This window comes from Protopterus annectens, chromosome 4.part0, assembly GCF_019279795.1.
Source record: "Protopterus annectens isolate FY-2018-M chromosome 4.part0, PAN1.0, whole genome shotgun sequence".
Lineage (NCBI taxonomy): Eukaryota > Metazoa > Chordata > Ceratodontiformes > Protopteridae > Protopterus > Protopterus annectens.
The window spans coordinates 147282907-147427085 of NC_056733.1; positions in this window are offsets into that span (position 1 = coordinate 147282907).

Below are 144179 nucleotides of genomic sequence, written 5' to 3' on the forward strand. Positions count from 1 at the left end.
TCATGTGACAGTGGCCATCTATAGTACGGCCATTGTAATCGAAACTGCTTGTCAGCATTCTTACTGTTACTGTTTACTGTATAAATAAATGCTGCTAACTGACCATGAGAGACTTCTGACAGAATTTTATGCTAAAGTGCATGATACATATAAAGTAGTCAGATAGCTATCTATTTGGGTTTTTATGGACAAATAGATACATCTTTCACTCCAACAGCTTCAAGTCATATGTCTAAACTTCCATCACATGTATCATTCTGGTATCCCTCATCTGGATTCCTTCCAACTTGATGTCCCTTTCATTATATGACCTCTAGAACTGCACATTGTATTCAAAGTGTGGCCTAATGAATGATGCAAAGGAGGTGAATCATTATCGCTTTCATTCTTGAGTCGAGCAGACACCCCAGAACTCTGTTAGCTGTTGACACTGTTCTCTTTTCTGTTCATGGTGTACCAGTCCAGGTGTGATTAACACATTAAACCAGTAGTAGCACTGACTGAGATGTTTTAATCATGCCTAAAGTACTAGTTGTGTGGGCATCCTTGTCCCATTCAGGCTGATAGCTTCTGAGAGGCAGAACACATACAAACACTTGTTCCACTCTAATGTAATGATTGACACTGAATTTATACTCAGTACCACTGATCATGCTGCATTGTAATCATGCTGTAGCACTATTTGTGTCATCTACCTTATCTCATTAAGCTGAGAGCACTTGAAAGACAGGCCTCACACACAGCACCTTGTTCATCTGTAAATTAACCGCTGTACTGAAGTTGCAGTATTCTGTGCATAAATGAGCATATTAAATAATAGAAAATAACTTCAGCTGTATAAGAAATGCAAAAAGTTGCAGTTCTACTTTGCTATAAATACTTTCTCACATTTATCTGTTCTTTTTAGTCTCAGTGCTAGGCAACTGCCATCCAGTTTGCTGGCAGTCAGGAATATGGCACCCAACTGCATGACTGCTGGTAGGCATTAATCAATTACCACTACCAGATTCTCTTCTTGTTCCAGTGCCATTGTTTACTCTCCCCATGGCTTTTACTTCATAACAGCATTGATGAAGCCCAAGAGCAGTGCTTTGGATTTGATTGTCCTGAACCTCCACTGACCCATTTTCTATCCACTTTCCTCTCTAATTCCATCCTTAGACCCTTCTACCATATCCTCCATGTTGAACCTGTCTTTATGTCATCAGGGAAGATAATTATACCATTCTCTATTCACTGAGATATTCCAAACTTAAATACAATGAAGCGTGCTGGACAAAGGAAAGAGTGCCCCTGTGATACTCCACTAATCACTTCCTTAATTCCTTACAATATCCCATTTACCACAAACCCCTATGTCCCATTGTTCAATCATGCACTTCTCTATTTTCTCAGTCTTGGTCCCACACCAAACCCATGCAGTTTTCTTTTCACATTACAATGTGGAAATATGTCACATTCACAAATGACTACCTTGAATACAAGGCTCTTCAGTGGCAACTGCGAACAAATGCCACTATCTACCCTGGGTTAAATGAGAATATATCAATAAGTCCTGTCTTAAGACTAAAAGCAGCCTTAGTTTTATAAGTATTTCATGTTTTTAACAATTTGGCATGGTGAAATTAATGTTTGTATGTATGTGGAAAGTTTGGGACATAGCCCTTTAAGATGTTCATTTTTTAACTGTTTAACATTAAAAGCATGCTGGGTATAAAAGATGGAGCTATGTGTGTTTTCAGTATTCTGATGAAGTTCTTTTACTAAGCACGAAAGCGCTAAATAAACAGATTTTCTACAAAGTGGTCAGCTGCCTCCTTTTATCCTGGTGGTATTCTTTACAAGTTTGTGGTTCCTGTTTTTATTAATTATTCTTAAGCAGTCATAGTTTTTAAATGTATTCCTGTGAAAATGTGTCAGATGACTTAAACATCAGTTGACTTTAAATTAAATAATTGTTACATTTAGAAACAGAAAACCTGCACATTGCTAAGCTTCGCTTAAACATGCATTTGTGAATTTGCACAATGCTAAGCAATGCAACATTATTTTGAAAGTTACAGTATAATGTGCAAGCAAGGGTGAGAATGCAGTCTCTACAGGCCAATAGCCAGGAATTTCACATCATTCTTTGAAGTCTTACCGTATCTGTGGATATGCAGTATGGCTGCTGCTGTAGGTGAGGGAGTGTGCTTTTGTGTGTAAAAGTGGGGAGTGCAGGAGTCCAGAGTTTTTGTTGGACTCCTGTTTAAGCATTATGGACCTTGGCTGTTGCAGGGTGACTATCAGGGTTCAGAGTGTAAGTCTGAGACCTGGGATTATTAGGCCAGAGACCTGACCAGTGCTACTGGTATCCCCTGCACTGGTGCGCAATATTGTCACCACTACGATGACCTGAGGCATAGGAAGAGGGGAATCTTGGACACCTGAGACCAAAAATCTAGGGATGGCCACACCCGATAGATATGTAAGTATGTTTTCCAGTAATTTATGAATATGCAAGTTGAATCTGTGCAACACTGGTATGGATAATGGTTTGCTTGTTTTACCACAGCTACAGAAGAGAGGGCTCACAATGTCCAGTCCCATGCAAGGTGCATGGTCAGGATAAGGCAATCATGTGATAATAAGGAAAATCATCAAAGTAGTAACCTAATGCATAACTTAATAATACAATAAAGTAAATACATATGTTGCAGTCTTAACAGTCAGGTATGACATACCTGGGACATCTTACATCTTTATTAATGTATCACTGCCCACCTGAAATGATAAAGCAAGTTAAAGCAAGTAAGCATGCAGTACTGTATAGCATAACTTCTGACTATCAGTTAATGCTGGGGTCTACCCAGATTAAGAGTCACTGTTCTGGTCTGCTTATTGTCTGAAATATGCTGTAGGTTGCACTCAATAAATTAACAGGGTATATGGGTTAGTTAACAGAAGTCCTAATCAGCTATCCATGGTTTACATGCCAGAGTTGAAGCAACATTAATCAATACATTTTAAAAGGTGATGGTGCTTTGATAAGTAAAGCTTTCAAATAAAGTGCTCACTATTCCTGTATTCATTAAATGTGTGTTCTAATCTGGCACCAGTCAACTGTTAGATGTGACTGAATAAAGAATGCTGCAACAAATGTCTGAAATAAATGTACTGCAATACACACAGTAAGGTTCAAGCCTGTGTTATGCTCATTTTGTCTGAAATAATTCTCTATATTCTGCTCATTAAATGAACATGTTATATGGGTAAGTTAACTGAGGTCCAGGACAGCTATCCATGTGTCTAAATGTCAGAGTTTAAGCAACATTATCAATACAGTTTAAAAAGAGATGTTGCTTTGATAACTAACCTTTTCAAAAAAGTGTTCACTATTCCTGTATTCATGGCATGTGTGTTCTAATCTGACACCAGTCACCTGTTAAATGGAAATTAATAAAAAATGCAGCAACAAATGTCTGAAATAAATGTAGTGCAATGAAGTGCAGCAGTGCAGAAATGGAGATAGATGTCATAGTGTGTAATACTCAAAAACCCGGACTGGAATGCAGCTAGGTGTGGGATGCAATCGGTTTATAATTAGCGAAACCTCCCACTGGGCATGCTCATAGACTTAGTTAAGCCGAGCGCAAATTTGTTGCTCCTCACACAATGTCTTTTAATGGGTCTACTTCTTTTGACCTAACTGCCATTTGCCTGACACCCATTTGCCTGAGACCAAATGACTGAAATTTCATTTGCCTGACACTTCATTTGCCCGACACTTCATTTGACTGACAAGTATTATTAGCAAGAAAATGGAATATGCCCCCTTTCCCACTGTAGTGCGACCCTGGTGTTAGAATATATAGTTAGGGGTGTGGGGCACAGCCCCCACGGGGTGGTGGAAGCCCCCCACTTACTTTTCTTTTACTAAGCAATATTACATCAAAAGTTAACAATATCATATGAAATGAAGTGGGGGGCTTCGTCCCCCACACCCCCATTGCGGGGGGCTGTGCCCCCACACCCCCCTAACTATATATTCTAACTCCAGGGTCGCACTACAGTGGGGAAGGGGGCATATTCCATTTTCTTGCTAATAATACTTGTCAGTCAAATGAAGTGTTGGGCAAATGAAGTGTCAGGCAAATGAAATTTCAGTCAAATGGGGTCAGGCAAATGAGTGTCAGGCAAATGAATGTTAGGTCAAAAGAAGTAGACCCCTTTTAACACATGTATATATATATATATATATATATATATATATATATATATATATATATATGGATCTACCTGACAACATCGACAGTGCGTAACACCGACAACGACATCACCAACAACACATAATCGACTGTTCACAAACACGACACCTCATACACTCAACACATCATAACAACAACCAACAAACAAAACAAATCCCCTGTCCAAAACCCACACACACAACACAAGCACACCAAAATCCTAACAAACAAACACTAAACCTTACATACACAACTATCTACAACCCTAACCGAAACCCTAACCCTAAGGTCCGTCACTATCGCACACTCACCTAACCCGCGCCCTAACACTAACTCACTTAATCCACCCCATCCCTACAGAACATCAACATCGCACACTTACCTTACTTGCACCCTAACGTCCGTCACTACCGCATACTTACACATCCTTTCCCCATCTCAGTGTTCTCCATGTCGATGTTTTCATCCATCGGTCTTCTGACTTGTCGATCTTCTGGCGTCAGTGATTTCGTTGTCAGTCTTCTCATCTGTCGACGTTCTCAGGTAGACCCATATATTTATATATATATATATATATATATATATATATATATATATATATATACATATATATATATATATATATATATATATATATATATATATATATATACATCTATCTATAGATACATGGATGTGTGTATATATATATATATATATATATATATATATATATATATATATATATATATATATATATATATAGATGGGAGTGCTACAAAATCCTGAAACCAAGCAAAGGTACATACAGAAACAAATAAAAGCAAACCATATTACTCTTCTCCAAGTATAAGCAGGGGGGCAAGCCACCCAGAAACCCCCATGTGTGAGGCTGCTACCCCCACACCCCCTGCTAATTAAATATATCAACTCCGAGATTGCACTTAGTGTAGTGAAGAACAATCTCAGAGATGATGTATTTAAGCAGCAGGGGATTTGGAGGGCACAACCCCCTCATGGGGGTGCAGGGGGGCTTGCCGCCCTGCTGATAGTTGAAGGGTGGTAATATGTTTCTGTATGTATTTACGCTGGAATATAGTAAGTGTTGGTATCCTGTGTGTTTTTAGTGTTATGAGATTCAGTATTTTGAGTTTTCAGTATTTTGAACTTTGAAGATTTTGGTCTCAGGATTTTAGATTTCAGGATTTTGTAGTGCTCTTGTTTTATATATATATATATATATATATATATATATATATATATATATATATATATATCTATATATATATATAGAGATATATATGTGTGTGTGTGTGTGTGTGTGTGTGTGTGTGTGTGTGTGTGTGTGTGTGTGTGTGCCATCTAGATATATGGGGAGAGACAGAGAGGTATGTGTGCATGCATATATCGAGATATATATATATATATATATATATATTATATCTACATCTGTATCTCTGTACACACACACACACACACACACACACACACACACACACACACACACACACACACATATATATATATATATATATATATAACTATGTCTGTATATATATATATATATATATCTATGTCTATACATATATATATATATATATATCTATGTCTATACACATATATATATATATATATATATATATATATATATACATCCATGTATCTATAGAAATATATATATATCTATATATATCTATATATATATATATATATATATATTTATATATATATATATATATATGTTAAAAGACATTTTGTGACGAGCAAGAAAGTTGTGCTCGGCTTAACTAAGTCTATGAGCATGCCCAGTGGGAGGTTTGGCTAATTATAAACCGATTCCATCCCACACCTAGCTGTATTCCAGTCCGGGTTTTTGAGTATTACACACTATGACATCTATCTCCGTTTCTGCACTGCTACACTTCATTTACATTGGCTAAGATTTTCTAAGGTTGTCTTATGTAACTGATATGTGACAGAGGTTAAAATAGTACAGCACACACAGACTGACAGTCTGTAGATTTCAAATTATTAATACAACACATCCATCAAAAGTGGACACTTAAGGTTAGAACCATGAACACCATCACACAAGGTGATTGCCTTAGTTCTTTAAGTCACAGAAGCTGCTTGACATACAGGGGGTTATTCATCATACAATCACCTGCATAAATATGGACATTGGTTGTTCCTCCATTACCAAAGACATACAATGTAAGATCGATTTCTAAATTACTGTTCTAAGACTGAGTATAATGCTCATATTCTATTGATGAGTTACTGTTACAGCAGTTACAAGGGAACACTGCAGTGTTGCAGGTGGGGGAACAATACCACATGTTCTGCTGGGATACATTTTAGTCTGACTGTCATTTAATCCCACAGTCGAACATCTCTCTTCAATGATGTAGCAGGAATCTGTTGCAGTAGCTGTATGAATATTCCATGCATGAGGCCTAGTGAATAGAAATGGAAACATGGTAATGGAATGGGTATCTGTAGTCGTGTATGTTATTTTTGTCCAACTAGTCCACTATAGTTACTTGCATAATGTACTTAGTCCATACATACACTGATATATCATAATAATCCACTAGACTACTGTGTAGATTATGGATTTACCCTGCAAATGCAGCAGTTGACACAACTGTAGTTTAGGGCTGCCTCTGTCTGATGCAAGCAGTACACAGCCAATACATGGATAGGTACAGGATGTGTGAGTTGCCTGGCATCAGTTTTAATATCTGTATCTGAGTGGGAGTAAGGTGTTATTCCCTAGGTCCCTGCTTGCACGTGAATGTGCTATACAATATCTCTTAGCCAAAGCCAGGGCATACTGAGCATGCCTGTGTCTGCGTCAGTGGCGGCTGGTGACTTCAAATCACAGGGGGGCTGCAGGAGACAGCTGAATGGGTGGGGTCAAGGGGGAGGGGTGTGGTCAACCATAAAGGGGAGGAGCTATGCACAAAACCACAAAAAACTAACTTTAATTAAATACGCTGCCCTGGGTGGCAAACCATCATTATGAAAGTCCAATCAAGACAAAAATAAGTGTAGAAGAATAAAAATATTTCAATGCATTGGCTGCATGACAGCTTACTTAATATCTAGATGGAAACAAAAGATTGTGAGGCATGAAAAAATAAATTACTTTTTAAATACATTACTGGAATGCCAGTCAAGTAACATGCTGAAAATATAAATCTATCTGATGCCCCCACTTGTAAAAATGTTTCTTATCCAAAAAAGACCTGCTGCCTGACAACTTGTTTCATGGGGAAAACATGATAAAAGTAAAAAATGAACAGCAAGCAAGAAACAAGCTCAAGATACATTGCTTAAAAGATTACTGTACAGGTTATGGACCACACATGATTGGCATTCTGTTTAGTTTACGGGTAAAGTCTGTAGAGATGACAGGAAGTCTCCAACAAGTGTAATGAGCTTTTTAAAATAATGGAATCCTGTCCTTTAATACCCAAGGCTTATACATTATCTAGTCAAGTATTCTCTGCATGGCAACAACAGAAAGGCTTTCAATGTTGGCAATTCTTTAACAGTATGCTTATTAAAGCTTACTTGCATCTTACGATGTCAGACAAGCTTACCTTATGGTCATTAAAGCATTGCTACTTAAACACAGAGCAACAGGCACTGAGTAATAAGCATAAATCAACAGTACAAAAATATGACAGAAACCAGACCATTCTGCAAAATCAAGGACAGATGAAAAGCCACTGTAGTACTTATGCAGTGTGTCCTCCCCATCCAAGGTAGATACAACTATTCCTTGCCTTGCTTGGACACATCCAGAGTCACTACATGGGGGAGTGGGGTGCAACAAGCATGTCACAATTTGAAATCTTTCTGGCTGACTGTAATGGCCCTGACACATTTCATTTGTCATACCTCTCAACCTCAAGAGCAAGAAATCTGGACAAAGCCATACACAGAAGTGGGACAAAGGCCCAACAATAAGGACAATTTTTAAATATTGCTCTAATAAACTTAGAAAGATAATAGAATAGGTCTTGCATTAGTATGAATTTTCTGAAGGGTATAAAATCTGAAACTCAAATGTCTGTCATTTTCTAACTTCAGTCTTTAGTGATTTGTCACTAATTTGCCAAAAAACACAATTTTATGAAAATGGACCAAAAATGTGATGCAAAAATATAAAATAGACACACAATACAGCTGCTACCTGTCAAAGAAGGGACACTTTAATATTAGTACTGCTACCTTGAGCAGCTGACAAAATGAAAGAATCTACATGCATTTCAAGTAATCGATAACTTTGATTATTACAGTTATTTCTTAATTGTAAACCCTCCATGTTTTCTTCCAAAATTGCTATATTGCGGAGGGATTATTAGGGGGAAGAGCAACATTTTGAGCCAAAAATTGGGGACAGTTGAGAGGTTGGCTATGCCTAATTCTATAAAGCAATTTATTTGCACGTACCTCTCAACCTGTTAATGCAGTAAATCTGAACAAGGCCAAATATATTGGGGGCACATATAAACAGTACTAAAATTGCTCTTGTATAAATTGAGACAGTTGATAGAACAGCTCTTACTTTAACATGCATTTTTCTGAAGGTTATGAAGTCTGAAACTTTATTTAGTGACTTCTGGCAAATCATTTAGAATTAAAACTACAAATTTTATGAACAAACTAAAAATAAGAAGCAAAAATCTATTCATTCTTTGAAAATCTGGACAGTTTGGAGGTATAGTTCAGCTGGGCCTGTCTGAGTTTGCTGCCCTTCCCCCCCTGACAAAATAATGGTTGAATGGAGCCTCTGCAGCCATTCCAATGAACCATTACTTGGCTATTTCACTCCATTTACCATAAACACTAATGTGCATACTGCTTTACTTCTATGATAAGTTGGACTTCATTTTGAAAGTTTTATTTTGTATTTTACAGCACAAACACCAAGTCATCTGTTAAACAAAGCAATGCAGTCTCACAATGAAAACTTAGCATTAAAACTTCTCTGCCCTTGAAACTCACATTCATTGAAACAGCATTGAAACCCACATTCAAAGAAAATACACTTTGACAGTGGCAGATAAAGATTAATTTTGGGCTGTTTTCGAATCATAGGCCCCTTGCATATGAAACGTACATGTGCTCTTTGATACACCTTCCTCATTGTACTAAAATTATATTCCTTGTACAATACAGTACAGTTGTTAGAGGGTGTTTTAAATTTGTTTTGAACATTTTTCCAGTAAGCAATGAAACAAACCATATGCACCCATAATGGCAAAACTGCCCAGTTGAGAACATTTATCATAAAAAAAGTCTACTCAGACTTCCACAGTCCACCATTATTAGTAAATATACACAATTCTACAGTCCACCATTATTAGTAAATATGCACAATTCTACAGTCCACCATTATTAGTAAATATGCACAATTCCACAGTCCACCATTATTAGTAAATATGCACAATTCTACAGTCCACCATTATCAGTAAATATGCACAATTCTACAGTCCACCTTTATCAGTAAATATGCACAATTCTACAGTCCATTATCAGTAAATATGCACAATCTCTGAAGTAAGTCATCTAAATAATTCCACATTAAAGAAATATGTAACTAATGAAGCGGTTGCTGCTAGCAATCACCTTTATATTTCATGGTTTCATCGAAAAATAAAGTGTCTGTTGCCCCTCAGGAATAAATTGCCTATATTACATTAAAAATGATAAGCTAGTAATAATATTGCAAGAGGAAATGGATGGCAAACTGATAACGAACTCATAGTTAGTATCTTCACCAAGGAGAACATTCTGAGTATGGCAGCATCCACCCCTTGTGGGAGTAGAACCCACAGCCTTCTGCATCAAAAGCAAGTACACAACCTGTTGTGCTATAGTATTAACTAGGCATAGCAGTAAACTTATATTCCCCTGCAGCTCTCAGCTCCTTGTAAAATCTACTCAATACTCAACTGCATGGGGGGGGGGGGTCAAAAGCCCAAAAACCAGGGACACATTAAACATTGCTTGTATAATCTTGGAAAGTTGCGTGTTGCCACCATATATTTTACTGCCAAGGTCCCTGAGCAAAAAACAGTCAGAGTAACATACCACTACGCCGCATCAGCTGCTTTGGAAAAGAGAGGAAAACTGAAACTTAAATGGCTATCATTTAGTGAATTCAGTTCTCACCATAGCTGTCAACCTCTTAGTACAAAACACCTGGACAAACCCAGTAATGAGGGAATACAGCCCTCAAACATATTCAGTGAATTCAGTTCTTGCCATAGCTGTCAACCTTAGCACAAAAACCTGGACAAAGCCAATAATGGGGGAATAAAGTCCCAAAAATAGGGACAAATTTAAAATATTCATCTTATAAACTTAGAAAATTGCTAGAAAAAAAGGTTGTGCTACTATGTATAATGAAGAACATGAAGTTTGAAATTCAAATGCCGGTCAATTTTACTGCGGACAGAACAAAACCAATTTTCAGCAGAGACGCAGGGATTAATACTGCAGACACGTCTTTGTAAAATGGCAGGGCACCAGAGCAAATCCACACAAAAACAGGGAGGAGATGCAGACTCCACACAGAAGCCACCCCAACCAAGAATCAAACCAGAAAACCTATAGCTGTGAGGCAACAATACTACCATTGCACCATCAATTATGCAAGGAATTAAACATTCAGAAACCTGAAGTCTGAAATTCAAATGCCTGTCAATTTTATTTAACATTTGTTAATCAGGACAGTCTGACTTGGAACAAAACAATTTTCAGCAGAGGCCCAGGAAGAAATAATGCAGACAGGTCTTTGTAACATGGGAGGACACAAAAGCAAACCCACACAAACACAGGGAGAAGATACAGACCCCACAAAGAAGGAACCCCAGCCAAGAATCAAACCTGAGAACCTGCAGCAGTGAGGCAACAATGCTACTACTACACCATAAAATATCAAGCATTAAAACATTTACAAACCACAGATATTATGAGGAACAGATCAGATCAAATATGAGGCAAAAATCTGCAATTTTTTTACAAATGGTGGTGGGTAGGGAACTCAAGTCTTTAACACCTGCATACAGGGTACAGGGTTCAAGCCTGAGGTATTCCCTACCACACCACCATGAGCACCTGGGGCATTTTCTCACACACACACACACACACACACACACACACACACACACACACACACACACACACACACACACGCACACACCAGGCCATTCATTCAAATATTCATTCACACACTTCCTTACTAAACAGTACACACACACACCAGGCCATTCATTCAAATATTCATTCACACACTTCCCTACTAAACAGTACACACACACACCAGGCCATTCATTCAAATATTCATTCACACACTTCCCTACTAAACAGTACACACACACACCAGGCCATTCATTCAAATATTCATTCACACACTTCCCTACTAAACAGTACACACACACACCAGGCCATTCATTCAAATATTCATTCACACACTTCCCTACTAAACAGTACACACACACACCAGGCCATTCATTCAAATATTCATTCACACACTTCCCTACTAAACAGTACACACACACACCAGGCCATTCATTCAAATATTCATTCACACACTTCCCTACTAAACAGTACACACACACACACACCAGGCCATTCATTCAAATATTCATTCACACACTTCCCTACTAAACAGTACACACACACATCAGGCCATTCATTCAAATATTCATTCACACACTTCCCTACTAAACAGTGCACACACACACCAGGCCATTCATTCAAATATTCATTCACACACGTCCCTACTAAACAGTGCACACACACACCAGGCCATTCATTCAAATATTCATTCACACACTTCCCTACTAAACAGTGCACACACACACCAGGCCATTCATTCAAATATTCATTCACACACTTCCCTACTAAACAGTGCACACACACACCAGGCCATTCATTCAAATATTCATTCACACACTTCCCTACTAAACAGTGCACACACACACCAGGCCATTCATTCAAATATTCATTCACACACTTCCCTACTAAACAGTACACACACACACCAGGCCATTCATTCAAATATTCATTCACACACTTCCCTACTAAACTGTGCACACACACACACCAGACCATTCATTCAAATATTCATTCACACACTTCCCTACTAAACAGTGCACACACACACACCAGGCCATTCATTCAAATATTCATTCACACACTTCCCTACTAAACAGTGCACACACACACACCAGGCCATTCATTCAAATATTCATTCACACACTTCCCTACTAAACAGTAAACACACACACCAGGCCATTCAAATATTCATTCACACACTTCCCTAGTAAACACACACACCAGGCCATTCAAATATTCATTCACACACTTCCCTACCATTCTAGACTAAAATAAATAACACACTTACCTGTCCTTGCTGCCCATTCCCCATAACGTTAATCCAAATGCCCGTGCAATACTCCATAGTCCTGCGAGATTCCCGCGATCCAAACCCTACTCCATAGTCCCGACGCTGACTGCTGCTGTTGCAGTCCGGTCCCGACGCATTTTCCCAGCGAGTCTGTGCACTTTAAAAGTGCACAGACGTCTCCTATGTTCCCCTACCTGGATTGCCGGACTGCCGCGAACATGCGCAGTAGACTCGCAGTAGTCTGGACTACTGCGCATGCACAGAGTCCGCGAATTTTAAAAATATTTTTTTTCTTTTTTTCTTTCATTTTTTTCTTTCTTTTTTTTTTGGTTGAGGGGGCTGCAGTCCAGCAGCCCGATAGCATGGGCTGCCCCTGGTCTGCGTACAAGGACATCGGCATGGGGTAAGCCCAAACACATCCTCTATGATGTTCCTTATTTGTGAATGTGCCTCATTATGGTTTTCTTCCATGGGTATGTGTGCATTTCTGATGGGTGTTATCATCCACGATTCCAAGGTGTAGCCAGCATCCTACAGTAAATGGCCCTGTGGGATGCCCCGCATAGCAAACATCTAGTACGGCTGTAATGCGTGCCAGATATGGGAGTTGTGATAACTGCCAGGGTTGCCAGCATACACATTCAGGATAATCTTCTGGGCATTGCACACGACCTGGCAGTTGATGGAGTGATACCCCTTGTGGTTAATGTAGATTGTACCCTGCTCACTGGGTGGTGCCTTGATGTGTACATGTGTAAAGTAGAAGTGTCGCATATTGCTGCCCTCGCCTCAGTGGTAAGGGGAAAAGATATATGGTCACTGTCATGTGGAAGCATAGCATCGAGGAATTGGTGGAGTATCCTGGATGCCCCCATCATGTCCCCTGTTGGTCTTTGAAAAGTACCTGTAGCTAGTATACTAAGGGCTGCACATACCTTTGTTTCCAATGGGATGCATTTCCCTCTGTTAGCTCTGCCTCTGAGTTAAGGGCAGCAGAGTTCACTGAGTTTTTGTAATATGCCCCTGTCCACCATGTAGCGCTGTACAATCTCCAGCTCATGTAGCTCCTGGAAGGATACCCTGGGCCTGAACACTTTTCTCCTTCTTGGCTTAGCCCTATTGTCATCAGCAATAGCAGCACTGGCTTCAGCATCTAGCACATACAGATGTAGCAGACCTGTAGCAGCCCCTAACAATTTTCCAGTTAAAATTCCCAAGTCTCTACTCCAATGATCCTGAGTATTGAGGGAAAATCAGAATGTAGGGTGTATGCATACTTTATACAGTTCTGATTTACGTCCAACATGTGGAATTGGCTAATTATGATGCAGTACACTTGACCAGGATATAAATGACTTAATTTAAGGGCATCAGTGTGGCTCTATGCACCGTGGCATGCTGCATACCTTAGACAAAATTCATAAATTTTATTTAAGCTATCCAGTTTTAAATGATTGTTGCCTCCATCATCTCTGTCATGTGGGTAGTCATTAAGTTATGTGGCACACCATGCAAACACACATGATGAGAAGAAAAAAATCCAAAAAATAATAAGACATACCCTCCTCATGTCATCCACATTCTCTGGGAATATCAACGTCATGTAGGAGACTACACAAAGTAGATACGTGGACATGGTTGTTCCTTTTAGCAATTCAGGAAATCCACCTCATTTGCATACATTGCCATACTGACAGCCTATAAACTACATGGTTCATAGCCCTTTGAGCTGGGTAACAACACATATGCACTGTTGTATGGACCTGATGCAGGGTCCTACACTACATTGGTGAAAACCATATTAGAAATGTTATTTTTTTTTTTATTTCTGTTAAGCATGTTTGCACACTGTGATGCATAGAGTAAACATGCTGAAATTATTAAAAACAATATTATTAATTTTACATACTCCCTTTTTCAGACATCCACAATGCACATTTTGCCCATATATGTATGTGATCTGACATTTTCTGGGGAGTTATATCCATATTTGTGGACTTTTACATCCTTTTCTGTCTGTTTAGACTCCTGTACGCAGAAAAATTCTGCATACACTACGGACACTGGCACAGAGTCTACATGGATTGCTTTCTGCTTAGTTGGATCACTCCACCTGGGTCACTTGCATAAGATTCAACTGCTTATGAGGTGATTTGCATTCCACTGAATGTTTCTGTTTGCCAGTGCTTGCGCACAGATAAACGATGCTTACTGAATCTAAAATTGTTCACTCATGTAAACATCATGCTGCAATGCATACACCAAAAAAAAAAAAATTGTGTAGGCTTTACTGAATCCCCCCTCTGTTTATATTATTATTTTATATTTCATAGTTTATACTTTAAAGCAAGTTATTACATTTTTCTTTTTAGTTTGGCTACATCCTTAATATTATTTTTTTAATGGCTGGCTGTCTCATTTCAATATTTCCTATTAATTAATTTACTATAAGTTTGTTAAATGTAATTGATAAGTATTCGCTTTAGGTTTTCTGAGTGGATGACTGGGTTCTAAGACCATTTTAGTCACAATTAAATATCTGTTTGCCATTTCAGTAGTTGCATTTAATATTTTACTGTAGTTTTTATTCTTTTATTTTTTTGGACTGATTTTCAACTTATTGAGGGTTTATTTAGCCAGATGCTTTTATGTCCACAGGTATTTTTATGGGCTCCTTATTGAAATGACAGAACTCCAAATGTGGAGTGATGACACTAAAAAAAAGACCACAAATGCAGTGGAAGAGCGAATCTCAAACATAACTCTTATATTTACTCAGAAACTGCCATACGTCAGAAAAAGGGAATATCCCAAGAAATGGAAATCTAAGACTTAATATATGTAAGTCTATTTTTTTGGCCATTCACCATCCGTGTTTTGGGATTCGCTCTAATAGGCCAAATGGTTACCTTTTTTATGTGTGTTTTCTATACTATGTGTGGAAAATGTGTAGTCTATGTTATATTTTGAGAGTTTATATGTGTGTGTGTGTGTGTGTGTGTGTGTGTGTGTGTGTGTTTATGTTTGCCTGCAGTTTGTATGTGAATTTGTTTAGTAGCAGAAATGTATTATGATTACAAGGATTCTGTTAGGGTTAGGGTTGTTACCTATCCATATTTTTCTGGACTATTCAGAAATCAAATCAATTCTCCAGTAGTTTGGAAAACACTGTACAGACTCTGGTATTCTGCTTCAAAAAAGGAAACAGTCTATTACAGTTTGTTAAACTGGCTGATTTACTTTGCTTTTTTTACAAAAATGCATAGTAAATTGGCTGAAAGCAGGCATCAGGAACGGAAAAAGGGGACGCTTCTATTAACTGATGTCATAGTGACATCACAAAATGGTTGGAACATGCATGGGAGAGGGGGCGGGAGTGAGCAGGCTTATTGCTGATGCAAGGAGTGCAGCCTTACTCCGGTTTTAGCCACAGCGAAAGGTGGTAACCCTAATTATGGTCAATGACAGACCAAAGATGCATATAAACTGCTGATAATGCGCAAGGGAGATTCTAAAAGTAGAGGTATTTTTGTTGTTGTTGTTGTCATTAACTATGCTGGGTACCCCACAGATAAATGTTATCCTACCTTTTCTTTGTTGGCTACCATTAGGCTAATCATATACTCAGATATTTGTGTATCTCTATATCAGTTGCATAAATGAAGATTGAAAGGTAAATTTTATACATGGTATACTTTTCCAACAAATGTCAATATTTTACTGAATTGTAGAAACATGCATCTTTTAAATAAAGAGTTACAATAAAATCTTACAAGACATAAACATGTTTTAGAGCAGTTTGCAAGAGTGTCATGTATCTAAATGTGAGAGACTACGCAAATCCATACTCTGTTTACAATATGCAGTGGCACTAATGCAAGCATAGTTTACAGCAATTTAAAATATTGCTTATTTCATTAACTTGAATTGTTATGTATCTTCTTAGTATTGTGACATCAAAGGTGGTTTAAATAATAAGCAGGAGAGTATGAGTGCATAAGTGTGAAAACGTCTTTTATTGCTTCTAATGTTATATTAAAGGACAACAATGGGATTCTGTTATTAAATGCTCAACTTCTCTGTCTTTTTTCTCCCTATTTACTGTCCCTGCTATGAATAAACAACAATACAGCATTTAAAATATTTTAAATTGACTGTTTCTCTCTGCTACAATAGTACCTTATTGTACTGTGTTGGATCACTTTCAAAAAACTTTTGTCCCGCCCTGGAAAAGTCTCCAATTCACTGATATCATCAAGGCCACTGGGTACAGGTAGTTTTCTGTCAATTTTCCTCCCCAAACTGACATCACCACTACCGTCCTAAAAATCCACCCATGCTGTGATGTCACAGCTCCCTGGTCCTTCCCCTACCCATACAGAAAGTAAAGGCTAGAACAAGGAAACAGTACATGAGTCAAGTCTCCTGCTGTGAGCTGTCAATCACAGGAGGTAGCAACTCAAATTACCCTTAGGACTTTGACAGCTAGGGAAGTTAGGTGTGAAGGGGGAAGGGAGATGAGTCAAAATAGTACAAATTCAGGCTTCACAAAACACTGCAGTTTAGCCATTCTAAAAAGAAGTAGCACTAAAAAGCACTTTGAAAGTCTGTTCTGTGGCATTGGTACTGTTTACATTTTAAGTAGTCACATGAAATGTTACTTAAAACTGACTGAAAGACAGCAGTGTATGTATGTAAAATCAGTGCAGTGACATGAGCTTTAGGAAGAAAGAGGCCTGCGTGAAGTAATTTTTTATAGACAAGCACTGCTTTATAGGATACCTAGGGGCAGACTAAAAAAACAGAATTACTTCAAGATGCCAGACCCCATGTGCCCAGACTCAGAAATTATGTAGAAAAATATTTAAAAACTTGTAAATAGTCCCAGAGTGGTGTTAAAACATAGGAAACACCAAACCATGATGAAATAAACATGTTTTTTTTAGTCTGTGGGTGTGGTTCTCCTTTAAACTTCTGTCTGATTACATAGCTCATTACAAGGAAGTCACACATTTGCTATAGTCTTTCAACTGCTACATTGCCCTTAACTCATTAAAGCTCAGTGACACCTCCAGGTATTTTTCTAGTTACATCTTACAAAATACCTGTAGGTATCTAATATTGCCTACTCATATATGCATTAATAATTCCAAAATGATGTTGCATACTAATTAGTGAAACATTTCATCTTAAAGGTCACATGATGGACAAAACAACTGCATTAATACTTGGCCTCTGTCTAGTGTGAGTAAAAATATATTAATTCTTGTTCATATAATATTTCTTTCAATTGTCATAAATCTCATAGTTCTCTAAATATCGCAACAACCAAGTGACAAATACAGTTCTGTTTAGCCTCATATGAAAGCTCTCAACAGGATGAACAAAATGCTGCTGACAGTGTGTGTAACTTGAATGTCTGCTAACATATTATAAGTTACTTAAAAAATATTACAGACTTAATAGTTACTCAGGAGAATTCAATAAACCATTTTTACAGTGTGCGCGTCACAACACAATAGGTGCACTGGAGAAGCAAGTTTCAGATTCAGTAAACTCAATGTAGGGTCACACTTGATTAAAGTGTAGCTATCATTCTAAGTCTTTTGGATTGAGCACTTGGGCTTCAGACCAGTTGTTTTACATTAGGAAGGTTTGTGGCAAGCACTGTGGTGGCAGGACAGGTAGCTTTCATCCTTCTAAGTTGGGAACTGCTGATTGAGAGCCCAGTGTCCAAGTGTATTAGTTCTGGTTTAGGCACTTGGGCTTCAGGCCAGTTATTTTACATTAAGAAGGTTCGTGGTCTGCACTCTTGTGGGAGAAGAGGCTGGACTCTGCCCTTCTGAGCAGTGAATTTCTGGTTAAAGGTTTATAGTGCCTGAATATTTGAACTGTATCTTACTGAAATTGGTACGCCTTGTTTGCTGTAGCATAGACTAGATCCAGGCCTGCTGAATCTAGCTTTGTTTATATGCTTGTTGTTTGTTTGCTTGTTATTTCTCTGGAACGCTAATTCCACCTAATACTCGGCTTCTCAGCGCTTCTGTGAATCACTAGTGATATCTGCATTGCTTACTGTACTTATTTCCCTGTTTCACTTGAAAGAAAGCTACTGTTTGTCGTTTTTGCATTTAGTTACTTGTAACACATTGCACTCAAGTTACCTGGCACTTGCTCACTAAAGCAATTATATAAGTCAGCACTAAAAATTAAAAGCACTACACCCTCACTCCGCACTGGCCCTTGTTTTCAATTATTAAGGAATTCCCAATATTATTCTAGCATGTCCAAAGGTCAGTTGTCAATCTCGTCTCCGGTCCAGCTGGTGAATCTGGAAATTTTGAGGCAATGTTATAACTGCCCCATGTACACAGACAACCCTCTCCTCCTCCCACATAACACAAATACTTGCGAGAGATGCAGCTATTTAGCCAAACTGGAGGCTGAGCTCTCTCAACTCAGGACTGGCAAGACCAGACAGGAGGAGAAGGCAACTACACACACCACAAAACCAGCCTCACATAATGCTACCACACCACTGAATCCAGCTATCAACATACATCAGTTAATAAGGCCCAGAATCAGTAGATTTATTGAGTCACAAAAAACTGTAACCCTGTACAGATGTTCACTTTGTGTAGGGATCTACACAGTGTTTATGTTTCCAATGGATGTCAACAGTAAGTGATGACATCAGGGGGTTATGTCAGCTTCCATTTTTTTATAATATGTTTGTGCATTGTTGCACATAAGTGCACCAATGGGAAATAGACCAATAAAAGGTTTATTTAACTATTAAAGGTCTGGGGTTTGTGTATAGGATATGTTCACATGTAATATACCATGTTTTTGCACTATCAGGAAAAGTGAGATTAAAGTTATACATTTTTTTTCTTATTTTTAACCTTATTTATGTGACTGAGTGGAGCTGAGTAAAGGTGTGCATAGTTTACTACTGAGCACTCAAGCAGGTGTTTTAAATCATGTTAATTGCAGTGTAAGCAGGTGAATTGCATCTTAAGTAGCTAATCCCACATGGTGGACTTATTCAACAAATGTATAAAGTGTCCCTGTGGGCTGCATTCTTATTTTCCCTTGATATTTCAATACCATTTGAGTAGAGACTTGGAAATTTAACTGAGATAATGCTAGGGGTTGCTGCAGCTATTCTACATCTGTATGTGCTAGATGCTGAAGTCAATGATGATTGTGATGCTGACAATAGGCCTAGGCTGAGAAGGAGAAGAGTGTTTAGGCCCAGGGTAACCTTCCAGGTGCTACATGACATGCAGATTGTAGAGCACTATAGGGTTGACAGGGACATATTATAAGAAGTCTGTGAGCTCTGTCACCCTCAACTCATAGCCAGAGCCAACTGTGGGGAACCCATCCCAGTGGAAACTAAGGTATGTGTAGCCCTTAGAATATTTACTACAGGTACTTTCCAAAGACCAACTGGTGACATGATGGGTGTGTCACTGGCCTCAACATCCAGGATACTCCACCAGTTCCTGGATAATATGCTCACATATGCCAGAGAGCACATACCTTTTCCCCCATCTGCTAAAGAGAGGGACAGCAATATGCAACCATTCTACCATGTAGTGCACTACCATGAAGTAGTGGGTGTCATAGATTGCATTCATGTACACAAGGCACCACCCAGTGAGCAGGGTAAAATCTACATTAACCACAATACCACTCCATCAACTGCTAAGTCATGTGCAATGCCCAGGGCATTATCTTGAATGTGTGTGCTGGCAACCCTGACAGTTATCACAACTCCCTTATCTGGCACACATCACAGCTGTACTAGATGTTTGCTTGGGAGGACATCCCACAGGCCCATTTACTGGGAGATGCTGGCTATGACTTGCAACCATGGATGATGGCACACATCAGAAATGCACACACATCCAGAGATGAATGACATAATGAGGCATATGCACAAACTAGACATCACAGAGAGTGTGCTTGTGCTTCTGAAGTCACAGTTCCAGTGCCTAAATATATCTGGTGGAGTCTTGCAGTATAATCCAAGCACATGTACACAGATATTCACAGTACGGGCTATGCTCCACAATCTGATCCCGCAGAAGCAGCTGCAGTGGGATCAGCAATTAAAGAGACACACGTCCCCCACTAATGCCTAGGTCACCATAGTCACAGTTACAGGAGGACTTAGATGAGGAACTCCAGCTGCTGTTCCTGAAGGCAGATATAGGTGTGCTTGGTATGCCTTGCTTGCTATGAGACAACACATAGCACATTCACTGACCACTTAGGGATCTAGGGACTAATACCTTTCGCCTACTCACATGCATATATTAAAATTAATACCAGGCAACTGACACAACCTGCACCTCTCCATGTATTGGCTTTGTACTGTTTGCATCAGACAGAGTCAGCCCTGAACTAAAGCTGTGTCAACTTCTGCATTTGCAAGGTAAGTCATTAACCTACACTGTATTCTTGAAAAGTGTTATGACATATCCTTGTATCTATGAACTTGGTGCAGTATGCAAATAAACATTGGTGTATTTCAACAGAAATTAAATTAACATGTGACTGCAGACACTTATTTTACTAATATGTTTCCATTTGTAATTAAGCCTTTGCATGAAACATTCATACAGTCCTACCACAGTTAAGGTACATCATTAAGAGAAAGTTAGAAAGTGAGCATTACAGTTTCTGACTTCAAACTAGTTTACACCTAACAGTAACCTGAAACACTTCCGACCCCTATAAAGGACAACCCTTGTAATTTGGTCTACAGTAACCCCATATGTTACCAAAACCTCAGTATTCATTTTAGCCACAGGGTTTATGCACTTCACAATTTAAGGAAAATTTTAAAAGAATTACACTGTTCCCATGTTAGGTAAATATATAAAACTATAAAAACATGGGGACAAAAGCCACAGATGTGCATATTTTAGCCATGGTGAGACAGGCTGTGTAACTACTAAATGCTCTGTGTCCAAATATAAACAGAAAGACTGAACAATATAAGCAGGTTTGATAGCAGTGTACATTTTAAGGCAAGTTGGTGTGATAAAGACTTCAAGGCTCTCTGCAAGTGGCTTCGTAACCCAAAGGACCACAGCCATCTTCTATGCTGAACCTCCATTGCTGTTGGTTTCAATCCTGATATAAAAAAATTTTCCAGTATACTAGGAAAGGTAGTCTGCTTGGACCTTTGAGTACAAACTCATACAATAAGATGGCTATTAATTCCACATTTGTCCAAAAGGCATTAAAATATATTATTATAAAAATTAGATAGTTCACAAAATCAACTTTCAGAAACATTTAAAGAGATAAATTTGTCAAACTGACAACAATTCAAAGATACTTTTCTTATTTAGGTAACCTGGGGAAATCCCAGATTGGCAGGGAAATTTGTGGGATATAGTACATATTACATAACCCGAAGGCTCAGATGGCAGCAATGTCTCAAACTTCACCTTACCAAACAAGAAACTACCCAGGAAATGTCATCCCAGCACTTAGAGCGAAGCATTGAATTTGCATTAAACCTATAAACACAGATCAATGGTCTGATGGTTCCAAATTCCCGTCCTTTGTCTAACCTAAGGGCTACATGTGGAAACATTGCAAATGTAATCTAGCTACCAGGATACGTGCCCAAGGATCCACTTGGTCCCACTCCACAAAGGCGGTGCCTCTACGGACTCTGGTATCATAAGCTTAACAAGTCTAGTCTGGTAAAGCTATGGAGAGGATCATAATGTGAGCTCATAAACAAAGATATAGGGGACTTGGTAGACATTGGACCTGACCCAGTTTGGCTTGCCTCAAGGGCAGATCATGCCTTTTGAACTTGGTCGACTTCTTCAAAACAGTCACCTGCTGGCCATTGATGAGGGAAAGGCAGTCCATACAGCCTACCTTGACCTTGGAAGCCACACAATACCCCACTGTATTGTAGAAAACTTACTAGCCAGCTTAAAATGTAAACCCATATGTCACAAGATGGCTGCAACTGGCTTAAGGAGTTGAACCCACAGTGGTTAGAGTTGTTGGCGCCATGTCAGACTCCAAGCCGGGTCACAAGTGGTGTCCCACAGGGCTCGAAAAATGTCCGGTCTCCTTATTGTCTTCGGCAGCATCTACTTCAGTAAGCACAGGCAACATGGAGGACTTTGTTGACAAAGTTTGCAGATGACTGCAAACTGCGCCTATAGTGGAAAGTGCATCGACACAGATATCCTTCAGAAGGGACTCACGAAACAGATAGCTGGTGCCAGAGCCATGGCCCAGTTAAATGCCAAAAATGTATAGTCATACTCCTTCGGGAAAAACAAGGTAACCCCAAGCTACCATAGGTGGCAATCCACTAAGCACAGAAGAGGTTATCAGGACCCAAAATCTGGGGACCCAGGTTGACAGTGGCCTTTCTTTGACACTCACGTTGCTAAAGTGGTTAGAAAGACCTTTCATTGCCCACCTGATCATGAAGGCGATCAACATCCAGATCTAGTGAGGTCATTGTTCCCTCTGTACTCTTCACTTATCAAACCAATGATCGAAAGGCTAAATGCCCCCATTCGGGATGTATCTCACCCCGACATCTGCAGCAATTAGAGAACCCAAAAGTTCCCTCACCAAAAGGATAAAGGGACTCCAAAATCTGGTCAGTATGCTGCCAGGACAAGAAGAAACTCCAGCTCTATTCAATCGCATACCGCCTGCTCAGAGGTGACATGTGCCTGACATACAAGGCCATGTCCAACCCGAATTAATGGACATGCTCCACCTCAAAAATCCAAATCAACAAACCACTAGAGCAAGCAACTTAAACCTTAGCACGGATATAAATAGGGCGTGCTGGAGGGATAGATTTATCACCAGAGACTCCTGCTGTGGAATAAAATCCCGTCTCATGTGAGGCAGAGCACCTCGGCTGGCTCTTGTCTCAAGAGAAACTTGACCTGTGATGGAGATCGTAGGTTTACCCCTGAATCATCTCTGTGTCACTGCTGGACGAGGCACAACAAACTAATGGGCACAGTATTTTTCATATAAGGGGTGGCGAAGTCAGCAAAGTTTGGGCTAGGCTTATAAATGCCTTAGGGCAGATAGCCTAGTATAAACCTATGAACCTAATCATGCGCACTCGTGCAAATAATGAAACTTTCAGGAAATGCAAATTTCAGCATAGGTAGCTGAAATTTATGCTAATAATGCAAACCGTCATGACTGAGTCATCCAAAAACCTTAAATGAAGTCATGTAGACTCCATGTACGTGTTGGTAGTGTACGCAAAAAATTTCCACATACAGGAGACTACACAGAAACAGGGGCAATAAAAAATATAGAAATTTGGACAGAACTGACCTTAACAGATAACTGCACTAGAACATCAATCATTGAAATATAAATGTGTTTTACTGCCCTAACATAAATGCACTTTTGGTCCCAGACCCACAACTAAATAATAAACATAACCTTAAATGTACTAAAAAAAAAAAAAAAAAAAAAACAGGATAAAGCATCTTGATACTGCCAGCAATGAGACAGAAAAACAATTAGTGCTTTTGTTCCTTTAATGTTTACAACATTGTGCTCTTTTGAACTTCATTAGAAAACACATTTGCAAGCTTAAAGTAAACCATTTAAATACTAAATTTGGTGTCAAATGAATACTCAAGGACCAATCAATATACATTTCCTTCTATACAAAACTTTACAAATATTTTTTTTATTAACATTAAATCACAATACATTAAATAAACATAATAATAATAAATATTACTATAATTAATTTATACATCTAGCCCTTAATAAACATTTAATGGTAATAGACTTATTTAAACCAGGCGGTTGGTTAAGCTTGCAAATATGTTTTCAGACGAAGATCCAAAAGGATTATTAAAGGAAAAAAAACCCTAATTGTTAGTGTGTCTCATTGCTGGCAGTATCGAGATGCTTTATCCAGTTTTTGTTTTTTAAATAATAAATGTACATAATGCAGGCCTCTACAATATGTACAATTGATGAAACATATTGTTATAATGTACTGTAAGCATAATGTGTTCTGTATCACATATATAGGCAGAGCAATACCATGCATTGTGTTTACAACATTGTGCTCCTGTGCAGTTGCCCTATTATACAGCTACTAACCATGTAGAATCCAGGCTATCAGCATAGTCATTATGTAAATAAGGCCCAGAATCAGTAGATTTATTGAGTCACAAAAAACAGTAACCCTGTACAGATGTTCACTTTGTGTAGGGATCTACACAGTGTTTATGCTTCCAATGGATGTCAACAGTAAGTGATGACATCAGGGGGGTATGTCAGCTTCCATTTTTTATAACATGTTTGTGCATTGTTGCACATAAGTGCACCAATGGGAAATAGACCAATAAAAGGTTTATTTAACTATTAAAGGTCCGGGGTTCATGTATAGGATATACAAGCTTATGTTCACATGTAATATACCATGCTTTTGCACTATCAGGAAAAGTGAGATTAAAGTTATACATTTTTTTTCTTATTTTTAACCTTATTTATGTGACTGAGTGGAGCTGAGTAAAGGTGTGCATAGCTTACTACTGAGCACTCAAGCAGGTGTTTTAAATCATGTTAATTGCAGTGTAAGCAGGTGAATTGCATCTTAAGTAGCCAATCCCACATGGTGGACTTATTCAACAAATGTATAAAGTGTTCCTGTGGGCTGTATTCTTATTTTCCCTTGATATTTCAATACCATTTGAGTAGAGACTTGGAAATTTAACTGAGATAATGCTAGGGGTTGCTGCAGCTATTTTACATCTGTATGTGCTAGATGCTGAAGTCAATGATGATTGTGCTGCTGACAATAGGCCTAGACAGAAAAGGAGAAGAGTGTACAGGCCCAGGGTAACCTTCCAGGTGCTACATGACATGCAGATTGTAGAGCACTATAGGGTTGACAGGGACATATTATAAGAAGTCTGTGAGCTCTGTCACCCTCAACTCATAGCCAGAGCCAACTGTGGGGAGCCCATCCCAGTGGAAACTAAGGTATGTGTAGCCCTAAGCATATTTACTACAGGTACTTTCCAAAGACCAACTGGTGACATGATGGGTATGTCACTGGCCTCAACATCCGGGATACTCCACCAGTTCCTGGATAATATGCTCATACATGCCAGGGAGCACATACCTTTTCCCCCATCTGCTAAAGAGAGGGACAGCAATATGCAACCATTCTACCATGTAGTGCACTACCATGAAGTAGTGGGTGTCATAGATTGCATTCATGTACACAAGGCACCACCCAGTGAGCAGGGTAAAATCTACATTAACCATGATACCACTCCATCAACTGCTAAGTCATGTGCAATGCCCAGGGCATTATCTTGAATGTGTGTGCTGGCAACCCTGACAGTTATCACAACTCCCTTATCTGGCACACATCACAGCTGTACTAGATGTTTGCTTGGGAGGACATCCCACAGGCCCATTTACTGGGAGATGCTGGCTATGACTTGCAACCATGGATGATGGCACACATCAGAAATGCACACACATCCAGAGATGAATGACATAATGAGGCATATGCACAAACTAGACATCACAGAGAGTGTGCTTGTGCTTCTGAAGTCACAGTTCCAGTGCCTAAATATATCTGGTGGAGTCTTGCAGTATAATCCAAGCACATGTACACAGATATTTACAGTATGTTCTATGCTCCACAATCTGGTCCTGCAGAAACAGCTACAGCAGGATCAGCAAGGGGGGAAGGGACACACATCCCCCCACCAATGCCTAGGTCACCACAGTCACAGTTACAGGAGGACTCAGAGGAGGAACCCCCAGCTGCTGTCCCTGTAAGCAGATGTAGGTGTGCTTGGTATGCCTTTGCTTTGGCTATGAGACAACACATAGCACATTCACTGACCACTTAGGGATCTAGGGACTAATACCTTTTGCCTACTCACATGCATATATTAAAATTGATACCAGGCAACTGACACAACCTGCACCTCTCCATGTATTGGCTTTGTACTGCTTGCATCAGACAGAGTCAGCCCTGAACTAAAGCTGTGTCAACTTCTGCATTTGCAAGGTAAGTCATTAACCTACACTGTATTCTTGAAGAGTGTTATGACATATCCTTGTATCTATGAACTTGGTGCAGTATGCAAATAAACATTGGTGTATTTCAACAGAAATTAAATTAACATGTGAATGCAGACACTTATTTTACTAATATGTTTCCATTTGTAATTACAAGGCCTCATGCATGAAACATTCATACAGTCCTACCACAGATTAGGGGTACATCATTCAAGAGAAAAGTTAGAAAGTGAGACTACACATTGCAGTTTCTGACTTCAGACATGTTTACATCCTAACAGTAACTGTGCTTAATTCCCACACCCCCAATACAGGAGTGTACCCTTGTAATGCTTCCATAACAGTAACTCAGCTATGTTACCCACAAACCCACAGTATATTCATGTTTATGTCACAGTTAATATCCCTTCACATTTTAAGGAAAATTATACAGAATTAACTATACATTGCATGTGTTAGGTAACTGATGAAATAACTACAAAAGACATACATATATAAGACAGAGAGATGTGCATTTGTAGCCATGATTATGACAGGCTGTGTGACTACTAACTGCTCTGTGTCCAAATATAATACAGAGAAGTACTTGAACAATATACAGTCCACGGTTTGATAGCAGTGTACATTTTAAGGCAGGTGGCTGTGTGATGAATAACTACAGTACTCTTCTGCAAGCTGCTTCTGTGGCCAAAATGACTAAGGCAGCCATCTTGTTTGCTGAAGCTGTATTGCTGTTGAGTTTTCTAATCCTGATATAAGCAGAAATTTTGGAGGTATACTAGGAATAGGTAGTCTGCTTTACAGACTTTGAGTCTGTGTCTCATACTGTTATCATTGTCTTATGTTAATTCCACATTTGTGCAGTGCACTGCATGTAAAATATATTTTGTATAAGGCTTAGATAGTTTGCACAGAGCGCAGCATTGCAGAAACAGTGAAAAAAAGCAGATAAGATTTGTCAAACTGCCAACAATTGCAACCAGATACATTTTCTTATTGCTGTTAGTAATTGGGAAATCTCAGGTTGGAGTAGTGATATTAGTGGGCTATAGTAGTACGTATATATTACATAACAGGAAGGCTCAGATGTTAGCAATGCACCTCACATTTGTACACTGCTTACCATCACACAAGCAGGTAAAAGAGGGAAATGCGCATGCATATGCACTTAGCGCAAGAAGCATTGCATTTGCATTACACCTATAACATTGCACACATAGATCTATGTTCTTATTGTTCTAAATTTCCCAGATCCTTTGTCTAACCTAAGACTACATGTGGAAACATTGCTAACTGAGGGCACAATATAACTATCTGTACATAAATTTAATATTCATCCATTTGTCTGTCCTCCCCCCCCCCAACCACATCAACAGTCAGTACAACTCTGGGGTCTCCTTAATTTTACAACAGATATATCCAAAACAAAACTGTGTAATATGTAATTCTGTGTGCTGCCACATGGGCAGGGCCATTCCCTGGTGCTCACAGGCTGGCATTGCCAAACTCAAACAGCCAAATATGCTCAATAAGGGACTTCTGTTGTTACACACCTAGGATTCTAAACAGTATACTAATGTTAGGGTACTAGCCCCAGATGACACTAAGGAGCAATGTACCTATGTCAGCCTCCCAAGCTAGTGTTCCCTACATGGCTTGATGATGTCATATACTATAAACTCATCTGCAGTCTCATATAGATCAGGCTTATGCTGTGGCACTAGCATTAAGTCCTGTGTTCTGTAGTCTGTGCACTTACAAAGGTAGGGGTTCACTTCTCACAGCAGTAGACTGTGTGTTTAAGAGAGTCTGTGTGTGTGTGTGTGTGTGTGTGTGTGTGTGTGTGTGTGTGTGTGTGTGTGTGTGTGTGTGTGTGTCCATAAAAAAGGTGAAACTGTGCATCCCAAACTGATTTCTCCAATTGCATGGTTTTGCAGTGTTTTGGTGCTTGCACAAACATACATGTCAAGCAGGCCTCCTACTTCTTGTCCCCCATATGGCCTGCTGATGGCATCTACTATAAGACCACCGGCAGTCCTGTTAAAAATCAGACTTTGGCTGTTGTATATATGTTAAGTGCTGTGTTCCATAGTTTAAGTATTTAAATAGGGTTTATATTCTCCCTGCAGTCAACTGTGTGTGCATGTCTATAAAAGACAGTGAAACAGGGTATTTTAATCTGACTTCTCCAATAGCATGGTTTTGCAGTGTTTTAGTGCTTGCACAAACATTCATTTCAAGCAAGCCTCCTATCTCTTGTCTCCCACATGACCTGCTGATGTCCTCTACTATAAGACCATCTGCAGTCCTATTAAAATCAAACTTGTGCCATGACACGTGCATCAAGTGTTGTGTTCTGTAATCTCTGTACTCAGATAGGTAAGGGTTCTATTCTCACACTGTCTGTGTGTGCCCATAAAAGACAGTGGAACAGTATACCCCAATCTGACTTCTCCAATGGTTTTGGTGTTTTCACATTCATTTCAGGTAGGACTCCTACCTATTGTCCCCCACATGGCCTGCTGATGTCATCTACTATAAGATCACCTGCAGTTCTGTTAAACTCAGACTTGTGCCATGTCACATGCATTAAGTACTGTGTTCTGTAGTTCCTGTACTTAGATAGGTAGGGGTTCTATTTTCACAGCAATCAACGTGGGTGGGAGGTGTGTGTGTCTGAGTTATTTCTGGACATTACACAGAAAGTGGCCTATAGCAGCTTATGGAACACTGTTCTATGTACATTCCTCATGCTATTTTATTTAGCCACTGGTATGATGTGAAATCCCTGCAGTATGTGCACTTGCTGCTGTTAGTTATGCAAGAAAAAGTATAGTTAATTTTCTTTGTGTTACTATTTTACTTTTAAAAATGAGCTGCCTTTGACTGTGTTGGCTATGTAATGTTATGAACAAATGAATTGTCAATTACCACTTTTATTCTGTTGCAGTTGTGTTACCCACACTATACATTGGATTCACATTGCATTAATCCAGTTCACTTCAACTATTGATAAGTAAACAACATGACACATCATTTGTGAGAAAACACTCCATGCACCCTTGTGCCTGCAGTGTACAGTAGGACTATATATTGGTAAGTAATTGTTTCTGGTATACTTTTTAGCTTTAATACTGTTTCATTGTCTTAGCTGCTCTGCTGTTGTTTGTGTCCAGAGAGCTAAACTCTTTGTGGTTATAGATGCAGAAACAAAAAAATGATTTTCACTTACACCCACCCTTTACTCATTCTCTATGCAAATATCATGATCACACTTCACATTACAAGCTGTCAATGTCCCTCTCTTTCATCTGTTAGCCTAGTTGACATGTCTTTATTGACTCAGGGAAGATAATGCCCCAGGACTGTACTACAACATTGGTTAAGAACCATCATGGGCACAAGTACTCCCTAGCAAACTACTGAAACAGCAGAGACACCCAAAACACAAGCATGGTACACCTAACTTTAAAACCAAAGCACACAATACACATAAAAAAGAGCACCATTGTTTCACCAAGGAAGTGCCTAAGGCAATAGTTATCTATTGCAAAGGTTGTCCTTCCAGTTTATTGTACAGTAAGACATACACCTGCCCCACTCTCCAGCCTAAACAAGGGGAAATGTTGGGTCTGCTGTGTGTCACATGTACTTGTCACATCACACATGCAATCAAATCTCTTAACAAGTCCCACTGTTAATCCACTGTAGTTGTTGATATCCATAACTTCAGACATATCTCTAGGGAATATATGGAGACACACATGGCTGAGTTGTCTAAACATGCATCTCAGGCATGTATGGCCCTATGTTTGCTCAGTATTATAAGCCTGCCTAGGATTACATGACAATATCAAGAACAAATGATGTTCTGAAATTGGTTGTGTCTGGTGTCATTCTAAGGGGATCCAGTTCTTGTCATTGTGGGATGACATTGTGGATAGACCATGCTGTTTTGCAAGACATGGATTCAACTGGCACCTCTAGGCTTTTGTTTGCTGGATAAGGCATGCGCCTCATCTATAATGCCTTTATTAGACAATGTCATAAAACCAGAGGGTATTATGTGAAAATATATAACTCCAGCAAAGTGAGGGTCATGCTGCTAAACTGTAGGAGGTAACATCAGAAACTGCAGTCACTGTCAGCATTTGCCAGAATGGAAGTGGTGGATGTCTGCGGAGTCAGAGAAACCTGATTAAAGGTTGTAGTAAGTAACCCAGCCTTGCAAGGCTACAAGGACTTCCACGCATTCAGAATATAGTCTGAGGTTGTGTGAACCATGGTAGGTGGACTATCTCTCCTCATTGAAGATAATTCTTCATCTGCAAGGGTTAGACAACATAACTGTATGGGGGTTAATGTAACTCCAATTTACTGTGTGTAAGAAACCCCATAATGTTATTGTCAGTTATATGTCCCCTTCCATGAACAACAAAGGCCACACAGCCTATTTGTAATTACTTGTAACAATTAAAGTTGAACAAAAGAAACTACACAGGGATGACTGCAACTATAACTACATTGATTGTGAAACGTATATAACCCAACCTCACTTGTTCAATAATTCCTGGACTTTGATAACTCATTCTCCATAGGATATGCTTTATTGAGAATATGTGACAATTAGTATTGATTGTATAAAATACATCTGCTAGTGAACAAACTTTGTGGCTGGATGGGCTGATGCATTGGTAATAAAGGCAGAATGTAATGGGTTTGAAATAGGGTGTCAACATAAATTTTACAGGTGGTTATTATACTTTTACTTACATTCACTGATACTAGTACCGCTTACAATTGCTTAGCGATGCTGAGCACCATGCACCATCACACACATATTTCTTTAAAGAGAAGAAATGGAGGAGGTAAGACAGTGGTGAAATGGGAAACAAGCAGGGGGAAATATAAAGTGAAAGGAAGGCAGGAATATGCAGGAAGGGTGTAGATAAGAACCATAGCTATCCATTTCTTCAACAGTAACAACTGATCACCTCTACATAATGTTAGTTGAATTTGGACTGTCATCTCCAAAGAGAGGGGTGACAACATAATTGCATTGTGAAGCCAATTGGACCAAATTAAGTGTGCCAAGTAGACAAGTCTGTGAAATGGAGAGCTGTGTATTATTTTTGGGACAGGTGCCCTTTTTTTTAAAAGGAGAGAATGGAGAGTTGGAGAAGGGACATAGGCATATCTGGAGCAGGCAAGTTGTGAAGGTGCGGAAACATTTGCAGACAGACAAGACATACAAGGCAAGAGACAGGGTTGCTGATGGGCACAAGAGGGAGTTGAACACCTTGGTTGGGGTGGGGAAATCAAGGCCCCACAGACATCAGGCATGGTAAGTGTGACCTCGGTTCTCACCCATTGGACTGTCAGCACTGTTCCATTACTATGCTGTTGGCTGACTGGTGGCCAACTTCTGCATCTATAGCCAGTTTGCCATACCAGGATGGAAAGCAGGCTCTCCATCCAGTGTAGACATGTGCCCACAGTCTGATGCGCAAGTCTACACACTGTACCTGGCAACTCCACACAGGTAATGTATACACCCCCCACTACTTTTGCTCCTAGAGGGGACTGCAGACATAGCATCTGGGGCAGAACAACCTGAGTATCCAGGTAAACCAGGAGCAGCAAGGGGGGTGTTGCCAGGCTGCAGCCCAGAAGTGCTTAGTGCTTCAGTCTACACACCATACCTGGCAACTCCACACAGGCGATGTATACACCCCCACTACTTTTGCTCCCAGAGGGAACTGAAGACATAGCATCTGGGGCAGAACAACCTGAGGATCCAGGTAAACCAGGAGCAGCAAGGGGGGTGTTGTCAGGCTGCAGCCCAGAAGTGCTGGCCCTTAGTGCTTCAGACAGTGGAGTAAGTATAGAGAGATCATGGGGAACCAGCCTATCCTGCTATGCTGTAGCATTAACATAAATAAAATAATAAAATAAAACATAACCCAAAACAGTGGATATATTACAATTAAATAAAATAAACAATATTAGACTATATTATTATAAAATATTAACTAATATAATTAGAAACATAATGATAAATAAATACAAGGTATTTAACAACAAAGTAATATAAAATTAGATATAATAAACAAAACATAAGACATAATAAAATGCCATAATAATATAAATTATTAATTATGTAAATAATAATAATAATAATAATAATAATAATAATAATAAAAAATAAGAAATCCATAAAAAAGAGAAAGCACGAGATGAGAGAAAAAGTAGAACATTAGTAATTTCATAGATAATATACAAAGCTTTCTACAATTCCTTTACTCTGTTCTGTTACATTTTACTTTTAACGGTGCCAACTGCTATGCAATTCCTTTATTACCTTAAATACTACCATTTTCCTAATACATATGCACTATAGTACAGATCATATTGCATCCAGCAATCATTCATGGGTGCATATATAACAAACACATATGCATGTTCCATGTACACTGATTACACTAGGCTGCAGGCCGTTCAAGCCACAGGTATAGAGGTCAGCACTTAAAATGCTATCATGATGAATATGTAACAATACTGTATTTTTATTGACAAACCTATAAACACTATTGTATACAACTGAGTTTTATATTTGGGAAGTGTGGTATTTAAACCCACAACCAAGTGATTACTGTAATACTGCACTTTTCCTTTGGAATACAGCATAATGCAAGCACACTTTCCTTTTACACTTTATACAGTCATATTCACTGTTATTTGAGAATGTGCAACCATTGCTTTGTGTTACAGGCTATACTTCTCAACCTTTTAGAGCAGGATATCTACACAGATCATAAAAAACTCATAAATAGGAACATATTTGAAATATTGCTCTTACACATGGAAAGTTGCATAGAATTTGTGGGGTCTATATTATATGAACGAAAGTTCATATAATTGAACACTGTAAACAGCGAAAATGCCAGACTTCGAACCCTTTATTGTGGGAGGCTGCACTCTCCCACCCCCGCTAATTTTATATATATATATATATATATATATATATATATATATATATATATGTATGTATATATATATATATATATATATATATATGTGTGTGTATATATATATATATATATATATATATATATATATACCAACTCCAAGATCACACTGCAGTGAGGAAAGGGCAAATTTCCCGATCTTCACTGTACCACAATCTCACAAAAAACACATTGACGAATGTCATTTTCGCATATATAGCCATTCGATATTTTGGACTTTTGTTCTTCTAATAAGAACCCAAATTTGTGTTAACATACATTTTGACAGTCATTATCTCATGAATGCAATATCAATTGTTTGCCAGACAAGCATAAATCTTACTATGAACACACCAAAACAGTGAGTCATAAATGTGGATATTCAGCAAAGAAATGGACAATTGAGAGCTATGCTACAGAGTAATGCACGCATATTTGCTTTTATAGTTCAGATCTGCATTCCCAATTTTAGGCCACTGTATGATATAACGACTAATCCATCTTTAACTGTTAAGCCTGCAATAACAGTACTTTGTATAATTATGCTTACATACCACAAGCTTCTCTCATCCTGGCCAGTTGCCTGGCATGGGACCTTACATTCCAGGCCCTCTTTTCTGCAGCTGTGGAAAGATTAAAAAAAAAGAAATAAAAACATTATGAATGCCATTTTTTACCATATTCAGCTTTAATATTTACAATTAATAAATGCCATGAATATTTACATAGCTGTAGGCTGTACCCTGCCTGACAGTCCCTGATCCAATGATCAAGACTATCTCACTTCCTCTACCAGAGGTCGTCAAAATGGTGACAACATTGTTCCTCAGTGATTGAGATACCAGATGCACTGGACAGTGCCCTTGCCAAACTACACCGGGCTTCATGTTTGTACTGTAAGCCTGTATAATTTCCCTGCAGGAGGTGGGGGTCATGATCCTTAACCAGGACCCCAATAAAGACCTTGGACTCCTGCACACTCCAACATTGCACCTCGAAGTGAACACCCTTTCCAGTGATACCAGCTATGTCTGCACAAGATCAAGCTGAATGTTTAATGTGCTTTTCCCACCCTTTTCACTTGAAATAACATGTTTTCCTGTCAATTGTGCTTACTGAGAGTGTACACTGTCTGCATTTTGCATTTTGCTACATTTTGAAAATGTGCACCCTGCTTACCACCACACAATCGATGCACTTGTTTTACTATGTTTGCGAGATGGTAAGTGGGCCACAACTTTATGATATGTAGCAAGCAGTATTTAGTGTGCAGTCTCAAGCAATGCAATTCCAACCTTAGTTCATGTCCAGCAAGCTGTGTAGATCTGGCATTCAGCTGGGGGAACAGAACTATATATTCATCAACATTGTGCCATATCAGCATAACTATGTCAGGTATTATATGTGCAAGTAAATATAATTTGCCATGGAGCAAGTGTAAAATATACATGGAACACATAGTATTTGAACCCTGGACCACGTGTATACTAGTCCTACACTTACAGCTCTTGCCACAAGGACATTGAGGCAGAATTTGTTTATGTAGCACTTTATTTTTATAAATTGTAATGTCACAACAGTATAAAAAAAAGATTGCATATCCTGTACTAGAACCCAGGACCATATGCACGTCAGCCAACAGTTAACACCTTTCACCACAGGATGAGTTGCACAACATTGCACATATTAGTATTCACTGTTAATTTCATGGCATTAAGGTAGCACAACCTCACTTACCGGGGTTGTGCAATGGACAGCACTATTGAGTGAATTAATCTGGTTTTCATTTCTGGATGTCTGGGTTATGTCTGATACATAGGTGGTCCAGTTGCACACACAAGTGGTGCATCACCCAAATGCAGAAATAAAAAAGAGGTAATAGTAAAGAATTGCACATACAATATTAATTAAGCATAATTCTAATATTTATATGGAACAAGGGGGAGGAAAGTGCTCTGCAATCAACATATTGCAGGCAGCTAACCTACACAAAAGTGCACAGCTCTCAACCTGTTAGAATAAGGCATCAAGCAATAAATAATGGGGGGACAAAGGCCAGAATATAGGGATGAGTTTTACATATTGCTATTACAAACTTAGACAGTTGATGGAATAACAGGTATTGCATTAGTATGACATTTCTGAGACATATGAAGTCTGTCTCTTAAATGCCTGTCATTACTTTCTGAGTTTAGTCCTTCAAGATTTTATAAGGCTAACAGGCCACAAATATGACGCAAACATCTGAACATTCTGTGAAAATCTGTACACTTGAGCAGCATGTGTAAGTGCTATCCACCTTCACAGAGAGGTTTCACAGTGAGATGCACTGGTGCTCCCTCAAACCCTTGTTCAACCATGCCATACCTTATTAATATGCATTGCATGCTGCTGAGGACTGATCATGATATGTTCATGGATACACTCCATGTAGGCTCTGCATGGAGCCTACATGGAGTTTATTGAATCCTGGTGACTATGTTTACTGTGACTTACAAAATCCAGTTTAAGACCTAAAACCTAAAGAATACTAACTCTGCAAAAAAGGTTTGTGTTGAAGAGTTTGCTATTTACTCTTCTTTAGTAACTGGTATATCTGCAGAGATATGAATGTCTGGATATAATCTGACTTTATAAAAAAGATCAGGCTGCTCCAATTAGACTTTACATTGCAAACTTCCAGAGCTCTATTAGGTGGGATGAGTTATTTCTTTATTCATTAATGCTATTAGAAAGAATTCAACTATTTGATATAGAGTGTTTCTTTATTATATAATTGACCGAATACTGTTCTTACTAAAATTCTCTTTTATGCATATGATATACAAAATTTCATATGCATATTGTAAAGTTCAAGACAAGACTGGAGGTAGAATATATAAAAAGATACATATTTATTCTTCCACTTCACAAGCACAAATGAAAAGACATTGAAACCTTGGCTTTTGAAGCAAACAAATCGGTATATTTAGAATTTATATCCAACATAAATATTTGCAGTCCACACAGCTCGATTTGCAATAAGCTGATCTCATACAGAAATTCAAGTTGTTGACCTCACTGAGACCTCAATTCTAACTTAAGAAACAGTCCCATCTAGGTTGTCACACTCCATACCTCTAAGTTCTTCTGGGGAGCTTCTGCTCGCACAGCAGAGTAACCAGGGATTTTCACATTTTACTCAAAGTAGTTCAATGGTGCACAAAAATATAACTCCCGACCAACAAGACTGGCTTTTGGTTACATTGCAGGCACAGATAACCTTATGTGAATTGACACTCTAGACTTAGAACTTGATGCTCTCTCCTCTGCTGCCCACCTCTCCCACACTGTGCTAGTGCTGTCTCTGTTTTTCTCACATCCTGGCTTCCAAAAGTCGTTCAAATTAATTTTTTCATACTTTGTCTTACTCTTCAATTTCCCTCCATCCTCTCAACATGCTCTATTTTTTTTAATACTGACTGTAATAAATGCAAAAGAAATGCTCTAGTATCTAGGGTGCCACTAAGACCCCAGAAGCCACTGTGTGCTCTGAAGAGCAATTTAGATTTTTTTCAATTTTTTGATCCAATGAAGGCCTGAATAAAAGTCATGGCTAAGTAAAGAAATTAATTTTTGTTTCTTTCAAGAAAATCCATTGAAATGACAGATGCCAATAAGCTGAGAAGACAGTTGATTATTCATTTTTACTGCTATATAGATGAGTTAAGTAGTTCTCACCACTACTGTGTGGCCCCATATAAAAATATGTAATAAAGTTTACACAGACAGACACTCAACTGAAACTGCCCCTGACAAGCTTCGTCTGTTATAAGATGTGCATGTACAAACATAGACATACACATACAAACCTATGCTGCACACTTACAGGCAAATTGGGTTAATACAAGTTCACCTTTGACATTTTGGAGGTGTTGCAGGAAACCAGGGCATGTGCTTAAAACCTATAATGAGACAAAGGGGGCATATAGACTTCACACAGAAGGAGCTGCAGCCAGGAACTCAAATAACTGAGTGTTGTGAAATGTTAATGCTGCTGTCTGCATCAAAGTACCGGTAGTCAGGTACATTCATACATATCCTGCCTCGGCCACCAAACGTATACCATTACTATGTGAAGTGCTGATGTTTGAATGTGATTGGAAGCAAAATAAATTATGATCACTTGTTTCTCTTAAGCACACTGGTATAATATGTAGCAATAACTGTTTTGCACAGATTACATTGATTTCAGCAAATACAGTACATTTTGTAGATCCTCACCAGCAAACAACATTAGTGACTGCTTGCCTGTTGTTAAACTTGACCATGAGTGCCATATGCATACATCTCAATCTCTAAGCACAGGAAATCTAGCAAAATATAATGGTGAATAAAACCCCCAAATTAGGGGAAGCATTTAAATATTGCTTCTATGAGCTTAGAAAGTTGCTAGAATTATTTTTTACTTTTGAATACATTTTCCAAAGAATAAGAGAACTGCAGCACACGTCCATATCATTATTTAGTGACTTATATCTTCAATGATTTACCACAAAGCCATAAATTTTATGAGAAACAGACCAAAAATATGAGGTGACAATCTTGACATTCTGCAAAAATCTGGACAGTTGAGACGTATGGCCATATGCTAATAAAACTCAGTAGAACAATAATATCATTTTCAGTTTTACTGATAATGCAGCACTTGGACTGTTCCTATACCCACTAGAAACCAGTCCCACAGAGATCCAGTCATAATAGTCTCAGTATTTTGCACCATGGCAATGCTCTGCAACACATCATTGTATCCATTCTCAGAGGAAAAAAGATCATTTTAAACTAGCAGTATCCTAATTATTACTGAAAATATGCATCATTTTGTGATAAATAATAGGTACTATAGTCATTGTCAAGCATTAAAAATATACCATAAAGTTACACATTTTCTGTTTGTCATAGGTATATGATGCTTTATTGTTGGATAATATTAAAATCCTAAGCCATGTCTACTACCTACCTTTTTACTCAGAGTTTTTTATACCCACATAAAGTTTTAGCCAAAGACCAAAAAATGAAATATTTTATACCACAGCAGTAAACATACACAAAGTAACTCAAATGTGCTCACCTAAAGAAAGCAGTGGTTATATGTGTGACTGAAAAGAGAATTAGTAGCACTGATGAAGTCTATCAAACTGACATTTTCCAAAACCTTACCTGAGATGAAAGCAAGAGACTGTTTTAAGTTATCAAGTTAATCTCTGAGCATGTCTTATGCAAGTGAATTATAAACTCGAGATGCCATACTATATGAAATCTTTGGTTGCAATGCTGTGTTGATCTTAAGATCAGTAATTATTTTCTATTTTAATTTTTATTAAAATTTATCAGGGGAATAGAGTCAAAGTAGGAGGAGTAAAATAGGTGGATATATGAGCAGTAGAAGAGGTAGTAATACTACTAATAGTAGTTGGGAAAGCAAATAGAGACCAGAAAGATGAAAGAGTGAACTAGATTATGCATAGTGAGTTTCATACCTCTCGACTGTACGGGTTTTTGCAGAATGTCCAGAATTTTGCCTCATATTTTTAATCTATTTCTCATAAAGTTTGTGGTTTTCTGTCAAATCCTTGAAGATAGAACTCATTAAATAACACTAAATAATGCCAGACATTTGAGTTTCAGATTTTATATGCTTCAGAAAATACATAATTACCAATAATCAAACAATAGCAGGGGTAAGCCACTTTTATCCACAGACCACATCCATACCCATCAAATAACTTCAATAACTGCTTACACCTCAGATGTCTGATCATGATTAAAGAAATAGCCATAGTGAAGTATTCCAACTTGCTTTGCTCAAATGTGCACTAGTTCTGCAAAGTCAGATTGACTTTTTAATCTGACCATGGCAGTTAGGTTAGTTATCTTGTTATGTAGGCAGCCTCCATATTCAACAACTATAATAAATTTGTTGACTGTTTACACTTTAGAAATCTGATTGTGGTAAAAAATAATGGCACATCAATATATTTCAATTTGTTCCACACAAACACACAGTAGTTATAGTTAAGGACAACAATGGGATTCTATTATTAAATGTTCAACTTCTCTATACTTTTTCTCCCTATTTATTGTCCCTGCTATGAATAAACAACAACACAGCATTTGAAATATTTTAAATTGACTGTTTCTCTCCACTACAACTGTACCTTACTGTACTATGGTAGTTTCACTTTTAAAACACTTTTATCCTGTCCTTGTTGCAGTCTCCAATTCATTAATGTCATCAAGGCCACTGAATACAGGTAGTTTTCTGGCCAGTTGTGTCCCCAAACTGACATCACCATGATTGTCCTAAAACCCCACCCATGCTGTGATGTCATAGCTCCCTGGTCCTTCCCCTACCCATACAGAAAGTAAAGGTTAGACCAAGGAAATGGCAAATGAGTCGAGTCTCCTGCTGTGAGCTGTCCATCACAAGAGGTAACAGCTGAAATTACTCTTAGCACTTTGACAGCTAGGAAAGTTTGGTGTGAAGGGGGATGGGAGATGAGTCAAAGTAGTACAATTTAGGCTTCACAAAAATGCAGTTTAGCCATTCTAAAAAGAAGCATCAGTAAAAAGCACTTTGAAAGTCTATTCTGTGACATTTGCACTGCTTATGTTTTAAGTAATTATTGAACAGCATGAAATGTTACTTTGACTGAAAGACAATAGTGTATACATGTAAAATTAATGCAGTGACAGGAGCTTTTAGATGAAAGAGGTCTGTGTGATGTAACTTTTTACAGACGAGCACTGCATTTTTAGATACCTAGAGGCAGACTAAACAATCAGCATTACTTCAAGATGCCAGACCCCATGTGGTTAGACTCAGAAATTATGTCTAAAATATTTCAAAATCTGTAAATAGTCCCAGAGTGGTGTTAAAATATAGGAAACACCAAACCATGATGAAATAAACATGTTTTTTTTTTAATCTGTGGGTGTAGTTCTCCTTTAAGTATTCTAACTTACTTTATACAAACTAACACTAATCTTGCAAAAGCAGATTAATGAAGTTGTAAACTAAGCAAGTGACAGGAGGATCAGTGACTTTCATTCACAGACAGCCCTCATACCAGGCAGTTATAGCTACTTTTTTGCTTGTGCACATCACAGATGTCTGACTGTGATTGCAGGAATGTATTTCAACTTTATTTCATGTACAAGAAATCTGTATTAATGTATTCCAACTTGCTCATTTGCTTGCCAGCATTAAAAAATAACTTTTGTCACTTAAAACAGACTATGTAGTTTTGTTGCAGTTTCCATTACAGTCATCAGATCTATTTTTTTAATTTTGAAGTGTTATACACCTTGCTGTTCTACCCACTATCTAGATGGAGCAGAAAGACTGCAAAATGGGTGGTCAGGTGTACAGCACCTCCCAATTTGACACCATAGTCATGGCCTGAACAGGGATATCTTGAGCAATGTATTCATTTGTTTATTTTTAAGCAAAGAAATGTTGCTGCCCTTTTTTTTATTTTAAATGAATATATGAAACAATTGCAGAAAACTCATATCTGAAGGGCACCATAGATGGCTGCCTAGCTTGCCTGTTGTTAAACTTGACCATGAGTGCCATATGCATACATCTCAATCTCTAAGCACAGGAAATCTAGCAAAATATAATGGTGAATAAAACCCCCAAATTAGGGAAAGCATTTAAATATTGCTTCTATGAGCTTAGAAAGTTGCTAGAATTATTTTTTACTTTTGAATACATTTTCCAAAGATTAAGAGAACTGCAGCACACATCTATATCATTATTTAGTGACTTATATCTTCAATGATTTACCACAAAGCCATAAATTTTATGAGAAATAGACCAAAAATATGAGGTGACAATCTTGACATTCTGCAAAAATCTGGACAGTTGAGAGGTATGGCTATATGATAATAAAACTCAGTAGAACAATAATATAATTTTCAGTTTTACTGATAATGCAGCACTTGGACTGTTCCTGTACCCACTAGAAACCAGTCCCATAGAGATCCAGTCATAATAGTCTCAGTATTTTGCACCATGGCAATGCTCTGCAACACATCATTGTATCCATTCTCAGAGGAAAAAAGATCCTTTTAAACTAGCAGTATCCTAATTATTACTGAAAATATGCATCATTTTGTGATAAATAATAGGTACTATAGTCATTGTCAAACATTAAAAATATACCATAAAGTTACATATTTTCTGTTTGTCATAGGTATATGATGCTTTATTGTTGGATACTATTAAAATCCTAAGCCATGTCTACTACCTACCTTTTTACTCAGAGTCTTTTATACCCACATAAAGTTCTAGCCAGAGACCAAAAAATGAAATATTTTATACCACAGCAGTAAACATACACAAAGTAACTCAAATGTGCCCACCTAAAGAAAGCAGTGGTTATATGTGTGACTGAAAAGAGAATTAGTAGCACTGATGAAGTCTATCAAACTAACATTTTCCAAAACCTTACCTGAGATGAAAGCAAGAGACTGTTTTAAGTTATCAAGTTAATCTCTGAGCATGTCTTATGCAAGTGAATTATAAGCTCGAGATGCCATACTATATGAAATCTTTGGTTTCAATGCTGTGTTGATCTTAAGATCAGTAATTATTTTCTGTTTTAATTTTTATTAAAATTTATCAGGGGAATAGAGTCAAAGTAGGAGGAGTAAAATAGGTGGATATATGAGCAGTAGAAGAGGTAGTAATACTACTAATAGTAGTTGGGAAAGCAAATAGCGACCAGAAAGATGAAAGAGTGAACTAGATTATGCATAGTGAGTTTCATGCCTCTCGACTGTACGGGTTTTTGCAGAATGTCCAGAATTTTGCCTCATATTTTTAATCTATTTCTCATAAAGTTTGTGGTTTTCTGTCAAATCCTTGAAGATAGAACTCATTAAATAACACTAAATAATGCCAGACATTTGAGTTTCAGATTTTATATGCTTCAGAAAATACATAATTATGCAAAACCTGTTATTCTAACAACATTCTAAGTTTATAGGATCAACATTTAAATTTTGTCCCTAATTTTTGGGCCTTTGTTCCACCATTTCTTTTGACTTTGTCTAGATTTTTTCCACTTTGATGTTAAGAGGTATGTTGAGTTTACAGCGGTAATATTGGAGTAAGCTGAATCACAGTTTTGTATGACAGAATTAGGTAAAGCTGCTCTGTGGTTGGAGATATTGGTTAAGATGACATTTCCTTTATATGGAAAGTTGCATTCAAACTATTTTAGTAAGTATTGTTTGAATTGTGGAATGATCAGGGAGTAGTTTGTATGATCAGTTAAATCAGGAGGGGGTGACTGCCATAGTTTTGAGGCCAGTATAGAGAAGCAATGGCTAGCAGAGTGTATCTGAGAAAAGAGGTTTGTAGGGAAGGACTGGCTCTGGCTTTCCTTTTTAGGTTATAGGTTTGATTGATATGAAAAAGTTTGAAAAAGGGAGCTGAGGCAGTATTTAGACTGAGTTGGAGTAAGGACCCAAGGAGAAGATTTGATTTAGCCTGTACTGAAAGCCAATTAGCCTTTGAAAGAGTAAAGCAGTGATGTTCATTCCATGGTGAGTTAGATATGAATTGATATTTTTTATGGGAGCGGGTCAGAAGGATGGCAGTGGTTTTGACAGAGTTAGATACAAACAAGGAGAGAGTAGGTATAAAAAAAGAGGAGATCACGAGAGAACTGCTGGACAGATTAGATTCTATCTTTACCTGGAATTAATGGTTGGACAGAAAGTCTTTGAATAGTACACTGGCATCAGGACTGATCCCAATCTTCTGCAGTTGAAGAGATAGAATTAGGTGTTTGACCCTGTCAAAGGCATGAGTTAAGTCAAATTGGAGCCCTCCAGTAAGAGTTTCTTTACTCATATTAGATAAGATGTTATCAGTCAGGATTCGCAGGGCAGTCATTGTGCTCCTACCAGCCCAGAACCCATGTTGTTTTATGGAGAGCTGGTGTCATTTCTGTATGTAAGTCGCAAGTTGGTTACATATGTTTTTTTTTTTTTTTTTAAATATTTCCAAGGGTTGGCAGGATGGAGATGGGACCAAAGTGACTGCAGAAGGATGATTTGGATTATTTTGATACTGGTCTAATAAAAGAAGATTTTACAATATTTGTATTATAGTATTATTGGTTTGGCAAAAGTTGCAATTGTGCTTAAGAGTGGTCATGAAACTTCTGCAGTGGTGCAACAACCAAGCACAGATATTGTCATGTCCAAGCAGTGAGTTGATATGAATCTGTTCAAGTATGGGTAGTATCTGCTTAGAAGGATTTCTTTTTGAGAAGTAAACAAGGTGGGATGAAATCTGGGGAGGGTAGCCAGTCTTTATTGTATGACTGCATAGTGGGTAGGTGAGGATGTGGGAAGGCTTGAGAATTCACTCAGGAAGACAGAGGGTAGAAGATTACATGATTGGCATGGTATGTATCCCAGACTAGAGAATACATAGAGGAAGGATTTTTATGTTAGTTTATTTTCTTCCTCCAGAAATGTTTAGGAGAGTGAAGAAGGGAGGTTTATTTGCCATTTAGTTGTTTGATTTTGCATCTGTGGGTATTCTATTTGCACAATTTCCTCAAAGTTTCGTAATGGTCAAGGATGTTGTGAGTGGGGTATTGTTTATACATTTCCCAGGCGTCATTACATAGATTCATTAGGAATTTAAGCTCTTCAGTGAGTCATTCAATTTTCAGTCTTTTAGTAGCCCAGATATCACTGGGAAGTGGGTGTCCTGAAGTTAGAGTAGTAAATCTCTTAGTTTATGGGCTGCAATGTTAGCATCAGAAAGGGAGATTATTGGGGCCAGTCAAAAGTAGTGAGCCTTAAGTGTGTAATGTGGATTTTATGAAGGTGCTTAGGTCTGAATGATACTAGCAATAAGGTGGGAGGACTGGACTTGTAGATTTTGTAGGAAGCATGCTATGGGGTAATGATCAATTATCAAAAGTGGGTGGGTGAACAGAGATAGGTTCATAGGTTCATACTAGGCTATCTGCCCTAGGGCATTTATAAGCCTAGCCAGAGTGTGTTTGGCTTTCGCCACCCATTTTAAATTAATTTTGCTATGCCCTTTTTCGAGGTTAGTATACTGTGCATCTGTCTAACAGTGACACAGAAGTGATACCCGGGGTAAACCTACGGTCTCCCATCCACTCATCAAGATTCCTCTTGAAGAGATTCAATGAGGGACTCTGCCTAACCTGGACTGGGATTTTATTCCAGAGTGAAGGGAGCCTCTGGGTTATGAATCTGTCCCTCCAGCATGTCCTATTTATTTCAGTGCTGAGGTTCAAGTCTCTTGAGCCCATAGCTCGATGGGATTTGGATTTTCTGAGGTGCAGCATGTCCATTAATTCCGGGTTGGACATGGCTTTATACGTCAGGCACAGATCGCCTCTGAGCAGGACTTTCTTTAATTGGGCAGCATATGGCATCTGTTTGAGCCCTTTGATCCTCTTGGTGAGGTACTTTTGGGGTCTTTCCAGTTGCTGCAGGTGTCTGGTAAGGTACATCCCAAAAGGAGCATTGTACTCAATTATGGGCCTGATGAGGGATGAGTAAAGAGGTACGATGACCTCCCCTGATCTAGATGTGAATCCCTTCATGATTAGGTGGGTTATATAAAATGTTCTTCTAACCACTTTGGCCACGTGGTTGTCAAATGAGAGATTGCTATCAACTTGGGTCCCCAGGTCCCTAATTACTTCTTCTGTACTTAATGGATTACCACCTATGTGGTAATTTGTGGGCACTTTGTTTTTGCCAAAGGGGATGACTATACACTTTTTGGCGTTTAGCTTGAGGCCATGGCTCTGGCACCAGTTGTCTGTTTCTATGAGGCCCTTTTGGAGGATGCTTGTGTCAGCTGGAGAGTCAGTTATGGTGCCCAATTTGCAGTCATCTGCGAACTTGGTCAGCCACAGTCCTTCCATGTTGGCCTGTACCTCCGAGAAATATATACCGAAAAAGAGCGGTCCCAGGACTGAGCCTTGTGGGACGCCACTTGTAACTGGTTTGGAGTCTGACATGGCTCCAGCAATTCTAACCATGTGGGTTCTGTCCTTGAGCCAGTTTGCAACCCATCTAGTGACATAGGGGTTTATATTTAAGCTGGTGAGCTTATCTATAATGCCCGATTGGGGTATTGTATCGAAGGCTTTTGCGAGGTCCAGGTAGGCTGTGTGGACCACCTTCCCCTCGTCAATGGCCTTGGTGACTGTTTAAAAGAAATCGACCAGGTTTAAGAGGCAGGATCTGCCCTTAACAAAGCCGAACTGGGTAGGATCCAGTGTCTGTAGGTCCCCAATATCTTTATTTATGAGGTCCATAATGATCCTTTCCATAGCTTTGCAGACCAAGCTAGTCAGGCTTATGGGGTGATAGTTTCCAGGATCCGGTGAGGCACCATCTTTGTGGAGAGGGACCACTGTTGCTGTACACCACTCTTTGGGTACATATCCTGTAGTAAGGCTGAGATTGAACAGTAGTTTTATGTTTGGGTTTAGCTCTTCTTGGAGTTCATGTAGGATGCAGCCCGGGACACTGTCTGGTCCCATTGATGCTGTGTTTTTTGCTTTGGAGAGGACGGCTCTTACTTGAGCATCTGAGATGTCAGGAGGGCAGCACTCTGCTGGGATAGATATTTACCCTTTTGGTGGGGAGGGGTTTGCGCTGAAGCTGTCAGCTAGGATGTTGGCAATGTCTGTGGGTTCGTGTATTTTTGTCATTTTGGACTAATTCTGAGCATATCTGGGAATTCCCACCCAGGTTCCTAACATAACTAAAGAAAGCCTTGTGATTATCCTTAGTGTCCTGTGCAATTTTTCTCTTGAAGCTGGCCTTAGACGATTTTATGAGTGCCCGTAGTTTTTTGCTAATACTCATCAGAGATGCCTTCCCTTTTTGGGATTTTGCTCTATCATGTAGTAGCTTCCTCCTTCTATTGTATAGTTTGTTTATGGCTGGGGTCCACCAGTCAGGACGTCTGCCTTTGGAGGATTGGGTCTTGGTTTTATTTGGGATTGCATGATCCATGCATTCCTGAAGGTGTTCATAGAATGTGTTTATAAAGGATTCTGCGGTCTGGGCCATATTTTCCACAGGCCGGGGGCTTTGAAGAATTCCACCTCAGTTTTGGGGAGTGTGAAATTTGCTTTAGAGAAGTTTTTCATTGTGGTTTTCTGGGCAGGGGGTGGGGTCGTGATGTGAATATCCAGTGAGATTAGTTTATGATCTGATCTTACCAGTGAGGGATACACTTCTGGTCTGGAGCATAGAGTCCCTATGTTGGTGATGATCAGTTCCAGTATGTTTTCCCCTCTTGTGGGAGTGGTAACAAGTTGTTCCATAGCATTTGAGTTTATAAATTCTAGGAACCTTTGGGCTAGGGTGTTGCAGCTAGAGTAATGCTCCCAGTCTATGTTTGGGTAGTTGAAGTTGCTCAATATAATGGTGTTTGGAGAGACCTTCATATTTTCCAGTGTTCTCAGGAAGGCCGAGTGGGGTTCCTGGGTTTGGGAGGGTGGTCTGTAGCAGGCTATAAACTGGAAGGCAGTTTTACCCACTGTTAGTTGCACATGGATATTCTCTGATGCTTTGTGCTGTGCCACCAACCTGGAGGTGTGGGTATCTTTGACGAATATTGATACCCCCCCTCCTTTTGTGGTTCAGTCCAAGTTTTGGGGCCAAAAAGCATGGTATGAGGTATAACCTGGTAGTGCTGGGGTGCTCTCGGGAGCCTTGAACCAGGTTTCTGTTACTGCACAGATATCGATGTTCTCTATGTTAAGGAGAGTTTTGAGTGCATGCATCTTGAGGTTTAGACTTCTGGCATTCAGTAGCATTACTCGTAGTTTCTTATCCCTTGTGATACCTATGGAGGTGGGTTTGTCTTTTGAGTCTTGCCTAAAAAAGGCACTATGGGGGTAGCAAGAGCCTTTACCAATATTCGAAAGCCCAGGGGTGACAGGTGCAAGCCGTCCCTAGTGAAGCATCGTGGCTTGTCGAGCATGTCATCCCAGGCTGACAGGCATTGGATCCCCTTTGAATGACACCAATACTTAAGCCAGTTGTTGAAATTGATCATCTTGTCTTCATATTGTGGTATCATTCTTGGTGAGGGTAAGATGCTACTCAAGGTCAGGGTCATACCGGCCTGGGCTACTTGCTCAGAGAGCTCGTCTATGTCTCTTTTCATGTAGTCCAGGGAGGTACGTCTCAGGTCATTCACACCAGCATTGACAATGACTGAGTCATATTTGTACTTGCCTTGGAGTGACCTGAGTGCTTGAGTTATGTGGCGGATCCCAGCGCCCGACAGGCAGCTCACCGTGACCTTCTCCTTGTTCAGCCTGGTGAGCGGGACGTCAGTGTGCCTGACGATAGAGTAAGAATTAGAATCCATTAGCTTGGGAAATAATTGAGATGTTAATATAGGATCTGTGCAGTAGCATAACTCCTAGAGATAGTGGAGTTATTGTTTGGATGCGCTGTAATAATGAGTCCAAGAAGTAGATGGTGATTATATTTGGATTTGGGTTTAGCTGGAGGTCATCTACATGGAGTAGGCTGAGATCTGCAAAAATATGGTTAAATCATGCTTAATTGAGTTCAGAAGGCTTAGGTTAAAGTCATCCAGGATGACGATGCATGTATTTGCTTTGACATGACAAAGTATGAACAGGAGTAGTTTCTTAAATATGTTGAGTGAATCAGGAGTTGGCTGATAGGCTATGGCTTGGTATAAGTGTTGTGAGAACTGGACTGGAAGTTTAGTTAATGAACATTTGGGGTTGTAGCCAGTGAATCCATTGGCTTGGGAAATAATTGAGATGTTAATATAGGATCTGTGCAGTAGCATAACTCCACCATCCATTCTGGAACCTCACTGGACATTCAAATGATTAAGAATAACCAGGGAAGAAATGATGCATATGGTGATGGCTATTCTTTAGCCAAGACTTGGCAGAAGATCAGGGGAGTGGGAACTTAGAAAGGAACTTATGCTGTCAATCTTGTCTCTAATTCTTTAGCATTAAGAAAGGCACATGGGGGAGAACCTGACTTTGGAGAGTGTATGCAGGTTGTGAACCTGAGAGGTGTTTCAAGATGGTGCTATTGATATGGGAGGGAGAGAAATGGAGTGATCTGAGAGTGGAAATGCAAGAAGTGAGGTAATATAGTGAAAATAGTGCTGCCAGTGACCAAGGTTTTAATGTTGTCAAACTAGTGGTATGTGAAGTATAAAAAACAACTGTTGTAGAATGCAGTATATTGGAATGAATATTAGATTAAAGTTGAAGTGGCAAGTATTGCAGTAGTGGGTCAGCAAGTAATATTCCAAAGTCTCAGTATGTGCTTTGACTTGTGTTTTGTGTGTCCTGAGTGGAGTGTAAAAGTTAATATAATGTTTCAGTTAAGGGCAGATGTTTCTTTGAATGTGGTGTGTGAATTTAAAAGGTTGGTTAGGTAATGATATTTGTGGCTGTAGTACAGAAATGTAAAATTTAAGTATTTGTAGTATTGGCTGGGAAACTGGCAGTGGAAGACAAGTGTAGCAGGCCACACTCCCAAACTTGCAGGTGGCAATCAGTCTGTAGTAGCTAAGCACACCTGCAAGTTTTGCCTCTGCTTGAGAAGGATTAGCAGGTAAGCGTATAGTTAAAACACGGGGCAATTAAAGATGAACAGATAGCCAAGGACATGTAATAATAATAATAATAATAATAATAATAATAATAATAATAATAATAAAAACAAAGTACGTTCACTTATAATATGAATCTGATATTAAGTCTGATGTCAAGCAGGTGGTGTTTCACACTGATTTTGAACTTGTTCACAGTTTTCCCTATATAAAAAACAACTACAACCATTACACTGTGCATGGCATATCACAAAATCAGTGTTTATGATTAGCACACCAACCATAGAGTTCTCTTGCCCTCTTTTGCAACTGACTTCAGCACCTGGAGCCTGAAGAGAGGAAGAATCTGAACAGAAGATCCCTCACTAACTGCTAGACATAGGAAGAGGCTTGATAGTTAAGAACACAGGCTAGAATACCATAGAACCATGCTCCCTCTCAATGTGATTACCCTACAGCATGTAGGTATAGCTATTCTAGCTATTTGGCCTGCACGTAATATAATTTCTGTAATTTGTAGTACAGTGAAAATTGTAATTCAAGGGCTCCACAGTGCTGTATTATTTACATAATAGGCACAGTTTGGCTATGCTCAAAGAAGATCTGAGATACTTATTTTTGTTAAAGGTTTTGTATAGTCTGCAGTTCACCACTTAGTGGACTTTTATTCCACTGTCACAAAAGTCTATACAAAAGGTTTTGAGGTCTCAAACTGTACTTATATTTTCCTCCTACTTGTGCATCTCCATCAGCTCTGTAAAAATAAGCACTAGGACTTGTTTCCACTGTAAGCTATTCCTCTAGATGTATGTATTATTCAAAAAAAAAATGGAGTCACCAAGTCTAGCTCTAAGTGACTACCTTCCCTGAATATAAAAAGGTCTGTCTTCATCAGGTTGAAGAATGGAGAATGGTCAAATTAATCATGTGTATGAGCCTCTTATAAGCAGGCACTTTAATCCTTTTTGAGAAACAAGACAAGACTGGTTTTCATAATATATTTCAGGCAATATGAGCCCCATAAAAGTGGGAATAGCTTCTAATATCATGTGTTAAACAAACATTTATGAGGACAAGTCAGACTGGAAAAGTTCTGTAATACAGCTTTTGTAAATTTGCTTTAAGGAATGTGAGCCCCGCAAAGGCAGACACAGCCTCTCATATTACATGTGAGACAAAACAGGCTAATAAAGTCTGGAAATAGCCTCATAAAAGCACTCTACAGTTAAGTTATGCTAACTTACTTTATACAAACTAACACTAATCTTGTAAAAGCAGATTAATGAAGTTTTAAAGTAAGGGAATGACAAGAGTATCACTGACTTTCATTCACAGACAGCCATCTAGCAGGCAGTTATAGTTACTTTTTTGACTGTGCACATCTCCGATGTCTGACTTTGAGTGCAGTAATGTATTTCAGCTTTATTTTTGTATAAAAAGTCTCTATTAATATATTCCAACTTGCTCACTTGCTTGCCAGGATTAAAAAAAAAACATTATGTTACTTAAAACAGATTTGCAGTTTCTATTAGAGCCATCAGATCTATTCTTTAAAATTTTGAGGTGTTATGCAACTTGTTGTCCTACCCATGATACTGTTCTGTGTGATTATCCCTTATAAATAGTCATTGAAAAGCAAGAAATGGTAAGTAAACCTGACTGACTAAAATAAACAATCATTGCATGGTGACATACCTGGAGGTGTGTGTGTGTGTGTGTGTGTGTGTGTGTGTGTGTGTTGTGTGTATATATATATATATATATATATATATATATATATATATTTATATATATATATATATATATATATATGTATATATGTGTATATATATATATATATATATATATATATATATATATATATATATATATATATATATATATATATATATATATATATATATATATATATATATATATATATATATATATGTATATGCATATATATGGGTCTACCTGATAAGACAGAATTGCCGAAACCTCACATGAACGAACACTCAGTCCACCAACAAACAAACTACGGGTAAGTAACCACATCTCAGGAACAACAAAGCAACAAAAAACTATAAACCAAAGCAAATAATTAAACCAACTCGTGGGGAGCTTTGCACCCCACAACCCCTATGAGGGGCTGCACTTCCACCCCCAACTAAATATACCAACTTTAAGATCATACTACAGTGGGGAAAGTGCAAAGTTCACCAGGAAGGACTGTGTCTATATATGTTTTTCTTATTTTTATGCTCTAACACATCTACTTCATATTCATACAAAATCTCCTTGTTTCTTGTTTTTTCATTTTCCTCAAATTGTTCTGTTATAGTAACTGCATTTAATTTCTTGACACATTTCCCTTGCCTAATCATTTCCTCATTAACTCTTATGGCAGACCAATCCCTCATGATCTGTAAATAGACCTTCCATCTTTCCAGTTTCCACTTCCTATAATGTATCAGATTACATTATAAAGTCTATTTCTATTCTAGCATTAGATCTAAAATAAATAGATTCACTTTACATTCTTATTTTCACTTATCCTAATAATATTACTTCTTTCAGTTTTTAACATCTGATGTCATTTACTGTGTTGTGTTCAAATATTAAAAATAAACTACCCCAATAACACTACCCCTGGGATTCAGTAACTCCATGTAGGCTTCAAGTGAAGCTTACATGGAGTTTACATGTGTGCATCGTGATGCACGGTGAGCAGCAGTGCTCATTGCATATTTATGCTGCCCACTGTGTTTAATTGTAATAAGAGTGGTTTTGTGGCTGGCAACAGTGTTGCCAGCCAGCAAACTTTGTAAGCCAACATGCATAGCAATCCTGTTTAAGTCAGAGCACAGAAGGTCCTTGGTTTTGCATGGAATTCCACAATGATCACCAGGGCTTAACAGATAATAGTTTTTATAGCTCTCAATCTCTTAGGGCAAGACATCTGGACAAAGCCTAATATAATGGGGGGGGGACAATGACCCAGCAACAGGGACAGCTTTGACATATTTGCTCTTATTTGCTAGAATACCAAGGGGTTTGTGTTAAGATACATTTTCTGTAGGATTTGAAGTCTGAAACTCAAATGTATGTAATTAATGAGTCACATCAGTCCTGAGATCATCCTGGTGATATGGCAGAAAACCACAAATTCGATAAGAAACATGGCAGAAGATACATAAGACAAAAATCTGGGCATTCTGTGAAAACCTGAACAGTTGAGAGGTATGATTATGTATATGCTCCAAACACAATACAGGGCAGTGTATACAGTGCAGAGTATTGTGAAATCCCATTCCTGGCATTCTGTACTGAAGTTGTGTAAATGATCTGTAAAGGTACATGGACTGTTATGTAAAATAAACACTCAGGGGAAGTGTGTATTGAATAGGGACATACAGATGAATTTTAGAAATGAACAGAGGGAAAGATGACAGGTGAAACCAGCTAATGAACAGCTTATGAGGGCATGTCAATGGAAGACAGTTGCAGAAGCAGCCCCAATCACATATCAATATGGTACTATAGGGACTGCACAGTGAAAATGTGTATTATGTGACTGTCACACAAGGTATCATAGCAATGGGGAAGATGTCTGTGTGAGATAAGTATACTTACATGAACAATGCAGAAGACATCTATCAGGAATGTTATATACAACTGGGTTAGGGTGCATATTGTTAAGCTGTGCAAACTGATTTACCTGAATAGGAGTGTAATCTCAGGAGAGGTCTCCAGCAAGTGGGATACAGGTAAAGGCTCATGGACAACATTAAAAGAAACAAGCACAATCATGGACAACACCGGAGTAATACCACTAGTAATCCCAAGTCTCTGACATAACATATGTAATTTAGAGTGATCAAAGATGATTCTGCACAACCACACTTGTACAACTATTATGACATGTCTGCACTCTGTGTGGGTTTACATGCACACTGTCCTGGCACTGTAACATTTGCTGGAGGTGTTAGGAGAGCCACTGGTATACCTGCATGTGACATTAGGATCAATATGGGGTAATTCAGTTGTGCACATGCATATGTGTATGGTACAATCCACACTGTCACGAATGTTACCCATGCCATTAATGTTGTCAAAAAGCTATGTATGTACTGTGTGCATCACTAGGTCATGTAGCACACATGTATCTGGTGTAACAACTTAATAATCAGACAGTATGGTTTATGCCACAGAAAGAATATCTAGGTATGGCCAATAAGATGTGTGACAGCTCACTATGACAAAGGTGGTACACCTCTGTTATACATCACTGGAAGATGTGTAGGGAAGTACATGAAGAAGAGTGCATTGTACTCAGCTATTGGTGTGATGAAGGTTGTGAACTATGGAGGTATTATGGCCCCTCATGTGGATGTTCTTTACATGCTCAGTAGTTTTGCTACTTACAGGGAAGTAGTTAGCACTGTGGCCACATGCTGGTGGACATTCTACGTATCATCTACCCCAGGACACATGTCACATACCTATTGGTCTCATTATATGGTGTAATGTCTACATTATTCTTGGGTTGTGTGCCTGTTTTCTGAACGTAACAAAACCTCTCATGTTTTTGTTTCATAGTAGGTGTTTGTCATGGCTGTGACAGCAGTCTTTGGTGTGTGTTGACTGTGTCTGTACTATACTAATATCACAGTTGGAGCCAATGACTGCCCACAATCTGTATTCCTTCCGACAGCTGTTTGGACATAGGATGTGTATGTCATCCGTTAATTCTGTCACTTAAATAATGGACAGAAAAAGACCTAGCAAATAATCCTGATGTACAGACTTGATCACTGGACCTGAGATAAAGTTCATTTCACACATTTTAGATGTCACGTATGTGATACAGTGGTCTATCCACTTGGTGATATATGTGTATATGGCCACATCTGACAGTGTTGAGTGAATAACTCAGTGTGGATTTCTGTCAAATGCTTTGGGCTTGTCAAGTTCAAAAGAAGGATAGTGTTGTCAGCATGCATTCCTTTGATGACCTCTTTGAGGACATCTGACAGATGTAACAGACATGATGGAACAATAACAACTCACAAAGGTCTGTTGACACAGCTGGGATATCACTAGTGTCAATTTAGAAAAGGTCTATGATGACATGTTGGTCTACCTCACAGATGAGGACACTCAGAATGTATCTATTCATTTATGCATCGGGTGCTGCCTTCCCTCCCAACTCAGATGGATACATGTTAATGTACACCCTTCTACAGGAACATAGTCTGTGTGGAAGGTGTGTTGAAGCATGTATTCAACTATGTCAGGAAGGTGTATGTGATGAGTTATGTGATAGGTGATCTATGATGTTGTCAGAGACCATTGATTTTGTGTGATAGGCCTTGATGAAGGTAAGACAGTGCATACTGGCTATCCTTGACTGGCCTAGGGTTTGAACACAATCCTTCATGCAGGTATCATTGAGAAACTTTCTCAGCTGGGGATTAAACCTTATATCACTAGATGGACAACCAACTGGCTCACTGACAGAGCGTGTACTGTGAAAGTTGGTGAATCAACCTGTACCAGTAGATCTGCCACCATTGGCATACCCCAGGGATTTGTGCTTGGCCCTTTTTCTGTTTATTTCTATTTCTTGACAATTCAGGCTAAAGTATACAGCCTTTGCTTACAATGTTTGCTGATTCTTGCATATTGAATGCAATTGTTGAGTCTATCTATGATGATAATAAACAGCAATATGACCTAACACAGACAAATGACTGGTGACAAAGTCACATGGTCTACAAATAAATGCAAAAATGTGTATTTATTTTGTCCTTCTGCAAAGTGTAATCCCCTGCTAATTGCAGCACTGACACAGTCTCTCTATGCTGAAACCAAGTGATGCTATCACTGAGAACACCCGCACATAGCAATTTGAACTTTGACAACCAAGTGTCCACACTGGTATTTAAAGCCTATTTTTGTGCACATCATAAATCATGCTATCATATTCCAATCTCAGCATTATATTACAGCAGTGTACTTGAACCTCATCAGAACACTAATATAGAGTATAATGCTGTCTTTTGCATGTGCCTCACCAGACACATGGAGGAGCTTTAGAAACTAGAGGGGTTACTCACCATGAAAAAACAGTGCCTACAAACCATGCCATGATGCATGTGAATAGACTGAAATCCATGTCACTGTAATCTGTATCATATAGAATAAGGTGATTTCTGCTTAGCATTCAGGATAGTTTCTAACCCTGCCCTAGTGGGAATAGTACACATCCACAAATCAGATATAGCTGATGACATCAGAAGTATCTGGTGAGGAGAATATGACAATAACAGTTTCCCTCATGCTTGTGTAAAAGGCCCTCTGAAAATGTCAAGCAAGTATACACACACACACACACACACACACACACACACACACACACACACACACACACACGCACACGCACGCACACGCACACACACACACACACACACACACACACACACACACACACACACACACACACACACACACACCCCAGCTAACTGCAGTGAGAATAAAACCTTTACCTATCTAAATACACAGACTATAAAACTATTTAAGGCATGTACCACAGCTCAAATCTGAAATGGAGTGTTTCAGACATTTTATAGCTGATGACACCAGCAGTGTCTGGTGAGGAGAACATGGCAATAATATTGTCCCACGTGCTGGTGCAAAAGGCTCTCTGTAATGTCAAGTAAGTGCACACACACACACACACACACACACACACACACACACACACACACACACACACACACACACACACACACACACACACACCAGCTGATTGCAATGAGAACAGAATCCCTACCTAAGTACACAGATTACTGGTCTGTATTTAAGGCAAGTGCCATAGCTGAAGTCTGACTTGGATTGCCTCCGACAACACTTTATATATAGCTGATGACATAAGAAGTGTCTGGCAAGAAGAATATGGCAATGACAGTGCACCACATGTTGCAAAAGTCTCTCTACAATGTCATGGAACTGTACACACACACACACACACACACACACACACACACACACACACACACACACACACACACACACACACACACAGTGCACTGCAGTGAGAACAGAACCCCATACCTATCTAAGTACACAAACTACAGAACTCGGTACTTTATATAACAGCCATGGCATAAGTCTGATTTTTATAAGACTGCAAGTTATCTTATACTGTATGACAACAGGACATGTTGGAGAGAAGTTGTTAAAAGGCGTGTATGAAATGGATGTTTAGGCATGTGCAAGTATCAAAATACCATCAATCCATGCCATTGGAGCAGTAACTGCAGGCTTCACATTTCTGCTCTTCTGGCTAGACACACACACACACACACACACACACACACACACACACACACACACACACACACACACACACACACACACACACACACACACACAGTTGACTGCAGTGAGAACAGAACCCCTACCCAAGTACACCGACTACAGAACTCAATACTTTATGCAAGCACCATGGCACAAGTGTGATTTTTACAAGGCTGCAGAACAACTTATAGTGCATGACATCAGCACTGGATGTAGGAGGGAAGATGATGGGAAGCATGCATAGGTTTATAGCTTCATAGGTTCCTAGGAGGTTACTAGACTAATGGCCCTAGGGTCTTTACAAGTCTAGCCATGTAAAAATACAAGTACCTTTATAGGTTCATAGGTTGGTACTAGGCTATTGGCCCTAGGGCCTATACAAACCTAGCCATAACAATTCCCTGGATATTTCTTCCCACAATATTTACTTCCATGGACCCCTGTCTAGTATAATTAGATGCCCATTGTTAGTAGAGTGATTTTATGATCAGCACTGACTGACCCATCCGGTGTTCAAATTTGCACTTGAATAAGGTCATTAAGGAGCACTGCTGTACATACATTGGGAACCTAATACAGAGGAGCATTAATCAATAGGAGATATATCTGTCTATCCAGCATGTTCTGTTTATGTCATAGTCTAGATTGTGATCCCTGAAGGAAGTTATTCTTGTCTCATTTGGTTTGTGGAAGTCCAGCATTTGCATTAGGGCAAGGCTCCATACTGCTCTGTAGGCCAGGCACAGGTCACCTCTCAGGAATCTGTATGATCATGAGTACAGTGTGAGAGCTTTCAGTCTTTCCATATATGTCTTGTTGTGCAGGCCCTGGATTGTCTTGATCAGAAACATCTGGGGATCTCTCCAGTTGCTGCAGGTGTCTGGTGAGGTACACAGAGAAGGGAGCATTGTACTCAATGAGTTGTCTGATAAGGGTCAAATAGAGTGGAGGTATGATATCCCCGGTCTTCAATGCAATGCCCTTAGTTATGAGGTGGTTAGTGTAGAAAGTGTGTCTTACCACTATGGACACATAGTGATTGAAGTTTAAATTGCCATCAATCTGTGTTTTCCAGTCTTACGCCACTGACTTGGAACTTAGAGGTGTGCTATGTATAACATAATTAGCATGGCTACTTTTTTGCCAAAGAGAACAAGGAAACATTTTCTTGTGTTAAATTTCAGTCCATGAGTTTGGCACCAATCACTTGTCTGTGCCAGACCTTTCTGTAATATGATAACATCATTGAGGGACTCTATATAATTGCACCCAGTTGACAGTCATCTGCAAATTTGGAAAGCCCCAGGCCATCTACCTTCTCCTGGACTTCAGAAAATATTTTCTAAGCAGTACAAGGCCCAGCACAGACCCTTGCAGTACTCGTCTGGTAACTAGTCTCTTGCTGATGGTGGACTCCCCAACTTTGACACTGTTCATTCTGTCAGTGAGCCAGTTGGCTACCCATCTTGTAATGTGTGGGTTAATCCTGAGACGGGAGTATTTCTCTATGATACCTGAATGGGGGATTGTGTCAAAGGGCTTGGCTAAATCAAGATAGGTGGTATATCCCATTTTCCCTCATCCAGGGCTTTGGGGACACTATCAAAGAAGTACATTAAGTTTAATAAGCAAGATCTTCCCTTGACAAAACCAATATGGGTCATGTCAAAAATGTTGAAGGTCACCTATGTCACTGTGATTATGGTCCATGATGAATCTTTCCATAGCTCTGCAGATAAGTTTGTCATATTCAGCTGTGAAGATAGTTTTAGTTCTGCATGTTACCAAACTGATGTGCATTGCATATCAAACATTTAATATTAATGTAGTGTAGTTGATACATTTGTGAAAAAGTGCTGGAGACACCAGGGTTGCAGTGCATGGCAAGAAGCAAAACATGGCTACATTGTAAACATGTGACATGTTGTTTAGCTTGTTAAGTTTCCACATGTAGTTTCATGGCAAAAAGAGTAAAATGTACAGTAAACAGCACTAATACCTGCTAATATTTACTTTGCATAGCACAACAGTGAGCAGTGGGTTTGCATGACAGTTGGCAAAGTGTTTGTGCATATGAGATACACATTTCCATTAATTTTTCTGTTTGCACATAGCTAAGCTGTGTGCAAATGTGAGCTGCATTGCTAAAATTCTGACAGTTAGCATGGAGTGCATGAAACACACCTGCAGCTTAGCTGAGTCTGTGGCAGTAGCTGTAAATGCATTGACAGGTTTCTTTTTGAACTCAGATGATTTTGGGTTCAAATGTAGGTATATCTAATGCTTCTAAATAAATAGTGATAATGCAATTACATTATTCTTTATAGTGCATTCAGCATGTATTACTGTGTGTTGGCATAGCACAGCAGGTTTAAGTGGCATTGCATGGAGATAACTGCAGCATTTCAGAGCCACTGACCATCACTTGGCATATGTACATGATACCAAACTCCGTGGAAACAAAGAGGCCAACAAGTAAAGGGATCCATTGCTTTTTCTGCTACTTATGTGTATTGTGTGTGATTCCATTTTTTGACCAGAATATATATGTGTTAAAATGGGATAGATAGGAAAGAGGTGAAATGGGGAGGAAGCACGGGGAAGAACAAAGGGAAAACAATACAAGAATTTGCAGGAGGGAGGCAGGTAAGATCAATAGCTATCCATTTCTTCAACAGTAAAAACTGATAATATGTGCAGTGTATTACCTGAATTACCAGAGAGAGAGAGGTTACAACAACTTAGTCATGTTGTACAGCCAATTGGACTGAAGCAAGTGTGTCAAGATGTGTGCAAAATGGAGAGCTATTTATGGGACGATATATATATATATATATATATATATATATATATATATATATATATATATATATATATATATATATATTATTTATTTATTTATTTTTTGTGGGACAAGTGCCCATTTTAGTTTTTAAATTCAGTAAGAGAGGAATGCTGGGTAAGGGACTTATTTCTTTGTCAGGTAAGTTGGGTAGGTGTGGAAGCAAATGCAAACAAATAAAACAAACAAGACAAGAGAGGAGGATGCTGAGGGACACTAAAGGTTGGGGGGGCACCTTGACTGGTGTGAGGGAGGGGACACCAGAGTATCATGCCCATCAAACATGAAGAGAGTAAGAATCGAGTCTTACCCACTGGACTGTCATAACTGTTGCCTTACTCCTCTGGTTGCTGGAGTGCTTGATGTCTTCTCCTCCTATGGACCATGAGGGAGAGCAGCCTCTCCATCTGGCATAGGCATACACCAATGGTATGATGCAAGACCCTATGTACCAACCCTGGCATCTCCCAGTGGGTGATGAAATTGCCACCTCTGCCACTGCTCCCAAAGGGTACTAGTGCACCAGCTGTTAAGGCAGTATTACCTGAGGGTGCAGGTATTGCAAGGGCAGCAGAGGCAGTGTTGCCAGGTTGGCTCCTAGAAGTGCTAGGCATTGGTGCTGGAGCTGGTGGAGCTGGGGCAGGCTGATCCATAGGGACTGGCCTACCACACTGTGCTGTGTAGCATTTAGTGATTTGGTAGAGATGGATGACATGGACACATTTTGACAACACATAATATAAAATAAAAAAGAGAGATAAGAGTTTTGGTGAGAGAAAAAAAAAAGAGATCAAATTAGTACCATCATATATAATACTGGTATATAACTATTTTATCTAAAGCATTACATTTAAGTATATGTCCTAACAAATACACCCTATAAATGTAGATTGTTGAAAGTAATCTTTGAGATGTACATATATTGCATATCTGCATGCTCCAATTATACCAATTACAGTTAACAGCTTGCCATTTATGCCACTTGTACAGAGTTTAATTTAATGTACATATTTATTAAAGAAATCCAGTACTGTATATTTGTTAGTCATGATATTTGAACCCAGAACCTGTGACTACAGTCCTATATTTATTCAGTTTGTGCTACAGACTAATGTGTACATACTTTCTGTTATAGTTAGGAGATGAATGCTTAATATGCTACAACTGTATAAAAATCTATCTTTAACTTTTAAAACTACAATAATACTTCTCTTCTGCTGCATACATACTACTTGCTTCCCTCAGTCTCTCTAGTCAAGCACAATGAACAAGTCTGTTGAACTTTGCATCAGCGTTAGCTGGGAAAAGAGCAGAAAAGAACAGAGGAACATTTAGCATACCAGTCTTACCTACATTTTGCTTTATAAGTATTACAAATTCTCTCTTATTATAATACTTACACAGTGGTGGGATGCCCACCGTCTCAAATTCATTAAATCAATAGTTGAGGGTATCCCTTTTGCACTTATGTACATCATTAAAATGATGTCTCCACTGTTCTCCAATGCATGGGATGCCAGTAGCACTGGATACAACCTGAGCTAAACTACCCCCCCCCCTCAGATTTGTACTGAGAGTCAGAATAGTGGACCTGCAGAAGCCTTTGTCTGTGACACTTTACCAGAAGTCCAGTAAATATCCTGGACACCAGACCTCTGTGCCTTAAACTTGGTAGCTTCCCCATTAACTCCAGCCATATCTAACACCTGATCAAGAGCAATGAAAAATGATTCTTTCCCACCAAGTCTAGTTATCGAGTATACTGGTAGTGTGCAAACCCGAGCAACAATGCCAACCACATTTGCACAGTGTTAAGGAGTGAGCAGCAGTGCCAAGCAAAGATGACATAAATACTTGAAATAGAAAGTTAATCTGGCACTTGGCCTTTGTATAAGGGGTGTCTGTTGCTGTAGCTTGGAAATATATATATTGAAAATTGGAGGTAGCTCTTAGGTGATGTAAGTTTGCAGACATGCACTGGGGGCATACATGTCATAACCTGATGCATCTGTTTTTAGCTTTTTACACTGAGAAATTTGATTTTTAAAGTGTGGGATTCAAATCTAGGCCTAAGTGATAAAACATTTTCTTCTAAAATGTTGATGCTTTATCTTTGCCACAGAAGAAGTGCTGCTCAGACGCAGGCAGGAATCATTCATAAATACTGCTGACAGTTTAGGGTGTTACACATTTATGTGTGTGACTTGACAAGGTTCTTGTATATACATCCAGTTGTGTATGTGTCTTATGTAATTGTGAAGGCCATGCAAGTCTAGATAGCAGAAGCATACTTTCATAACTATAGTAGACAGTATACCTTCAGTCATACATCTGAAAATACAATAAGGGTATATTATCCCTCATACATATAAGTCATATCAGCTCCACTATCTAAAGTGTTATAAGTGAATGTGAATATAATTGGAAGTGAAACAACAGTAAAATGTCTAGAATATCCTGTAATAGAACCCAGGACCATGTGCATGGCAGTCATATACTTACCCCTTTTGCCATAAGAATATTGAAATAAAGCTTGTCTATTTTTCTGCTCATTGTTATTAACTACACTGTCACAACAGTAAAATAGGTTGCACAGCCTGTCCTAGAACACAGAACCATCTGCACACCAGTCCTTCTCTTATTCCTGCTGCCACAGGACTAGTCACATGGCATTTCCATATTGTCCTACTCATTCTTATGTTCCCAGTGTTAATTGTGTTAATTTCTGCACAACCTCACTTAATATGATTGTGTGGTGCACAACAGAATTAATTGAATGCATTCATTTTCAAATATTCGCTGCCTGTAAATGTTCTATGACTGCAGGTGTTGGGGAACCTTGCTAACTACCTCACAATGCTGCTTCATGGTGTTGTACAATGGAAAGCAAAAATTGCAACACCGTATTGTTTTTGACCTTTGTACTTTTACAGATGCCCTGTCTGCAGGTTTTATGCAGGTCTTCTGTCTGCTTCCTGTGGGGTCCACTAGCCCAGTGTGCACACTGTTAAGTGTCACGCAAACAATATAAGCACAACCAAACCTGATATTAACTTTTTTTCCATTTCCCTTGTTTGCATTAAGCTGAGCACATTACAAACACTGGCATTAAAACATAATTAAATAAACAAAAGGGAAAAGTAGTTGAAATGAAAAAAAAAATCAATCTATGAAATAAACATTACAAAATGTTTGTTAGTACACATGGCACATTTCTACATAGGTCTGGATTTGAACTCTCACTCCAAAAACCCTCTGAACACAGTAAGGCTGCCTCATCTCTCTTTGCAACACAAACAGCTTTGCTGCAGAGAACTGAAATCATTCTGCATACAACCAACTCTAACATCATCCACAGTACCTACAAACCATATAACAGTTATTTGTACATGTATTAATTTCAGAAGTAGTGCACTGAGTGATGACGCATCCATTTATGACTATTGATAGCAAAAATGCAGCTCTGTCATAATGCTTGTCTTATCTGACCAGTAATGTGAGACATGCAGTCTTTAAGACATTCTGTATACTTTTCCTTTAAATGTGTGAGAATATTACATAGCAATAATATACAGTTGTCAACAAATGAAGGGGAGGCTGGACGTTAATGAACAGAACTTGTGAATTGTGAGCTACTTACTTACATTTTCAACCTTCATAAAATTACTTCTATATACTTTGCAAGTCTAATGTGACACATCCACTGAAGGCAGGGTAGTCTGCATTGCTGCTGTGTTTTCCTTCTCCATACTAGTAATCATTCTCAGTTGCAAACCATGAAAAACCAACACTGAGGGCATGCATGCACTACGTTTACATCTCCTACGCTGAGCCAATTATTTGGGATTCAGCAATTCTAATAAGTTCACACCTCATTTGCATCTTCACCGTGCTGATAGCCCTGAATCTCTACCATAAAAAGGCGACTATGTAGCTAAGACACTTGTTTATTTGGAGAATACTTTGGGATATATCAGCGCAGATTACTGTACTTGAGAAGGCATGCTTGCATTTTCAGCTATATACTGCATTTACTGAAATGTAATTCAGACAAATCTGTTTAATATATACTTTTATATGTGTATGTGTGTGTGTGTGTGTGTGTGTGTGTGTGTGTGTGTGTGTGTGTGTGTGTGTGTGTGTGTATATATATATATATATATATATCTGTGGGAATACTATCATTTTTCCGTTCGCATTTCATGCAATTCACATTAGTGCGAATTTACCAATTTAGTAGAATCAGAAGAATGAATGCCAAAATGTAGAAATTTACAACAACAAATGCAATACAACATTCACTGTTTTGAATTTCTACATTTTGATGCAGATCACACTATAGTGGGGATCGGGAAATGTACCCTTTCCCTCACTATAGTGTGATCTCGGAGTTTGTATATCTAAGTAGCAGGGGGTGTGGGGGGTGCAGGGGAGATTGACCCCCTGCAAAAACGTGTTATTGTTGACTTGAAGTGTAGTATTTTCGATAAAGTCAACATTTCTGAGATGTTGAATTTATCAAAAATACTTCCTTCTACATTGTTTTAGTTCATTGTTCTGATTTCTGATATTATTTTTTAGAAATCTGAACACTCACAAAATGTTGGTTTGAGGAAATGAAAGTAAACCATATTTTTGTATATTGATTAGCAAATGCTGCATTTTTATCTGTATACATTAGTTAGAAATGTACTGATGGCATGTGTATGTTTGTCAGTGCATTTCACAGGTATACATGACTGGGCAATACCTTAAAATGGAATGCTCTGTGTAAAATCTGTAGACGTGCTTCAGGGACATTTCATTTGGTACCACTTTTAGAATTTCAATGATGGTTTGTTAGCAAAATGTGACATCTGCCTGTTCTTTTTGGGTGGGGGTAAAGTTACATTTCTGTTATGACACAAACAAGGATATGTTGCTATTGTTATTCTCCCTTTTTGACATCCTGCCTGTTCTTCATATTTCAGATTTATAGACTGTTATATGTTTCTCTAGTGGGTAATACTAAAATGTTACCTTTTCTGTTGTATTTGGGAACAGTTATTTTGTAGTTATGTGATACTTATGTGTATTATCTTTCTGTTGTGTTTTAGGACACCTAGAACTATGGCACCCAGGCATCTCAACCCCCGAAAACCACCCTTCAGTGGCCCTGAAAATCAGGTCATTGTGAAGCTTTTAGGCAATATGCTGCCTTTCGGCTTGAGAGGGGATTTGGAGATATATCAAACAGAATGCAAATTTGGCGGCAGATAGTTGCAGATGTGAACTCAGTAGATGGCCACAACAGGACATATGATCAGGTGTGCCATAAGGCCACTGACATGATCACATCTGCATGGAGGGGGCAGCTGCAGTGGCCCATGATTGAATTGGTACTGGGGGGGGACACCACTAACAGTAAATGAAGAGTTCCTGTCCACTGTCAGTGATCCAGACAGCTCCAAGGAAAGTGCTGAGCAGCATGTCCTTGACATTGGTGCTACTGTTTCAGGGACAGCAAGTAATGTCCCAGGAGCAGCTTCCAGGTAGGCTTTTGCATCTCATTTGTAAAATACTGTTGTACAGTAAAATATTTACATCAATATTTTAGTTTGTTTTAACAAGAAATTCTTTGGGTGGTGTAAGATTGCTACAGTGAGCATCTCATTCTGATTAATTACACATGGGGCTTAGGTGGAATTACCATCCAAGTTCTTGATGAAAGTATAGTTAATGGACATATAAAGGGCAAAATATTTTACTCCCTCTGTTACTGTTGATTGTGATGATTATGTCCTTTCCTTTTGCTTAACCTATTCCAGGACCATTCATCATAAGGAGCATACTATCCTCTGCACATGGTAAACCAACCATTTTTATGTCAGTACTGATGAGCAGTTCAAAGAAATATTTTAGTGTGTGATGTTGATGTACTGTTGTGTGTATTGCTGTACTGTCCAATAGTGGCACCACTGTTATTTTGTTAGAATATATTGGATCATAGTAGTGTAGATATTCATTTTTTCCTGTGTTTGTTGCTTATTATCACAGGTGATCCTGACAGTGGAAGTGTGGAATGTCTACCACCTAACGTCAGAGTATCAGCAGACTCTGATGATGATGATGGCCAAACAGAGGCACAGTCAGGAGATGAATAGGTTGAATCTGATACTGGAACATTTCCATAGGTCCTCTAGAGAAATGCTTAGGGATGTGGATATGGCACAGACTGACATGCATGACTGAGTCCACTATGTTCCCAATTCAATGGTTTGGATGAATGACAAATTGGAATGGGCGGTGTCTATGATAGAACATCTGCTGGGAGGGGGATGGCATCCTCGTGGGTATAGGTCAGCCACATCATCTGCTGTTAGCCAATGTGGCCATGCCCGATCATATCCTTATAGTGGCAGTACTTCCACTGCTCCATCAGTGGTTAAGCTGTTCACACCCAGACGTGGCAGGACATGGGGTTTTGGTCCTGGTTGTCCTTGTGAGGGGAGCTCATCCAGTAGACATCAGTGACATTCAGGTGACAGCAGTGCATCTGACTGTGGGCATGGACATGCCAGTGCAACTCCTGGAAGAGCCAATTCTCATGGTCAGGTACGACAATGATGAACTGTCATCTCTACCATGCATGGCTCACACCTGTCTAACATACCAAGACCTAGAGCTACCACAGAGCTTGGCTTTGTTCATGCAGGCACTCACACTAGTTTCACCTGGAGTACCCATACAGACACACACACAACAGTTACATGGTTCAGCTGTGAAGCTTAAAAATCATTTTTCTCACTGGCCATTTGTTATCTTATCCAAATGTCTGCCTGCTTCTCTTTCTTACTCACACACACACTCACCAGTCTTCTGTGTCAGCCTAGGCTTCCTGCCCCCCCCTCCCAACAACATGTGCAAGTGATGATAACTGTGCCATGTTCCTGTTTTCTATCTTTTGGGTTCAGGGATACATAACCTTTATGTCTGATGATCAGGGTGCATAGCTGACTTAGTGCTTAGTTTATCTGCATTTGTGATGTTGAATTCGTAATTGTATCTTTGACTTATATTGGTCTTAGAAAGTCAGACAGTTGATAGCATCAACATTTTTCCATCTTTATTGTTGATGATCTTGTGAGGGTTGTGAAGTCTAAAACTGAAATGTGTGTCATTACTTTCTAATTTCTCTCTTTAATAATTTTACATTACAAACATATGATGATAAATGGTGGGAAAGCAATGACCATCACTACTTTTGAGAAGTATGACCATGTCAATCTTTGATGCCTGAGTTCTGCTACTTAATAATGCACACATACATGACAAATAAGTCTCTGCTGTCACATGGTAAGTTCATTTCTGTACAAATCTCCCACCTTTTACTTACTTACACTACCAAGTAAGAGCATGCAAGGATATGCCAGTCATTCACATTATTATACAATACACTCCAGGTTCAACACTTACCCTTGTAAATCCAGCAGTTAGGTCAGGACTGACTCTGTCTGATGCAAGCAGTACTCAGCCATTACATGGGTAGCTAATGGTTATGAGCATTGCTTGGCATCACTGTTACTATATGTGTGTGTGTTATGATGATGGGTTTAGCCCCTTAGGTGGTGAGTGAGTGTGCTAGGAGTTGTCTCTTAGCCAATGCAAAAACATATTGAGAATGCCTGTGTCTGTCTGCACCCACAGCAGCTGCTGCTTCCCCCTCTGACTCCTCACCTGCATGTGGCTGTGGTGGCCTTGCCATTGGTGGTGGGATGTATGCCCCTTCCCCTTGTTGATTTTGCTGAAGCTGTTTTCTCAGGATGATGTTGTGTAGCATGGCACATACTGTGAATACTTCAGTACAATTACATGGATAGTACTGCAGGCTCCCCCAGATGTATCTAGGCACTGCAACTGTGACTTTAGCATCCCAAACACATGCTCTATGATATTTCTGGCTTGAGCGTGTGCCTCATTACATCATTCTTCAGCAGGTATGTGTGCATTTCTGATGGGTGCCATCAGCCATGGTTTCAGTGCATAACCCACATATCCTAGTAAACAACCACGTGGGATATCCCCCCTAGTGAACATCTGATACAGTTGGAAGGTGTGCCAGATATGTGAGTCATGATAACTGCCTGGGTTGCTTACATACATATTCTGGATGCTTCCCTTGGCATTACACATGACTTGGCAGTTAATAGAGTGGAAGCCCTTTCTATTAATGTAGTGCCTTCCCGGTTCCTGGGAGGTGCCTTAATTTCTAAATGTTTGCACTCTATGGCACCCAGTACTTCATGGTAGTGCAGAACTTCTGCATATTTCTGGCCCTATCCTCAAGAGTATGGGGAAAATATATGTGGTCACTAGCATGATGGAGCATAGCATTCAGGAATTGGTGGAGGATCCTGGATGCTGATGCTTGTGACACCCATAAGATGCCCCCTGCTGGTCTTTGAAAGGTAACTAGATAAACTTTGAAGAGCTACACATATCTTTGTCTCCACCATTGGGATGGGTTCCACTTGGTTTTTCCTGGCTCTGAGCTGAGGACAATAGAGGTTGCAGAGTTCCTGTAGTGTGTCTCTATCCACCCTGTAGAGCTCTACAATTTCCATGTCATGTAGACTGGGATAAGTTAACTGGAGTCTGAAAACTCTTCTCCTTCTTGGCCTTGGTCTATTAGCAGCAGCAGCAAGATAGAATTCAGCCTATTGCACATACACATGAAATCAAGCAAAAGCAACCCATAACATTGTTTCTGTGAAGACTCCTTTCCATAGCTGTATTCCAATAGGTTTTGGAATTCACAGGGAAAACCAGCACTGAGTCTACACGTTTGCTTTATATCTTGTTGAATAGCTCTTCCATCTTGAATTGGTTGATTAGCATACAATTCAGCTGCTTATGCTGTAATTTGCATGCAACTGTGTTTACCTTGTTTGCACAGCTGTGCACGGCTCTACACTGGTGGTGCTGCGGTAGCATTGTCGCCTCACAGTAAGACGTTGTCTTGTTCGATTCTCAACTAGAGCATCTTCTGTGTGGAGACATGCGTGAATTGGTGTACCTTCGTTGAAGGTTGTGCGTCAGGGCCGGCAACTCCACACGTAAAAAAATCTACTGACAATCATTAGCGGACCGGAGTTCCGCTGTGGCGACCCCTAACCGGGAAAAGTCGAAAGACTGACTTTATAGTCAGTCTGAGTTTAAATATCAATATAAGTATTCTTATATGGTGGGAGGTCGGCATAATGGTTAAGGTGTTTACCTTACAAACACAAAGTGCAGGGTTTGATTCTCACATGGGGGTAATTGGCTAGGCTTAAAATAGTCCACAAGGGCAGCTAGCCTAGTACTAAACTATGAATTATGAACTATGAATGTACAGCTGCTTACTGAATCCAAAACAGTGCACTACCATGTGCACATCGCAGCACAACACACGCACATGGTGTAAACAGACAGTGTAGGCTTTATTGAATCTGGCCAACTTTTTACTATGACAAAATATTTTATGTTTTTAAAAAGTTCCTCTTTGCGTTTCATATTTGTGTATGAATAAATTATAATTATTCTCAAAAACGTTCTTTTATCTTGCTTTCACAATAATCTAATCTAATGTAATCTAATTATATGGTCAGATTTAAACAGAATTGCTAATCCCATACACTTCTCTGCCTTTAAGTTACATGAAATAAATGTCCACTATAATAATTTAAATTATTCTGTCTTTTTTATTTCACCTGTCAAACATCATGTAAGCATAGAATGTCTGCCTCTTTCTTTTCATGCCATTGTAAAACTAATACCACAACATTATCCGACAGTTCATATCTAGCAATAGCTATCATATTTTGTTTGAACAGTTACCATATAGCTTCATTTTTTTTTAATTTCCTAGTTATCTACCATAGCCTCTACAATTACATTTTTTTGTTGTATATCAGCATTTTGCCAATTCTAGTAGTCTTTTCTTTCTCTATCTGGAATTTTCACTTTATCCATGATATCCCACTTAGAAATTGCATCAGCATTCTATGACTCATTCTCTGACAACATTTTCCATAGTAATCCATCCTGTAATCCTACCAAATGGAGGGTTGTAATAACAATCACATATTTTCTTTCATGTATTTGTGTATCTTCCTTGAATCTCAGTGTTATAGCAAACAATTTATGCTGACATAATGTTTTATTTTTTTTTCAAATATTTTTATTAAATTTAAACATATGAAAGTATTACATACATTGTAATATAAGTTTTAAATAGATAACTATATACGGTATTTACATATGGCCTAATATGAAAAATATTACACAAGAGAGAAATAATAAAACTGTTCATTTACCAATATACATTCAGAATATTTAAATAGCATTCAGTTAAAATTATAAAGAATTAGTTGTTTTAAGAGTTTATATTAACCCAAGAACTTTGATCCAAGGATTATAAGTCCATTTCCTGGGGTAAAGTCTTGTTTCCTTGACATTTATTTCTGTGAAAGCAGATTCTTCCAATAATAATATAAACTCTTCAAAGGTGGGTGGTGCAGTTGATTTCCATTTTCTAGTTAAACATTTTTTTGCCACGGCTAAAATAGTCAAGAGGAGATAAAGATTGTTTCTCGTCATAGTATTCATGACATTTATATTCAATAAAATTAGAGGTTTGGATAAAGTAAATGCATTTGAAAATAAAGCTTGACAAAATTTACCTATCTCAACCCAATACTTATTAATTTTATTACAGCTGTAAATAATATGTTCCCAATTGGCTGAACATTCCATAGAACATCACCAACAAATAACAGTGACAGATGATTGTATTTTGGCAACTTTGTTGGGAATATAAAAAGCTCTGTGTAAAAATTTCCATGTAAAGATTTTCCACAATTGCAAATTAGAAATTAATTTCACAGAGAATAGTAGACTGGATTTGACTTCTGGGGACAAATTAAAAATTTGACCTTTATCAATCAATTTCCCAAATTTTTGTTTGGGTATAGTTTTGTAGTTTATTAGAATTTTGTAAAGATTAGAGATTAAGTTAGGCCAATTCTGATTATTGTAAATCAGATTTTGAATATGGAAAATCATCTTAGGTTTAGTTTTAAATGAAGAGTTGTTTATTATTCTACGAAGATCTTGAACGTGAGAAAGAATACAATGTAAAATAATGCGGTCAGAGACTGAGATATTATAAATATTTTTTATTTTATGAGTCTGTAGTATTAAGTCTTTTAAGCAATGTTGCCAGCAAATGAATTGTTTAGAATTTCAGTCCTGAGAGACATTTTTGTGAATTCTGTTGGTATAATTTTTTAGAAATCCTGAAATAGATTAATAAATCCTACCAGAGTTTAACATCTAGATTTGAGTTTATAAATGTTCTGATATTACTAGAAATGTGATTTATTATGTTTACTTTGGTAGGTTTTGCAATATTATATTGTAAATTAATGCCAAGTATATACCACAGATTGATGCTTTGATTATCCACTAAGAAATTACCATCTAATTTGTTTTCATTTAAGAAAATAATTGTATGAAGGGATTTACATGCAGATGAGAAATTAGGATCTAACCAATTAATGGTTAATTTGAGAATGGAAGTGTTAATATAGGAATCAAGATCTGGAAAGTTTATACCCCCTGTTCCCAGGGACTAATGTGATGACAGAGTTCAATTCTATTTGTTTTTGGAAACCATAAGAAATTTAATAAAATTTTGTTAAAGGCATTTAATATCATTTTATTTGGAGACATGGGAATGGCTTGGATAATATAATTTATCTTTGGGAGAAAGGACATCTTTATTCATTGCAGTCTGTCTTCAAAATTTAAAAAACAGTTTGTTTCATTTTTCTATTAATGATTTTATTGTAGATAAACCCGCAGATTTACTAATCTTCCATGCAGGACTAATCTAGTCCTGCATGGAAGTTGCAGTTGAAGAAGAGGACAGCAGCGCGCCATGCATATTAATGAAGGTGGGCTGCCTGAACTCCAAATGCTACATGGAGCATGGACGAGAGCAGGGGGCATGTCTGAGAGCAGAGCTTGCAGAATAAATATACCCCTGCAAAGTAGAACAGAAAAATGTGTAAATAAATGAGCGAGACAGCTCACAAGTGTCCGCATCTCCCCACCAACAGTCCCCATGTGTTCAACAGCACCAGTACAGTCAAATAAAATGAAAAATTCCTATTATTGATGTGTTTTAAAATGCTGAGTACAGCTAACCTTAGTTGCGCGGATTTGCCCACCCCTAGCTGTGGTTAAAGCAGCTGAAAAGGCTGAAGAGAATAACAAGGAATATATATGCAAATGAAGCAGCACAGCAATAGTGGAGTGGTTAGAGTTTCCGCCTAATGAACAGGCATTCCCAGATCGAGTCCCACTGCAGCACAAATCATTTTCCATGGGAAATCTGTATGTGAACATAGTTTTACATTGTTTTTGCCATATAACCTACAGAATAACAATTAAATGTGAACTGAAGTACTGCATGAACTGCACATGTGAAGTGTTAGTGTCATAATGAATAAGGCACATGTACGCAGGTCTAAGCACAAATAAGCAGCGGTAAGCGTGTCCAAGTCCGCTTGCGTGGGGGTAAGCATTGCCCACACAGAGTAAGCAAAGTAGAAGCTAATGAGTATAAGAAACTATAACTGGAGGTTAGCAGTGCTTACCATCGCACAAACCCTCACAAAGCAGCTTATAATTGCTGTAAAGTGCCTTAATCACTCTGGATCCAACGGCCCAAGTTCCGCCCAGCAACAGAATAAACTGCCTCAGCAAGGATCAAACCCAGGACCCTGTACACTATAGTCACAGTAATTATCTACTAAGCCATCATAGCAATAGATAAGCAAGATTAAGGCCATACATCCCATATACCCACACGGATTTAGATATATATATATATATATATATATATATATATATATATATATATATATACACACATATATATTTATACACATATATGTGTGTATGTATATATATATATATATATATATATATATATATATATAAATATTTGTGTGTATGTGTGTGTGTGTGTGTGTGTGTGTGTGTGTGTGTGTGTGTGTGTGTGTGTGTGTGTATGATATACACAGATATACAGCTATGATAGGAAACAGCACACAAGAATGACATATGTTCACAGGCTACGCGAATGGAAGTGAGGGGCCCAAGCAAGAAACCTGTAACACGTCGCATGACCTCTCCTCCCAGCCAGACAGAGGAAACATACACACAAACCCACAAGCAATGTAAATAGTCCACTGCTCCCCAGACCACAGGCAGGATACAACCGGGGTGGGTACAGAGTGCACCCATGAAATCTAATCTTGGACACAGACAGGAGCGTCCCTTGCGGGATGCTCTAAAAATTGACATATAACCAAAGAAAGCCGATGCGATGACCATTCTGGCTGGGGTGTGTACATACCCAGAATACAAGAGTGGGAAAGCCTGATGACCCATGGGTTGAGACAATGTATGACATGAGTCCAGTGAAGTGGAGAGTGGGCAGAGTGCAGTGGTGTGTTCAGACCCAACCTGCACCCAGAGTAAGGATGAGTGCTGTAAAGGAGGTGCAGGTGGGGGAACTATGGGTAGCTAGTTATGGGTCTAGGTGTGCAGGTGTTGGCTGATGTGGCTCTATATGGACAGCCCCAGGGATGTGAGAAAAAGTGTTCATTGGGGAGAGGCATCACCCAGTGAGCAGCCACACCCGCTACCAGTCCCACTGCAGCAAAGTCTAATCTACATGGCAAAGAATGGAATAACCAGATATAGATGTATATATGTAGAGGAATGTGTGTGTATATCTACCCATAGCTACATGGAGATATACCTCTCCCTCTCTGTAGTACAAATGTATACATACAGAGACAGAATACATATACATACCCACATATAGATATATACATATGCAGACACCCATACACCCATATGTTGTCAGATATATATATAGACAGCAATATATAAATATATACATGTATGCATACATATACAGATATATCTGAATATAGTAATGCAGATATATATATATATATATATATATATATATATATATGTGTGTGTGTGTGTGTGTGTGTGTGTGTGTGTGTGTGTGTGTGTGTGTGTGTGTGTGTGTAAATATACACATATAAATAGGTAGGATATGATACAGCAGTCATGAATTACATATGTTCACAGGCCGTGCAAATGGGGGTGAGGGGTCCAATCAACAGATGTGTAACACGTAGCATCAACCACTCCCACCTAGACAGGTGAAACATACAAGCTCATGATACAAGTAAACACACCACTGCTTCCCAGACCACAGGCAGGATACTACCAGTGGGAGAGAACTGCCAAGTCTAATCTGGAAACAAATACATCAATGTCCCTTGTGGGACACCCCAAAAATTAATGATCGTTGGAGTCAGTCCCTGTAATGATTCATCCATCTAGGCTGTATACGTACACGGACCAGTAGGTTGTGCAAGCCTGATGACTCATGGGTCGACCAATGTATGACAATGGTCATGACAAGTGGAGAGAGGGCAGTATGTAGTGCTGTGGTTAGACCCCACCTACACCCACAGTAAGGATGAGTGCTGTAGAGGAGCGGCAGGTGGGGGAACTATGGGTATGCAATTATGGGCCTAGGCGTGCAGGTGTTGGGTGGTGCAGTTGTATTAGGACCGCCCCGGGGATGTAAGTAATATTTTGAATTGGAAAAAGCTTACGCCCTTACCTCTCAACCCCTAAGAGCAAAATCACTGGACAGAACCTAAACTGTTTGGGGAACAAATAGGGACAGAAAGCACATATTCCACTTACAACCTTAGAAAGCTGATAGAATAATAGGTTATGCATTAGCATGACACAGCTGAAGGATGTGAGGTCCTAAACCCAATTACTTGTCTGTATTTAATGGTGTCAGTTCCCAGGTATTTGCCAGACAGGTGCAGATTGTAAGAGGAACACACCAATAGTATGAAGCAAACTCTGGACTGGCCGCGGATTCTGTACAGTCAACAGGCATGCTTACGCCTAACGGGCAGCCATTCCCGATATGGGTCTCACTGCAGCACAGTCCAGTTTACATGGCTAAGTACGGTATAACCATATGTGTTGTTGCATAACCCACTACACAACACCTATGAGCACATGGTTGCAACACCACACTGTAGGCATGTAAGCTGATGTAATCTGCATCACAAGGTATTATTGTAGACCTCACCCCCACCCAGGGGTGTGAGTGTCTGACGCAAACACCAATTGCAGTGTATATGCACAGCTGTTGTCATAGACAACATGGCCAGCTGTGGACTTTCCCTGCAGCCATCCTGCACATCCCTGAATAATCCCCCTACTAATATGCCCGTTTGTGCCCCATGCACACCATGTACCTATCAGCCCCTGTTCCATTTCTATTAATGTCTACGGGCACATGTAGGTGACACCCTCTTCCCCCACTATATTGCCAGTATCTGGAACCCCAACCCACATGTAGTATCACAGCTGTCCCACAGGACACATGTAACTAACACATGAAGGAACACCACAAGCACACCTGGAGCATCACAGGCTCACCACCTTGCAAACTCCGCCATCTCACGCACTATACCACTACATCAACTAGTGATACTGACACCTCTTGTCCTGCCTCGCATACAAATCCCAACATCCGACATACCTTCCCTACTGCTCCCCATCCAATTATACCTATGGGCTACTATACAGTTACAATGTCATCCCCACTACCTACCTACCTACTCCCTAGCTATTTGCCTCTACTGCACCACACAGGTATGGAATAACTACACCTACCCCGAACACATGCATGTAATCTACCCAGACCTGTGAAACAGGAATCCTACCTCACCTTAAACCGACCTTTGTCAACAGTCATACCTGACATGTAAACCTGACCTAAGCATGGATAATACTGACAGTTCAACATAAACTAAGCATGATTAATGGTGGATGTAGCTATGATGTGTCTGTTACCCTCTATGAATGTGAACACCCCAGTATTAATTGGGATACGTAGCTGGGGTCATTGTAGAGCTCTACACCCCAGGCCACTGCTGACAATGGACAAACATACAGTCTGACTGTCCTGGTTGACAGATGTGAACAAAATGCATGACATTGCGCGTGTGTATGCGGGAGCAAGCGGGAGTAAGCCTGTTTGGCCGCCGGTATGCGAGTACCACACTGGTGAAGCAATGTAGAGGCTAAATGAATTCAAGACACTGCAACCGGAGGTTAGTAATGCTGTGCTTCTTGCAAACAAGCGCTTACCCACCTACAAATGTTCTACAGTGCTTTAGTCACCTTGTAGCTAACATCTGTTGTTGTGGCCATTAACAAAATAATCTGCACTGCCAGGTTGCAAACCCATGACCCTGCACACTATAGTTGATGTGAGTTCCCTAAGCCATGGCAGATACACATTCAGTTGCTGTGATCACAAACACATCACCCAGCATAGGCATCCAGCAGTATAGAAAATGTATATAATTATGTAGATGTATGTGCGTGTATATGTACAGATGTGTGGCACTTACGCTTGTTTAAGGCATACCAACAAAAACATATTACCCCACGGGGTCTTAGGGTCAAAATACAGCCTTTGGTTTCTGATATTGATGACCAGTTGATTCAAGATTGGGGTCAAATTCAACAGTCGGCCTCATCCCAATTTGTGGATGCTTTGGCCGAGTTTTACGGGCGGAAGGTACAACAGGGTATTAAGGATCTAGATGCTTTAAGTTCACAAACGAATAAGTTCGAAGCTTGTGATTCTTTTTCTACACAGGTTAAGAAACTTACCACAGATTTGTCCAAATTGGAAACCACCCTTAAAGATAGAAAAATTAAAAAATTTCTTCGTGATGTGGGTGATTATGATAGGGGGAAAAATTTTGATAATTCCAAGAATGTATCTTTCAGATTGCCTAGGGATGATCACAAATATGACAAAAGAGCATCCACCCCTAAAAGAAAAAGGCCCAGGTCCATTCTTAAGACCAAAACTGGTCTGTCAAGTGGGACATCTGGGGATGATTATTCCTCCAATACAGAAGGAGAATCTGATTCACATTCATGTGAGGGACCACCCATGTCCAAAAGAGATAATTTGACACACCCTCTCAATTTAGATACCGACGAGGGGGGCGGAAGCACAGGAAACACAAAATCCAAACACAGTTTGGAAACACTAATGAAGATCATGACACAGCAATAAGTTCGGATTCCAATGTTCACAATATCTCATCTCATGATTTAACCAATGCACAAATGAAATTATTAAATAAAGGGCTCAATTTTGTTCCAGGGTTTTTTGTCTCCGAGCAGTCTCTGGCACAGGATGTCACCAATTTTTGTCGTATATTAAATCTGAAGGTGTTTTTTGACAGCAATGTGGAGAGTAATGTTTCCAATGTGCCTTGTGATACATTTGGCAAATTTAGATTTAAAAAATCAACCTTTATACCACCTATGAATCACTTAGTAGGGGTATTTCAAAAAAATGTCCTACGGGACATACATTGTCATCTCAAAGACTTTCCAGTCACTTATAACAACTTGACTACTGAGGAACTAGGTTGTTTGGATGAGTTGATTGGTAACAAAAATTTGGTCATTATTCCAGCTGATAAAGGAGGAGCGGTGGTGATAATGGATAAAACTGCTTATGATGGTGAGGCTATGAGACAATTGGGTGATACACAATATTATAGGCAGATGTTAGTGGACCCTTCTCCCCACTTTAAAAGCCAGATTGATGATTTTTTAACTAAGGCAGTGGATGAAGGTATCATCACTGAGGAAGTGAAAGAGCAGCTATTGGTTGGGTCACCGAAAAGACAGTACCTATATCTTTTGCCAAAGATTCACAAACATGCCACCAAGCCACCTGGGCGACCAATAGTCTCTGGACATGGGTCCCTTACGGAACCACTATCGGAATATCTGACTCTATATTTAAAACCGCTATTGAGTCAAATTAGAGCCAGGATTCAAGACACCACCCAATTTTTGGACATTATTAACAATTCCCAACTTCAATCTCATTGGTTATTATGTACCCTGGACATTACCTCTCTTTATACCAACATTCCCCACTGGGCGGGCTTACAAGCGTTGGATTACTGGTTGGCTAGATCAGGTTTATATCCATCTGGATTTAACACCTTTCTTGTATGCCTTACAGAATATGTACTGTCTAGCAATGTTTTCTATTTTCAGAATTTTTGTTATTGGCAGAAGCAGGGTACTGCCATGGGTGCATCTTTTGCACCCATATATGCAGATCTGTTTATGGCATACATTGAAGAGATCATTATTTATGATGTCACACATAATATATATATGTGTGAGATGGATATTTGGCGTCGGTATTTGGATGACTGTTGGTTGGTGTGGAAAGCTGATGAACAATATCTCATGGAATTTCTTGAATATTTGAATAGCAACATATGGGGGATTGAATTTAAATTGACCTATCATAAATCTAGGATAGTATTTCTTGATGTAGAAATTACTAGGAACCAGGATCACACTTTATCCTCCAGGATGTTTAGGAAATTCCCTGAATTTAATTCAATATTACATGCTACCAGCTTCCACCCACAACATGTCATCCATAATATACCTAAATCTCAGTTTCTTAGAGCCAGAAGAATCTGTTCTAGCCACCAATCCTTCACTGATGCCCAAGATGATCTGACTTGTAGATTTATCAAGAGGGGTTATCGTCCAGGTTCGATACATGTTGCCAAAAGATTTGTGTCCAGCCTAAACAGGGATGATTTATTAATATATAAGGACAAGAATAATGGCCAACAGTCACAACCCATACGTTTGGTAACTACATATGGACGTAATACACAAGGCTTTAAAAATATCATACAGAGACATTGGAACATTCTCAAAGCTGATTCAAAACTTTGCTCCATGTTGCCAGATCATTGCTCTTTTCATTTAAAAGGGGACAAACCATTGGTTCAAAATTGAGTCATTATAAGAGAGTGGGTGTAGATTTTTCTGAACCAACTCAGCGGTCTATTCTAGGGAAACCCATTGTTGGATGTATCCCCTGTGGGCATTGTTCATTTTGTATTCGTGTTTCACGTACTCTTGAATTCACCAGTAAAAATACCTCACAAGTTTTTGATATAAAGTTTTGGGCTAATTGTAACACTGAGTGGGTCATCTATTTGGTGACCTGCGTCTGTTCTGCTTTCTATGTTGGAAAGACTTCTCGAGCTTTCCGTTTCAGAATTTGTGAGCATTTAAGTGACATCAAAAAGAAACGTACCAGTAATGCCTTATACAAACATTGTTTGCAACATGCATCTGCTTCATATAAATTTGTGGTCATTGATTGTATCAGAGGGAAATGTAATGATAAACAGTTTTGGCAGGAATTGCTCAGCTCCAAGGAGAAAAAATGGATTATTAAACTTGGAGCTCTGTTTGCACCTGGTCTTAATGACCAATTGTGAATTCTGTGTTTGGATTGGACCATGGGTGGGACCAATCCATATATATATCTGTGTACTGTGATAATCTGTTTTTCCATTTTTTATTTCACTGAAGAAGGCTCACATGAGCCGAAACCGGTTTGAATCTAACATTATTGGAATTTATTGCTTTTTTTGCTTAAAAGCTTTTTCTGCTATTGATATTTATCATAGCAGTATTTCAGTAGGGGAGGTCTTCTTCCCTCTGGTTAATAAACATTTTTTGATATGGTTATTACCAACACTTGCTGGCTTTTTTGTTGACTGTTGCTTATCTATTTTTGCCGTGCAAGGGTTTCACGGGCATCTGCTACTTTGTGAAATAACTACACCTACCCCGAACACATGCATGTAATCTACCCAGACCTGTGAAACAGGAATCCTACCTCACCTTAAACCGACCTTTGTCAACAGTCATACCTGACATGTAAACCTGACCTAAGCATGGATAATACTGACAGTTCAACATAAACTAAGCATGATTAATGGTGGACGTAGCTATGATGTGTCTGTTACCCTCTATGAATATGAACACCTCAGTATTAATTGGGATACGTAGCTGGGGTCATTGTAGAGCTCTACACCCCAGGCCACTGCTGACAATGGACAAACATACAGTCTGACTGTCCTGGTTGACAGATGTGAACAAAATGCATGACGTTGTGCGTGTGTATGCGGGAGCAAGCGGGAGTAAGCCTGTTTGGCCGCCGGTATGCGAGTACCACACTGGTGAAGCAATGTAGAGGCTAAATGAATTCAAGACACTGCAACCGGAGGTTAGTAATGCTGTGCTTCTTGCAAACAAGCGCTTACCCACCTACAAATGTTCTACAGTGCTTTAGTCACCTTGTAGCTAACATCTGTTGTTGTGGCCATTAACAAAATAATCTGCACTGCCAGGTTGCAAACCCATGACCCTGCACACTATAGTTGATGTGAGTTCCCTAAGCCATGGCAGATACACATTCAGTTGCTGTGATCACAAACACATCACCCAGCACAGGCATCCAGCAGTATAGAAAATGTATATAATTATGTAGATGTATGTGCGTGTATATGTACAGATATAATAATAATATATATATATATATATATATATATATATATATATATATATATATATATATATATATGAAGAATGAACATTGTGACAATAAAGCATACAAAATGAATGAAAAGGAAAACAACAGCAACAACTGTATTATGTTGTGCAGTCAGCTTATGTCATATCAAGCTGTGCAGGGGTGAGCAAATCATTAATTCACAAACCACAGGCAGGATACAAACAGTGGGAGCAACATTGTCCACCTGCTAATTCTACGTAACAAACAATTACAGGGTAGTCCCTGGTGGGACTACCCAAAAAGTGCGCGTTGTTTGGACTTCCGACCAGTACACAAGCCAGGGCAGGTATGTTCAAAGACTAAAAGGTTTGGAGAGCCTGATGATACATGAGTGAAGACAACATACGTGTAGGGTCCCTAACGCTGGGGAGAGGGCAATGTGTGGAGGCATTTTATGGCTGGGATAGCAACTGGAGAATGGATAGTTTGTGTGTATGTGGAACTCGGATGGGGTGGAGGAACCATGGGTACTAAATATGGATCCAGGCATGTCAGGGTTGGATGGCCCGGTTCTAATTGGACCTCCTCATGCAGGTCAGTGAGTTTGTTATAAATATATATGCATACACACATACATGCATCTATATGTAGAAGTACATTCCCTGTACCACATTCATTCCTTTTGCATACATAAATAACATGAAAGTGCCCCTACAAACCTTGACAGTAGATAGAATAATAGGTTGTGCATAACCATACATGTAATAGGTTCATAGGTAGGTACTAGGATATCTGCCAAAGGGCATTTATAAGCCTAGGCAAGGTGTGTCCATAGAACACAAAAAAGGAAAAAAACTAAGGGTAATGCTGCTCAATGCCAGAAGTCTCAATCTCAAGATGCACGCACTCGAGGCCCTTCTCAGTATGGAGAACATCGATGTCTGTGCTGTGACAGAAACCTGGTTCAAGGCTCCTGAGAGCACCTCAGCACTATCAGGTTTCACCTCATATCATGCGTTCCGGCCCCAAAATCCGGACAACACCAAGAAAGGAGGGGGGGTGTCCATATTCATAAAGGACACCCACACCTCAAGGTTGGTGGCAACGCACGATGCATCGGAGACCATCCAGGTGCAATTAACCATAGGCAAGACTGCTCTGCAATTTGTAGCATGTTACAGGCCACCCTCTCAAACTCAGGAACCTCACATGGCCTTCCTGAAAACATTGGAGGGGATAAATGTATCTCGAAACACCATCATACTAGGTGACTTCAACTACCCTAATATAGACTGGGAACACTACTCAAGCCCAAACACTCTAGCCCAAAGGTTCCTGGAGTTCATAAACTCAAATGCCATGGAACAACTAGTCACCATCCCCACAAGAGGAGAAAACATACTTGATCTCATCATCACGAACATGGGATCACAATGTTCAACACCAGAAGTATACCCCTCACTGGTGAGATCAGATCATAAACTAATCTCGCTGAAGGTCCTCATCCTGCCCCCACCTGAAATAAAAAAGACCACAGTGAAAAACTTCTCAAAAGCCGACTTCACACTTCTAAAAACTAGTGTGGTCTCCTTTAAGGCCCCTGAGCCAGTGGTAAACATTACTCAAACCGCTGAATCACTTACAAATGCCTTCTACCAGCACCTACAGGACTGCATGGATCAGGCAATCCCAAACAAAACTAAGACTCTTTGTACCAAAGGCAAGCATCCAGTCTGGTGGACCCCAGCCATAAACAAGCTCTACAACAAAAGGAGGAAGCTACTACAAGATAGAGCAAAATCCTTGAAAGGTAAGACACCTTTGATCATTATAAGTAAAAAACTAAGAGCTCTCATAAAATCATCCAAGGCAAATTTTGAGAGAAAAATCGCCAAGGACTCAAAAGACAATCATAAGGCCTTCTTTAGCTATGTTAGAAACCTAGGAGGAAACTCCCAGATATGCTCAGAATTAGTTTAAAATGATGTGAAGATTACTGAACCTACACACATTGCCAACATACTGGCTGACAGGTTCAGTGCAAACTCCCCCCCCTCCCCCCCAAAAGGAGAGATATCTATACCAGAGGATTGTAGCCCCCCAAACATCTTCAACGCCCAGGTGAGAACTGCTCTCTCCAAAGCAAAAAAAACAGCATCCATGGGACCGGATGGTGTCCCCGGCTGTGTGCTCCATGAACTCAATGAGGAATTAAACCCGCAGTTAGGACAGCTGTTTAATCTTAGCCTCATCTCAGGATATGTACCCAAGGAGTGGCGCACGGCGACTGTGGTCCCACTTCACAAGGGCGGTGCCTCCACCGACCCTGGAAATTACTGTCCCATTAGCTTGACAAGCCTTATCTGCAAAGCCATGGAGAGGATCATAATGGAACTCATAAATAAAGACATAGGGAACTTGCAGACTTTGGATCCAACCCAGTTTGGCTTTGTCAAAGGCAGATCATGCCTTTTAAACTTGGTTGACTTTTTCGAGACAATCACCAAGGCCATTCATGAGGGAAAGGCAGTCCATACAGCCTACCTTGACCTGGCAAAGGCCTTCGACACAATACCCCAGTCAGGTATCATCGAAAAACTCATCAGCTTGAATGTAAACCCAAACATCACAAGATGGGTTGCAAACTGGCTAAGTGACAGAACCCACAGGGTCAGAGTTGCTGGAGCCATGTCAGACTCAAAGCCTGTCACAAGTGGTGTCCCACAGGGCTCAGTCCTGGGTCCACTCTTGTTCGGCATCTACTTTTCTGAAGTACAAGCAAATGCAGGAGGGTTATGGCTGACAAAGTTTGCAGATGACTGCAAACTGGGCCATAGTCGAAAACACATCTGACACAGATATCCTTCAGAAGGGCCTCACAGAAATGGATAACTGGTGCCAGAGCCATGGCCTAAAGTTAAATGCCAAGAAATGCATAGTCATACCCTTCGGGAAAAACAAGGTTACCCCTAGCTACCATATAGGTGGCAATCCACTGAGCACAGAAGAAGTCATCAGGGATCTGGGGACCCAGGTTGACAGTAGCCTTTCGTTTGACACTCATGTTGCTAAAGTAGTTAGGAAAACCTTCTACATTGCCCACCTGATCATGAAGGGATTCACATCTAGATCAGGGGAGGTCATCGTCCCCCTGTACTCATCACTCATTAGACCTATGATTGAGTACAATGCCCATTCGGAATGTATCTGACCCGACACCTGCAGCAGCTGGAAAGGCCCCAAAAGTTCCTCACCAAAAGGATAAAGGGTCTCAAAAATATGTCTTAGCTGCCCGACTGAAAGAACTCCAGCTCTATTCAGTCTCATACTGCTTGCTCAGAGGTGACCTGTGCCTGACATATAAGGCCATGTCAAACCCAGATTTGATGAATATGCTTCACCTCAAAAAATCTAGATCCCACAGAACCACAAGGGCGGGAGACTTAAACCTTGACACGGTTATTAATAGAACGTGCTGGAGGGACAGATTCATCACCCAGAGACTCCCTATGCTGTGGAACAAAATCCCGGTACATGTGAGGCAGAGCACCTCGCTGGCCTTGTTCAAGAGGAATCTTGACCAATGGATGGGAGATCGCAGATATACCCCAGGGATTACTTCAGTGTCACTGCTTGAAAGAGGCACAGCAAAATAATAGGCATAGTTTTATTCAAACTAAAGGGGTGGCGAAAGCCAAATAACTATGGGCTAGGCTTATAAATGCCCTTGGGCAGATAGCCTAGTATGAACCTATGAACCTATGAACCTATGCCAACCCCATTGATCAATTTACTGGGCCTCTGTCAAGCAGAGCTATTGAATTGATCCCAGTGTATCCCAATCTTTGATCCGCCACCCTCAATTATATTAGGCTTTGGCTAGACGTCTTACATTAAGAGGTTGAGAGGTATGATTCTCGTGTATGTTTAGTTGTGGTGCTTGGCCTCTAAGGCTCAAGTCATGACTGAATGGCGTCCTGACTCGTTGGAACAGTCTGCATACTCGGTTAACAGATGTTAAATAAGCATTTATTCATAGTCCATTACAAAAAAGATTCTGTGGCTTATATATCCCGACTCAATTTCATGCCAAAGGCATGGCCTTTGTAACAGTGCAGGCCTTACTTAGACTGTCATGAAATGGTTGTTTTATATATGTGTATATATATATATATATATATATATATATATATATATATATATTTATGTCTTTGCGACATTTCCACGATTCTGCTGAGGTATAAACTTCCAAGGCAAATAATCTGTTGTTTTATTTCCATTGTATATTGCAGTACTATAGTATTAGATTTACGAGAACATAGAGGGAAGGGACGGATCTGCAATAATTCAGAGTTGTGCATTTAGTTTCGAAGTTAGTGCTGTTCTCAAAAGAATAAAATGTGAGGACTTTCTCATTATGAAATATTTGAATAATTCCTGTGATTTGCCGGCTATGTCAACGCCAATCACTAAACCAGTCCTATTTATAATATAATGTTGCCGAACTCGTACATCATTGGTTTACATGTGTAATGTGTGCGTTATCATATAGTCTTAGTTATCAATTTATTTTAGTGTCTTGTTAAATGGAGTAACGAAGTAATGAAGTATAGAGTCTAATCATGAAATAAAGACATGTGTGTCCCAGGTAGGACAACCCAAACATTGGGAATAGTGTCCTAGTGGTCACTCATGTCACCAATGTTTTTGGACTAAAAAGTCAGGATGTCTGAGTATACTTGGATTGAGTCAATCCATGGAAAGTGTTCAGAGGAGTACGGAGTGGTCAATGTGTAGTGGTGTGGATGCACTGTGTTTCCAACTGGAGAATGGGCGACTGATGTGTCAGTGACATGTTGGGGTGGGTGTTCGGGGAACTAGGATCCATGGGTATATGGGTATATATGCAAATAAAGCAGCACAGCAATAGTGTAGTGGTTAGAGCACCCCCTTAACAAACAGGCAATCCTGGTTCGAGTCCCACTGCAGCACATATCATTGTCCATGTGAAAGCTGTATATGAACATATTTGTACATCTTTTTGTCATATAACCTACATAATAACATTTAAATGTGAACTGGAGTACTGCATGAAATGCACATGTGAAGTGTCAGTGTCATAGTGTATTTAGGCAGTAGTAAGCAGGTTTAAGCACAAATAAGTAGTAGTAAGCGTGCTTAAGTGTGTTTGCGCGGGGGTAAGCACTGCTAAAGTCAGGTTACAGTTTCTTATACTCAGTTACCTGCTGAATTGCTTAACCTGTGTAGGCATTGCTTAGTTCTATGCAAACCCATGCAACCTTGCTTACAACTGCTTAAGAGTGCCTCAATCACTCTGTAGCCAACGTCCCTTGTTCTGCTCAGCAAAAAAATAAACTGCCTCTCCAAGGCTCGAACCCAGGACCCTACACTCAATACACAAAGTGATTTACCGCTAAACCATGGCAGATATACATAAACTGAAGTTTGCACAAACATACCCTGCAGCACAATTAGTCATCAGTACAGGCAATATATTATTATGACACCACATAACCTGTTAATGCAAGAAGTCTGGACAAAGTATGCCACACTGTGGGTACAAATAGGGATATATGTCAACTGATGCTCTGTTACACTCAAATTGTTGCTAGATACACAGTTATATGTATTAGAACACATATGTAGAAGGAGATGAAGTCTGAAACACAAAAGTGTTGCCACTAGTTACTGACTTCAATGCTGCGATCATCCATGACAATTGCCAAGTGAATGAGGAACAGGCCAAAATATGAGCCGAACATGCATGGACATATGGGCAGAAATATCTGTAAATGTAGACAGATAGACAGCTATATGCATATATATATATATATATATATATATATATATATATATATATATATATATATATATATATATATATATATATTAATGTATGACTCACAAATAATCATAAAACAGCACTTGTATATAGATACATGTGTTCTGAAAGACTGCCTTCCAGACTATCTGCAAATATAAAGAGCTGAGTATATATATATATATATATATATATATATATATATATATATATATATATACATATTTATTTTTTTTGGTTATAGAGTTTGTTAATTGTTGCTTAGATCTCTGTTGAAACTGTTGTCTCACTGTTCTGAGAGACTGATCTGCAAATATACAGAGCTGAGTATATTTTTTGGGTTTTAGAGTTTGTACTGTTAGTTGTTTCTTAGATCTCTATTGAAACTGTTTTGTCCCACCTTCCCTCCCTATTTTTGGTTTGTAGTTTAAATTTGGTGGCTTTTGCAGTTGCTCGCCCTACTGTAGATTTGATCTGGGACACTCCCCAAGTCCCATCTTTTTACCACATTCTACCTAATAAACTCTTTCCGCACTTGCTTTTAGTCCTTTTTAATTTAATTGCATTTTTTAAACTGTGTTTGGTCTAATATTGCTGCATACTCATGTGTGCTAGCTTGCACTGCATGTGAATTGTTTTTGCTACTGTTTCTGCTACTTTTCTGTTAAAAAAAAAAAAAACTGTAAGCTTGTTTCCTACCTTTCCTGTAACTAGTATTCCAGATACAGATTTGCTGCATCCAGGACTGTATGTAAGCTTCTGATCCCCCCAAGCCTTTCTGTGTTGGAGGGAAGCCTTCTAGCTTATCAGTGGGAGTGGTAAGCACTAGGTAACCTGTCTACCACATAAGTAGTCGTTCTGGCCCAGAAATTGTAATTATTGGCTGTTTGGGCAATCTCTTCCATCTCTCTCAACTTTCTGATTTGAAAGCCTGCATTTGCACTTGTTTCTGTCCTATAACTCGTCTAGTACAGATACAGATTCTTAGTTTTAGCTCTTAAATTTGCTTATACATGCTCAGCACTTGTTCAGTGCTTGTAAGCACTAAATAAGCTACTAATTACTATAGCACTCAATCTTCCTCATTACCTAAAGGAAAACAGTTTTTTGTACTTACTTTTCTCACTTGCTTAGAGAAAAACAGCTCTTGTACTCACTTGCCTCACTTATCTAGAGGAAAATAGTTTTTTTATTCAGGCATGTCCAAGGGTCAGCTCCCAGTGATCTCTCCTGTCTATCTGATTAATCTGGGCATCTTGAGGCAATGTAGAAATTGCCTCATGTACACAGACAACCCTCTACTCCTACCACCCAACACTACAACCTGTGAGAGATGCACTTATCTAGCCAAACTGGAGGTAAAGCTCTCTCCAACCAAGACTGAACTTGACAGTCATGAGGAGAAGGTAAACATTTGCATCACACCACACTCATCACATAGTCTCACTAAATCTACACCACCAAAATCCACACATAGTGACACAAAAACATTTGCGGAGGCTCTCAATAATAATCTGTCTAAGCAACAGAGACCTCCAAAGCAGAAATGCAAGCAACCTCCATCCCCCAACACAACCCAAATGACACATAGCCCACAGACTCAGTGTGCCACTCAACCACAGCCAATAAGGTAAAACAACGTACCCAACCCACTAGTCATAGGTGACTCTATAGTCAGGCACACTGATATCCCACTCACCAGGCTAAACAAGGAGAAGGTTACTGTCAGCTGCCTGTCTTGTGCCAGGATCTGCCACATAACCCATGCACTGAATCCAAAAACAAAGGCAGGAACCACGAGACAGCACCCAGTAAAAAATATACAAATTTAATCCAATTAAGTGCTTTTCGTTTATCACAATATGCAAACTTCCTCAGATGAATAAAACCTCATATAAAGATGCTTTAAATACTAAATCTATTAGCATCTCAATTATTCAATAAAGTCATTTAAAGAAATAGATTCATTTTAAATACAATGGGGTCATTTAAAATAGTAAATGCATTTGAAATCTATGACAAGCACTGCTACACTAACTAAAGTAAAAAATAATAATAAAAATGAAAATTGAAAAAATCTTTTCTTTAACAATATAATTAAGTGAAACTATTCACAAAGTAGTTAACTCTACAGTTTTACACAAATGCCATACTGTGAAATGACACTAGAGCAACTAAACCTGTACCTATTACTATGTCTAAGATATATTATCTAGTGAGACTCATAAGCTTGAGGACACTACTGATTGAACAACCTTCATTCAGACCAGGCACATTATATGCATTTAACCTATTCTGCCAACTCAACTCTAATTCTTCTAACTTTAAAGAGATCGGACCACCTCTAGGTTTCTGAAAAACTTGATTGATTACTATAAATTTAAAAGTATGATCTGGGTACAATGAAGTGTGTTTAGCTAATGCATTCTCAAGTTTTTGTTTTCTAATAGCGTAGATGTGTTCATAAATGCGGACACAAAGCCGCCTCTCTGTTTTACCTACATAGAAGGCTAAACAGGATTGGCACTGAGCTAAATAGATCACCATTCTAGAGTTACAATTCACTCTCACCTTCAAGTTGTATTGTTGGTCGTGAACTTTGAATCTATTAGATTCAATAACATGTTGGCAGTAACTACAGGCTTGGCATTTATACATGCCAGCTGTCCTTACCCGTCCAGTTTGATGTTGCTCAAAAAAAGCTTTAAGATTCTTAGCTTTCTTGTATACTACAACAGGGTGATCACCTAACTTCTGATAGACACTATTGTCACTCTTAAATAGTGCCCAGATTTTACACAGAACCTGAAAACAGTTCTTACTATTAAGATTATAAGTTGTTATAAAGGTGACATGCAGTGTCCCAGGCAGATGTGAAACATTAGAGGTGTCCACAGACTGAGAAAATGTATTCTCTGTCTCATTGTGTAAAGTATGTACTCTGTCCAAAATTGGCTTGTAAAAACGTCTCAAACATTTAACAGTCACCTCTTCTATGATCACGTCAAGCATATAGTCAGGGTACCCACAATGTAAAAACATACTCCTCAAATGTCTACATTCAGCATGAAAATCTTTGTCTAGAGTTATAATATGGGCTGCCCTGACCAATTGACCTTTAACTATTGCTCATTTCTGATGGAGTGGGTGACAGCTGGAAAAATGTAAAAAAAGAGTTGGAATAAGTAGTCTTTCTATAGATGATAGATATAAGTTTTGGGTGGAATGATCCTTAGACAATAAAATGTCGAGGTATGGTATGGACTCCGTGTGTAAGGTGGAAGTGAACTTCAAAAAGTGTGTGGTTTTATTTAAGTAATCAACAAGTAAATCACTGGTAGTATGGTCACCATCAAGTAAGATAAATATATCATCCAAGTAGTGGTTGTAAAAAATTATATTATCTTTAAAGTCACAATTATTGAAAACAAAAAGGTACTCCCAGTGAGCCATAACCATGTTAGCAACACTGGCACCACAAGGGGAGCCCATAGCAACCCCGACCTTTTGGAGTTAAAAATTACCTCCAAACATAAAGAAGTTGTTACCTAATACTAAATCCAAGAGTTCATGAACAATGTCCAACTCATTTGTAGTACTACCATAAAACCTTAATATTTGGTCAACCCAGTAAAGAGCTGTGTCATGTGGAATACACGTATAAAGGTCTTTGACTTCGATAGTAAGGAAAATGTATCTTACATCAAACTCTAACTTATTAATTTTATCTAGAAACGTCCAGGAATCCTTACATATCTGATTGATTTTAACCAAATATTTCTGTAAAATAGCATCCATAACTTTCACACAAGGGTAGGTAGGGGATTCCCTACCTTCTACAAGAGGTCACATAGGAGGGCTATTTAAATCCTTGTGTATTTTAGGTATACCAAACAAACAAGGAAATCTGGGATACACTGTGGACAAGTAGTTAAAGATGTTCGGGGTAATTCTTCCCTCAATATACATTTCTTCTATAGAGTTCTTACTAGTATTGTAAGCTTTGTTAGTTTCAGATCGTGAACTAACCGAATAGGAGGGACAATCCAGTAAACAGAACATCCTTTCATTATAATCTGCCCCATCAAACACAACCAAACCTCCTCCCTTGTCCAGTTTACAAAAGCAGATGTCATGAAGTTTAATAAATTCTAGACATTCATTTTCCACTTTTGTATCCACACCAAATGTTGGACAATGTTGCGCCATCTGGAACTTTGACGAATGTCTAATTCACAGATAAGTTCAAAAACCTATAATAGTGGATGTAGAGGGGGGTTGTAGACACTAGGAATCCTAAAGTTGTTACTGTCAAACGTATAGATACTGCCCATCATAAGATTAAGGTTAAGTTTCCTGGTGAACAATTTTAAATCAATAATTGTTTTAACCAAGTTTAATTTCTGGACTGGAACATACGTATAACCCTTAGACAGTAACTCTATTAACTCAGGTGTGATGTCTACTGTGGAAAAGTTGTAAACTCTAAAGTCCCCATCAGCATTATTCAATATAACCGGGTGGTTACAAGCCTGGTTATTACCCTCCATTATTAAACCCTCTCCAAGTGTAACTTCTACGAGGTCTGTTGAACAAGGGTGGACAACGTACTCAGGAAGTGTGAAAGGAACATTTACATCAGACAAACAAGATGAATAAACAGTTTCTATTGAACTATTAGAACTCACTTACAAGACTTTAATTATCTGAGTTTCTGCTTATTTTTCTGATTGAAGTGCCCTGTCTGCTGTTTTGGTCTTGTCCCTAAAAAATTAGGGTCATTAGACCTCAAGTTATAATGGCCAGTCTTGTTGTTGTTCTGTAAAACCTCACTTGTTCTAGGTTCAATTTGTGATGTGTCGTCTATACAAACACCAGAAGAAGTTAAAGTATCAGAACTTAGATTGGTACTTATATTGGACAGTGGAACTCTATAACCTGAAGAAGGTTGAGTTGGTCTGCTTGACCCATGCCAGACCTGTGCTGGTGACGGCCTGGGATATGCGGTCCCTTCTTTATAAGCTTTAGTGTCTCTGTCTATTTTCTTAGTTTTATTGCACTTAAGTTTATTAAGATATTGTTCAGTACTTGAAAAAATCCTACTGTAGTACTTTTTTACTTTAGTTAGTGTAGCGGTGCTTGTCATAGATTTCAAATGCATTTATTATTTTAAATGATGCCATTGTGTTTAAAATGAATCTATTTCTTTAAATAACTTTATTGAATAATTGAGATGTTAATAGATTTTGTATTTAAAGCATCTTTATATGAGGTTTTATTCATCTGAGGAAGTTTGTATATTGTGATAAATGAAAAGCGCTTAATTGGATTAAATTTGTATATATTTTACTGGGTGCTGTCTCGTGGTTCCTGCCTTTGTTTTTGGATTCGTAGTTTGTTTTTTTGCCTGTTTTCAGTTTTAGTACATAACGCATGCACTCAGGTCACGCCACACCAAGTACAAATATGACTCTGTCATTGTCCATGTTGGTGTGAATGACCTGAGACATACCTCCCTGGGCTACATGAAAAGAGACATGGAAGAGCTTTGTGATCTTGTAGCCCAGGCAGGTATGACCCTAGCCCTGAGTAGCATTCTGCCATCGTCCAGAATGATACCGTAGTACAAGGACAAAATGATTGACTTCAACAATTGGCTAAGCTTCTGGTGTCATTCTAAGGGGACCCAGTATCTGTCTGCTTGGGATGACATGGTCGACAGACCACAATGCTTTGCCACAGATGACCTGCAACTGTCGCCCCTGGAATTCCGGATACTGGCTAAGGCTCTTGCTGCCCCTATAGTGCCTTTTTTAGGCAAGGTTCAAATTACAAATTGTACCAATAAACTGAGCACGACCTAAACTAGTTATTTTGACCAGAATGGAGTTCCAAAACATGAAATGCTTTAATGGAAACCACAGAAAAATACAGAACACAACGAAAATACTGCTAAGTGCGTTCACCCATAAATTAAACCAGGCTTCTTCAGAGTAAATTCATTACAACTGCAAAAACACTTTTTGAAATAGTATGAGTCATGCACACACCTCCCACTTACAACCAATCACAAACAACAGCAATCATAAATGCTAAAATAGTTCACTAAAAATGTTCATGTTCTTTTAAAACAGTTGCATAATACTGGTTCCCAAAATCAAATATTTTACCTACACAGGATACATTCATTTAAATTCCTCATGTAAAAAATACACAATATAAAAAGTATATTAAATATGTTGAAACTGTGATGCAATAAAATTTAATTATGTATATACTATTGAACCACACCTTTATCCAATTAATGTGTTTACAATTTAGATACATAAATTATAAACTTGGTTAATATGAATTTGTTAAAAATAAGTTAAATACAATAAGATCTTAATTTTAAAATACTGGAAATTGAAATATGGTCATTGATTCCCAGGGGTTTTGAAGCATCAGGTCTAAGTTGCCATAGACATTCTTTCACCTCAAGTAGAGTCCTATTGTCACCCCCTCTATCATTATGTGGGACTCTATCCACCACAAAAAATATAAATTTATTAAAATTCAAACAAGCCTGACTATGCATATATAGGGCATTAGAACTTTTTTTATTTTTAATATCTCTTATATGTTCATTAATTCTTAACCTTAATTTTCCCTATGTAAAATGTTGGACAACTCAAACAAGTAGCAATGTAGATCACCATTTTCCTGTTACAGTTAACATAACCTGGGCATTTAATACTTCTACTTATTAATGAACTTACAGGCCCCACAAGACCACCTTTAGCTCATACTGGAGTTCTTGTAGACTTTTGCACTGTTGTCCATCTCCATTAATTCCTTAAGATTTTTACCTCGACTATATGTAATAGTGGGTTTATTGCCTAGTATATTTATAGTGTCATTATTGAGCACACCCTCCCATGTATCCAATATAATGGACACAATTTGTCCTGCTATTGGATTATATGGTAATATCATTGCCCTTCTATTGCTTTCATTTGTGACATCACTACTGGAAATGGCTCCCATACCTGTTTTTAACAAGCCTCCTTTTAATATGGGTTTGAAAATTGTTTTCCTTTTAATCTCTATTTCACAGCGGATATTGTGTAGGATATCCGTGGGATATCCCCGCTCAGGAAACATGTTAACTAACTTGGTGAGCTTTAAATCAAACAAATTGTCTTCACTCACTAATCTTGAAAGTCTCACCATTTGACCCTTAATTATGTTCTTTTTCTGGTAAAAAGGGTGACAACTTTCAAAATGTAAGAAGGAATTTTTTTCCTGAACAAACTTGATTGTAACATATTCTTTTCCTTATCATACATAAAAGAATGTCTAGATAATCACAGGTCTCATAATGTATTTTGTAGGTGAACTTTAAAAGCGATGTAGTGGTGTTAATAAATCTCTTCTTCTAAACCACTCCAAAAAATCAAAATATCATCCAGGAAGTAAAAACGTGTTACGTTTCCCAGTCTGCCAAAACCAAGTCGGCATAGACTGGTGCACACTTGGCTCCCATCGCTACTCCTGTTATTTGTTTGAAAGGTTCACCTTCAAACGAAAGAAAATTGTTGTTCAAAACAGTTTCAACAAGATCAACTATCAGATTGACCTTGCCTCTGTTATAATTACTAAACATGACCAAACTACTACTGAACATTTCAAGCCCTTGATCATGTGGTATAATAGAAAACAAGTTAATCACATCAATAGTTACCATCACACATTTTTTATCCATACTAATGTTGTTAATTATTTCTAAACAGTGCCAAGAGTCTCTCAGGATGTGTGGAAATGTATTTAAAATTTGTTTGCTGTGAAAGTCCACAAAAGAAGCCATAGCTTCCGTCTTAGAGCCCCTAGCTGACACTATTGGTTGAAATGGTGGGTGTCTGGGATTTTTATGTATTTTTGGAATCCCAAATATTGATGTTATTACTAGGAAATCAACTAACAAATATTCATATTCATTTTTATCAATAATTCCCTCCATCAGCCACTCATATAAGTGCCAGTCAGTCTTTGCATATGCTCTATTGACTTCATTCTTGGATACTCTTGTATCCGTAAAACTGTCATTTAACAGGTTTAAAATACTGTTAGTATAATCTATATTTGACATGACAACAACCCCACCCCCTTTGTCAAGTTTCATTACTCTATAGTTTTTGTTGGATGTTAATTCTTCAAGACAAAATCTTTCACCTGAGGTAAGATTATCTTCCAAGTTGATCCTCCTTTTAAGTAATCTCCTAATTTGTGATTCACACATTTGCTCAAACAAATAAATATTAGGATTCACAAGGGGAATGAATAAACTTGACCTCTGTCTACCCATGGACTAGGATTTTTGGAAAAGAACATACAAAGATTCAATTGCCCAGTATACAGTTTAAGATTCAATAATATTTTTGCTACCTCATATCTAAATGTAGGAACAAATTTGAAACCTTTTTTAAATAGGGTCAAATGATTTTTTTCAATTGTAATTCAGTGAAGTTGTATATACACATATTATCAAACTTAATACAATGGCAATCAATTCCGGTGCCTGTTTCTTTTTCATTTCATGTCACATTCAAGTCGACAAAATTATCTAGTACTTGACTGCTAAGATCATATTCAGCATATAGTTCATACAATTCGTCATCAAAAAATGAAAATATGTTTAAACTGTCAACCTCAGTATGCTCAGACAATACATTACTACAATCAGAGACCAATTCAACAGAATTATGGCCATTAGTCACAGCAGGACCATTGTAAACAGTCATCTCAGAACCAAAATTAGTGACATGTCTGTCAATATCAATCAAAGGTTTCTCTGTGACCATCTCCGACGAGCAGGCGGTCTCTGTCCTCTCCCCCTGAACTGTTCCTGCTGGACTGTGGCCTGATTGCACTCCCGAATTCTTTCTGATCAAATTACAAATTCACTACCATAACAGGAAAAGGCAAGCAAAAACTGAGGGCAGTGCTATTCAATGCTAGAAGTCTAAATCTCAAAATGCACTCACTCGAGGCACTCTTTAAAATGGAGAACATTTATATCCGTGCAGTGACTGAGACCTGGTTCAAGGCTCCAGAGAGCACCCCTGCACTACCAGGCTATAACTCATACCACACTTTTCGACCATGTAACCTGGACCAAAACACCAAAAACAGAGGTGTGTCCATATTCATTAAGGATATCCACACCTCCATGCTAGTTGCTAAGCATAATGCATCCGAGGTTATCCAAGTGCAACTAACTCTGGGCAAAACTGCAATCCAAATTGTAGCTTGCTACAGATCCCCCACCATGCCCCAGGATTCCCACTCCTCTTTTCTTGATGTACTGGAAAATGTTAGGGTTCAACCAAACACCCTAATAATGGGCAACTTCAACTACCCCACCATTAACTGGGAAAACTACTTGTGTACCAACTCCTTAGCTCAACGCTTTCTGGAATTCATAAACTCCAATGCCCTGGGTCAACTTATCCACACCCCCACCAGGGGCAACAATATCCTAGACCTAGTCATTACCAACATGAGTGACCGGTGTTCCACACCTGAAGTCAACTCCTCGTTGGTCCGATCCGAGCATAAGCTAATCACCCTTGATATCCACATCCTACCCCCCACCTGCCATTAAGGAAATCACAGTAAAGAATTTCTCCAAAGCCAACTTCATGCTTCTTAAGACAGAAGTGGTGAACTTCAGGACACCCATGCAGATGGACAGAACAGTTACAACTGCTGAATCCTACACAAATGCACTCTATAAACACTTACACGAGTGCATGGATCATGCTATCCCAAACAGAACCAAGACGCTATCCTCCAAAAAAAGGAAGCCAATCTGGTGGTCCCCTGCAATAAACAAAATGTACAACAGAAGGAATAAACTGTTGCAAAAGAGGGTAAAATCCCATGAGTGAAGGAGCTCCCTGGTCAGCCTCAGTAAGAAGCTGAGATCCCTTATAAGATCCTCCAAAGCTAGCTATGAAAACAAAATTGCCACTAATTCCAAGGACAACCACAAAGCATTGTATAGCTATGTCAAGAATCTCGATGGCAAAACCCAGATCTGCTCTGAGTTACAGCACAAAGGCAAGGCAATTACAGAACCAACTGATATTGCCAACATCCTGGCAGATGGGTTCAGTGCTAACCTTACCCCCCTCTCACCCTCTAAAGGGCCCATATCTATAGAGGAAGAATGCAGAGTCCCTGTAATCACAACTACACAGGTAAAAGCTGCACTCTCTAAAGCCAAAAACACAGCATCCATGGGACTGGACAACATCCCAGGCTGGGTTTTACATGAACTTCAGAACGAACTGGCTCCCCACCTAAGCACCATGTTCAGTAATAGCCTTGCATCAGGCTTTGTGCCCACTGAATGGCACACAGCAACAGTTATCCCACTCCACAAAGGGGGAGCCACCACTGAACCCTGGAACTATCGACCTATTAGCCTGATGAGACTGGTCTGCAAGGCCATGGAACGTATCATCATGGAACTCATAAACAAAGACACTGGTAATCTCCAAACTTTTGATCTCACCCATTTCTGGTTTGTGAAAGGCAGATCATGCCTCCTGAACCTGATCAACTTCTTTGAGGCAGTCACCAAAGCCGTAGATGAGGGTAAGGTGGTTCACACAGCCTATCTTGACCTCGCCAAGGCTTTTGACACCATCCCCCATTCTGGAATTATAGCAAAACTCACTAAACTAGGTATAAATCCCTACATTACAAGATGGGTTGCCAACTGGCTCACTGACAGAACCCACAATGTAAAAGTTGCAGACTCCAAATCTGACCTCAAAGCAGTGGCAAGTGAAGTACCACAGGGTTCTGTCCTGTGACCTCTCCTGTTTGGTATCTACTTCTCTGAAGTACAGGCTAACACAGAAGGCCTCTGGCTAGTGAAGTTCGCAAATGACTGCAAACTAGGAGCCATAGTCAAGTCTCCAAATGATGTGGACATCCTACAGAAGGGCCTCACTGAGAAAGATGCCTGGTGTCAGAGCCATGGCCTCATGCTCAGTGCCAAAAAGTGCAGCGTCATCCCCTTTGGTAAAAACTCTGTACCCATGAACTACCACATAGGCAGCAATCTACTTAACACCGAATGCATGATAAGAGACCTTGGGACCCAGGTGGACAGTAGTCTTTCCTTTGATAGACACATCGCCACAGTAGTCAGGAAGCCCTTCTATGTGGCACACCTCATCATAAAAGGATTCTCATCCAGGAAAAAAAGAGGTCATTGTTCCCCTCTACTCAACACGCATTAGACACATTATAGAGTACAACACCCCTTTTGGAATGTACCTCACAAGACATCTGCAGCAGCTGGAAAAGCCACAGAAGTACCTCACAAAGAGGATTACTGACCTCAAACAAATGCCCTACACTGACAGCCTCAAAAAACTCCAGCTTTACTCCATAGCATATCACCTATTCTGAGGTGATCTCTGCCTAACATATAAAGCTATGTCAAACCCAGAGCTGTTGGACATGCTACACCTAAAGAAATCACAATCCCTCCGAGCTACATGCTGTAGGGACCTAAACCTTGTCACCACAATAAACAGGATATGCTGGAGGGATAGATTCCTGTCCCAGAGACTTCCCATACTCCGGAACAGGCTACCCATCTATGTCAAGCAAAGTTCTTCGTTAGCACTCTTCAAGAAAAATCTTGATGAGTGGTTGGGAAATAGGAAATACACCCCGGGGATCACTTCTGTGTCTCTGCTCGAGAGTGGCACAGGAAAATAACTTTCTTGGGTGGCGTAAGCCAGGGAACCTTGTTGGCTAAGCCTACGTAGGCCCTTGGGCCGATAGCCTAGTACCTACCTATGAACATATGAGCATACATATGTTCATATGTATATATATATATATATATATATATATATATATATATATATATATATATATATATATATATATATATATATATATATACGTGTGTGCGTGTGTGTGTGTGTGTGTGTGTGTGTGTGTGTGTGTATATATATATATATATATATATACAAATGTATATATCTATAGATACATACATATATATATATATATATATATATATATATATATATATATATATATATATATATATATATATAGATAGATAGATAGATATAGCCATATATATATATATATATATATATATATATATATAGGTACATACACATATACACACACTACAGGTATCAGTAGCCATACATATGTAGAAGTAGTGCGGAAGTACACATATACACACACTAAAGGTATCAGTAGCCATACATATGTAGAAGTCGTGTGGAAGTACTGGGTGCAAAGTATATCCCTCAGCCACACGCCTCTCAACTGGCACCTGTGAAATGTGTAGTGTGGCAACCATTCCCAGAAATGAGAATACTGACATTAAGCATATACCCACCCACAAATCAAAGAACATGACACGACACACAGGTGTGTCTGTATTCCTGTACTATACAATAATGTATGCCAGTACTGACACCACATAAGGTTTAAAATATGTAATCAGTCATGAATGCAAGGCCCACACAAAACAGTAGATGCAAGCAATGTGTATATATACCATACTATGCTGTCTAGGCCAAGGCCTTCAATTAGTACAACAGTAGGAACAGGATTTGCCTTCAGGATACATAACAATCAACAATTAAAGATGTAGTTCAGTAGACTCCAATTACACCCTGTAGTCAAATCCTAGGGGGAAAGGTGGCACTTGTGTTAATGTCACAGTATTGTAAATATCATTGCTTAACCTAACACCTCACTATCACACTGAATGATCCTCGTCTTAACAGTTATATCACTGGAAAGGTGCCATAGCCTAGATTAATGGCATATAACCCCCCCCCCCCCCCATAAAAGGCTGTAAAAGGGCAAGGAACACTGTGTACCATACACTTACCTCAGGAATGTACAAGGGCACAAATGTTTTCACCAGCTGTTGCCCCATATATATATATATATATATATATATATATATATATATATATATCTATATATATGTATATAGATAGATATAGACATGGCCCAACTGTGTGGGAGCCCATGACATGACTGGGATGATAGCAGTAATGTTAGCAGTAAATAATGATAGGCCATTACCCAACAACCCTTCCTGTATCACAGCGGGACAAAGACTGGCGTAAATGTTGAGGTCAGAGGCAGTAACATAGGGTCATATTTGCATTATTGCTGTTACACACCCTGGAAATTGCTGGTGTTACAGGATTTGTTGCAGCATACCCTTATGCAGGGATATGACATTGAAATATGAATGGATGTAGCCATGAGCTGTTAGCACTCAACAGAGAGAATGCCACAGATATATGTGGGACAATACCTGCGTGGTGCACAGACAAAACCTAACAGCCAATCACCCTGGTATCATATGGATAGGCCCACAGTTGAGAGCTATGCAGACAGACAACATTCCATGAAATAGCACCATGTACACAGAAACCCTGAAAGAACAGCAGGATACATTGCACACAACAACACTACTCCCGCTGTCTGTAGGTCTGGAGCCTTACCCAAATATGGATAGGGCTTGTGTCTGCAGGTTCTGCTGTAAGAGGTATTGCTACCTGCCGTCTGTAACACTGATGTCCACACACAGGAAGGATGTCTTCCATACTCTAAAGGTGAAGGGACAATGCCCACAGAAGGCAGCAATTTATAGTACAGGGTTGCCATGACAGTGGTTATCTGAAGTACTACAAAGCAGGCTGCATGCAATTAGCAACTTGTGGACACTGACTGGTGCAGAGGCCACCACCTGATCATGTGCATTACCAACAAAAGCATGCTGCAATCTATTCAAACCAGCTCAATCACTCTACTGAAGAGACTGAGAGAGAGAGAGAGAGAGAGAGAGAGAGAGAGAGAGAGAGAGAGAGAAAAAAAAACCTTCAAGAAAGTTCACAAAGCTCAGGGTTGTGTGACAGCAGAAACAACATAACAGGTATGTGAAACAGATATGCATTTACTGGCATGTAGTATATGGCATAGATTAATAGGATGTATACTGTGAAAGGATGTATATGTGCCATCAGTACATGTTGCTGTAATGATGTTGTGCTCAGCAACTGCACTGGACAGTAGTATTTGTTCCTGTGGGCAGTGGGACATACCTGTCAAATGTGCAGACCAGCAGTGAATGGCAAGGATGTGACCCATGATATCTGTGTTCTGTAAATTACTGTGGCCAACGACTGGTGGGGGTATTAATACCGCCATGATAGACACATGGGTGAGAGACCACACCACCTGCAGGACAGTCATGCTAGAGTGTAGCATAGCATGCCCACACTGCCATAGCAGTATAATATGCTTATCTAAAGTTTGTCACCATATATAGCCACATAATGTTAGTCTGTGTTCACATGTGACACCTGTCTGTGTTGCAGCAAGGCAGAACAGTTCAGCTGTGAAGTAAACAGGGTACATGAGTGTGGTCCAGATGTTCGTACGCACCCCACATACATATACAGATATGTGTGATAAATATTCACAGCTGTGTATGTGTACAGAACCTCAGACAGCTATACATTTATATAGGTATATAAACAACACAAAATTATATCTATACATATATGCACATATGTATATATATATATATATATATATATATATATATATATATATATATATATATATATATACAGACAGATATATGTGTGTGTGTATGTTGACATATATATATATATATATATATATATATATATATATATATATATATAAATAGAGAGAGAGAGAGAAAGAGAGAGAGGGATATATATATATATATATATATATATATATATATATATATATATATATATATATATATAGCTATATATCTAGATGTATATATATATACATATATGTTATATTTATATATATATATATATATATATATATATATATATATATCTATATATATATATATATATATATATATATATATATATATATATATATACATATATATATATAGAGCTATATATCTAGATGTATATATATATACATATATATATATATGTATATATATATATCTATGTGTAGATATAAAAATATATATATACATGGCAATGCATTTTCCCTGCCATGACATGTGTGAGAGAACATCACACGTCAATACACAACATACCAACACACCAGTACATGGCTGCAAGATGGAGTGTGGAGTGATGTGTGTAACCCATGTTGGGAAATCATAGCAATTGTATGGGATGGTGGGGTATATATGTTGGTGAAGGGTTGTTGTTGTTCTTCTTTTGGCTTTTCCTGGTTAGGGGTCGCCACAGTGGAACTCCAGTCTGCTAATGACTGGCAGTAGAATTGTTACAGGCACATATTGGTATGTAGGTCTGGTTGGGTGATAAACAAGACAGCATACAGGACTGGTATTTGGCACATGTGGTGGTTAAACTCTCTGGATGGGTAGTTAAATTTGGAATGTGGAGGCCATTGAGCCCCCACATGGGAACAATGGGAACATGGTGGCCACCCATGGACAGTCAGAACAGCATCTACAAGGACATAAAGGTGCCTGGGCTGTGTGCTGGACAGGAGGGACATGCATGTAAAACTTTATGTATGTGTACTGCATGCATCCAGGTGATGTAGCACATACCCCATGTTACTGTGGACCTCCCTATGCCCAATACCCGTGACCTACCTGGGTGACAGACACATGTCTGTGTGTGCTCCATGGGGCGGGGGCATCCCCTGAGGTGATTCCACATGAACGTAGTGATGAAACAGTAGAAAATGAGGTTCCATGGTGGGCCATGGATGTGATGTGGACTGGTAACATGTGCACATTATGTTGGAGTGGTGTTCCTGCTGGAAAATAACCCCTACACATGCAGGTGTGTAACTGTCATGGAACATATGTTGGCTGTAATAGTCCACACAATCCCAGAACATGTCCAACAGCATGCATAGATATCCCCAATACTACAGAATGGCAGATGTGTAGCAATCACATAGTAGGCCTACCACATGCATATGTGGAAACATAGTGGCAGTAACAATGGCATGCAGGTGAAATACCCTGTAACAGCCCTGCAACTCTAGTGTCCCCACAGGGAGCATGTCTATAACCACATAGCAGAAGGTGTTGTACAATACAATATATGGCCCAATGGTATACATACCAGACACATACCAGTAGCGTAGTGTGAACATTATGTTGGAGCTGATATGGTGGCAGGAGACTGATATGTGTATTGTATTATGGTAAACTTGCCATATGAGTTGCTCAGACATATTTCTATCATTATGTCTTTCAGGGAGTATGGCACATCCAAGAAACCCTGCATAAAGTGCCGGTAAGGAGGAGATCATCATCACCAGCATGATCCACAACTATAATCTGATCTTCTCACGGACAAGCATGGACCAGCAGGAGAGAACAGCCATGTGGACTGATGTGGTCTGCAGGGTGAATGAGGTGGGGTTGCACAGCTGAACCTATGAGCAGATCTGCCACCGTTGTAGTGACCTGCTCCAGCAAGTACGACGTTGTGCCGCTGCCATGCAGGGTGACCACCTTGCAACAGGCAGGGGCCATAACATCCATCCTCCCTCACCAGAGTGGAGGAGCTGCTCATCAGCCTGGTAGCACCTGCCCACCCGCAAGAGCTCCAGACCTATAGAGTCATGGAGGTTGGTGCTACTCACACACCACATACTGATCATGCAGGTAAGGTTCCAGGGCATATCAGTAGACTACTGTATTGTATGCATCTGTACAGGTAGACCATGCATGTGTGAGATGTGGGGTATGTTGCTGTGTAGTACCGATAAACAGTAATGCATAAACTGCAGTACTGTGGCCTTCAGCTCTGGTTGTACTGTAATATTGCAGCCATCCTGTAGCAATCCTACAGCTGTGGCCACTGACATCGGCTCTATCCCATGTCATTGTAGGGTCCTCTAGGATACCAGCAAGGCAGTGGCCGGATGTCAGTGAGTGTGGTTTAAGGTTATGCTTGGCAATTCATTGTGCATGTCATAGCTAAAGTGTAGGCCATGTACACATCTAACACACCTACCCATAATGCATGTTGTGCATGTGCACTGACACAGCACACACCTCACTAGTGGGATTACCAGCCTCAAACATATGCAAGACACAGTCCATCTCAGACAAATGTGGCTAGACTCCAGTGCACATTGCCCAGGCACAGCTAACATCTGCCCAACATACACAGCTATGTCATACACAGAACAGTTGAACATGCTACATATAACAACATCCCACTCCCTCTGCTAACACATGTTCCCTGGTCTTAAACCTAATCAACGCATTACATAGAACATACTGGATGGATAGGGCTCTGTCTTGGGGAATCACCACACTCTGGAATGGACCACCCATACATGTCAGGCAATGCTACTCATTGGCCCTCTTGACAAAAACACTTGGCAGGGAACCCCTGTGGCTAGACATATGTAGGCCTCAGGACCAATAGAACAGTACTCACTTATGAACCTCTGTGCACCACAGGCAACATCAGCCAGGGCCCAATTATGGTCAATAATGTTCTCTACACTCACCATAGGTACAGTACAATGTCTGTGTGGTTGGTCTAATGGTAATCTACCACTCATACATGCACCACTGATGATGACTTATGTGAATACACATCAAGCAGTCACTAAGCACTTGTCCACACATGATCCAGGAACACACAGAGGCTGTAAGCAGCAATGGAAACACACCTGACACACAGAGACACATCTTACAATGGTGTGTACACCCGTGAGGTATGGTGCACAGTATATGCCAGGGTGCTGAATGCATGCACAGCAATCTTGTGGACATGGGTGCAGTGGGTTCCAGGGGGAGGACCATCACCTACAAACAGAAGCCATGCATCACAGCCATGTATAATTTTGGTAACTGGGATTGACTACACTTGCACTACATGCTTTTCAGCCCCACATGTCCTGCATGCTGACATGTGTGCATTCACATGTATGTGTGTGATACTGTACTGCACCATTGCCTGCTATTGTGTGTGTTATGGGGTTGTGGGAGCTGTCTGTAGGTGCTGTCTGGTGCAGTGTATGAGTTGCCATGTATGTCAACTGCATGTGTGTATGTTTGTGTGTGTGGCCATGTCTGCACACGTGTGTGTGTGTGTGTGTGTGTGTTTACTGTTTAGATGGTGTTTTACAGGTCTTACAGTCTGTTCCCTGTTTTCTCCCTCACAGGTGGTGAGGTGGGGCTGGGTCCACCCCGCAGGGAATGTGATGTCACTGATACAGACAGTGACCATGAAGATAGGTGTGTTGAGGCACAGGAAGGGACATCAGGGGCTGCAGATGGGCCACCAATTCACAACCGACATGTATCCATACCATCCATGCACACAGTCACACTGCCTCTACACACCTCATCACCATTGGCCCTAGCTGAGGGACAGCCTACGGTTGGCATGGGCCAGGACAGTGTTATGGCGTACAGCACATATGCACCACTTTATGCACGCCAGATGTACAAACAATGACAGTGGTTTGTCTGATAGAACATGCACAGGGCCAGTATAGACATGTTCCTGTGATAACCTTATATATTTTCCATTGTAACGGTGTTTGTTGCAACATATGTCCTATGAGGGATATGAAGTCAGTAACTGTCACGGCCTTCACCATCTACAGACTGCAACCCTCACACTACAGTCTGCATTCCAGAGAGGAATGCACTGTGGATAACACATGAAACCATAGGCACACCACTGTCCAGTCTGCAGATGTCCCTACAGATGGGGATTTCTCATATACATGGAACTGACATGGAACTGACATGGCAGGTATTACTACATGTATGACAGACATATCCAGACAAACACTATTAAATCAACATTACTCCAAATGCAGTATAGCAGCACTTACAGTCTGCAGTCAGGTCAGGCACATCCCCCTCCTGTTTGTTGGCCTGTTTCCACAGTGTATGTTGTTAGAGGTGAGTCACCAATCCATCTGGGATGCTGTTTGCCAAACCACAGATCTAGTTCCTGCTCACAGTGACTGAAAAGACTCAACACCACCATGAGCTTCCTAGGTATTGGAATGTATTACCAAGCAAGTGGCTATGGGATTGTTACCACAGCTGTTCCACATGCAATCAGCTAGGGGAGGACTGCAATTTTTGCAGAGACCATCAGTTGATCATGAGCATCACATAAAATACACATGCTGCTGCCTAAGCAAGGTAGGTGTGGGTCCCCACATCCACCAGAGAGGGAGTGGGGGAGGCAGACAGAGGCAAATACATGTCAGGGAGAGGTGGGAGTGTAAAACTGAAGCATGTTCAAGACATCCACCTACCAGCAGAGGGTATCAAACCCCCGACAACTATGTAGGGCTACCACAGTTTGATGCAGTTATTGGACGCACCACATGGGTTACCTGATGTGGAGCACTCAGAACATATATGTGAGGGTGAGTGACATCTGCAACAGGGATACAGTATATATAGGATCTATGTCATACATGTGCCTGTCTGCATGTACAGGTGCCAGCATCAACACAGGCACACTCACATAGGGACACATACACATTGACACACTTGGCACAGCCAGGAGTGCAACTCATCACTAGTGGGATTGCCACAACACATCAATGTGCAGGTATCACATGCACCACATGGGTCATACGGAGGCAGTATGGGCAAAGGGTATGAGGAGATGTCACACATCAGACAGCATGCTTCAGTATGCCCTGGGGGGGGGCTGTAGTGAGTGTGGATGTGGAGATACGCACCATACAACACACACATATGAACACACAGGGTGCCAGTTCTGACATGCATGGGTGCATGTCTACACTGGTGTGTTGTGGTCAACTGTACCAGCAGACTGTACAAGGGTAGATGTAGGGTATACCTTGGCATCAGGCCATATGACAGTGGTCTGCGTTGTGGCTCAGGCCTGTAGGTACTGCATTTGCCCACACAGGTGGGTATTGCATCCCCCATCCAGTCACCTGGGTGACTATTGTGTGTGGCCAATGCTGTACACCACATGCCATGTATGTGTTCCTTAGTCCATGACATGGATGGTGTCTGGGATGTGCACACCTCCCACATGCATGTACAGTGACATGTGGAACTGTATCTATGGTGTCTGGCCCATGTTGTAAACATAGATTATCATTGGATGTGCCAGTCTTGCCCACCTGTGGCAGGAACTGGTACTGGGCAGCAGGTTTACCCTTCACCTACATTGATGGCATGCCAACAGCATTCCCTGATGTCAGTGTCATCTGTCCATACAAGACATGTTGTCAGGCATGGTATGTCCGTTGTAAGTCACATGTGAAGGCACCACAGGTGTTGCAGGTGTCCATTGGGGAACATGGTAGAGGTGCACTGTCTGCATGTATGTACATATTGGACAGATGGGCAGGGTGACATGCCCTCTGTAGCCCACTGCTATCACTGCATAGCTACTATCAGTGGCCAATATGCAGTGTACTACCCATGTATTGGCTGCTGCCTAGGCATTTGTGTTCATATGACACATGGTTTGAGTGTGTGGTCTGGGTAATAGTGGGGTTGCTAACTTGGCTTGTCTGGCCTTGATGTCACATGTATGGGTATGCCTTTGCACCCCAGCTTCCCAGCTAATTTACATCTGTTATCCCTGTATGGTTGACATTGTGATATATAGTAGGGCCACCATAAAATAATTTAGCAAAACCCCCTCCTCAATATCCACAGTATATATATATATATATATATATATATATATATATATATATATATATATATATATATATATATATATATATATATATATATATATATATATATATATATATATATATATATATATATATAGATATACACACAAACACCATCATGTCTGGGAGTAGAAACCTACCCAACTACATTATTACACTACAGCACTACACAGTTATAGTACATGCCAGAGACATTACTGGAGTACTCATTCCCTACTGGTGTATTTTACAGTGAATGACATCAGCAGGATTACCAAAGTAGGGCATTTCAACTGTACTGCAAGTGACTAGCTTAAAAGGCATTGTTCCCTACACAGACAGTGAGACACACACATAACATCCACAACTGACATGTGTGGGTATAGAACATCTGATCGAGGTCTATATCACATTACAGCATAGAGCTGTTATAGCCTGCACCACAGGCATTACTAAAGATCTTTTTCCACAAAGTATTACTTCACAATGAATGACATCAGCAGGATTGGCAATGTAGGGCATTTGAAATGTACTGCGAGTGAGTAGCCTATGATGCATTGCTCCATACACAGACATTGCAACACACGCAAAACATCCATAACTGCCATGTGTGGAGATGGAACCCTACCACAGTTCTACACCACACTACATCAGTACGCAGTTACAGGATGCCCTACAGAGATTAATGGGTTATGACTTTCCCACAGGTGTATTTCTAGGTGTGTGACATCAGCAGCTTTACCATAGTCGAGTATGTGTATTGTACAGGGTATGAGTGGCCTAAAAGCATTGTTTTCTATTCAGTAAGACACACACACACAGTTGCCAAGTCAGGGGTTAGAACACCTACCTCACTATTTTATCACACTACAACAATACGCAGTTACAGGGTGCGTCACAGTGATTACTGAGCTATCAAATTCTCAGAGGTGTACTTCTAGATGAGTGACATCAGCAGCCTTGGCAAAGTAGTGTATTTGTATTGTATGGGGTGTGGGTAGCCTAAAAAGCATTGCTCTCTACCCAGTCAGACACACACAATTGCCACAGCTGGGGTTCGAATACTTACCTAACTAGCTGATCACACTAGAGCAGTATGGAGTGACAGGATATGCCACAGTGATTACTAGGCTATCATTTTCCCAGAGGTGTACTTCTAGATGAGTAACATCAGCAGCCTTGGCAAAGTAGTATATTTGTATTGTATGGAGTGTGGGTCACCTAAAAAATCATTGCTTACACATACAGTTGCCACAGCTGGGGTTCAAACACCTACCTAACTAGTTTATCACACTACAGCAATATGCAGCTACAGGACAAGCTAAGGCATTTACGGGGTTGTCAAGTTCCCAGAGGTGTACTTCTAGATGAGTGACATCAGCAGCCTTGGCAAAGTAGTGTATTTGTATTGTATGTGGTGTGGGTAGCCTAAAAATCATTGTCCTCTACCCAATCAGACAGACTCACACACAGACATGCACAGTTGCCACAGCTGGGGTTTGAACACCTACCTAACTAATTTATCACACTACAGCAATACGCAGCTACAGGATGCACCACGGCGATTACTGGGATATCATGTTCCCAGTGGTGTACTTCTACATGAGTGACATCAGCAGCCTTGGCAAAGTAGTGTATTTGTATTATATGGGGTGTGGATAGCCTAAAAAGCATTGCTCTCTACCCAGTCAGATGCACACAGTTGGGGTTCAATCACCTACCTAACTAGTTTATCACACTACAGCAATATGCAGTTACAGGATGCACCACGGTGATTACTGGGCTATCATGTTCCTAGAGATGTACTTCTTGATGTGTGACATCAGCAGCCTTGCCACAGTTTAATATATGTATTGCACGGAGTGTGAGTAGACTAACAAGCATTTCACTCTACACAGTCAGAGGCAGACAGGCACACACACAAACACACACTCACACAGTTGACAGGTCTGGGGTTAGTACTACTACCTAACTACTCTGTCACTACAGCAGTACGCAGGTATGGGATGCGCCATGCACTTTACTGAGCTATAGCTCAACCAAAGGTGTAATTCACATTGGATGACCTCAGCAGGCTTGTCCTACTACTGCTATGGGGAGGGAAGTGTGTGCATGGGCCATACCTCATTCATGTAGGGGTTGACATGCCACATGCGGGCACACATGGGGTCATATGTCACAGGTGCATGTATACAGCTACTAGATGGCTGCTTCCTTGTACAGTCTTGTTGCACAGCTGGCACATACGCCACATAGTCTGTCATGCTGACAGGTACTGGTGGCTAGTCTCCACAGTGGGTTACATCCGCACCTCATTGTTGGGGCCCTTAGGCTGTGTGTCAGTTGGGACAGGCAAACATGGCTCCTTGTCACAGTCACCCTCTTCCTCACATCTATGCCCATGTGCCTGTGGTGTATTATAGTGTGTTGTCCTTACATATTTGCCTGCATTCCTATCCACTGCGTGTGCAAGGCAGGAGCAGTGCATACTGACATGTGTTCACACTGAGAAATGCAATGTCCAGATATGTCTGGACCACTGGTGTTTGCAAACATGGCCTTCATGTGTTTAAGTGTGTGAGCATGCCCAGTATGACCTCACAGTATGTTGTTGACTGACATTGCCTTCATTCCTCTACGTGTATGAGCATGCCAGTATGGCCATCTGTGTTGCATGTGTAGACCACGTCCAGGTTGTTTGCACTGCGGTGCTGACCTTTTGTAGTACACCAATGGGTAGCATGCTGTGTCTGCAGGGTATCCGTCGGTCATTTGCCATTGTTGCTACATGTCTGCATAGCGGGGGGGCACCTGACTATATTGATCTACACAGGACTGGGGTGTGCACACCTGACTGTTACTCTATGTGTACGTTGGATGGGGGGGTCACACCTGGCACTTGTACACATTTGCTAGGACTGTACTGGTAAGTTGGGTACTCCATTTCAGTCTGTAGTCCTACCTATCCTGCTGGCTATGGCTTACCAGTCTAGTACAGATACTAGCTTTGTTTACCTACATATTAGTGTCTGACTTCCTAGCCTTCACAACTTACATCCGACTGCCTGGCCTGCTGTGTTCTGTCTGTGTAGGCGTGAGGGTGGGGTTAACCATAGGGCACATTTGGAGGCCATAGTACAGCATTAGTTTGTGTTTGTCTTCACCTGTCCTGCTGTCCGGGACTGTTGCTGGGTATGTGATCCTTCCTGACTGGTATGTGTGGCTCTTATGGACAACCCTGTCACTCAGGCCATTTCCTGCAGCAGGTTCTGTCACCCTGTGTAGTACTGGCTACTATGGTGTCTCCAGTATGTGTTACAGATCTCATGCTGCCACTATGGGTGTCGACTCTCTGCTGCCTTGACATCCAGACACCCAATTCCATTCCATATTCACATCCATACCATAGCTACAGGTAAAAACACATCAATTTGGCAATTGGTAGGTTTATTGACTTACCTTGGGGGTGTGCCAGACTTGCGGATGGTGCTGGAGGGCTGCCTGTGTTGGATGCACATAGTACACTCCCTATACATGGTTAGGCACAGGTAGTGTCATGTTTGGCATTCCTTTTACTGTCTGTGCGAGACAGCGCAAGGTGTCATTCCCTGGGACCCTACTGTGTCAGTGCATATGTTATGCATTGCCTCTTTGCAAAGGCCAGGGCATACTGGGCATGCCCCTTTTTACCTACTGGGGAAGGCTCAGGTTGTTCCTCCTCCGAGTCACTCTGTACAATGCACAGGCCTTGGCACTGGTGGAGGTCTGTGTGGCCCTGCCCCATGCTGTTCCTGCTGCAGCTGTTTCCGCAGGATCATATTGTGTAGCAGAGCACATACCTTTACTATTTGGGTACATGTAGTTGGTGAATACTACAAGGCTCCACCTGATGTATCCAGACACCGGAACAGTGACCTGAGCATCCCAAGCACCCACTCTATTATATGTTTGGCCTGTGTGTGTGTGCATCATTATGGTGTTGTTGTTCAGGTGTGTGTGCATTTCTGATGGGTGTCATCAGCCATTGCTCCAGTGAGTACCCAGCATCCCCCACTAGGTGACCGTAGGGGATGTCCACATCAGCAAATCTGTGGTACAACTGCATCAGTTGCCATATGTCTTAATTGTCATAGCTTCCAGGGCAGCCAGCACACACATTCAGTATAATGCCCTGGGCATCACATACGACCTGGCAGTTGATGGAGGGGATGCCCCTGTAGGCCCTATCCTGCTTACCAGGTGGTGTTTTGACGCATACGTGCGTGCAGTCTATAGCACCCACTACCCCAGGGTAGTTAGCTATTTGGTGGAAGAGAAGCATATTGCGGGTCAACACCTCACTTGTGTTGAGGAAATATACATGTTCACTGGCATGTGCTGACATGGCATCCAGGAATTGGTGGAATACTCTGGATGCTGATGCCTGTGAGATGCCCATGTTATCCCCAGTTGTGGTTTGGGAGGTACCTGTGGCTAGTATACCTAGACCTACATATACCTTGGTATCTACTGGAATGGGTTCCCCTCATCTAGTGTGGTGTGTCAGGTGTGGCCTGCACAGCTCAACGATTTGCTGTAGGAGGTCTCTGCCCATCCTATAGTGCTCCACTATCTCCAGCTCATGTAGCTCCTGGTATGTTACCCTGGGTCTGTACACTATTCTCTGTCTCCTCACTGTGGGTTGTTTGGCAGCATTGACATCCTCACCACCCCCAGCCTCTTGCACATTTTGTTCTATGTTGCCTGCTGCAGTCCTTCTCATTTTGTAGGTTTGGTTTTAAAATTTTCCTGCTTATATACACCGGTGGTGTAGAGCGTGGAAAACATCATGTGGGTAGGTGTTTGCTTGGTTTATATTGGTGTTCTGGGCTGGGCTGAGCTGGTCTACTTCCTGTGTGATTAGCTGATTCTGATACATTTCACTTGGCAGCTCAAATAGGTCTCCTTGATAACCTTCCTACTGCTGTTTTCCCTTCCCATTGCTTTCCTGTTTAGGCTGTGTGCACTGCATGAACAGAGTGCTCAAATGTGCACGGAGCTGTTTTTTCCTTGTTTAACTTCCTTTTTCTTCCTGTAAAGCCTGGTGCACGGTGCACACACCCGCTTACACTTTGTAACAAGTGCTAGGCAGGTTTAGACACACCCCTGGCTTAGTTGTGCTAACCTGGGAGCATTCTCGAGCCACAGCTCTCCAATCCGCTTACAGTATGCCTGACACACCCCCCATGATGTCACCTATATCATAGTCTTGCACCCAGCTATTTATACTCTTACACTTTTGGGACCTGCCTCACACCCTGGGGAAATCTGGGATTCACTAACCTTTCCCTCATTTGCATAGCATTGCCTACTAATGCATAGTTACATGTCCCACACTGAGCCCCCCCCCCCCTTAGCAACCACTACTCACTGGCCAAGTTGTCTTTTGCCTGCCATTGACTTGCATGGCAGAACACTGATTTTTGTTAGAATGGTCAGTTTCAGTTTATTTTATTATTTCCCCCTGATCCCATTTGCATGCCGCTGCCCTATGCTTAAACAGCCAAGATTGGTGAAAAAAAAATAAAGCTGTTTTATTTATTTTTTAAACAGTTTGCAATGCCAATGGCCTTCTACTTGGCCATTGACATGCTTCCTCAATAATATGTAGCCTTTATTTGGAGCTGTCATAGCTCCATTTTGGAATATGCAGAACTGTACTTGGTTAGTAACCGAGTACATTTCTGCAGATTGCACTTGTCTTGCACGGACTATTGCAAGCTTCCTGGATTGCAATATCACCTCATTTTCATGGATTTCCCCAGCAAATGAGGTTATTTGCATACCAGGGCTTCGTCCATGCAAGATTAATGCTGGAGCTCTCATGCATGCCCCTGCCAGCTGTTCCTGGATTGCACAGCAGACATATTGCCTGCGTGAGCTACTGCACTCATCTTGCACTCCGTGCAGGCTTTCAATAATCCAGGGGAAAGTATTTGTATAATTTGTGGTTACTGTTATATTTATGTTATCACATAAGGTTATTCCTAAGTACTTTATGTATGATACTACTGTGCAAATTATGTGATTTGAGTTAAAATGTGTGTTGTGTTTTCTATTTAATATCATATATCTGGATTTTTATTATTTATTCTTAAGCCTGAATTAAGATACAATTTAGAAGTTTGTAAGTCCAATTCTTTGAAAGATTCATCAGAAGCTCCCAAAGTTAGAAGAATGTCATCTGCAAAAAGCATATTTTTAAAGTTGAATTGTCCATGTATTTTAATACCAGTTATTTTTGGGGTTGACGGATAGTAATTGGAAATATTTTAATGGTTAAGCAAATAGAATAGGGGACAGAGGACAGCCCTGTTTAGTTCCTTTGGTAATTTGTATGGTTACTGAAGTAAATGGACCAAGTTTTACATAAGCAAGGTTGTTACTATATAGACTTTTTACCAAATGTATAAATTGGGAGGGAAAATCAAAAATTTCTAGTGATTTAAAAAGAAAGTTCCACTGTAATGTGTCAAACGCTTTTTCAATATCCAAGGGCAATTAAAAGAGCCTCTTGATTATCTCTATTAATTACGTCTATAAGAATGAGAATTCTTTGAATATTGTCATGTGTTTGTTGTGAATGAAGCCTTTTTGATCTTCATGTATGATGTTTATTAAGGATTTCTTGATCCTATTTACTAAGATGGAAGTAAAGATTTTATAATCATTGTTAAGAAGTGAAATATGTCTATAAGAACTGCACAAAGTTGAATTTTTATTTTCTTTTAGAATAGAAGTAATTAAAGAATATATCCAAGAGGGAGGAACCAAATGTTGAGAATGAATTACATTTAGAGCATTATGAAATAAAGTTAAGGCAGGAGTTGGTAGTAATTTGTATATTTTCATTTATGATTCCATCTGTTCCAGAAGCTTTGTTATTTTTGCTTTGCTTAATTTTATAAACTATCTCTTTTCATGAAATTTGTTGTTGTAAGTCTAATTTTATTTTCTCTGGCAATCTATTTATATTAGATAAGTTTATATCTAAATCTATAGAATTTGAATTAAGAGGAATATTGGTTTGAAGATCAGAATAATGCTGTTTAAAAGCATCAAGAATATCACTAATATCTGAAACTGCTCTGTTTATTTTACCCTCGTGTATAATTTTTGTGATACTATTTTCAATGGATTATTTTTATTCTCATTGATAAATTATGTATATGTTTAGGAGACATCAAGTATGAGTTAATTTTTAGTTTTTCTAAAGCTAAATTGGTCTTATGTGTTAATATTTCATTATATTTTTTATTTACCTGATTTATTCCTTTTTTCTTAGTGAATGCATTAACGGGATCATCTATGTGTATATCAATTAATTGTTTTTGTATATTTTACAGTTCTGATTCCCATCCTTTGGTTTTGTTTTTGTACCATGAAATAATTTTGCCATTTAAAAAGCCTTTAATGTATCCCATAAAATTACTGTATTTGTATCTTCTTTTTTTTTAAAACAAGTTTATTATTTTTAACATACAAAATAAATATCATAACAATTCTATACAAGCAGTTAAAATGTAAATAGTTATAACATTTGATAAAACAACCAAAATATTTACAGAGACATCCACTACAAATCAAATCAATTGATTAAACTGTAATGTCTTACTAATGAAACTAAGACTTTTTAACAGGTTTTGTAAAGTATCCCATATAGTATAGTAAGACATTTTTCTAGTGGTTCTTGACTTTATTGTCATTAGTTCCATATGACACACTTCAGTCATAACATTTTTAAATTCATTAAATGAAGGAGGAGTATCTGAAATCCAATTTCTAGTTATTATTTTTCTAGCCACTGCTAGAATAGACCATAATAAGGGAAGTTTAACTTTTTTAACACTTTTAGGAACAGGGGTGTTAAATAATATAAGTGATTTAGAGACAATGAAATTATCTGTGAAAAGAGCCTGCAAAAAATCATTGATTAACATCCAATATTCCTTCAATTTTATACAGTCATAAAACATATGTGCCCAATCAGCATTTATTTCTACATTGCATCTCTTACATAAGTTGTCTTTATTGTTTATTTTATTCATCATTAAAGGTGTATAGGAAGGTCTATGTAAAAATTTCCAAGTAAAAAGTCTCCAGTTAATGGAAGAAGTAGTTTTATAAGCAGATTCCAATATATATTGTTTATCTTGTTGTTTTGGTGATTCACCATTAATGGAAATGAAATAATTCCAATAAGTATCTGAACTGTAATGTGTTTCTTCTCTAATAATTTTATGTATGTGTGAGAGCTTACCTTTATCAGAAACCTTATGTTGTAAATTTAATATCAAGTAGTCAATCAAAATTGGGACAGATTCTTTAACTGTTAAAGACATTAAATCAAGTTTATTAATAAGATGTTGTCTAAAAGTCTGAATCTCTAACCAACATGTTTCTCTCAAATCAAATTCTTGCTTTAAGAAGTCTACATTTTTTACTTTATTGTCAGACAGCAACTGATACCAATACTTTAAATCATTCTCTGTGACTAGAAGAATTCTTTCAGAGGTGGATGATAAAGAATACCTTGTGTATACATTATAGGGAATAGGATAAAATTCCATTCCTTATATTTAGGATGCATAAATATAAAATTACGATATCTAATAATAATATTTAATGGGTAACTAGCTATATATTTTGGTGTAATAGATGAGGTACAAAATTCTTTTAGTAACCATAACATGGGGTTATTTACAATAGTATTTTTGTGTATTAATGATATTTTCATGAAGTGAATGCTAAGTAGTTCCCAATATTTCTTCCATTTTGCAACATATGACTGATCTATTAACAAAGTAATAACTTTTATAATAGAAGAGATAGCATATAAATTAAAGTCTGGAAATGAAATGCCCCCTTGAGATCAACTATTAGTATGTTTCTTTAATGCAATCCTAGGTCTATTAGGTGCCCATAAGAAATTTAACATTTGTGAATTCAATTTCTTAATAATTATTTTTGTAGGTGGGAGTATTATTGATTGTATTAAGTATAATATCTTAGGGAATATTATCATTTTAATAATTGTGAGTCTCTCTTCCATGGTAAAAAACATATTGTTCCAACTATTGAAAAGATTTTGTATATTATGAAGACAGTTACTATAATTATTATGTATAATGGATTTAATATCTTTAGATAATATTATGCCTAAGTAAGTTATCTGACCTGAGTTGGGTAAATATTTGTGAAAATCATTAGTGAGGACATTTTTTCATGCGTATATTGGTAATATTTTAGTTTTTTCTTCATTAAATATCAAACCAGAGATATTTTTAAAATCTGCCATTTTATCAAATAATGACTGCATAGAAGAATTTGTTCCTGCTGATGTAATTAGAACATCATCTGCAAAAAGTTGAATTTTAGATATTGTATTTTCATCTATATCAAATCCTTCTATATCAGTGCTGTTTCTAATCAAATTAGCCCAAGGCTCCATTATTAAAGTAAATAATAGTGGTGAAAGTGGACACCCTTGTTTTGTACCTTTTAATATGGGTATTTTTTGTGAGACATATGTTCCTATCTTAATGTAAGCCAATGCTCCTTTATATATATGTTGAATTAAATTCACAAATGCATCAGAGAAATTTGTACACTTCAATAAGATAAACAAGTCCCAACTTACTGAGTCAAATGCTGAACTTATATCAAGACTAATAAGTGTTAAGTCTTTCTTTTTCCTGTTTGCATAATCAATTAGCATTAAAGTTCTCCTTATATTATCAAAAGTATTTCTATTTATAATAAAGCCTGTCTGATCTATATCTATTATACTTGGAATGATTGTCTTTAATCTGTCATCAAAAATATTCATGAACATTTTATAGTCAACATTAAGTAATGAAATAGGTCTATATGAAGTGCATCTGGTTGGGTCTTTATTGGGTTTTAAAATTGGTGAAATAAATGTGTATTGCCAGGATGGGGGAGTTGATAACTCATTTTGAGCTGAAATGAAAACCCTATGTATTAATGAGTAAGTACTCTTAGGAAGAATTTTATAAATCTCTGGAATAATACCATCATTACCAGGTGCTTTGTTTGATTTAAGTTTGTTTATTTGTGTAATAACCTCTGTATATGAAATGTTTTTATCTATTAATTTAGTCTGTTTATTAAGTTTTTTGTTCATGTTTATAGTTATAAATTTCTTTATTTTATCTTTAGAATCCATATTAATGTTATTGTGGTTAATTTTATGAAAGTGATTTCTAAATTCATCTAATATTTCTGGTAAACTAGAAACATTCTTCTTTTTTCCCTGGAGAGAAAATTTCTTTGATGTGATTTTGTTTATTCAGCCTTTTTGTTTTATTTTTAAGTCTATGTAAGTATTTGGGACTTATTGAGTAAGACAAAAACTTATATTTCTCTAATGTTATTTTGACTTTATGGCTTAAAATTTCTTTGTATTTCTCATTTAATTTATTTTTTTCCTCGATGACTTTTTTGTCCATAATATTTTCTTTATTATTATGTTTATATGAGTCTAATTTGTTTTGAATGTCTATTAATTCCTTGTCCCAAGATTTCCTTTTATTATTATACCATCTGATACTTTGTCCATATAAATATGATTTTAGAGCATCACAAATGTGAATAATGGAGACGTCAGGTGTAGTGTTTAAGTCTAAGAAATGTTGCACCTCAGTAAGTATATAATCTTTATAGTCCTTTAGTTGAGTTAAGTATGCTGGTATTCTTTTGATCTAAACATTATAAGTACTCTTTACCATAAATTCAAAGACAATTGAATTATGATCTGATATAGGACATGAAATGATCTTGGAATTAATTAAGTCTGTTACCAGTTGGTTAGAAATAAAGACTCTATCTATTCTTGAATAAGTTTTAAATCTATTAGAAAAAAAAGTGTATGGTAATGATTTAGAATCTATCTGATTATTAATATCATTCAAATGATATAAATTAATAAAATCCTTTAAATGTTTTGCATTAGATGTAATTTTTCTTTTTCCTATAGTAGTAGTATCTTTTTCATGCAGGATACAATTAAAATCACCTGCTAAAATAATATATCCTATAGAAAATGATATAATCTTATTGAGATGGTGTTTCACTGTATTAATGCCAATTCCTGGTATCCAATATACATTAATTAATGTATATATTTTCCCATTAATCTGTATTGTAACCATACAGAACATTCCTTTATCATCTTTATAAGACTTAATAGTTTTAGGTATGGGCATATTTTTGTTCCATAAGATAGCCACACCTCTTTTTTTCTGTGTGTGTTCTGAGCTAACCAAGACTGTATATTTATTAGTGGCTAATTTATCTATATCCTTTTCAGGAGATGTGTTTCTTGAAGGAATATTAAATTGGCTCTATGCAAATTAATATATCTCATTAAACTTGCCCTTTTACATGGGTTATTCAATCCATTAATGTTTAAAGAAATTCCTTTTAGAGATACCATTTAACTTTTATAAACATATAAAACATATAATCAGAATAACATTTACTAAAATAAGTATTATTATGTCTCCTCCTTTAGGTGTTCTATTAATTATAGCTGTATTTAATTAAAATCTTATGGAATTTTGTGTAATTTTCACTTTTATTTGTAGTGACAATGAGTTTATAAAATGTGATGTGAATGTCAAAACTATATACACACAACAATAATCAGGTGGAAATAATATTTGGATTAAACAGTGCACCCAGCCTGGAGTTGAAAACTCCAACTTTGAGTAGCAAATACCACTCAAGTTATCCCCCTATCCTAAGCAGCAGTACTTCAGCTGCCACCAAATTAATTTGATACTAACTATTATTAACTAAAGTTAACCTCATTTAATTTGATTATCTACTATAACAAGGCTAAACAATTTATATAACAGCTTCATATAAACATATAAAACATTTAGAAACATCTAATATTGTTATGTACATCTATTCTATATAATAAACTCATAATCAAAATAGCATTCTAACAATCTTGGTAATGGGAGCAAAGAAGAGAGAGAGAGAGAGAGAGAGAGAGAAAAGGGGACATATCCATATAGTAGTTTAATAAAAGTTTGTAAGAATAAGTTCTTATTATATGTTTATGCTCATTTGAATTCAATAACATTTATTATCTTAGGCTATTATGACTCAGACATTACTTATATTAGGATATTCCCACTTTCTGCCATAGCAATACAGTTAATAGCTTTAAAACTTTAAATTACTTGCAGCAGAAGCTTCCTTCTCATATTTATTATTGCCATTTAAATAAAATAATTGTTCCCATGTATAAGTTAAAAGAACATACTACACAGCAATATTGATCCTTAGTTATACATAAATCATTGTGATGAAAGCCATCTGTATTTTATATATCTGAACTGCAGCTTTAAAATATGGCACATGACAATTTCTTCTGAAATATAATCATAATGATATATATACTTGTCTGTTAGTCAAGGCAAATGATTTATAACATTACATATCTTTAAATCATAAGCATCTATATGCATTAAAGTGCAGCAGTCATATAAGCTTTCAAAAACAAGTGTGCATGAGTTTTACCTTCTATGCCTTCTAAAATATCTCATTTGTTTACTATGGCATATTAAGTCACTTAAAATCATTATAACTTTTATATTTTATAAGTTAAATCTTAAATAAGTAAGTTATTATAAAGAAAAACTCACATTTAGATGTCATAAAGTTCATTTTTCATCACAAAACTACATTTACAGCAGTTCTACTTCCTGAAACAGTTTACTTCTTGAATTTGCGATGTGTCAGTGTGAAATCAGAGGTCAAAGTTAAAAATGGCTGCTTTCAGCTTCTCTGTGTGTTTTCTGAATGTTGAAGCTTTTAAAACGACTCGAGGACACTATTCACGTGGAAACCCACATCCCAGATTGTTTCCCATAACATTCTGGTGGGAATTTTAATAAAAGTACGTGACTGACATTCATTTTGTAATACAAATGGATCTAAACAGTGCAAAACCTTCTCGAAGCACTTTACAAGTCATTACAGTCTCTATGACAGTGAAACCAAGCCTTCCATGTTGTTTAACATAAACACAACTTATTTTTATATGCCCCATTTCATTTTCTCATTCAAAACTTATTACATACACATATCAGTATTATCAGACGCATATTACTTTATAAATAAGAGGGAGAGAGAGAGAGAGAGAGAGAGAGAGAGAAAAAGGGACCTACAAAGATTATCTACAAAGATATTTTACTTGCTGTTTGTTTTAATAAAGTAGAACATGAGACATATTACTTTCAACTACTTTAGTTCTAGTTAACTGCAATTATATCATGACATATTATTTGAAATCATGTATTAAGCAATTAAGTCATGGTATAATATATAGCAGCAGTATTTAAACAGCATAAATAATTTTAAAGAAATAATAAGTTATTTTTCCCCTTATTTCCTATTTTTCATCTAACCCCTCTCCCTGCCCTCCCCCACCCTTCACTAAATGTTTAGTTTAAAGAGAATGCCATTATTTAAAACAAGAAGAGAAAGGAAATGTATCAAATTACTAACCTTAGGTCTCTTTATCACAAAGAGAAACAAGTTGATTCATATGAGGTTATTTGTTCTTCAGGAAGTTTGATTATTTATAAAACAAAATTCAGTGCTTTACACACAAAAAAAAAATAACTTTGAATAAATCCTTAAGATATTTGTGGCTTTCTTGTAAATGTAGTAACTGTAATTAAAGAGTTCAAAGAAATATAAAACGTCATTTGCTTTTTAGTCTTTTTTGCTTCTCTGAAGTCTTCCAAGAAGTTCCTGTTGCCATTCTCTTTAGCGAAGGACTTGCCCATTCCATATCTTCTATTTTATCTAATATTTTATTTTTTTTAATATACAGCAAAGCAGAGTCCAAGTCTTCAAAAATTCTAGGGCCATCCGGTAAAAAGATTTTTAGTTTGGAAGGAAATAAAAGATGAGTTTTGAACTGTGCTTTCTTAAGCTCTCTTATTAATGGCAGAAAGACGTTTCTTTTTGATATTACCAAGGAAGAATAGTCATTGTCAAAACGCACAGTTGCCTCATTAATTTTTATAGGTGCTTTAGCCCATGCAGATTTTAATACCATCGCCTTGTCATAAGATGATAAAAATCTTACAATAACTGATCTAGGATACTTTTTATTTATATTTGAATTAGATAAAGACCTATGGGCTCTTTCAATGCCAAAAGAAAATGCTTCTGACAGATCTAAAGTTTTGGGAAGCCAAGTATTTAAAAAGGATGTAATGTTGTTACCTTCTATATTTTCTGGCAGTCCAAAAATCCTTATATTATTGCATCTGGATCTGTTCTCCAGGTCATCTAGTTTGGATTGAAGGTGTGTGTTCTGTTTCAATAAGAATTCAATGTTAATTTCTTATTCCTGAATTCTGTTGTCCATATCATTGTGTCACTTCTATACCTGTAATCTGAGCTTTCTGATGCTGTAAATCTTGATGTAACAAACCCATTTGTTTTGTGGTTTTCTCTATAAAGTTATCAATTTTAACATCCAGTCTGTCCATTTTAGTTGTTAGTTGCTGAATAGTTGATAGTAAAGACTGAAGCTCTTTCTTGATGCTGGAATCCTGACTGTTAGCCTTACTGGAACTCATTCTGAACAGTGGTGATGAAAGAGAAATTTCCAAGAAGATTTCTGACAGGAAAATTATTTAAATTTTCTTTATTTTTTAGATATTATTCAAGATACTGATATTCCAAACATTTTTAGAAAGAAAATTATTACATAAGTTGAATTTTGAAGTAATAATTTCCTGTCAGTTTAGTTATATTGGTGGAGCTGAGGAAATCTGCTGCTATCCAGTGTTCATCCTTGGCCACACCCCCTGTATTTGTATCTTCTGAATGGTTAGTTTCTAGAAAATAATTTATTTCTGAATGTAACCATGGTTTGAATTGCTTTAACTTAATAATATAGGCAGGAATTCTAGTTATTGGGTTTAGTTTTTTAAAGTCAGAATTCATTTTAAGAATAAGGGAATTATGATCTGAAAAATGACATGGTAACATTTTTTTAATTAATTACTTTTGTGTTTAGATCTTGGGATATATAAAGTTTGTTGATTCTAGTTTGATTATAGTAAAGTGGTATTTTCTTTGTATGGAAAAATGTCAATCAGATTTAAGCTACTCGCCCAGTTTTTAAGAGTTTTCCCTATTGGAGATAGATGAATAGGTCTACTTTTTGTAGTCTCAGAATTGTCTATAATGCAATTAAAATCTCCACCTAGAATTATGGCCCCTTTTTGAACTGTATTAATTAGATTTATATGTTTCCTAACTGTTGTCATTCCTAAACCTGGAAACCAGTAAATATTAGCTAGAGTCCAAATTCTATTATTATATTTTATTATTACTACTGTTAGTAGTCCTTCCTTATCTTCAAACTTAAATATAATTTGAGGCATAGTGAAACTTTTTTTCCATAATATAATGGTACCTCCCATTTTTTTCTTGTAAGATGAGTGTGATAATATTGCATATTCCTTGGGATTCCACATGAATGTATCATTAGCCTTAAAATGGGATTCTTGTAAAAATATTACTTGTATCTTGTTGATTTTTAAGTATTTTAAACAACTGAGTCTTTTCCTTGGATTATTTAATCCATTAACATTTACAGATAGTAATGTTAATTCCATTTGGTATATTTCATTTGAATGAGGTTTAATAGTAATATTAACCAAGGCCAAATGTTGTATAACATTGTTAATAATTATTGTAAATAATGATATTGGTAATATGGATATTTTTCCTATGTTAGTGAGGTAATGATAGTCAATCTTAGGCCAGAGTAATAAATAAATTAAGAAATTATAATTAAAAATATATTTCATAAGAAAATAATTAATCATAGAAACCAATTTCAGACATGGAGTGAAAGTCAACCCTAATCTGATAGATGTGATTAACTCTATCAGATTATCCATCAAACCAAAAGATGAATCAAATAAATTGAACTTGAGCTCCGACATGAATGCTGGAGAAACATAATAATATAAGTTAATTAAATTAAAGTTATTAATAGAAGAAAGTGATTGATATCCTATTTTCTTTATGCAAACATATGCAAAAGAGTTCATGTGTATAACTATCTATACAATAATAAAATAACTATATCTTACCCTGAAGAAACTTAAAAAAGGGATTGTTGAGTTCTAATAATAACATGAAATCAAGACATAAGCATGCAAATAAAGCTGCTTAAATGTGACATGACATCTCACCATACAATTAAATATTACTAAGTAATAGTAAAAAATTTAATATGAACTAATACTATCTTAACATATTTAATTTGTTTTTAGTGTCATTTTAGTATATGCACACAAACCATTCAAATACATTACTAGATAATTATATGTTAGAGAGACATATCAAACAACTGCAAAGTTTAAAAGTAAAAGTTATTTCAGAAGAACGAGATCAGTTAGATTTTTTGTTCGAATTAGAGTAACTAATATCTGCTTATTTTCTTGACACACAACATATTTACTCAGTTACTTAAAAAGCATATTGTCAGGAACCACATAAAATATTCTGGCAAGCTTATTTTCACAAAGTTTCTAATTATTAGTCACTTGTGGAATGACAGTAGAACAAAAGTACTATTTAACGAATTAATGCCTATTGAATTTGACCTCAAGAGCCAAGAAATTTAATGTACACTAGAACATTTGTATAATTTAGTACTGTCAAAAATCTCCAAATACATATAAGAATTATAGCAACAAGGCATGAATTCTAAAAAGGTTACTGCCTGAGTCTAGTGAATTTGTTCCTATTAAGTGTGGAACAGTAGATATGTTTGTATACAAGTACCAATGACAGAGATTTGTCTCATCAATAAATAAGATCTTTTGATCAGTTATGTAACTATAAAAAAAAAAACTAGTATAAACTGGGTCGAGATAAGTAAAACTTTCTTGCAACCTTTTGACATTTACTATTACAATTTATGAGTTAACAAGCCTAATAGACCACAACATTCTATGCCTAAGTAATGTCTGAAAATGTACATATGTTGAAAGGATACTTTTGAAAATCTTATGACAATAACCAAAATAGCATTTATCATAGATAGCAAGCATAATATCTATCTGATTAATACATATTCACACTTTTATTTGTTTGTTACTCACTACTGTTTTAAACCCGATTCTAAAAGAAGCTGAGCTGATAAGATATGATATAATGCATGGGCCATATATAACTATGTCAAAAACATCATAACATTAGACAACCTGTGCTACTCATTTTAGATTATCATAAATTTCAGCAGAGAGACATTCCTAGAAGGAGCTTGTTTAGTATAATGTTAGTAGTAAGGAAATACATTGACAACCGAAGATGCTGAGCAGCTGCCAATTAAGAATTTTAACTTAAGTTTTGTTGTTAAGCTTACACAAATGGCTTCTAGCACAAATTTAATTATAAAACATTCTTGAAAGTTAAATTATTTCCTCTATATAGTAAATAAACATCAAAAAAATAAATTTCTAGTGGTGAATAATTAAACTTTACCATACCTGACAAAGCGCTATGTTGAGTTAGAATACCTTCTTTAGTTATTTATTTGAGATTATTTAAGTATAATTGGCAAGATATCAAAACATTCAGCTGTACAAATAAATTGAATACAGGTCCTATATTCCACAAAACTTGTCAATTTTCATGTATAGTCAGACCTGAAAATGAACTGAAATTACAGATACACAAAAATGCTGAATTTCTGAACATTTTTAGATGAATGTATTTATGTGAATCACATATTCTTTTTTTTCCCTTTTTTCTTTCTTTTTCTTCTTTATCCCATGGTGATACACTGACCAGACTATGTATTTATTCATTTCAGAAACATTTTTGTATTAAAAATAGAAGAGAGGTAATCAAATGATTACCCAAGCTAGAATTTCCATTCCATACCTTCAAATGAAGAAGGGCAAGTCATATTGAGAGCATTTGAACAATAACAAGCTTAAAGATTTGCTTCAGTTCAACAAATGAAATTCAATTTAAACTAGATGTCTATGAGAAGGTCATAAAAGAAACACTAAAAATCCAGGATTAAATAAGCAGAGACAGCACAAATCGGTCAAGCAATCATAAAGATCCCAAACAAACTAATTGTACACAAATTTTTGACTAACAGAAATAAGTATATATATTTTTTTCATATAGTAAAGCTCATATGATATCAAATTCCAGACAAGACAAATCATCTGTTTTGACTCAATTTTCCACATCTCCATCAAACACAGGGACATATAAGACCACAGAATTTGGTGTATTAAGTAAAATAACAAAAATACTCCAGATCTAATAAATATCCTCTTGTGAAAATTAACATCTAGTCATGTTATTCTTTTCTACATGTTGGTATTATTTTTGCACTCAGTAGCCAGCCAGGCATATATTCAGCCTTACAGACTTGGCATGTAACACTTAATAAATTCTGGCAGTTAAGAGCAAGCACTACCCAAATCCTTAGATTTCCTGCATAACTCAGGGCTGGCAAGGTACTTATGGCAAGCACTTTATATTTCCTTTTAACACTGCAGAAGCATAGCTCCTTCATGATGAATTACCTATGTTTATGTAATAATACCAAACAACAGAAGTAAAGATTAGGACACTGGGAGTGAAAGAATGATGGTATTAAATATGCATGTTGCCCTTTGACTGTTCATGCTGCATAGGCTACGTAATAACTAAAATACAAACAGTAACAGACACACGTACGTAAAAAAAAAAAAAAATATATATATATATATATATATATATATATATATATTTTTTTTTTTTTTTTAATTACTGTGGATAAAGTCTGATACAAAAGCAGGGTTTACTAGGACTGTTGGAATGCTGTTAATAGTCTAAAGTGAGTCATCTAAAGCAGCATTCCGTACAATATAGATAAAGCAGTTCATGCACTCGTAACTGCAACAAGATCACATGGTATGTAAATAAAATGATGGCAGTTGATATTCTACTATCAATTAAATACCCTGCTTCTAAAATAGAAACAAAGACATTAGTGTACATCAGAGTTCATGTTAGTCAGCAAGTGTCAGCAACAAACTGTTCCTCTATGTTTCGTAGATGGTAAACAATTAAGAAAGTTAAATATTAATGGGAAATATTACTGGACATCTATACAACCAACCCTCAAACCCAAATGTGTGAGGACAAAGCAGACTAATATTTCATTATGCGGTTTTCTGACTAGACATAGTTTACAAATCATGCTTTTTATACTTTTTATAATAGTAAGTATAACTAATCAAAACGAATAATTGGAGTATGTTGGTCATGTGGTGTGATTTTCTATGAGTACCAGACAACTTCAAAAATAATGAGTGATGAGGAGGTCTTCATAAAGTTGTGTAAAGGAGTAAATCAGTCTGAAAACAGGGACATACTTTGAAAAACAGGAACATCAAGTGATAAATCAGGTCTGACAATAGGAAATTGCCTGTAAATTTTTGACAGTTGAAAGGTCCGTTGTTAGCAAGAACTGAAAAGCATTGTGATCATACCACTGACTCACAGGAAACAACTGGCACACCTTCTATAGTGTCAATCTCAGCCGAGACTACTTGTGCCTAAAATGGGCAACTCTACTCCACACCCTAGCTACAGCTTTGCATGCAGGGGTAGGAGAAGGAAGGAGTGTATATTTTTGCTTTTCTCCCTGACAGAACTGTAGTTACCAATGAAAACAAGATGCACATGAAATCACATTTGCCGCAAATGTTGAAATGTGTCTATATGTCACTGTATCTCCTGCCTAACTGCTCACTACTAATGAGTTATTAATGATGCAAAAATCCCTACATACTCAGTCCTCTCCTGCCTTGGCAGTCTTCTAGTACTGGGGACAACAGTACAAACTGAAGTGTAAAAGTCTGTTTGTCGAACTTGTAATCTGAAGCACAATTGACCCCAAGCTGTAAACATACGGCAGTGTGATGAGTGGAGATATATTATTTCTTTACCTCCCTACTTATTTTTGCCTTTGTTAATTCAGTTGAGTCTATACATTACTGAGTACCTTCTGAGAAGTCATGAGACCTTTGGTCAGATTGTCTGATGTACGTGCTCATCTTTATGCAGCCTGAATAAAAAAATAAGTAGATAAAGTGTTGGGGATGTCATAAAAGAAGGGTATTAAGTTACAAAAGTAGCATGCTAATAGCCATTGATGCACTGTTTGAACTAGGTCATGTAAAATGTTTGCTGCATGCAATACTACATGAAATCCCTAGGCATCTGGGAATTGAACAGATTAATCTGCATTCTATTAACGTCTTAAAGTAAATAAACTTAAGTAAAAGTGCATTTCTAAGAATCCCATGTTAATAGAAAAACTAGTACTTATAACTAATGAGATAAAGTTGTATTTCCCCTTTAAGAAGATTTTCAAACAGTTCACATCTGAGCGTTACTACATGACTATGGGGCAGATTCCTATCATATCATGAAGTCTCCTTGTCTAGAGAGAAATGCTGTACAAGGTAATTAAATCAACTACTTATTCAATTTTTTTCACATTTATATTGAGATTAAGTTATTTCTTAAACGAATGCATTGAATATAGATAGGATACAAGAGACAATACAGAGGAAAGTGTATAATAAACAGTAAAAAAATATGCATCTATAAGAAATGATGTGAAACTATAGCAGACTTCACTTTGCATATATAGAGAAAAACGAAATTAGTTTTTTAAGCTTATAGAAGGATTGTTGTTTATTAAAGGCTGTGTAAAAGAAGCTTGAGTACGCATATGCGCTCGAGATGTGAAAAGAGAGTGTGAAGATATTTTAAATATGAAAACTGTTACAAAACAAAAAAGTGAACTTTAAAAAGTAGACTTTTTTCTTTGTAGAATGTGGCCCATATCAACAATGGGCAAGAAACTTAAAAAAAACAGAGAATACAACTAATTAGTAAAAAAAGTCAAATAATTTTAAAACACTGCTACTAGAAAAAGAAAGAAACGAAAAAAAATGTAATTGTCACATTTTGTAAATAGACACAAATCTTTACAACAGTGCTAGGTTAATGTTATTAACTTAAAAGGTTAATGATTAGTGAATTGAATAGACATCTGAGTATGAGTCAAAGCTCAACCACAGCATACATAGCCCTACATTTATGTATGTTTAGAGATTTAGATATCTAGAAGTTATGAAATACTATACGTATAAAGTAAAATGTCAAGAAAATCCTGTAGTATATTAAAAAGTAAAAAAAAAACATATAAGAATACATACTTTTTTTCGAGATTTAGTAGATACTTTGAGAGATTTGGAAGTAGTATAGTTTTTAAGCTCAGGTTTCTGTTTCTTTTTCCGCACTTCCAACCAGTTATTTTTCTCAGGAGATCTTTTTAATGTGGAAGAACATGACCAATCCATATCTTCAGGAATGAGAATTATATTGTTGTTTTTGATGAAAGAGATGGTTTCTTCTATAGTGTTAAAAGTTTTTAAGTCATTTGACAAGAAAATTCTGATTTTTGCTGGGTATATGAGATTTTTTTTTTATTTTGCTTTAACAATCTTACTAATGGCCAGGCTTTCTTCCTTTGCCCTAGAACTCTTGATGAATAGTGATTGTCAAATATTATCTGGTGCTGCTTATAGGTTAATGAACTTTTCCTCCAAGCTGACTTGAGAATAAGATGTTTGTCCAAGTATGATAGAAATTTGACAACTATGGACCTAGGAAAAGCAGAAGTTGATAATGATATTGATTTCCCTATTGCTCTGTGGGCTCTCTCAATACCATTAGATAAGCCTTCCTTTAAATCAGGTCTATATTAGAACATTGAACTCTCAAAACTTCAAATGTTCTAATATTGACCCCTATTCAGTGAAAGCTGAAAACATCGAACATACAGAACAGCGAATTTTTTCCTAGGGAAAAAATTTGCTGTTCTAAGACACATGCACACAACACAAGCACACCAAACAAAAAGCAATCCACACACATACACCTAAAATCTTACACCTAACCCTACACTAAACTATACACACCACTAACTATCCACTTACCTTAACCCAAACCCTAACCCTAAGGTCCGTCACTATCGCACACTCACCTCACCCGCGCCCTAACCCTAACTCACTTACCCACCCTAAACCCCACGTCCACACAGTCACACACTTACCTGACCTGCACCCCAACCTTAACTCACCTAACCTGCCCTAACCCTCACATCCACACAATCGCACACATACCTAACCCTTGCCCTAACCCTAACTCACCTAACCCGTCCTAACCTTTACGTCCACACAATCGCACACATACCTAACCTGCACCCTAACCCTAACTAACTTAACCTGCACTCAGTCACACACTTACCTGAACCCGACCCGTAACTTTCCACTACAGAGTTGAAAATAGTAAAGCAACAGAAACGGACAACTGAATTCTTTCCCTAGGAAAAAATTAGGTTTTCTGTTGCTTCGATATTTTCAGCTTTTGCTGAATAGGGGTCGATATTAGAAGATTCAAAGTTTTGAAACTTCAATGTTCTAATATAGACCCTTTAAATCAAATAATTCTGGGAGCCAAGTATTTAAGAATAAAATGATGTTCTCACCCTCAGTCTTTTCAGAGAGACCAAAAATCCTTATATTAGTTCTTCTTTCTCTGTTTTCTATGTCGTCAAGTTTGTTGGTTAACCAGTTATTTTGCTGAGTGAGAAATTCAACCTGGTTCTCTTCTTCCTTGAGCCTTCCATCCATATCAATAAGTGATAATTCAATGTCTATTAATTTGGATTGCTGTTGTTGAAGAATTTCTTTTAAGATGTCAGTTTGATTTTGACAGTTCTCTCTAAGACTTTCAAGTTTATCTGTAAATTTGTCCATCTTTAATGAGAGATCCTGAAGAGTGGAAGACATCTGTTGTATATCCTTCTTCTGTAGTGAGTCGGAATTCTTTATGTTGCTCATTTCCACAGTGATGTTATTTCTCCAAAATATTTTGACAGGAAAATTTTTAGGTAAGGTCCTCAAAGTTTGTATATCTTTAGATTAGTGGTTTAGTAACAGTTTTGCCTTGTTTTGAAAGAAATTAGATAATTTAATTTCCTGTAATTTGATGTAGCTTAAGGAGCTCAAAATAATGCTCCTAACAGTTGGCCATTCAGGCTCCGCCCCCCCCCCCCAACATAATGCTTTAGAATCTTCAATCTCCACACTCTCTCTCTCTCTCTCTCTCTCTCTCTCTCTCTCTCTCTCTCATATTTGTCCTTCTACCAAAGTACTTCATAGTCTGCTCTTTTCAGCTTCCACTTTGCTGGGAATTGCAGACATGCACTTATACACATGCAAGAGTATGGAACGTCTCCTGGTGTCCTGGTCAGATTTCCCCTAGCTAGTTTAAATACCACCTTGTGTCTCCACAGAAAACAGGTCATTGGCCTAGTGGGATTAACCCAGTTAACAAAGTGTAACTCAGTCAATGAGCAAATCTAGTATCAAGAATCTGTAATGGATCTGCACACTGAAATATTTGCTGCTAATTTAACTGTGAAAAAAAATTTCTGGCATATTCCAGTGAAAATGTAATTTCTCCCATCTAAACAGAAGAATGGATCAATATTTGCATTTGTAATAAAATGTTTTTGTGTAAAAATGTTCGGTGATTTCTACAGTTGGTGGATATTGCTAAATAACTGCAAGAATGGTTCAGAGCTATAATGCAAATATAAGGAGATGGCTCACTGGAAGCACAGTCGGTCACTTATTAAGATCCCTGTGTCACAGTTCTAACGTTTGGTGCTTAGTCCTGTCCTTTGGGCACTTTCTGTATAAATTTTACATGTCATCTCTCATAACTTTGCTTGGTATCTCCAGGTACTCTGGTTTCCTTCTGCCCTCTGAAAATATACAGTTTAACTGCTACATTACAGTGCACATATATTACATTTACCCTCCTGCTTTTGTACTTGGAAGTGGATTAAACGGTTCTAAGCAAAACCAATTCAGTTACCCAATTAACAAATGCAATAAAAAAATGTATATGTGTGTGCATATCTGTAAGATCTCTCTCTTGACATATATATATATATATATATATATATAGAGAGAGAGAGAGAGAGATATATAGCTATACACCCAAACACATACTGAGATGTGTGATTTATCCACATGCATATATACAAACATACATATGCATTACTTTTTCTTCCGACTTTTCCCGGTTAGGGGTCGCCACAGCAGATCACCTGTCCGCTCGTGATTGGCAGTGGAGTTTTATGGTGTCGAGTTGCCAGCCTGGCACCCAACCTTTCACAAAAGGCACACATATGCACACACTTACACCTAGGGCCAATTTAGAGTGTCCAATCCACCTACAGCATGTCTTTGGGAGGAAACCGGAGCACCCAGAGGAAACCCACATGACCAGAGGGAGGACATGCAGACTCTGCACAGAAGGCCCCCCAGCCAAGGATCAAACCAGAGAACCTCTTGCTGTGAGGTGGCAACGCTAACTGCTGCACCACTGCGGCTGCCCATACATGCATTACAGAACTATGAATTCCTCTGTACCCACAGACATTCTCCTGTCAACTATACATATAACTGAACTGTGCACTCTTTCAACAACAGCACTACTTCAGTACTTTGCAAGACCAGTTTGTAAAGGAAACACCTCATCTGTTCCTCTTGATGGTAACTTCTCTTGAGATCATATTACATGGACAGCATTACTGCAGTCATTAGTGTGGAATAATTTTAATACCAATTAAGCTTGTGCAATTAATTTCCATTTTATACAGAATCCTAGGCTTACATTTTCCTGAATACATTATGTACCAGTGGAATAGAAAGTGATTTTCTGACTGCAGAGATAGACACAGATTTTGTAGCTTAAGGAAATATTGTAAATGACTTGGAGAGATAACAGAGACTGAAGACGATAGCCAGGTGTTATGTGGACTGTGGATAGCTAGTTTTCTTACAATAGTTAAGAGTTTGACTCTGCATCTTTTATTGGCAATACTATAAATTAGGAATTTAGGAGGTTGCAGCTCCTTAGGTTATTTTGTTTACAATATTCCAGAAGATATTTTAATGTTAATTCATAACAGTCTAGCTAGTGTTATGGCAAAGAAGGATAAAGCTTCAGGTTCACTTAGCAGTTCACGAGTTTAAGGCATTGGCAGGGGAGGAAAAGTGGTACAATCCTGGTGAGGAGATGGGAGAAGCATGCTCTTGTGCCCACAGTTTGGTTTGATTTCCTAGGTGGAGAAGGGGGAAAAACTACAAGATGCTGCTGGAGGGTGGGCAAGGCAACTGCTGTTATGAGTCCTTTGCAGAAATGAGTGGTGGTCTAGTGTTGATGCTTTCTACGTCTCACCCTCAAGGTGTTTTTAGGTTCTTGCAGCAGGTGGGCAAAAGTGGGGAAAAAAAACACTCCCTGGCAGCAGTGTAATGTTATACCTGGGCCTTCAATCTCCTTACCATTTTTGGACTTGGGTCAGAAATTATCCCAGGGAGGCTAAGGAATGTCTGGTAGATGCAGTGACCAAGGAAAGGAAATGTATGAGCAGCTGCTGGCCAGCTGTGGTGAGCCAAAAATAGGAGCAAAATCAGCCAAACAACAAAAACAAATCCATAAATGACATCAGTTTGATTTGCATAAAATGTCACACATTATATTAACTTACTATACAATCATTTTAAATATGAGCTGCTCTTTTCTGTTGGTATATCATAAACTGAGGCAGTCACCTAGAATCATTTTCATGCCTGTGCATCTGACATCTTTAGTTAAGCTTTACTTTCTTTTTCATCCACAGGAACATACGAGCTGTATACTTAGAGACAATAAATTACAGTTTTCAATAGTATCTTTACTTTTGCTCACTTCTTCAGAAGACTTTTCCTTGTACCAGACCTATCAGAAATAGTACAGTAGAAACTGGTACACAGGAATCAAAATCTGAATTGGCATATAACATGTTGTACTTGTTTTTTTGTGGAGTGGTGTAAAGGATTACTTAGCATTCATCATGTTAAAATAAATTACAGTTTACACCAGTTTCTCATGTAACTGCTGTTTAAAATCATTTTACTAGCTTTTATATAGCACTGCTGCTGATGTTAGGCGTTGATAGACAGCACTTGAGTGACAGAATATATTAAGTTCTTAGGAGAATGGATGTAAATAAATTGCTTTAAGCACTCCACAATGCTCTAAAGATTTATATTTTTGCATAACTTTTTTATCAGCATTGTTTTCATAAACAAGGCATTTTAACTTCCATGCAAAAGGAAATGAGAAAGAACAGAAAGTTAATAATGTTACATTATGCAAATCAGAGTCCTTCGCAGAGGTAGCGAACAGTAATAAAGGCTTACTTTCATTAACTTTGCAGCTTTGAGACTTCACCATGCCACAATAAGGCCAATTATGAGGCAGCACTGGCAACAACAGTAGCTGAGTTTTAGCTTGCAAGTATTTTTTTCTTTTTTCACATTGGGACTATGAGGATATGAATATGATTTATTTCTGTGTAGCTCATGAAATACATAGCAGAAATATTGCTCCTTTTCAACAGAATAGTACCTGAAGCTTCACATAATTTGGAAAGGTACATGGCAATATTTGTCAGTGCAGAAAATAATTTTTCACCCAATCATTATACATTTTAACATTCTTTCTTTCTTTATGTTATTTATAATTGAAGCTCCATAATGTCCTTCTACTGCAGATGCTAGCAGTCAGGTTCTGGTGCCTGTAGTTTTCTCTGGTGAAATAGCTAACTTGCATATCAAGCTCAGCATTACTGCACCAGCTTCAGCCCTCTCTTTTCTGTTGTGTTTTCATTTCATGGACTGAAAGATAGCCCACACCTGGATTGTGGCCATTAGTTACGTGCAGGTAGATGTAAGAATATGCACATTTTCCTCTGCTTAGATAACTTACATTTTGAGATTTCCATCATTTATTTTATTGAAACCTTTGCTACAGTGCTTGCAAAGTGTCATATGTCCTCACTTTAATGATTATCCTGTGCTTACAGTCCTTCTAAAGGGTAAAGGGTTACCTCCAGAGCACAACTCATGTCTGAAGCAAAGTATCCTTACAAAATAGGATATGGGTAATGGCAACAAATGATCTGCTCATTGAGCTACTGCTTAGTTCCCTGTGAAAAAACTTTTTTGTCACACATGGCATGTAAATGGCTGACTCGGGGTGTACATCCTTTGTTTGTAATGGGATGTCACGTGTGCACCTTTGTTTGCAATGGGATGTCACCTGTGTACCTTTGTTTGTAATGGGATGTCACATGTGCATGTCCAGTTTGTGTAATAACAGGTTCATGTATTCTCCTGCTACAGACAGTGTATGATATATGATACACACATGAGCAGAATTATGACAGTCATGCTATCATCTGACTGTAGGAATTGTATCTCTGACTTTAATATTCTATGTGTGAAAGTATTTATTTCAGTTTAGTGGTTGTGTATTTCTTTTTATTTGCCTGATTGCTGGCTAAGTAAGCTGGTACATGGCCCTTAGCTATGGGCTATGCTAATAGAACAATATCAAATTAAAACAATACAAAGGCGTTATGTATTTATATTCTTAAAATGCCATTTGAGAAATTTCAGTGAACCACATCAGTACTCTTCTTAATGTACAATGAATAGCTAGTAAATTTTGAAATGACATCTTCCACATAAACTATTGCCTATAAATATTTCTAACATAGTCTGAATTGTGCCCTACAGTATTCAATTGATATGACTAATTGAATTAAAGAATGAAGACTACAAAGCAAGAAGAAAAATAGGTGCAAAGTTATATCTTAAACGTATAGATGTACTGCATATTGAATATAAATTGTATGCGTGTCTCTCTCTCTCTCTCTCTCTCTCTATATATATATATATATATATATATATATATATATATATATATATATATATATCAAAATATATACACACACACACACACACACACACACACACACACACACACACACACACATACACACACACGGATCCTATTAGATGAGCAAATGCTTATGCTAGTGAATTTCAGATGACTGAGGTGAAAAACTTGAATCACAGAATATTGAAGTATAAACAGCAAAGCAAACACCTGTTTATTGAAGGGAACTTGATTGTACAGGTTCACATCACAGTGTGAATCATGGTAATATGGTCCTTTCCTACTGTGGTACGATATCTGACATGGTACTCTATTAGCAAGGGGTGCAGTGGTGCAGGTGGACTTTACCCTGCAAAAAAATGTTTTTACCATTTGATATTCTGGGTTTTGAGCTTTTTATCTCTGTCATGTGAAATTCACTAACATGAGCCTTTGCTTTTCTTATAAAGATCCATATTTACATATCACACACACACATATACACACACACACACACACACACACACACACACACACACACACACACACACACACACACACACACACACACACACATCTCTTGCTCTCTCACCATACACACACACACACACACACACACACACACACACACACACACACACACACACACACACACACACACACACACACACACACACATATATATATATATATATATATATATATATATATATATATATATATATATATATGGGTCTACTTCATATGAGCAAAAGCCCATATGAACAAATCTGACATTGCCAAAATTAATTTAACAAAACTACAAAAAACTGAAACTATAAAACCAGATTTATTCATATGGGCTTTCACTCATATGAAATAGACCCATATATATATATATATATATATATATATATATATATATATATATATATATATATATATATATGGGTCCCCTTCACATGGTCGACATTTCACAAAGCCGACGACCATATGGCTGAGACCACATGATCGACTTTTGAAATGTCGACCATGTAAAACAGGGATTTCCGTACAGTGCAGAATGGAAAGATTTCCATCTTCCGCACTGTAGTGCGATCTTGGAGTTGGTATATTTAAGTATTGGGGGGGTGTGGGGCGGAGCCCCCCCACAGGGGTGCAGGGGGGTTTGCACCCTGATAGCAATGTTTAGGTTAGTGATTGTTGTGTTTTTTCTTTTTTTTTTTACATGAGTGACATTTCAAAAGTCGATCATATGGTTTCGGCCATATGGTCGTCGGCTTTCTGAAATGTTGATCCTTTAAAGTAGATCCATCTATATATATATATATATATATATATATATATATATATATATATATATATATTATATAAGTGAATTAATTCTGGTTTAAGCACTTGGGCTTTAGGCCAGTTATTTTACATTAAAAGGGTTCGTGGTCTGCACTCTTGTGGGAGGAGAGGCTGGATGCAGGCTGGCCTGCTGAATCTAGCTTTGTTTGTATAACTTGAGCAGTAATCCAGGCATTCTTTAAAGTATTCAATTGTATTTATTACTGCTTGGTAGTAACTTGATTAAAGTGTAGCTATCATTCTAAGTCTTTTGGATTAAGCACTTGGGCTTCAGACCAGTTGTTTTACATTAGGAAGGTTTGTGGCCTGCACTGTGGTGGCAGGACAGGTAGCTTACATCCTTTTAAGTTGGGAACTGTTGATTGAGGGCTCAGTGTCTGTTATTCTAAAAGTATATTAATTCTGGTGTAAGCACTTGGGCTTCAGGCCAGTTGTTTACATTAAGAAGGTTTGTGGTCTGCACTGTAGTGGCAGAACAGGTAGCTTACATCCTTCTAAGTTGGGAACTGCTGATTGAGGGCTCAGTGTCTGTTATTCTAAAAGTGTATTAATTCTGGTTAAATCACTTGGGCTTCAGGCCAGTTATTTTACATTAAAAGGGTTTGTGGTCTGCACTCTTGTGGGAGGAGAGGCTGGACTCTGCCCTTCTGAGCTGGGAATTTCTGGTTAAAGGCTTATAGTGCCTGCATATTTGAACTGCTTTTTACTGAAATTGATACAACTTGTTTGCTGTAGCATAGACTAGATCCAGGCCTGCTGAATATAGCTTTGTTTGTATAACTTGAGCACTAATCCAGGCATTCTTTAAAGTATTCAATTGTATTTATTACTGCTTGGTAGTAACTTGATTAAAGTGTAGCTATCATTCTAAGTCTTTTGGATTAAGCATTTGGGCTTCAGACCAGTTGTCTTACATTAGGAAGGTTTGTGGCCTGCACTGTGGTGGCAGGACAGGTAGCTTACATCCTTCTAAGTTGGGAACTGCTGATTGAGGGCTCAGTGTCTATTATTCTAAAAGTGTATTAGTTCTGGTTTAAGTACTTGGGCTTCAGGCCAGTTATTTTACATTAAGAAGGTTCGTGGTCTGCACTTTTGTGGGAGGAGAAGCTGGACTCTGCCCTTCTGAGCTGGGAATTTCTGGTTAAAGGCTTATAGTGCCTGCATATTTGAATTGTTTCTTACTGAAATTGGTACACCTTGTCTCCTGTAGCGTAGACTAGATCCAGGCCTGCTGAATCTAGCTTTGTTTGTATGCTTGTTGTTTGTTTGCTTGTTATTTCCCTGAAACACTAATTCCACCTAAAATGTGGCTTTTCAGCACTTCTGTGGATCCCTAGTGATATCTGCATTGCTTACTGTACTTATTTCCTTGTTTCACTTGAAAGAAAGTTACTGTTTGTCGTTTTTGCATTTAAGTTACCTGTAACACATTGCATTTAAGATACCTGGCACTTGCTCACTAAAGCAATTATATAAGTCAGCACTAAAAAATTAAAAGCACTACACCCTCACAAACTCCCCTTGAGTACCTTGTTCCCCATTGGCCCTTTTTTTCAATTATAAAGGAATTCCCAATACTATTCTAGCATGTCCAAAGGTCAGATGTCAATCTCCTCTCCAGTCCAGCTGGTGAACCTGGGAATCTTGAGGCAATGTTACAACTGCCTCATGTACACAGACAACCCACTCATCCTCCCAAAAAATTCCAACACATGTGAGAGATGCAACCATATAGCTATACTGGAGGCAAAGCTCTCTCAACTCAGTACTGGCAAAACCAGTCAGGAGGAGAAGGAAACCACACTCACTACAATTCCAGTCAAACATAGACCTACCACGACAGCAAACCAAACACATAAACACACAAAAACATACTCGGGGGCTCTAAATAAAAATCTGCCTAAGCAGCAGAGACCTCCAAAGCAGACACCCAAGCAACCGCTACCCCAAAACAAAACACGTGCAACACATAGCTCACAAAGCCAGTGTGCCAAACAGTCACAGCCCTTAAGGCTAAACAACACACCTGATACACTTGTAATAGGTGACTCTATCGTCAGGCACACTGACGTCCCGCTCACCAGGCTGAACAAGGAGAAGGTCACGGTGAGCTGCCTGTCGGGCACTAGGATCTGCCACATAACACAAGCACTCAGGTCACACCAAGGCAAGTACAAATATGACTCAGTCATTGTCCGTGCTCATGTGAATGACCTGAGAAGTACCTCCCTGGACTACATGAAAAGAGACATAGAGGAGCTCTCTGAGCATGTAGGCCAGGCCGGTATGACCCTGACCTTGAGTAGCATCTTACCCTCACCAAGAATGATGCCACAATATGAAGACAAGATGATCAATTTCAACAATTGGCTTAAGTATCGGTGTCATTCAAAGGGGATCCAATGCCTGTCAGCCTGGGATGACATGCTCGACAAGCCAGGATGCTTCGCTAGGGACGGCTTGCACCTGTCACCCCTGTTCTTTCGGATATTGGCAAAGGCTCTTGCTACCCCCATAGTGCCTTTTTTAGGCAAGGCTCAAAAGACAAACCCACCTCCATAGGTATCACAAGGGATAAGAAACTAAGAGTAATGCTACTCAACGCCAGAAGTCTATACCTCAAGATGCACGCACTCGAAACTCTCCTTAGCATGGAGAACATCGATATCTGTGCAGTAACAGAAACCTGGTTCAAGGCTCCCGAGAGCACCCCAGAACTACCAGGTTATACCTCATACCATGCTTTTCGGCCCCAAAACTTGGACCGAACCACAAAAGGAGGGGGAGTATCAATATTCGTCAAAGATACCCAAACCTCCAGGTTGGTGGCACAGCACGAAGCATCAGAGACTATCCATGTGCAACTAACAGTGGGTAAAACTGCCTTCCAGTTTATAGCCTGCTACAGACCACCATCCCAAACCCAGGAACCCCACACAGCCTTCCTGAAAACACTGGAAAATATGAAGTTCTCTCCAAACACCATTATATTGGGCGACTTCAACTACCCAAACATAGACTGGGAGCATTACTCTAGCTCCAACACCCTAGCCCAAAGGTTCCTAGAATTTATAAACTCAAATGCTATGGAACAACTTGTTACCACTCCCACAAGAGGGGAAAACATACTGGACCTGATCATCACCAATTTGGGTACTGTATGCTCCAGACCAGAAGTGTATCCCTCACTGGTAAGATCAGACTATAAACTAATCTCAATGGATATTCACATCCCGACTCCACCCCCTGCCCTGAAAACCACAGTGAAAAACCTCTGTAAAGCAAATTTCACACTCCTCAATACCAAGGTGAAATCCTTCAAAGCCCCCGGGCCTGTGGAAAATACAGCCCAGACCGCAGAATCCTTTATAAATGCATTCTATGAACACCTTCAGGAATGCATGGATCATGCAATCCCAAATAAAACCAAGACCCAATCCTCCAAAGGCAGACATCCTGTCTGGTGGACCCCAGCCATAAACAAACTATACAATAGAAGGAGGAAGCTACTACATGATAGAGCAAAATTCCAAAAAGGGAAGACATCTCTGATCAGTATTAGCAAAAAACTACGGGCACTCATAAAATGGTCTAAGGCCAGCTTCGAGAGAAAAATTGCACAGGACACTAAGGATAATCACAATGCTTTCTTTAGTTATGTTAGGAACCTGGGTGGGAATTCCCAGATATACTCAGAATTAGTCCAAAATGACAAAAAATACACCGAACCCACAGACATTGCCAACATCCTAGCTGACAGGTTCAGCGCAAACCCCCCCCCACCAAAAGGGCAAATATCTATCCCAGCAGAGTGCTGCCCCCCTGACATCTCAGATGCTCATGTAAGAGCTGCCCTCTCCAAAGCAAAAAACACAGCATCAATGGGACCAGAAGGTGTCCCGGCTGCGCCCTACATGAACTCCAAGAAGAGCTAAACCCAAACATAAAACTACTGTTCAATCTCAGCCTTACTACAGGATATGTACCCAAAGAGTGGCATACAGCAACAGTGGTCCCTCTCCACAAAGGTGGTGCTTCAACGGATCCTGGAAACTATCGCCCCATAAGCCTGACTAACTTGATCTGCAAAGCTATGGAAAGGATCATCATGGACCTCATAAATAAAGATATTGGGGACCTACAGACACTGGATCCTACCCAGTTCGGCTTTGTTAAGGGCATATCCTGCCTCTTAAACCTGGTTGATTTCTTTGAAACAGTCACCAAGGCCATTGACGAGGGGAAGGTGGTCCACACAGCCTACCTGGACCTCACAAAAGCCTTCGATACAATACCCCACTCGGGCATTATAGATAAGCTCACCAGCTTAAATATAAACCCCTATGTCACTAGATGGGTTGCAAACTGGCTCAAGGACAGAATCCACATGGTTAGGATTGCTGGAGCCATGTCAGACTCCAAACCAGTTACAAGAGGCATCCCACAAGGCTCAGTCCTGGGACCTCTCTTGTTCGGTATATATTTCTCGGAGGTACAGGCCAACATGGAAGGACTGTGGCTGACCAAGTTCACAGATGACTGCAAACTGGGTGCCATAATCGACTCTCCAGCTGACACAAGCATCCTCCAAAGGGGCCTCATAGAAACAAACAACTGGTGCCAGAGCCATGGCCTCAAGCTAAACGCCAAAAAGTGTATAGTCATCCCCTTTGGCAAAAACAAAGTGCCCACAAACCTGGGGACCCAAGTTGATAGCAATCTCTCATTTGACAACCACGTGGCCAAAGTGGTTAGAAAAACATTTTGTATAGCCCACCTAATCATGAAGGGATTCACATCTAGATCAGGGGAGGTCATCGTGCCTCTTTACTCATCCCTCATCAGGCCCATGATTGAGTACAATGCCCCTTTTGGGATGTACCTTACCAGACACCTGCAGCAACTGGAAAGACCCCAAAAGTACCTCACCAAGAGGATCAAAGGGCTCAAACAGATGCCATATGCTGCCTGGTTAAAGAAACTCCAGTTCTACTCAGTGGCATACCGCCTGCTCAGAGGCGATCTGTGCCTGACGTATAAAGCCATGTCCAACCCGGAATTAATGGACATGCTGCACCTCAGAAAATCCAAATCCCATCAAGCTACGTGCTCGAGAGACTTGAACCTCAGCACTGAAATAAATAGGACATGCTGGAGGGACAGATTCATAACCCAGAGGCTCCCTTCACTCTGGAATAAAATCCCAGTCCAGGTTAGGCAGAGTCCTCATTGACTCTCTTCAAGAGGAATCTTGATGAGTGGATGGGAGATCGTAGGTTTACCCCGGTATCACTTCTGTGTCACTGTTAGACAGAGGCACAGTATACTAACCTCGAAAAAGGGCATAGCAAAATTAATTTAAAATGGGTGGCGAAAGCCAAACACACTCTGGCTAGGCTTATAAATGCCCTAGGGCAGATAGCCTAGTATGAACCTATGAACCTATGAACCTGTATATATATATATATATATACATATATATATATATATATATATATATATATATATATATATATATATATATATATATATATATATATATATATATATATATATATATATACATATATATATGAAACATATATTTCAATAAATAGAAATATTGTCCCCAGGAGTTAGCCATGTAGGAGTATAGACAGAGGGCTTCTAAGTGGTGATGGAGAAAACCAAACCTTAATTCCTTTCAAAAGAGATTACAGAGATTAGGAGACAGCCTACTGGAGCATCGCCAGAAAGAAATAGACAGAGGTAAGAACCAAGATAGAGTTACAGGCTGGGGCCTAGAAAGAACCTCTGACTTGAGAGAGAGAAATAATGAATAAATGAAGCCTGTAACTTATTTGATGACCCAAGCATGCCTCTTTACATAGACTGGGTTAGAAATGTTACATAATAATTAAACCTGTCACTTCCACATATTAGAAGAACAGAATATAAAAATCCAAAGATTCTGTCTCTGATAGAATGCTTCTTGCCCTTCATGGGTGAACAATGTTGGTGTTTTGTTGTGTGCAACTAATTTAGCATTTAAGTTTGGGGTGAAGAAATATTGCTAAGTGATAGTTCAATTATCTTCAGCAAAAGAATTACATGGTTGTCGCTGTGTTATTCTCTAGGACCTGACTAGGTGGTTTCAAAATGTGCTTCTATTAAACTGATATTCCCTAAGGTATCACAATAGATAGCTTGATAGAGATAGATAGATAGATAGATAGATAGATAGATAGATAGATAGATAGATAGATAGATAGATAGTTGTAAAGGAGAATGTCCTTTTAAGCTATTAGATCTGTAACAACTTAGTGCGCCATGGCTAAGACAGATGTACATATAGGAAAATTAAAAAATTAAAAGGCAAAGGTTACTCAAGATGCCCAAAGCAACTGTAGTGGTATTTAATGTAAGTGTTCTGATTAAGTTTTGATTAGAATAGTTAATTGAAAAATTGTTGAAATCAAAACATTTAGTACAATTTCATACTTTTAAACATAATTAAGTTAAAAACCAAACATTAAAAAATCTACACCAAATAAGACCTAAGATCTTTAAAAATTATGACAGCAAGTACAATCAGATTTTCTCAGACAATAATATCTCTTATGTAAAGATGGGCACGTAAGCACAAAACATTTGATAGGGATAAGAATGATTGCCATTTCTAAAGCTTATCCCAAACAACCTCTTATTGCCAAAAAAGGTTTAACAATATACAACATGAGGGGAGGGTTTAATGAAGTTCTGTCTGATGCTACTATGGATGTTCCCCCTTTAGAGAATCCTACTCTGAGGAGGTCAGAGAGACTGAGAAACAAGAGGCAAAGGCAGGATGAACTGTGGGAGGGGAGAAATTATCCCTCCTCAGTCAACATAGGTGGTTGTTTCTGAACCATTGTATGAACAATAGAGCGAGGCTGTAGTCACTGAAGAAAATTTACAAATTATTTCACATTATGAAGGGGGACTTTAAGCTGTTTAATTACAATGAATACCCAATGACTGGTGAAGTGGAAAATCTGTTATCTAAAGGCTTTAACTTTCTTCCTGAACATAGAGCTAGTATTGTTGAGACTTTGATACATTTCAAATTGTTTTAAGGAAGTTGAGTTTTCAACTGTTTTTTAAAGCAAACAAATAATGTATGTATTAGAAGCAGGGGGGAATTCAGTAAAGCCTGTACTTTTTTTTCGTGTACACATCGCAGCGGAAGCGCAAACAATTTTTAGATTCAGTAAATGTCACTTAGTGGCTCTCAAGCACACACAAACAGGGAAACTTCCATGCAATGTAAATTTCTGCTTACGCAGGTGAATCTTTTGCAAATGAGGCAGGTGGAGCAATTCAACAAGGTGAAAGGCATCTGTGTAGACTCTGTATCCGTGTTCATAGTGTAAGGGGCAATTTTCCAAGTGCAGGAGTCTACATGGACAGAAGGGAATGTAAAAGTCCACAAATATGGACATAACTCCCCTGAAAATAGTAGATCACAAGCATACATGTGCAATACATACATTGTGGATGTTTGTCAAAGGAAAGGGATATGTAAAATTAATAATAATTTTTTTAAAGAATTCTCATGTTTGCTCTATGCACCACTTTGTGCAAACATGCATAATAGAAAATTATTTTTTTAAATAACATCTATAATGTAGTTTACACAAATGTATTGTAGGACCCTGCATCAGGTCTGTACAATGGTCCATTTATGCTGTTATCCAGCTTACATGGCTAAGAACCATGTAGTTTCCAGACTGTGAGCATAAATGTGTATGCAAATGAGGTTCTTTGTTGAATCACTGAAAGGAGCAACCACGTTCGCATATCCCATTCGTATAGACTTCTACACAATTTTGATATTCCCACTGTGTTACTTTTTGAATTTTGTAGTGCTCACTGTGCATGTTTGCATGGCATGCTGCATAGCTTAGCATGTTCACAGAGCAGACTACCCACATGAAGGTGATGACATAGGTATCTGTCAAGGAAAACTGGATATATTCAATTAAAAATATATACCTTTGTATTAGATATGCTGCACGAAGCGGCACATAGTGCCACATAGCACACTAAAGTAGGGA